Source organism: Plectropomus leopardus, chromosome 3 (assembly GCF_026936395.1).
Source record: "Plectropomus leopardus strain MGB_pleo_1.0 chromosome 3, ASM2693639v1, whole genome shotgun sequence".
NCBI classification, from domain to species: domain Eukaryota; kingdom Metazoa; phylum Chordata; class Actinopteri; order Perciformes; family Serranidae; genus Plectropomus; species Plectropomus leopardus.
The window spans coordinates 19,537,574-19,681,752 of record NC_142178.1 but is presented as its reverse complement, the minus strand read 5'-3'; the positions used below and the strand labels follow the sequence as shown (position 1 = coordinate 19,681,752).

At 38.8% G+C, this 144,179-nt stretch overlaps 7 protein-coding genes across 13 annotated transcripts in view; 5 read left to right on the top strand and 2 right to left on the bottom strand.

Moving 5' to 3' along the window:
* LOC121942083 (protein sidekick-1-like) overlaps window positions 1–9,927 on the top strand; it is a 269,452-nt gene extending 259,525 nt beyond the window's left edge. Inside the window, exons 38-46 of the mRNA XM_042485177.2 lie at window positions 857–1,043; window positions 1,149–1,286; window positions 1,369–1,530; window positions 2,162–2,287; window positions 2,823–2,987; window positions 3,598–3,735; window positions 6,715–6,835; window positions 6,940–7,069; window positions 8,061–9,927. Of these exons, the coding sequence (XP_042341111.2) occupies window positions 857–1,043; window positions 1,149–1,286; window positions 1,369–1,530; window positions 2,162–2,287; window positions 2,823–2,987; window positions 3,598–3,735; window positions 6,715–6,835; window positions 6,940–7,069; window positions 8,061–8,369 (1,476 nt within the window). The 3' untranslated portion in view covers window positions 8,370–9,927. The remainder of the gene's footprint in view (window positions 1–856; window positions 1,044–1,148; window positions 1,287–1,368; window positions 1,531–2,161; window positions 2,288–2,822; window positions 2,988–3,597; window positions 3,736–6,714; window positions 6,836–6,939; window positions 7,070–8,060) is intronic.
* A 2,517-nt stretch (window positions 9,928–12,444) lies between these two features.
* On the top strand, window positions 12,445–21,314 carry LOC121942183 (uncharacterized). Its single transcript, XM_042485320.2, has 2 exons — window positions 12,445–12,716; window positions 13,926–21,314. The coding sequence occupies exon 2, from the start codon at window positions 14,075–14,077 to the stop codon at window positions 17,207–17,209; it is 3,135 nt and encodes a 1,044-aa protein (XP_042341254.2). The 5' UTR covers window positions 12,445–12,716; window positions 13,926–14,074; the 3' UTR covers window positions 17,210–21,314.
* Window positions 21,315–24,139: 2,825 nt separating this feature from the next.
* On the top strand, window positions 24,140–28,284 carry gpank1 (G patch domain and ankyrin repeats 1). The gene is made up of 4 exons (XM_042484575.2): window positions 24,140–25,167; window positions 25,244–25,385; window positions 25,479–25,554; window positions 26,942–28,284. Exons 1-4 carry the CDS (start codon window positions 24,712–24,714, stop codon window positions 27,381–27,383), a joined length of 1,116 nt encoding a protein of 371 aa, XP_042340509.2. The 5' UTR covers window positions 24,140–24,711; the 3' UTR covers window positions 27,384–28,284.
* A 749-nt stretch (window positions 28,285–29,033) lies between these two features.
* Window positions 29,034–38,752, bottom strand: LOC121941722 (cytochrome P450 3A30-like). 4 transcript variants are annotated; one of them, XM_088075833.1, is made up of 14 exons: window positions 38,601–38,752; window positions 38,385–38,478; window positions 37,806–37,858; window positions 37,492–37,591; window positions 36,177–36,290; window positions 36,003–36,091; window positions 35,036–35,178; window positions 34,804–34,931; window positions 32,472–32,547; window positions 32,184–32,344; window positions 32,011–32,078; window positions 30,642–30,800; window positions 30,106–30,268; window positions 29,034–29,868 (listed from the first exon to the last, which is right to left on the bottom strand). In XM_088075833.1, exons 1-14 carry the CDS (start codon window positions 38,669–38,671, stop codon window positions 29,761–29,763), a joined length of 1,527 nt encoding a protein of 508 aa, XP_087931959.1. In that variant the 5' UTR covers window positions 38,672–38,752; the 3' UTR covers window positions 29,034–29,760. The 4 variants fall into 4 exon arrangements, with proteins under 4 accessions (XP_087931959.1, XP_087931960.1, XP_087931961.1 ...); XM_088075834.1 differs by having other exon boundaries at window positions 38,385–38,503; window positions 38,601–38,699; XM_088075835.1 differs by lacking the exon at window positions 37,492–37,591 and having other exon boundaries at window positions 38,601–38,751.
* Window positions 38,753–39,242: 490 nt separating this feature from the next.
* On the top strand, window positions 39,243–47,682 carry LOC121941720 (cytochrome P450 3A40-like). The gene is made up of 13 exons (XM_042484574.2): window positions 39,243–39,397; window positions 39,480–39,573; window positions 42,094–42,146; window positions 42,380–42,479; window positions 42,573–42,686; window positions 43,549–43,637; window positions 43,751–43,899; window positions 44,054–44,181; window positions 44,262–44,337; window positions 44,460–44,620; window positions 46,457–46,683; window positions 46,854–47,016; window positions 47,373–47,682. Exons 1-13 carry the CDS (start codon window positions 39,333–39,335, stop codon window positions 47,460–47,462), a joined length of 1,509 nt encoding a protein of 502 aa, XP_042340508.2. The 5' UTR covers window positions 39,243–39,332; the 3' UTR covers window positions 47,463–47,682.
* A 2,869-nt stretch (window positions 47,683–50,551) lies between these two features.
* foxk1 (forkhead box K1) lies at window positions 50,552–110,757 on the top strand. The gene is made up of 9 exons (XM_042484573.2): window positions 50,552–51,400; window positions 64,402–64,617; window positions 67,824–68,022; window positions 68,823–68,969; window positions 72,810–73,003; window positions 73,376–73,548; window positions 73,643–73,888; window positions 74,696–74,869; window positions 108,395–110,757. Exons 1-9 carry the CDS (start codon window positions 50,955–50,957, stop codon window positions 108,625–108,627), a joined length of 2,028 nt encoding a protein of 675 aa, XP_042340507.1. The 5' UTR covers window positions 50,552–50,954; the 3' UTR covers window positions 108,628–110,757.
* Window positions 110,758–110,864: 107 nt separating this feature from the next.
* Window positions 110,865–143,895, bottom strand: radil (Ras association and DIL domains). 4 transcript variants are annotated; one of them, XM_088075830.1, is made up of 22 exons: window positions 143,553–143,895; window positions 140,768–140,861; window positions 140,634–140,652; window positions 140,368–140,482; window positions 138,680–139,184; window positions 135,476–135,583; window positions 134,820–134,935; window positions 134,532–134,714; window positions 133,606–134,299; window positions 132,337–132,467; window positions 128,458–128,495; window positions 128,138–128,289; window positions 127,847–127,959; window positions 127,452–127,568; window positions 124,785–124,908; window positions 121,198–121,370; window positions 120,664–120,814; window positions 119,188–119,414; window positions 118,373–118,697; window positions 115,852–115,991; window positions 114,694–114,833; window positions 110,865–114,442 (listed from the first exon to the last, which is right to left on the bottom strand). In XM_088075830.1, the coding sequence occupies exons 3-22, from the start codon at window positions 140,642–140,644 to the stop codon at window positions 114,343–114,345; spliced, it is 3,663 nt and encodes a 1,220-aa protein (XP_087931956.1). In that variant the 5' UTR covers window positions 140,645–140,652; window positions 140,768–140,861; window positions 143,553–143,895; the 3' UTR covers window positions 110,865–114,342. The 4 variants fall into 4 exon arrangements, with proteins under 4 accessions (XP_087931956.1, XP_087931957.1, XP_042341301.2 ...); XM_088075831.1 differs by having other exon boundaries at window positions 115,852–115,904; window positions 143,553–143,890; XM_042485367.2 differs by lacking the exon at window positions 140,634–140,652 and having other exon boundaries at window positions 143,553–143,894.
* Window positions 143,896–144,179: the final 284 nt, after the last annotated feature.

The window sequence follows — 144,179 nt, the reverse complement described above, 5'->3', positions numbered from 1 at the left end:
GTCCTCTTCTATAGAATATGTCTTGCTGCTCCAAGTAGCTCAGAATCGACAAATCAAATACTGGCTCTGGATAGGATCATTCATGTTTTTCACGTCAGCCACCATAGTTCTCTACACTTGGCACAAGGAGATGTTTCAGTTGGTTGCAGTTGGCAACCTTACCAGTAGATATCACTAAATCCTACACATGAGCCCAGAAATATTCGATTGGCAGTCTGCGGGCCACATTCGGCCTAGAAGCAACGTCCGAATGGCGAATATGTAACTACATATGGTGTCTGGAAGGACAAACAGGAGACATTGCTATTTTTTACCACACTCATTCGCATGTGTTTAAAATGTGTTACCAAAAGCAAAAAAAGGTTTAAAATAAGCTGCTGATATTGTGTTGCCCATCCACATTTCCTGGTTTTAAAATGCAGCTCAGTGGTATTTGTAATTGAATAGCCCTGCAATACACCTTAAAGGAGAATTAAGACTGGCCTTAGCTATTAGCAGGTATTCTGAATTTAAAAGTAGGAAGAGAAAGAAAGTTTGTCCATTGTCCTCAGCTATGTTAAGATACATCTGCATGAAAAGAGAAAAGGTTTGTTGTGCATGTCTAGACCAGACTGGTGGTATCTGCAGGAAGAAATTACACCTGCGTTACCCTTCTGTTAAACTGCCAACGCCAAAACAAATCTCTCCATATCCTGTGTATATAATGTGGATCGATCAGGAGACCTCAGGAGGAATGGATAGAAAGTAAATAATATATATAGTTGGCAGAAATTAAGTGAGGGTGAGAAGGAAACAGGAGGAGTTGTTTGGAGAAAAACACAGCCAGTGTTATTGACAATGTTTTCCTCTGTTACAGATCCACTATTGGGAGAGGGACAAGCAGAACCAGACTGAGAAGGTCAAGGTGATTTTTGTCCCAGACACTCGTGTGCACCTCACTAACCTGACCAGCTACACGCCTTACCTGGTCACTCTGACTGCCTTCAACACAGCTGGAGATGGCCCACCCAGTGACCCCCGTGGGGCCCGCACCCTGCAGTCTGGTAGGGAGTGGTTACAGTTCAGTTCTTTAAAACCATATTAACAAGCATCATGATACAGTATTTGATTTCCCTTATTTCATTCATTAACATCCATTTGTCCTGCAGCTCCCAGCCAGCCCAGTTACCTGTCCTTCTCAGAGGTGACAGGAGGAAGTGTCAATGTGTCCTGGGGAGCTCCTCTAACTCCTAATGGACAGCTGGAGGGCTACAGGGTCATCTACCAGCCCACTGCTCCTGTACAAGGTACACACATGCTTTAAACACACACACAAATACATGTTTAGGAGGACACTGACATTTCTTTTAATTGTCTGCATGAGAGCAGGAGTGAGTAAAGTGGTGACAGTGGATGTGAGGGGCAGCTGGCAGAGATGGCTGAAGGTTCGAGATCTCGTCAAAGGAGCAACATACACATTTAGTGCTCAGGCTCTCACGGTCAGCTATGGACCACCCATCCAAGCAAACATCAGTGCTCAGCCTGTGCAAGGTAGGCATGGCCGTAAATCTGTGTGTGTGTGTGTGTGTGTGTGTGTGTGTGTGTGTGTGTGTGTGTGTGTGTGTGTGTGTGTGTGTGTGTGTGTGTGTGTGTGTGTGTGTGTGTGTGTGTGTGTGTGTGTGTGTGTGTGTGTGTGCTCTGTTCGTACAGTCATATTATGGCAACTCAACCATGACTGCAACTAATGATTATTCTCATTAGCAATTATTCTGCCACTTCATTGTTTAGTTTATAAAATGTCAACAAAAAAAATAAAGTTTTGGCTACAATAAAACACGTGCAATTCTGTACCCAGGTGCTTGTGATCCATGTAAATTTGAGCATACCTGAAATGATCTTAATTCATTAGACACAGACAAGAAATTCCTGGTTACATACTCAGTTTAAAATGTTAGAAAATCACCTGGTTGTAATTTTATTTATGTGCTGAACTGTATTGTGCGTATGTACATGTACACACTACAGTACGCTGTTCTGAGTTTTTTCATTGATCATGTTATTTTATATATTTTATATGTTTCTGTTGTTCCACTCATGTCAGTAGAATCCTGAACAACCAGCAATTATTGAAAAGGTTAGGATACGTTTTCAGGAAATGAATTGTTTGTCTCTGACATGACAGGCTCCCCTGGGTCACCTCTGGAAATGTCCATCACCAAGACGTCATCTGCGCTCACTCTTCACTGGTCAGAGGGAGATATGGGTGCAGCACCTGTCACCGGATATGTTATCGAGGCTCGTCCATCAGGTAAGATGAAAACACATAAACATCACTAATTTACTTGACATGTACCTTTTCATTATGTGCACCAGTTCTCTCTATTGATTAATAGCGAGATTGAGCACTACCCTGCACTAAACCTCACTGAGCGAAGCTTTCTTCAGATTCATAAAGACCTGCTGTGCAAATCAAGTCAGTAGCAATTTTGTAATAAAGATTACCAGAGGGTATTAAATATAGACAAAGAATGACTGCAGGAGAGATTGTACGCTCCGTTATTATTCTACCACTGATAATAATGGTAATACCCCTTTTATTAATGATAATAACTGTGATCATCACCACATTATCATCATCATTATCATTTTAAATGTAATTTGACAATTTGTAATCAGATTCTGACATTTGAAAGGGAGTAATTCTCAAATTAAGCACTCCCTCTCATCTGTTGGTTTGACCATCAAACCTCCCCCCCTCCCTCCCCCCCTCCCTCTCTCTCTCTCTCTCTCTCTCTCTCTCTCTCTCTCTCTCTCTCTCTCTCTCTCTCTCTCTCTCTGTGCAGATGAGGGAGTGTGGGACTCCTTCATCAAGCTCCTCCCTTCCAGCAGCAGGTCCGTTTCACTGCCGCTGGAGCGCCTGAGGTCGGGGATCAGCTACGAGTTCAGAGTCATCGCTGTTAATCGCTATGGTTACGGACAGCCGAGTGCACCCTCTGCTGCTCTTGCTGGTATAATCACAAACCAGCACACACAGATACACAGATACACACATACATACGCACTGGTGGATATAGGGCTAATTAATATATCCAGGGTGATCCAACTTGTTTAATTGGGGTTTGACTGAATGTCCAGCCAGGTAGAAAAACTGTAGGAAGTTACTGTGATTGTAAATGTGTGTTGGGCTGCCATCTAGAGGCAGAGTCTCACAGCTACAACTGTGCAAAGTGAAAACAGCCTGACAGCCTGACAGCATGACTGTTTTTGTTGTTGTTGTTGTTGTTGTTGTTGTTTTCCATCTGTGTCGTGATAGTTAATGAAAAGTCTTAAATCAAGACATTCACACAGCTTCCTGTCTTCTACCTAATAAACTGATCAGAGCAAAGAGAAACTTCTAATCATCTATAGTGTTTGTATTGAATTGTATGAAGACTCAACAGGATGAGTATTTTGACAGCAGGAAGAGTCAGTTATCTAAAAATATATTTTACAGACTTTGAAGAATGTTTTCTGGTCCTGCGGGACAAACCATAGCATCAATTTGATCTTAAGCAAAAGAAAAGTTGATATCCTCCTCATGTGTTCCCACTTCTCTCTGTTTCCTCTCCCTGTCTGCAGCGCTGTCAGAGCGTCCGTTCTACGAGGAGTGGTGGTTCCTGCTGGTCATGGCTCTGGTGGGACTCATCCTTATTTTGGTCCTGGTCTTCACACTGCTGCTGCATGGACACAGCAGCAAGTACAAGGCCTGCGGCACAGGTCTGTGGCTCTGATGTTCATGCTCTAGTGTGATGCTTTATAAGGTGACAAAGTGGTGATATTCAGGATGTTTTTTTGGCAAAGGATGTATTTTTCCTCTCCTCAGTCTCACATCATTCAACTCACCGTCAGCTGCCTCACTACACCCCCACCTCCTCTGATTTATTACAATGTACTCCACTTTTTGTGATTCTGAAAAGCTGAGACGTGCATAAGTTCTCTTGTACTGAATGCAGCACAGACTTGCCTCCAGCAGTCTTGTTCCTAAAGGACCAGCGCCACCTGTAAGGGCCGTATGAGAGAGGAAAACAAGGTCAGCATTGTTCCTCCAGCATCCTGAAGCATCTCAGGAAGCGTTTTCTCCCCGAAGCCCCGCTGTAATTTCTGAAGGTTTTTGAATGAGGCTTTGGATTAATAGTGAAACAACAACAGTAACTTTAAACTAGACCCAGGAAATTTTACTTAACTGGAAAGAGGGTGACTACTTAAATGTTATAACATGTTGTAAGAAAAGGCCATGACACACCACATCTGTATTTTTTTTTTTTCAAAGATATTTTTTGGGCGTTTTTGCCTTTAATTGATAGGACAGCACAAGTGTGAAATGGGGAGAGAGAGAGGGAATGACATGCAGCAAAGGGCCGAGGCCGGAGTCGAACCCGCGGCCGCTGAGGCGAGGACACAGCCTCTATACATGGGATGCCTGCTCTATCCACTGAGCCACCAGGCCCCCACACATCTGTATTTTTGCATGCATTTTTTTAAAATCCTTGCACACTGTGTCTGCTGTGTTTTATTACTCTGTTTAATGCAAAAAATTGCAATAGAAGCTAAAATGTGAAGACACATTGGCTCCCTGTCACCACCCTCTGCCAACATCTTGCATTTGGCACCGCAGCTACCTGCATGAGCTGAGCTGTTCTCCCTCTTTTTTTTTCTAGATAAAAGAAATCAAACCAGTTTTCTCCGGTTTTAAAGGTTTGAATGCATGTGAAAGGCGTCCGAATGCAGCAAAGGGAATCTGATGTCGTTCTAGGTTTCAAAGGGTTAAACCCTCTCATGAAAAATATTGCAGCTGACCTTCAAACATTCATATCAACAACACGGTGTTGTCATAGAAAGAATTTGTAACAAATGCATGAAATGGAACCAAATTCCTCTCAAATCTGAGTGCAAATTCTTACGTGTCTCAGTTTTCATTTCTTAAACACATTGTGTTTTACAGAGAGTAACTACACCAGGTTGTAAATATGGTATGTGTATATATGTTTGGTTATACTAACTACTCTACTCTTATTCCAAAAAGGAAAAAAAGAGCTGTTCTCCCTCTTTGTCTCCACACTGTCATTCTCTCTCTGTCTGTGTGTGGTCTTCATCATCTATTACATCCTCATCATCACTGTCATCCCCTCACCTGAATATTATACTATTTGACCTGTTGAAAGTAAGCTTAGTGATAAAACGGTACTTTGCAGCCTGTTCCTCTTTCTTGTTGTGGATTTATGTCTGCCGCAAGTCGTGTCACATTTTCTTCACTGCTGCTTGAATGACGCAGGTCATTTTTATTTTTAAATTCAGACAAACAATACTTGGACTTGGTGTGCAATGGCCTTTAGTTTGAGACATATTTGAGTTGTTTTCAAAACTTAAATTATCCATTTATCAGCAGTTAACTGCAGAAAGAAATGCAAAACTAGAGGAGCGCTGGGTGAGCGCAGACCACCACCAAGGCCAAATGCCTTATCTCGCAATGTTAACAAAAGTGAAAAATAATTGGTTTATCTGCCCTGGGATTCTGATCGGCTTCAAAATTTAATGGCCCATGCTGCGCACTTCCACCAACTTTCATGAAAAACAGGCCAATAGTTTTTCCACCATTCCTGCTGACAAACAGACAAACCAGCAGACCAACAAACCAAAAACATAACCTCTTTGGTGGAAGTAATTAGAATTAAACAGTTTTCATTGCAGGTATTTAAACGAAAGCCCTGTTCAGATCAGATTCACTCCTCTACTGAGAAATCCCACAGGATAAAAGTTAACTCACTTCCCAGTTTCTCACACTCAGATCTGCGGCTCTGTTGTATTTTATCTCGCACCACCTCCGCAGGGTCAGTTAGGGAGCGCAGCAGCCTGGAGCTGCAGGAAGTCTCACTCAAGGATGCTTACTGACATACTGAAGGACAAACCCCCCCTTCATTATGACAAAAAATGTTAGTTTGTTTGATATGTTGCCCAGTAACTCCTCTAAAGCTCTGGTTCTTCATGTAGAGGCTTTTCTTCCTGTTTTCATGTGAGTTTCTTCTTCTCTCGGGCTTCCTGTGATGTTCTCCATTGTGGGCGCAGCAGGGCTTTTACAGTCACTTTGTGTGTGTGAGTGGGGGTGGGGTGTGGGGGGGTGGGGGGTGAATGCCAACATCTGTAATGCAAAGTTAGCCCTGACAAGTGCAGGTTACTTCAGGACAGCTGTTAATCTGTGTTGCTACGGAAACCTTGGCACAACCTCTGGGCAGCGGAGCGTTGAAACAGAGTGAGGGAGGTGCTGTAGGAGGACGAGCACACAAACACAAACAAGAGTGAAGAATCAATGAGAGTCGGTGGGCAACAGCAAATTAAATTTTTGTTCAGATGACCTTAAATCATCCAGAGCACCTTGTTGTGTTCCAAACGGCAATCATATTTCTCCCAATTTAAAACATTGTTTCCTTTATTGTTTCATTTGTTAGGGTTATTGGTGGATAAATTACGAAAGTATTCTGCCTGGTTATTGCCTGAGTGACAAAATATGCATCCTAGTTTAATTTGCTTCTCATTCTCAGGCCTAAGAGGTAACTGAATACACAATGAATAAAATGGAGATTGCACATGAACTCGGAGTACAGAGGAACAATTGCACAAAAGATTCTGCCTCATACAAGTGACTGAACTGCTTTTATTAATCTCAACCTTTTACATCTGATTCCTTTTATTTTACTCCAGGGAAGCACATGTCCACAGCGGAGGAGTCGGTAACGCTGGACAACGGAGGTTTCACTGCTCTGGAGCTTAACAGCAGAACGCTCAACACCAAGAACTCCTTCCTGAAAAAGAACGGCACCAGGTATGTGCTCACTTATTCACACACACACACACACACACACACGCACGCACCTCCAAGTTATTCTTGGGATATTACATGTATTGTTAATGTGTGTGCACGCCCAGGTCTCCTCCCAGGCCGAGTCCAGGTGGTCTCCACTACTCAGACGAGGACATCTGTAACAACTATAATGGAGCCGTGCTCACAGAGAGCACCACACTCACTGAGAAACCTACCGAGGTCTCTGAGTCAGAGGTATCTCTTTCTCTCTGTCTCTCTCTGTCTCTCAGATTCAAATGCTTTTTTGTACTGATTGGAAAGGAGCCCATGTTCATAGGGTGTCCTGGTTCCTGAGAAGATAAGACATATTCTGTGTAATTATGAGGAGGGTACGCCCACACTGCTGTGCTATCAGAAAAACGCACAGCACCACAATATAACTGTAACTGGCCCCAGTGTAAATATTTTTTCTTGCGCCCTTGCCTCACTCATAACATATGAGTACATGTCTCTTTGAGTGACATTTTGCAGGTGAAGGCCAGTTGGGTCACTGGGTCTGTGCCTGTTCAGTTATTAATCTGTACATCGTCATAAAGGCAAAAACTGCAACATTGTACAACATTTTGAACCAAGGATGTTGCAGTCTCTGGTCAGCCCAACCATTAGGCCATCCCACGGCCCCTGATTTGTTAAATCTGGAATAAAAAATGTATCACAGATGAAAGAAAGTCAAACCAGCCTTCCACTGTCACGCCACTGTGAAAGCTGATTAAACAATCTTGTCATTTTCTTTTAGTGCAAACTGGGAATATGTCTGACAGAAAGTTCTTTGAAAGTAGAAATTGACTTCTCTGTACTGTAAGCGTGTTGTCAGCCTGCAGTCTTGCTTGTGGAAGAAGCAAAGAAAAGGCGGAGGTGAAAACTCAAGAGAAGCCGCATTAAATGGTTAAAATCACTGAGCTGTCTCTGACTTTCCGTCTCCACCGATTCAACGTGCTGAATTAGAAGTGCCAACTAAGAAGAATACCGTGTGATCTCAGTGTCTTCGGTTCAAGTGAAATCTTTCCCCATGTTTCCTGTCTTTCTCTACTGTCAGATAAATGCAAAACCGACTACAAATAATTTTAAAAACTACAGGTGATATACAGCCTTGGATGTCCTGATGCGTTAAACCTGCATGTCTGCTATGTGTCTGTCTCTCTGATAAACTGTCAAACTCCAACCCCCGCTGTTTGTTTGTGTTTAGTTAACAGACAGCGACTACGAGGACGAGCAGCCCAAGCACTCCTTCGTCAACCACTACATGAGCGACCCCACCTACTACAACTCCTGGAAGCGACAGCCCAAAAGCCTTAAACCAATGGGCGCTCCTTTTGGCTACGAGGAGTGTGCCACTGCAGACACAGAGCCCTACTACCAGACCGTGGTCACTCAGCACAACACGGGTGGTGCATACACACCCACAGGGCAGCCTGCGCACACACACGTCAACCCCAACACCAACCCGCCTCCAGGGTCACGCACCCCTGTGACGGGATTCTCCTCATTTGTTTGACTCTAGAGACAAAACCTGCACAAAATGATACACACCTGTACACAAAATGAAGGAGGGGGGGGCACGGTGTGTGTTTGAACTAAAGGAGACAGAGCCGGCGGCTTCGGAGGAGAGGGAAGGACGAGATGAGGAGACATGGGACGAACTGGTGACGAAGCAGCCCTTCATGCCCCAAAGAACTAAACCTACACTTCTCACTCGCCTTCTCCCCTCGTTCACAAAGATCCTCACTGTGTCGAAGAGTGTGTGTGTTGCCCTCCTACTCTCTTACGCCTCTATGTCACTGTGCTTACACACACGGTTACTGTTCTTGTTCCCACACACACGCACACACATTCACACCGGAGTACACCACCAGATATTCATGCCTATTCCAGAGACTCTCCAACGAGAGCTAAAAGCGGCGGCTACACATCCGTGTAAATGTCGAGGGGAGAATTTAACCTCGAGCTGGTGGATCATGGAATTTCTGCACAACGCTTTTTTCTCTGTTTTCTGTATTTACACACAAGTGCACAAATACAAACGCATGCACTCCCTGATGCGCCATTTCACTGTCTCCCACTGGGAGAGGAGAACTTCAAGGTTGAGGAGAATCATTATAAGACGGCACAGAAGGGAACGGCTTTTTTTGACAGACTGGTCCATGTACACAAACACAAAGCTGTCTGCTTTAAAACACCACAACAGAGAAAAAAGAAAAAAATAACAATCAATAATCACAGTTTTTGACCTTGATAAAGGACGAGCGTGGGCGAGGGGTCCCTCAGAAGTTGAGGCATAGTCAGTGAGAGCGTTGTGTGGTTCATGAGAGTGATGCATTCAGGGTTTGGGTCAGAATATATGAAATACATGTTTTTTACCATCTGCTGTCAGCTCTCCCTCTACCACAGCCTCCCAAGCCATAATGCTTGCACTGAGCCGAACCCCAAACATTTCATCTTTATTATGTTGAGGTTTTTTAAAAGTTTGAGTGTGTGTTGGAGTGTGAAACGTGTGCGTACAAGCATGCGTGTCTGCTCAGACGCCTGTTTATCCATCTCTGTTCACTGCTAAGCAAAGTGTGCCATCGTATGTATGTTTGTGTTTTTGAGATGGATTTTGTACAGGAAAACCCTTTTTACTTGTGTGCTGTTGTATGTGGTTCGGACACGTTTGTGTAATTCAGGGCAGATAGTGAAACAGCGCAGGAGCGAGTCCACAGCTACACGCACCCACGAGAGGGAAAAGGAGATTGTTTAACGGGAATCATAAAAATAAAAAAAATAAGCTGCAGAGAAAAAAGTGTGGAACAAGGATATTTTAGAGATTCATTCTTGTTCAAATTGAATGTGATTGAACTCTGAATCATAAAGCCCCGCTGTCTGCCCCCTGGCCTCGACCCCAGCAGCCAGGCGGACACACTTTGTACCAAGTGCAAACAAAAATCATGTGTAAGTTTTTGCTCATGTATAATTTAAAGATTCCTCCTCCCTCCCAGCCAGCCAGCAGCCTCCTTCACTTTGTCACGCTTGTTTTCAGTCCCATTACAGTGTGTGAATAAATGGTCATTGTTTAACAGTGTGTCTGTGTGGTCTGTTTTAGCACTGAGACAGTGAACACGTCTCTGCAGATCATCCTCTACATTACACTAACTGAATTAAAGATGTGTCTTAACACTTTGTTACCGCCTCAGTGACCCTGAACTGAACTGTCTGAATTCTCTAACCAAGTCTGTGAGCTTTGTTAGACTATTTTAGTCAAGTAGCCCAAAGAGGGAAGAACCAGACCTTTATCAGTTGTTGTCTATTAATTATTATCGATCAGTGTTCTGCTCAGTGTGTGACACTTTTCCCTGAACAGTGGTGTTCAGGGATACTGACCGCAGCAGTTAGTTACATTATTAAAAAATGATGTAAGAGATCGTTCAGTACAGGCAAAGAGTGTTCACCACACATTACAAACAAGCAAAGGGTTGGTTCACCCAAATTTTATTCAGATATTTTTGTTTGTTTATTTGTTTCACATAATACAAAGAACAATGGGGATAAAACATAAAAAAAGTACATGTGAGGGTAGTAGAAACCTACACTGGCTTAAATAAAAACCACACCCAGAAAACATGTGAATAGTAACATGCAAGCAATCAAAACATCAGTAAATTTAGCTTCTAAAATTTCAAAATTTCACAGCACAAGTATTACTAGTATTTGTCTCCTGGATTTCTGTCTCCCGTCCACAGTGGAGGTAAACTGAATTTTGCATTGGGTGATCAAAATCTTAAACAATTATGCTTAAAAATTCAACAGTATAAGTGTGTTTTCCAAAATCAATCCTTCACTTTAGTTGCTCTCCAAAAGCCGTTGGTTGCATGGGCAGAATATGGGACAATAGGCCCCTGGGAACAGATACGCAAAAGGCCCCACCACCTCTCCTACACAGGCACAAGAAACACAAGTCCCCTTTTTCCTGCCTGTCCAAGGCAGGTATATATTACGCCATATACCGCCTCGCTGTTCGCTATAAGGTACGATCGTGTAGTGAGGGGACAGAATGGTCTCGCCACCACATAACAGAGACAGTGAATGATTGTGATTGCCATGTTATGCCATTGTTAGTGTTTATAAAGCGCCACTGACATGTATGTTTTATGTCACACCAGAGGCTGAGGCTGTCGTGTTAAACTTTACGCCCATCATGCCTCTTTTGTTTACGAGATGTTGGCATGTTGTCTATAATTGCACACTGGAGCAGAACGCAGCTGTTGTTTGGTTCTGTATAAAAAAAAAACCCCACAGAGATCAGACCTCGTAGTGGCCCTATAGTGTGATCTATGTTTAAAAATGTCTTTTTTTCAAATTAAAAGTGTGTTTGATTATGAAGGAACATGTTAAAAAATCTTTTTAAAAAAAAATATATATAGCGGGTTTTTTTGTAATTTGTGTGACGTGATACTTTAAAATATTGAATATGTAATAGACATTAAAACACTGTTCACACTGATGAAGACCGATAGAGCTTTGAGAGGTTCACAGTTGATGCAGCTTAAATGTTGAATGAAAATTACACAATTTAACACAGACTTAAATGAATATGTCTTCTTATTTTTTCAGATACAGGCCTTTTCTGTTTCACCACCAACTCCAGGTAAATACTTAATACGTGGCTTGGTTCTCTAATAGCATACACTACACTAATACACTAATCAGCCGAGCAATTATCAGGGTAATGGAATTCATCCGTGCAGTTGTAATCAAAGGTAATATAATGTGATTGTATTAATCATATCCCATTATTTTCATTATAACTGTTTAAACCTTGTGATGCCAGCAGCACTCACAAGTGTGTTCATGTTAGATACCCTCCAGGAGCCTCGATGATGTGACATGAAATTCATTGTGGTAATCATTTTTTATTAGTGCAGAAATGTTATGCCAGATGAAGGCTTGCTGATAATTAATCACCAGGAATATAGATAATCAGTTAGTCTTTTAAGTTATTAATTTAATAGAAATAGAAATTGCTGGCTTGTTCCACTGAGTACTCACTCAAAAACCTCCCCCATAAAATGTAATGTTTATAATGAAAAAAAAATTGTTTATAAGTCAAACAGTTCATAAAATGCTACATCATACAACCATGTCTGATCTTATGTAGGCTTCCTGATGTTTTAGCTGCTACTCAAAAAGAGAAAAGCAACATACCACATGGTGGCAGGTGATTTTTTGACTCTTTGCTTTGCCCATACTAGTTATCTCAGACAAATAAAAATAGATTGTTTTGTGTAAAGGACATTTGTAGCAACAATGCAATATCATGTTTTGTGACTGGCTGCTAAAATTTTAAGAGCCCACAATGTAAAACCCTATTTGTCCCATTTTACCCGATGTCCCAAATCACCTGACCTCACCCTAAGTACGAATACTTCTACATCTGACTTGAGTAAAACTTTGAATGCCAGATTTTTGCTTCCAACTGAGTATATGTAAATCAGGCTATACTGTGATATTGCTAATTTTATTTAATAAATGATAGTTTCTGCATATGACATGTGTGATGTGTCTCCCAGCCAGCAGAGGGCGCTGTGGGGCGGCGAAACAGACCCCGGGGTGCTGTTGTGATGTCCGGAAGAAGGGCTGTCGGCATGGCGGATATATTTTTCACTTCATGTTTTGCTTTTTAGTGTTTCGATTTAATATCATGACATTGGTAATTATCATTTGTCCCCGCGGAGCTGCAGTGAGCCGTCCCCTCTGACACTGAAGGCTGTTTTCAGGCGGCGCAGCTGCGGGCCGGAGCGGCGGTTCCCCCGCTGTCTGTCTGTCCGTCTGTCTGCACACGTCGAGACTTGTGACCCAGTTTGATTTGGTGAGTTTTCGTCTCCTCCTCCTCGGTTATTGCTTAATACTCACTTCAGTGCCGCTTCTTTCGTCTGTAGCTGTGTGCTGTACCGACACATATGCAGACATATGCTGTCCGTGTGTCTCTGTAGAGGACGGTGCTGCTGCGTTTTTATAATGAAACACGACCGTTAGAAACCGTGGGCACGTAAACGCAGGGGTGTGTTTAGCTTTCAGTCACATAGAGAGTTTACAGCGACATTACTGCAGTTTATGGTAGTTTTCTGTCTGTTGGCAGGGCCGGGGCTAGAAACACAAGACGCCCACTATGAAACAATAAACAGCTGTAATCCTTGACTAGCCGAGGCCCCTCTGAAAGCTCTCCACCCCCCTGACAGGGCCCCAGTGGGCCCCAGTCACAATACACATGGGCGGATTGTGAGACAATGCGCCCCCAGTCACAGACATGCAGAAGGCACCACCACCACCTCCTACACAGGAGCAAAATTGTTGTTGTTTTGCATCTTTTTGCAGTCCTTGCACAACTCTCTGTGGCTGCGTCTCTCTGGTCTTTTTTTTGCATGTGGTTGCTTTGGTCCTTTTTGTAATAGTTTTGCTTCTCTTTACGCCAGAGACACACTGCCTGCGTGAGTACTGTGTGAGCGCAACGCTGCTGAGGGGTGTCTCAGCTGCGTGTAAGCCGTGGCACATCCAGAGAAACAGTTGCTCGCCGATTTTTACGTGTGCTGCGTGTGGTTGTCAGCAGAAATAGACGCTGACTTGACTTTGTACCACCTTTTGCTACAGTTTAAACGCTGCTCTCTTTCACAGAGATGAGGAAATACATAGATGTCTGCTTTACTCAATCTTAACTGCTTCCGTTTCAAAATAAAAGGACTTATCTTAAAGTAACTTAACTTAAAGTTACACATTATCTGTCCTGGGCAGGACGGATAAGACTGTTTAAACATACTGTAACCCACTTTGGGGAAAGCATGAAAATAAAAGGGAATTCCCTCTGTTTGCTGTAAACCAAATTAAAAAGTAGGCCAACATAATTTGTTTTTCTTGAACCAGCATCATGAAGGCAAAAGTTATTGCAGAAATGTTGTGTCAGACTGCATCAGTTTTAGCTAGACTGACTCAAGAACTAAGTGTATATTTCAGTGCAAGAAAGAAAAAATAAACACAAACAAAAACTGAATCTGACACTAACCTGTGTTTTTTTCTTTCGCAGTTTTCATAGACTGACCTGAGTGAGATAAAACATCAGGAGCCTGAGCACAGACCAAAGTGGGTGACGTCTTTATCCAGTGACTCTTCTTAAGTCAGAGAAGAAGTAAAATTATCATAAGTGGGGGGAAAAAAACTCCCCAGACCCTCACAATGGGTGAAGTAACTGTAGAAGTAGGTGAGGAGGTGATGAAACAGGAACCACTCCCAGAGCCACTCCTAATAATCCTGTCCCCACCTCCACCGTTCTTACCTGTGTCTGGTGAACCGACCATGGCCTGGCATAAGTGGCTGAGAGCTTTTGAACACTATGTTGAAGCGCTTGGTGAAACCGAGCTTGTCGACTCCACTAAGTGTATGCTCCTACAGAACTGCCTCGGCCCAGAGGGTCAGCGCATCTTCACAACTCTGATCCAGAGTGAAACCACGTACGCTGCAGCCATATCAGCTCTGACGGTTTACTTCAACTCCAATCTCAGCTCTCAGATGTACCGCCTTAGATTTCATCAGAGGGCTCAGATGCCCGGAGAGACTGTAGATCTGTTTGTGTCTGCGTTAGATGAACTGCTTAGGCTCTGCAGCTATGGAAACTTTCAAGAAAAACTTATCCTGGATCAGCTGATTGCGAAAACCAACTGCCCACAACTCAGAGAGAGGCTGCTGATGGAGAGGGAGACTCTGACCCTGGATAAGGCGTTGGCTATTGGTAAAGAGGTTGAATCTGCTTTAAATGACTCTGAAGTGTTTGGTTTTCATGAAGTCAGTGTGGACATTGGAGACGATTTGGACCCTCCTGTTCCGGTCAAACGCAAAAGAGGACGACCCCGGCGTGGGGAGGAAAGGCCGAAAAAAACAACAAAACCACGTCCAACTAAAACCCCTAAATCATCATCTAGATACAAAGATAAATACTATTACAGCAACGACAAGCTTTACTATAGTGAAAACGAAGGTAAGACTCAGAGCACTAAGGAGACTCATCAGGCTTCTGATGAAGCAAACAATAAACCTGGAAATGATGATAACGGAGCCTTGTCATCATCATCATCATCGTCATCATCATCATCATCATCATCATCATCACAGAGGGTGGAAGAGGAAAACTGTGACAAAGCTAGTGATGATGTTGACGAAGATGAAGACTTTGCCCTTTCCCCGTCTAATGTAAAAGGCCCCTACTGTCCCATCTGTGTCGGCAGGCGCTTTAGAGATGCAAACAAGCTTGGCAGACACATGAGAACGCACACAAAGGAGAAACCCTTCAGCTGCCCGGTCTGTGCCATGACCTTCAGCCAGTCCTATCACATGACCCGACACATGAGGAACCAGCACGGTGCGGGCCAGTTCGTCTGCTCCACATGTGGGAAAAGTTTAGGGAGCTTAGCAGAGCTGCAAAGTCACAAGAGGACACACGTGTTGAAAGTTCTGGCATGTCCCGACTGTCCAGAAAAATTCACCAACAAAGATGTGTTTATTTGTCATGTCATGTCACATGGCACAGACCTGTCCATCCTGCCCACCCTGACAGAGGCACAGAGCTCCCAGACGAGCGATGACCTGAAAAATCAAGAAATAATCGAATTGCCCGAGAAGGATAATGACGATGTTGCTGAAAATAATGCAGACGCTGAAAATGGTGATTCTCAGGAAAAACAATCTGAAGTAGTTGTTGTCAAAATGGAAGATACCTCTGCTGATGAAGAGGCCAAACCTCAAGATGAAGGCAGTCAGAAAGAAAAGGTCGGCAAAAAAAGAACTAAAGGCCATTTCTGTCCCATCTGTGTCGGCAGGCGCTTCAGAGGGCCAAACAAACTCGCCAGACACATGAGAACACACACAAAGGAGAAACCGTTCAGTTGCCCGGTCTGCGCAATGACCTTCAGCCAGAACTACCACATGACCCGACACATGAGGAACCAGCACGACATGGGCCAGTACATCTGCTCTAAATGTGGGAAAAGTTTAGGGACCTGGTTGGAACTGAAAGCACACAAGAAGACTCACGCGATCGAAGGCTTGACGTGTCTTGCATGCGATAAACAGTTCAAGGAGAAATCCGCACTTGTGAGTCATCTTAAGTTACACAAGAAGGTCCAGTCCAGCCCTCGAAGCCTCACCTGTGGCGACTGCGGCAAAATATTTGGTCGAATGTATCATCTGAAACGGCACATAGTGACCCATCGCAAAGCATCAAACGGAGAGTGTTACACGTGCCCTGATTGTCAGAGGACTTTTGCCTTCCCAGAGGACCTTAACAAACACATGGAGATTCATGTCAAAGAAAATAACGGGACTTGTTCGAAATGTGATGAAACCTTCTGTAGTCAAGAAGAGTTGGAGGTGCACATGGAGATTCATAACAAGACATATGCCTGCAACACCTGTGGGAAGAAGTTTAAGGTCGAGTACGCGCTGAAGAAGCACGAGCAAAGCCACCAGGACGAACAGTATTATTGTTCGTTGTGCCGCAAACACTTCATGAAGCTGTCTCACTACAAGAGGCACATAATGGTCCACAACAGACGGGAGACGAGATGTCCGCACTGCGACACCGTCTTTCTGAAGTTAACAGCTTTGAAGTATCACCTGCGGACTCATACAGAAGAAAGACCATACCAGTGCACTTGTTGTATCGAGACCTTTGAGGAGAAGGAAGATCTAGAGCAGCACTGCCTCAGACACAGGAAGTTCAAGAGGGAGCGGCCGTACTCGTGCACTCGGTGTGATGCAGCTTTCTCCGCACTAATTGAGCTGACGGACCACATGAGCTTGCACGAGGGAGAGCAGCCAATGAACTGCCCCGTCTGTGGCAGGACTTTCCTGAACAAGAGCAAGCTGGAGAAGCACTTGAGCATCCACACGGGGGAGAGGCCTCACCTCTGCTCCATCTGCGGCAACGGCTTCCCTTCGGCCGCCAGCCTCAAGTTACACATCCACATCCACACTGGAGAGAAACCCTTCCAGTGTTCACAGTGCAGCAAAAGCTTCAGGTCGTCCAGCGGACTGCGGCTGCACAGCAGGCAGCACATGGAGGTGCGGCCCAGCTTTGAGTGTCCTGAGTGCGGCAGGTGTTACGGTCGGATGACGGAGCTGAAGATGCACCAGCGCTATCACACAGGGGATAAACCATACGCATGCACCTGCTGCAGCAAACGCTTTATTAGCAAAGACAAACTGAACGTCCATATGAGGATACACACAGGGGAGAGGCCGTATTGCTGCCCCCACTGTGGACAGACATTTACTCAGACTGGGGACAGAAACAGACACATCAGTAAATACCACTAGTTAGATACTATAGAGACAGAGCTCCCGAGAAGCTTAAGTTGTTGCTTTTGAATGATCGTGCCAGTGGTTTTGCATGTTTACAAGCTGGTAGCAGTAAGGGTCAACTCAGAATCAGATATGTTGCCTTATTATTTGGATAATAATAAGAAACCAATATGTATTGAAAGTTAAACCAGGCAGATTTAGGCTGCCATGAATACTAAAATGTCAAATTACAAGCCCATGCAATTGTTTTTAAGTAAAATAGAGAATAATAAAGGTATTCTCTGTAGAAAAGAATATAATCCAAACAATTACAACAAGATAAGGCCTAATTGTCACAGTATCAACAAAGATAAAGCATTACAGGTTCTGTAGATTATGTTTTGCTTAGGATGGGATCATTTATTAACTAGTACATATATCATAATTTTCATTACCGTATTTTTAAACCCAGTTCAGACCCAAGATTTGCAATGAGACAATTTAAAGAACTACTTGCAGTGAGCCAGTCTGCAAAACTTGCCAGTTCACACCAATGCGACTCGGTCTGCCCCTCGGAAGTAAGAGATTCAGATCATCGATTGGAGACCCATCAGTCAACTGAGACTGCTGCTGCTTCAGGTCAAGCATCCCTGGATTTACCAGTCAGTGTACTGCTGGGGGTGTTTCTTATAATAATAATAATAATAATAATAATAATAATAATATTTATTATTATATATATAAATTTATGTTTGATTTTTATTTATTTTTTATTTTTTGCCTTTTTGCCTTTATTAGATAAGACAGCTCAAGCGTGAAGGGGGGGCGTGACATGCAGCAAAGGGTCGCTAGTCGGAGACGAACCCCCGGCCTCTGTGGCGAGGACAGCAGCCTCTGTACATGTTCACTCAACCAGGTGAGCTACAGGGCGCCCCCTTCTGGGGATATTTTGGTCCCGAAGTGGCAGCACAGAGGAGGAGAGAAAACATCATCTTCTCTCCTCCGCTGCAAAGTTGCGAATTTAAAGATCACAGCAAATTAATATGATACAGTCTCTGACTTTTTTCTTTTTTTAATATCTAGTGTCGGACATGTCCGGCCCAAGGTTCGATTGTCAGCTATCTTAGGTGAATCTCGCTGTTGCATTCCTGCTAAGCCCGTCCAATCTCGAAATCTTTTTATGGGGAAAAATTGATTGTCAAACATTCGTATTGATTAGCCAAATTTGATTTGACTGGCATAATTCTGAGTTGGGTACAGCCCCAAATGCGTCTAGATGAGACAATATATCATCTCCATAGCAACAAACATGTACATCTGTTCTGATTTCCAGATTTTCAGGGTTATCTAGTAGGTGAATATCATTTTTAGCTTCCTAAAGTATGAATTGAGATGTTGATAGTGAGATAGTTGCCACATTTGCAAGTTAGTGATGAAACGGTGAAAACATGAGCTAAACAAGACGGACCGTATTCATACATTTCTACACGCAGCGAGCAGCAGCGACCCATTGGAGATAGACATACATGTCAGCAGCCATGGGGATGTAAATGAGATAGTTTCTAGCTCAGGGAGGACAGAGGACAAGCGTACACGCCGTCTGCTGAACATTTTTAACTGATCCGCAACAAGCCAGTCGGCTGTTAAAACAGGTGACGTGTCTTACGTTTTAAAACCAGCCGCTGGCTGCTCGACAAGCTGAGTCACAGGTGACATCCGTCAGCCGGCCTGAGTCCAGTTAAGACCGGCCAGTTCACACGGCTGCAGCTTTTCTCTGCGGTGGTCTAAAACAGTTTAATCTCCTCGTGAATTTTTGGTCTAAACTGGGTTTAAAGAATATTGACATGTATTTCTACAAAAGCCTTTGTTTAACAAGCCAAACTTCACAAATGTTAAATGTCTAATATTGTCAAAAAGTAAGCAAAGATGAGTAAGAATCTGCACAAGCTTTCGATACTCAACAATTTTCAGTACTTGGTATGACAAACACATCTTGGCTGGTAACAAAAATGCATTAGGAGCGCAATGTTATTGGATTGTACAGGAGTTTCTATTTTTCTAGTTACTGTGTAAATAATGTAAGTGTTACCAATTGGTAATGATCAGTCTGTCTATTTCTCAGCTGGGTACTATTCAACGTCTTGCTTGTTTTTCTTTTTGCAGAAATGACTGATCTAAATTAAACATTAGCGTATCATTTCGTTTACATTTAAATTATGAAACGTGTTTTTGACAGCTACATTCTCATTGCAGAAAACTGCCACATTCCCATTCGGACTATCGTGACTTCATTTTGCTGGGTTTGATTTTCTGGAAACATATCTCATGAATGCCGTGCTTTTTGTTGACAAACTTTAATTTCATGTAAAGTGGGCAAAAACATGCAAAACCACTGATTTCTCTGTGCACTACAAACTTTGACTGTTGCCACCCAAACAGTTTGTCACTGCTGTGCTGGACTCTGTGAGCTTCGTACCTGGATTTTCTTCGATATCATCACATTACCGGTCAATGCAAAAGCTCTGCATGAGGGTTAAGTCCTTGTAGCTCCCCCCTGTGCCTGACGCGCCCTCCTCATACAGCATTTTCTCAATCAAGCGCCCCGTCTTAACAACAAACACACACTAATTACCAGCATGCGAAGGGTTCTTTGACATCCAGAGCGTTTTATGTTTGCCTTGCCCAAATTGTGGCTACAATCTAGATATAATGGTCTCTAAAAATGCCACTTAAAGATTTCAGAGATCTCGTATCAATACTTTTAGTTATTCTCCGCAATCACAGTATGTGTTGTCATGATATTATGTTTGTTTTGTTTCACTTTTTGAAATATTTTTGTTTAGACTTCTCTGTAACCGAACCTTTTGTAACAGTGTTTAGAAAAGTGTCATAAAAATAAAACTATTATACACTCTGCCAGCACATGTAAGGAGGTTTATGAACGTATTTGTGAAAGATGAATATGTTCACTGCAACATTTTGTGTATGTTCAATCAGTGAGAAGGCCAAGTTAGAACCAGTCAGGAGAAAAATCGAAATAAAATAATTAATCTGTCTCCACCTAAACCCCCAGATTGCATCTATTAAAGATATGTTATCAACAAATTTTCATATTGGCAGCTGAACTAAAAGCAAACCCCAGATTAACTGGTTTCACCCCACAATATTTGTGCTTTTTGTTCCGGCACTGTTTCTGCAATTTTCAAAGCTTCCTCCGGATGCTCGCTGCGTGCAGTCTGGCACCTGATCTCTATCTTGTCATAAAGTCCCGACCTCACCTGCGCTATGTCGAGGAACATTCAAACACAGAAAAATAACACGAAAATAAGAAAATGGAGACAGAGAGCAGAGTGTCTGCAGTTAAATACAGCCTCACACACTTTTAGTGGATCATAAGCAGTAATTGAGAGGGATTACTTCTATACGAGTCTATACATAGTTTTTTTTATTCTTGTAATTTCAGGAAAATCCTGCATAGTACATCTTTTAAGTGTTTAATCACTCTAAGTTAAGCTACATGTCTGTCTCAAGTGGTCTTTATTGATGTGTGTTGTAGCTCGGGGCTGTGCCATGATGAAGCACGATTAAATCTAATCAAATAAGCTTTATTAGTATCAGTTAGGGATGCTCAATACTGCACTGATACGTGCACATACCTTTTCTACCTTATTTCAGAGACCATCAAGTAGTAGATCTCACATTTTATGCCTAGTGCCCTAGTGGCAGATGCAGATATAAATTGTAATGCTTTACAAAATATACATTCACTGGTTAACATAAAAATGGCATATAAACCTAGGTACAGTAAAAAAAAAAAAAAATTTTAAAAAACATTTGTTTTATAGTAACATTTTGAGTTAATCCTAACAAGAGCATTAATGATGGCAAATTTTACCTGTTTTGACTGATTGCATTGATGGCATATTGACAACTTATTTCAAACTGATCCCGAAATTTCATTTTAAGTCTTTGTCTGCCAATATTATCATGTCTTTTCAGTATCAGTCTTAAGTTTACATCATCGTTAAGGCTAAAGCACATGCTATTGACGACAACAAACACACATTTCATTATATTTCGAGTGTTGATTTAAGCCCTGTATAGACAAACAGAGAAAACAATAGAATAAAGTTAAACACAGGAGTGGTCTCACAGGTTTTCCCTTCAGTCCTGGCTTGTAGATAAATATTTTCCAGCCATAAGAGCTATTGTAGTTTTTTCTCCTTAAATATAAGACATTTTTTTCAACGAACTTTTGGGCATGTAATATAATTAATTTAAAACAAGATTTATTTTATTTATTTACAAACCAAAAGGTTTAATTTTTTTATGTTTGTTACAAACACGATGATAGATAACTTGATGATGAATCTATTGAGGAGCAGCAATTCAGACAGTAGAAGTCATTTAAGAAGGCCGTCCACATGAGGGTGCTGTGGGGACATAAAACTTTGAGAGGGACAAAAAAGATTGGATTTCATGCACCAGTAATGTCCAAAGCACAATACTTCTGTCCCTAGTATTTCATTAAATAATATAAGTCTTTTTTGTCTCACTAAATGTATGCGTAGTAATAAAACTGTGCAAAATATACAACATTTGATATGTTCAATAGTAAATAAAGAATATACAAGCAACAAAACAACATCAAATTGGTACAAACTGAAGTCAAGACATAGAGACACAATTACTCGAGTCTTAATAGAGACAATATATGTGATTGTTAACTCAGAGTTATGTGTATAGCTATGTTTGTGTGTGACTTGTATCAGTGAAATACCTACATTACGTAACAACAATGTGCGTCAGACATTGTTTATGGCGTCAGATGTTGATGAGCTACAGCACAGCACACAGATTGTGGGACAACCTACACAGAGATTTTAACATATAACAGACAGAAAAGCACTGGTGTAAAATCATAACAATATGATGGCTGAATTCCATTAAGCTGCTTCGTTTCAGGGACCTGATGTGCGTGTTGGCTCTCTGCCACACTGGCACGGCTTACAGGGACACTTGAACAGAACAAAACCGTTGTTAATATTATAAATTAGCAACACCTCTGCTTTTCCCATTTTATGCTGCATTTACAGGTGGTGGAAGTAACCTTGTTAATGTATTTTATTTAATACTTGATTACATTTGAGAGGGAAATATTACGGTCCACTGCATTTGTTCAACAGCTATTACAAGTTACTTTTCAGTAGGTCTGGCATGAAACCAGATTTTCACTACATGATTATCCTGTCCAAAAGAATTCACGATAATGATATTATTATTTCTATAGAACATTTTGTAAAATAATAATAATGGTGTGAGTCGAATTCATCTTTAATTTTGTACATTGTGTGATTGTTTTTTTCTTTTGGTAAATGGATTACTCTCAAAATAACATGAGTGTGTGGAGGTGGAGAGGGAGACAGTGATAATGGAAAAAAAGGGAATCATTTAAGGCGCTGGATTATTTACATGATATTATTATATGTGTATTATTAAAATGATGCAGTATTTAATTTCTAAAAATCAATAATATATCATCAATGTATATCCTGATACCCATACTTATCAGATTATGATTTTACATACAAAACATATGATGATCATTTAAAATATGATTCGCTGATGTAGATTAAAATACCCCAAAGTACACTGAAAAGTTAAAGTTCCACTTTGACCAGAAGGAATATTAAAATGTAATGTGTATTTGTATGCATTAGTAATGACAAGCAAATAATTATTTAACAATAGCAGTTTTCATGCTTTAAATACATTTAGCACAGAATACTTATTGTCTATTACTGAAGTAAGACTTCAAATGAAAACTTTGTCTTCTGCTAATGTAGTATTTCTACTCTGTCATTGCTATTTTTACTTCTTATATCATTGAAGATTTTGAATACTTCCTCCACCACTGCCAATAATACATGCATAATGTTTTGACAGTATGATATGGGTATTAGTATTCTGTATAACGAGCACTTCCACTTTTGTTACTTAAAGCATATTCAGCTGATAATACTTGTGTATTTTCACAGTAACAGTACTAATACCACACAGTGAAAATACCCTATTGAAAGTAAAAATCATTGCATTGAAAATGCCACTTACGTAAGTAAAACCAAGTAAGTAATCAGGAAAATGTACTTAAATAATGAAAAGTAATAGTACACAATGCAGAAAAAATCTAAAACAAAAAAACTAATAATAAAAATAGACTTAAAAGTTTATCAAAATATTTGTATAATAGTTGTTTATAACTGTTGGGTAGTTTATTTTTTAACAAAACATTTTTTATAAACTGTTCTTCTGGTTTTAGACAACAAAATCTCAATCTGTAAAAAACTGGTTACTTAAGCTATCAGATAAATGTAGGATTATAGACTAAGGGTCGATCGATATTGTTTTTTCAGGGCCGATACAGATTATTAGAAGTTAATGAGACTGATAACCGATATTCGTTACTGATATGCGTTTACAATAAAAATGAAAATCTTTCTGTCAGTATTTAAAATTTGGAATATAACAAACTCCAACACAAAACTTTGTTTAAATGCCTTTAATAAATGCTTAATCAAAACTGGCACGTTCAACATCATGTACAGCAAGTCAAGTGAATTTAAATAAAAATACCTCCCAGAGGTTTTACAAAGTAAAACTTCCTCCCATGCTGGCACTTACTGTTTTGCGGAGACAATCTGCAAAATGTCAAACCCTGATAAACAGCCAGGCCGATAATCTGTCGACCCCTAAAACAGACTGTATGATATGTCCCTCTGAAATGTAGTGGAGCAAAGTTATAGAGAGAAATGAAAAGAAAATGCTAAGGTAAAGTATGAGTGGGGCCTACCTCAAATTTGTACTTACAGTACTTGAGTAAATGTCAGTATCAATTTATCCATCAGGAGCAGGAAACCTCCGGCCCGGTGGGGGGCAGCACTCTCTGTTAGCCATGAAGCTGCGCGGAAGAAGTTCTGTTTACTAACAGAGGAAGAAGGACGGTAACGTTAGCCTGAAGCCTGAAGTAGCGTCGCATTATTAAAGAAACAAGTCGGTGTTTTTCCGCCTTTACATTGTCGTCTGGAGAATGTTTTTAAGCGACGTTATGTTGGGTAATGTTACTGAGTTTGGTGCCTTGGGTCATTTTAAATTAAGACGGTTTCGCATGTCTAAATGCTAATGGTAACCAAGGCTAAAGCTTGATAGCTGTTAGCTCTGAGCTAACTAACTTATTTTCTAAGACTGACTTGCACGCATTGTAAATATATTTGACTGATTATAATTTATAAAATGACGCTGCAGAAGTAAACAACCACTCGTCCGTTTCGCTAAGTTAATGTACTACATAGTTCAGTTGAGATACTGATAAATAAATGTTAAAAGAGGAACACTAATGATTTTCAGTTTGACAACATGCTGCCATAGCAAGAGCACACAGCTTTCCTTTTTCAACGCAGGAGTGCTTTACCCAGACGGACTCTCTTAGAAATCATAATCAAATTTTCAGCCTGCCACATCTGAAGCTACGTTGACTCCTTATGGCTGCTTTAGGTTTTACTCCTGCCAGCGGGCAGGACGTTTTCAGCATTGAAACAACCGACCAGTCCAGCTCTAAAACAAACAATACACTTAATGGAGAAGAGGTCAGGCAGTTCTACGAACATTTAATGAAAGATGATAAGGCCCAAGATGAATCAAGAAGTGCAGTTTGCAATAAAAAGCCTGGCAGAGAGCATCAGAATAAACGGAGGAGCATGGAGTCCAGTAGAGGAGTCAGGAGGAGAGCCAGGGCTGCAGAGATGCAGCTGGGTCAGACAGACTCTGTGGTGCAAAGAGAGAGTAGAGGTGGAAGTGAAGGCAGCTCAGGTAGAGAGACCAGCAACTCAGAAAGGTCCACGGAGCTCCTGGGGCTCAGGTTTCTGCGATGTGCACATGAGGGAGACGTCTCGGGTCTCAAAGACCTGCTCTCAAAGGGGGTGGACATCAACTTCCAGGTACATTACTGTACAGTGTATTTGTAATTTATATAAATATTATTGATGTATTAAATCCTGACTGCCTCCCCTGCAGGACACTTATTTTTGGACAGCGATGATGTGTGCAAGTTGGTCAGGACAAAGAGCTGCAGTGAGGCTTCTGCTGCAGCACGGAGCAGCCTGGGTCGGAGTGGTTGATACACAGGGCAGGGATGCCAAAGACCTCGCACTGGAAGGTATAATCCCACATTTTTATTAGCAATTCTAAATTACTGTGTATGTGTACAGTGAAGTCAGTGAACTCATCCACATCTGTTTTTTTTCCTCAGCGGGCAACAATGAGGTTTTGGAGGAGTTGGAGAGCTACGGGCGAACTACTCAGAGAGAGACACAATCTGATAGAAGGTTAGCACACTCGGAAACATTTCTTCATCTGATAAATGGCTGAGCTGCAATTTTCCAAAATTTCCCACACTATCCACTGAAATGTTGCATTAAAATTTGAAAGGTGAGCCTGCAGCAGGAGTTTGAGAGAGGTGGTCAACATTATAATGTATTTGTTATCTCTGACGGGGATGCAATAAATACCCAGAATTAAATAATGTATTGCAAACTACTATTACGCATGCAGTGCTGTCTGCCTGTGTGTTGCTCTCAGTTTCCACTTTGTGTGTTTACTCTTGCCAACCCCCGTCTCATCTATTCACTGGGAACCACCAGTAAAACAGGGGACACTCTGTCCACCAATGCAATACAGAGAAATAATCAAATGTTGGAGCCAGAAAAGTACTGGATTTTTGAAGCAGATATTGATATTTGACAGTAAAAACAAAACAGATTACTCATTGGTATATTGATATATTTTTAACTGAACAGTTTTGATAGTTTTCAGTTAAATTAGGTTATTTGAGAATTATTCCAAAGATATGTGTGCTGAGTGCAACATTTTTACAGTTGAAAAGTATAATTACTTGTCAGCTGACATGTATGCTGACAAAACACAGGACCTCGCCTTGAAAGATTTTATTGGAAGCACAAGTAACAAAGAAACTGGTTTTTACAAAACTGCTCATTAGAAACACTGAATCACTGGTGAATGAACAACACTTAAGACCTTGCGCAAATTTATCAAATGCTCCTCGGCTCAGGTTGACAGTTGGTGGAGCTACAGTGCGAATAACATGAGGTCACATGACTTCATGCACCAAGAATGTCCCATCCTAAATTTTTTAGAGTGGCCGAGATGTCACATATAAGCTGTGTCCCAAAATCATACTACACACTAATTTGACACAGTATATACGACATCTAATCGTCATTGTATTCTGTTTGAGAAGCTTCAAACATCAGTATACTAAACCATAATGTACAAATAGAAAATGATACAATATGTGAGATCACTCAAAAGTCGGATTAATTTTGTGCACATATCATCTGCTGTATATAAAACTTAACTGAAGCTGTCCAAACAAAAAAAAAAAACAAGTGGATATCTTCCAAGATTGCAACTTTTTTATAAACATCTTCTTTTTGTTCATTTTGGTTTGTTGTTCAACTGCAACAAGAAACACAAAGCGGGAATTTCAAGCTAAAAACATTAATTTTAAGAAATCAGTGCTTGCTTTGACTTAAACAGCTGAAGCCTCACGCTGTGGAGGAGGGATCCTTTATCGGCCAGGACAAATTAGTGCACATGCAAAAGCTGCGTTAATGCACATATTGGCCCCTGACTTTGGTTTTAAGACAAATATGAATCTATTCATTTAATATTTCTCCTTCTGTTTGTCCTCAGTGTCCCACGGCCTCAGTGGTGCGATGTGTGTCGTAGCGAGTACAGCAGCAGCCTGTCATCACATCTCTCCTCCACTCTACATCAGTTCAGTCTGCGGCGAGCTCCACCCACCCCCTACTACTGCCTCCCCCCGTCCAGCAACAGCTACAAGATGATGGTTCGCTGCGGCTGGAAGCCAGGGACAGGACTGGGGCCGGAGGGAGAGGGGCCTAAACAGCCGGTGCCAACTGTGCTGAAGAGAGACCAGAAAGGCCTGGGGTACGGACAGATGAAAAGAGCCAAAGTCACTCACTTCCGACCCAGGGATTGTGACGCAGTGAAACCACCATCCAGGGACAGAGAGGAGAGAGGAGGAAGAGGACAGAGGAAGGAAGAAAGTAGGAGAAAGGAGCAAAAAGATAAGAACTGGGAAAGAGACTTTCGTGCCTCTTTTTATCTTTGACACCTGCTCACAGTGACTTTCCTGCAAGCCCTCTCTCCCAAACACGCCAAGAAATATCTCTGAAACATTTAACAGATCTATTGTGAAGATAAGTTGTATCTGTTTTCTAGTCAGAACTGTGGAGGTGTTTGTAAAACTCCTGGGAGGTTTTTTTTTTTCCATGAAGTACTCTACCTCTAAGCTGAAACTGTGTCCATTTATGGATTTGCCCAAAGGTTATGCAATGATCAAATGTGGCATTGATTGATCTCTTTTTTTTGTGATTGTGTTCGCTCTGCGTGGCCATATGTGTTTACTGTTGAGCCGCCAAGACTGTTTGAAAAGGTGACATAAGTGGATGGATAATTGGAAACGCCTTACTGATCTTACACAAACATCAGCATGAACTCTGGTTATAGTTCACGATCCAGGAAAAAAAAATCAGTGTCACAGAGCTAAGTTGATATGTTTTATATATTTATAGTTTATAGTTTTATGTAGCTATAAATTTAAACTTTACACAACACCCAGGGTTCCCACAGTCATGGAAAACCTGGTGAAATCATGGAGTCACATTTTCCAGGCCTGGAAAAGTCATTGAATTAGTAAAAAACAATATTGAATGTTTTGGAAAAAAATGTGTGTGATAAAATGGTTATAGTAATGTTCCGCGGGCAACCTTCAAAGCAGTGTAACTTTTCTTTCATAATGCCAAATTTAATTTCTGTTGCTGTTGAAGTAACAGCTCTAATATGCGTCTATGTGAGGTTTTTTTTTCACCATCACATGGGTTCATTTTCTGCCCACATTGCATTTCTCTCTTCATTCATACCAGCTCACTGAAATTATTCTTGGATAGAGTAAGGGATTTGGTATGTTTAAAAAACTCTTGAGCAAGTGGGAAATAAAAATATATATATAATGGGTCCTTGAAAAGTTATGGAAAAGTTTTGGAATTTTATCCATGAAAATGTGTGGGAACTCCGAACACCCCTTTATGTGTGAGTCCTATTGGAGGAACAATTTCATTATAGTATATCTATTAATTGCTCTTGAGCAACTGCAGTAATGCGGGTAAAGTTTGCCCTTGATTGTAGAATATTACGCAACCACACAAACAACAGTGAACACTAGTTTGACACACCTGCAGCAGACTTGTGACTGCGTGAGTCAGATGTTTGTGCATAAAGTAGGTGCCATATCAGCATGTCACTCTGCTATCACTGCACTTTGAGATTATAGCACTTTGAGATTTTGCTAAATGTAAAGTGTGTTATAAATACAATCTATTATTATTATTATTATTATTATTATTATTATTATTATTATTACTGCCTCACATTTAGCAAAACTGGCTGGATTGTTGTATCTCAAAATCTGGATTCCTCTCCTGTAATGTGTTGGAGTTTGACATGTTTTAAGACTGTATTTATGTAACTGTAACCCCCCATGAGTCCTCATATGGCCCAAGACAGGTTCTTGATTTCTAGTCCAAAGTCCAGGCTGAGGATGACGGATGGCCGAGCTGTGGTCGTCAGCGCTTCAAGACTTGGGACTGAGGACTTCTGAGGGACGTTGTCTACCAGAGTCAGTATCATCTTTTGAATCACACCTTTTTACACCGAGTGATCAGACAAAAAAAGAACACGTACATTAAACTCCAGTGCATCGTTTGTTTCATAAACATGCTAATTTGCTCCTTTATAGATCAGCTGAATGAAAATAGTAGAAAAGCCACATAACATGGTGCAATACAACACTGCAGCGTCATACAACTGAACCACTGACCTAGATGACTCAAAGCAGCAGTAAACTGAATATTTAATGAGAGTATTTATGGATGGGATATTGCATTGCGTCACACAGGTGTTACTGTATTTTTGTGGTCATTAAGCAATAGGTAATCTTCGTCATCCTGTTACTATTTAACATATTTTACGTGCTTTTCTACTCTTTACTTTAAGAGCTTGGACTATTGCATGACTCAGCAATTAGCACCATCACTTCACAGATAAAATAATCCCCAGGTTCATTACTCCTCCTTTCTGTGATCTACTTGTTTCCATGTGCTTGTGGTGTGTCCTGCTGAACTTTAGTTTCCTAAATTTCTCAGACATGATCACAATTGCAAATAGATATGAGTTTGTGTTAAACTGTCTGCTCTAAACACTTGTACATGTGTTAGGATTGGACCATCATTTACATTTTTCATGAACACAATGCGCAGATAAATTAGAGTTATGATTTCCAAAAGTCAACATGACACATCACTGTGTCTGCTCAGATTTAGGACAGAACACAAACTTCTGATACAGATTAGAAACTTAGATAGTGTACTTTAAGTAGCGTTTTTGTCACTTAAACTACAAATTTAATGCAGCCTTGATGGATGTGTTTCCTAGTTGGACTTGTCCTCATTTCCTGAGGTTGATAAACGTGTCTCCAGCCTTAGTTTGATTGGTTTTAGGGGTCCAACGAGCCCTGCAGGGTCCAGTTCCAAAGGGATCTGTGGAACAGACAAATACACTAAATCAGACACTTGTGCTCTTTCTTAATGTAAATCCAGCTCTTCGAGTGTCTTATTAAAAAAACAACTTAATTTTCTTTATTTCTTAAACCACATAATGAGGCAGTTTAGCAGTTGAAATGTACGTCTTTCTGTATCCCTCTTTTTATTACAAATCAAATTGTGTTTGTATTATGTAAAAGCAATCACGTTGACCTATTTATTAAATATAATCACCTCTGTCTCTGCACAGACGGAGAAGCTGTAGTACTGCAGAACTTCCACCAAGGCCAGTTTAACCATCGCCTGAGCAAATCGCATCCCCAAACAGTTCCTCGGCCCAACCCCAAATGGCAGGTAAGTGTATGGGTTGATGTTCTGCTTGTTCTGTTTACTGAATCTTGAAAAACAATCATACAACAGCAAAGAAAATAGAATTTCAGCACTGTATTACATAAAATACTATTTTTTTTCACAGGACTGAACAAATGATTAAAGCTTTGAAGGATCTCATGGACAAAACTAGGACAAAGTACTAACATTATTAAAGCATGCCCCACTCTCTGTGCGACATCACTCCCAAATTTCTTGGAGCTCACTGACCAGAGTAATTAAGTCATTATGAATCATTCAAAGCTGTCTGGGTGACCAAAACAATTAATTTGCACTGTTAAGTTCTCAAAACTTGCTGTGGAGAATTACTGCAGCTTATACCTTGAGTAAAGTTTTGCAGCACACACAAATACTGCACACACATACACTCTGGTGGCTACCTTTCAGGTTTGAACTCCTCTGGCTCTGGCCACAGCTCGGGGTCGTGGTGCAGAGCGTACACTGGAATTATAACCGGCATGCCTTTTGGGATTTTGATTCCATTGATCTTGACAGTTTCTTTGGCGACGCGTTCAAAACGTCCAGCTGGAGGGTAAAGCCTGTTGACCAAAACAAGAATAAAAAATAAACATACTTTTGTCAGAGTAAAAAGTCAACCTTATAAATACAGTATGTATTGTTGAAACACACACAGAATTTGTGATATTTGCTATTGTTCAAATAACAGGGTAGGTTTTTAAGTCTGTGTAGTAGTGTTTAAAAAGTATAAGCGTAACTCCTGTTGAAAGATGCACTGTTTTCTTTTTTTTTTAGCAGCTGTTTCCATCCAGAGATGGCAGTGGTTTGGTCTAGACTCTGGTTTCTGATCAAATACCTGCAATATAAATGGCATCCCCATAGATCTCTGCTGTTATTCGTTTGTAGTTCTAATTAGCAAATATTAGTATGCCAACACGCATTGGTAACTCTTCCTGTAAGCAACATACAGAGGGAGGGCATCCCCACTCCAATTCAAAATAATCATTAAAAAATATAAGTAAAATGGCAAAGTGGAAAACAAACAGAAAACAACAAAACAAGAAAACGTTTTCTCATACCATATATTTTTTTTTATACATTTTTTCAAATATTCATATTGTTTATTAGCTACAAGGTTTCTTTATGTTGACTTGTCATGGGTTCTTGTCCTTTTTAATAACATAAGCAATGAATATAAAAAAAAAACCATTGTGATTAGGCTAAAATGAGCTCTGACTTGATTTTATTGATCTGTTAAGCAGTTTGGTTTGATTTTGGGTATGATATGTTCTGTATAAATATGTTTGCCTTGCCTACAACAAATACTACTGCTACTACTAATAATATAATACAGTTTTTCGAGGGGGGCAGTGGAAGCATGGGATGCATATTTTATTTTTCACTTTTATCATAATCAAATCACTCACGTCATATCTAACATAGCCTATATACCATTTATAATACATTTTTAGTGTCTTTTCCTGCTAGATTCTCTCGCAGCATGTCGAAAAATAGACCAAATGCCAAAACTAATAAACTGCTGTGGAATTTGGGGCTGTGGCATATCCAGCTCAACATGGGCGCTGAAAGGAAGTTGGCAGCACTCTACAGTAAATCTGGCGCGCTTCTGCGTCAAATATGAAGCTGGTGTTCAGATGCCAAATGTGCTATGCCCAGCACTGCTAACACGCTGAAGTAAGATGGCAACCGTGGTAAGCTTAACCTGCTGAACCTGAGCATGTTTACATTTTTGACTGTTATCACCAACCGGTGCAGGAAAATGCTCATTACCTTAGACATTCATTAAAGACACAGTCCAGGTACTCCATCTGCATCAGAGCTTCATACTGGACATCACCCTAAAGAGTTACAAATCATAGTTTGATTAAACACAAATTCAGATTTTGTTTCATCAATGAAATAGATAGCACAGAATGACTTATGTACCAGAACTTATGTGCTACCTTATTCTGGAAAGTGGCGTCTATCTCCTCTTGCAGCCGTTTCATGACTTCAGGATTTCTCGCCAAATTGTAAGCCAAGAAAGTGAGAGTAATGGAACTCGTCTCATAACCAGCAAACATAAATATTGTGGCTTGAGATGAGATCTCATGGTCAGTTAGACCTGTCAGGACATGCAGGACGCATGTGCAGGGAGTGAGAAGAGAAGAGGCGTCAAGACCATTTGTGTGAATTCCTGTTAGAGGACGTTTGTGCGTCTCTGTATGTGTGGGATGTCTCTGTGCAGTTACCATTATTCTCCTTGTCTTTCTTGGGTTCACCGACAGTCTGAGAGTTGATCATATTTTGAAGGATATCTCTGGAATTCTGAAGACGGATCAAATAATTAGCATGCGTGTTTTCGCTCTGTGTGTTTGTGTGTATGACAGTTTACTGCACAACTCTGATGACGGAGATTTGTTGTTTAGTTTTATGTTGCAAATGCATGAGCATTGGATTTTTGTGTTCTGTAAATGTGGTGTAGCAATTTTATTTGTCGGGCATTTCATTCCCGGGATCAAACCACAAAAGTTAATTCATCAATATACATGGTGTGTTTTTAAAAAAAATGTTTTACCTTTGAAGCGGTTGACAAAATAATCTCTCCTCAATTCAGTATCCGATTGGGAGCTTTCCATTATATCACATGGTCTTTAGCTGCAAATGGAGTCTTCCAAATAACCTTTTATTGATCATCAAACAATATAAATGTTGAAGATCATGTGATATGATGGAAAGCTCCAGATAAGCTACAAAATGGACTTTGAGGTGAGATTGTTTTGTCAGCCGATGGTTCTGAGGTCAAGAATTAACTTTTTGAGCCAACACAGACAAGACGTTTACAGATACCCTGAGAGGCAAGTCAAAAAAACATTCCAGTGCTACTTTTTTAAGTCTGATTGGGATGGTTTTTCCCCTGTTTTTTATGATCCAAAAACAGGTGAAAAAAGGGTCTTGGAAAGATAATCGATCTAAGTTCCTTAAATATGTTTTTGCATCTATGAAACAGGTGAAAAAATAAGTTTTGTGAGGGGAAGATTTTTCTAGATTATTTTTTTGTCATCTGAGGAAATGGGTGAAAAAACCTTTTGGGAAGTGATTTTTATTTTTTTTTGTTTGTTTATTTTTTGACACGATCATAATCAATTTTATGCCTCTGTACTGGCGATAGCCAAGGCCTGACTCATTATGTTTTCAGTCTGTCCGTCCGTCCATCCGTACGTACGTCTGTCTATATGTATGCACGCACATTTTAACGTTTGAGTTGACTCAAGGATGAACTAATCAGAATTTGGTGGTCAAAGGTCAAGTTTACAGTGACTTTGTATTCATCTTATTCTTGTGTACGCAATATCTCAAGAGCACATTGAGAGAATTTCTTCAAATTTGATCCAAACTTTCACTTAGACTCAGTGATGAGCTGATGAGAATTTGATGTTGAGAAAACCGGTTAAAAGGCCGTAAGAGGCAGATTTGCTCTACTACGCTAATTCTAAGTACGACTTAAAGCATTCCTGTTTTCTTCCAGATGAATTTTACTTTGTCCATTCTCTTAACACAAGCTACATATATTATGTGCAAATAAGTTATGTAACATTACTGTCATAAAATGTTAGAATATATTTCTGTCCAAAAGAAAGACACAACAGTAATGTTACATAACTTGCTAACATACAACATATGCACCTAAGTAAGTAATTAAGTAAGCTATAATCAGAAAGTGCTTTTCGAAACCAGAGTTAAAAGATGCTGTACAGTGTAAATTGTACAAATGTTGAATTTAAACACACAAAACAGTGAAAACTACGAAGATGGCAATGACCTGTTACAGAACAAAGTGCTCACACAAAAAGTGAGTTTAAAACAATTGACTGACTCTGCATTTTTAAAACTAAGGCAAGGTGGTTCCAGTGGGTGGAAGCCAGTATTGCAAAAGCGCAGTCCCCTTTAGTTTTAAGCCTTCATTTCCGGATTTTTATTTCCTCAGTCAGCAAACCTCAATGATCTCACCATGGCTAGGGGACATAGTAATTCAGAAATATAAAGTAAGGCAGCCCATGTAGTGCTTTAGAGCTGATAAGAAGAATTTTTTTTAATTGATTCTGTGTGCAATGAGCAACTAACATAGGTTGGCCAACATTGGTAAAACAAAAAAAAAAAAAAAAATTATCTGCCAACCTTTTTTTACCCGTCATCTTAGGAAAAAAAGTTAGTTTTCACATCTTCTTTACAGTTAACAAAATTTAAGGAACTTGGATACATTTTTTTTATTTTTCTCGTACACCTGTTCATTAGGCATAAACACATCAGAAAAAATAGGTCAGACTAAGAAAATGGATCAACAAATTTCTATTTTCACTTGCCTCTCAAGGCTCCCATAGAAGTCTGTGGACTATTTAAAGCTCCACAACAGCCATAATATGGATCTCGAGGTGAAATTGTCAAGTCAGTTTTCTGTTAATTATTTTTCTATTGAAACTCTGTAAATGTTTTTAATGTTGATACACAGTATACAGTATATGTCTATGATGATGTAAGACTTCATTCATATTGCCCACCCTTAGTTGTGTGTTTTGTTCAGACCTTGTGTGAGCTCTCATTGCGTTCCGCTCTGACTTTGTCCAAAAACTTTTTAAAGTAATTCGTAGAATCCTTAGGGAACAAGGAGAAACCAAGCAGTTCCAAGAGAGGAAGAAATATGGGGAAAAACCCTGAGAAGGAAAAGGGGATTAACAGTTCTTATTTTGGTTGCAAAACATATCTGGTTTACATCAATTTAAAGAATGAAGGGTGTCATAGAAAAGCAGCGATCTACCTTGGAAAAAGAAAAGAGGGAGGGAGAGTCTGAACAGCTTTGAGGCGTGGGTGATCATGGGACTTGAGGGGTTGTTGATGGAGTCCATATCCACACTGAATGCACTGCTCGCAATAACATCTATACTGTAGGCTCCAAAAAAGCTGGAATACAAACATACGAATCATCAGTGGTTCAAAGCGGAGCCACAGGTCAAACATCATGTTTGCTCTACTGTCTGTAGGAAATTTCGGCTGGGCGCATCCATTAATGTTGACAAACATAATTTCTTACAAGGAGAGTAAATGCCAATATTGCACCCACTAAGGAAACATTGTAATTTGCATCACAAATATACAATATATAGTATAAACCTTGACATTTGAAATAGAATATAATAGAAAAGATAAACCGATCTCACAAAATCGGTCATTACAGTAATTTCGTTTTTGTTAACACGGTTGTTCCACCATTCGCCATTTCAACAATTGGTGATAGTTACTGCAAAGAACTTGTACTGAATCTTTTTAATAACTGGGGATAGCAACCAAGAGCTATTTGGGAAAACGCAATTTGTAATTTGTTGAAGGAATTGTTTAAAGTGGAAATAGACAAGTTTTTGTTTTGTCTCATTACTTAACCAAACTTATTATGAAGAAAATATTGATATCACTATCCTCACTAGTTGAAACGGCGAATGGTGGAACAACCAAATGAACTATGAAAACTGTGGTTGTTTCTCGGCTCTAAGTAAGATGGAAAGTGAGAGTGGCACCAACAATTATGCCATTTTGAAATGCTGAGGGGGATAAGTTGAAAGTCTGTCAAAACCTGCCTACCAACAGCTCTGACGCTCACTAAGCAGTACAATTGGGTTTTTTTCATGACTGATGTCATGAAAAAGCAGAAGCCCTCTGTGAGGGTGCAGAAAAAGCAATACTAGGTTTGATTCATGTCACAGTCAGTAACCATTGTTGGCATTACTCACTCTTTTACAGTAATAACTTCCCTATTGTGCGCCTTGGACTGCATTCTGGCTGTCAGCTTGCGAGAATGATGTTTCATGAGGTCGAACATCTTAGACAAAGAAAAAAAAAGAAATGAACACAAGCATAACTACTGTCTGTCCAAATGTGAGTTAAAGAAAGTGGACAACTCTTACCTCTTTTATACGGCCAGATGTGAAGCAGGGGGTGAGGATGTTACGAATCCGTCTCCAGTTACCGTCCTCAGCAACAGACACTGCGTCATACAGGTCTCCATTCAGGCGCAAGTTCTGAAGCGGCACAGCGGTCATTATGTGTGTGTTTGTGTGATAGTCAAACCCTGAATAAAGAATTTGCAAGTGCAGCTGGAGCACTTTAAATGGCAATAAGCACTAAAGCCGTTTTGTTTTTTCTTATTGTCAACCAATTTCATAATGAGATCAACCCGCAATTAATTAATCTTAATAACAAGTGTTGTCTGTACAGCCACAGCCTCATATAATTTTTTCCTCTTTGCCATTGAGCTTCATTGTTGTCAAATAATTTTTAAACACACAATATGAGCCACACCTTTGCACAGGGTGGCATGTTCTTCACTACAGTGATTATTTTTTTATTCACACGTACACCATCCTGCTGCTGTTAAGACTAACGAGTGGTTCCCAATTTTTGTGTGCTTCCACGCAAGCGAAAGCCATGGCCAGAGGAATTATGTTCTGGGGTTGTCCATATTTCCCGTTCTCATGAACCGAGTGAATTTCTTAAAATTTGGCACAAATGCCCAACTGATAAGATTTTGATGGTTGAAGGTCAAGGTCACTGTGACCTCTTGAGTCTTTTTCTGGTGAACACAATACCTTAAGAACAGCTTGAAAAAATGTCTTCAAATTTGGCACAAACATCCACTGAGACCCAATGGTGAACTGATTAGACTTTGGTGGTCAAAGGTCAAGGTCACTGTGAATTTATTCATTCAGTTTATTCAAATTTGGCACAAACTTGGACTCTGCGATTAACTCATTAGAATTTGGTGGTCAAAGGTGACTGTGACCTCACAAAACATGTTTCTAGCCCTAACTCAAGAATTCATACGCTAATGATGACAAGTTTTCAGACAAATGTAATGTTGAAGTTATAACATTTTATATCCAAAAGGTCAAAGGTCAGCTTCACTGTGATGTCATAATGTCTTGCAAAAACACTTCTCTGGCCATTATTCAACGCCACACCTAATGAACAAAAGGGGAGACATTTATCATTCATCTATCTATCTGTCTATCTATCTATCTATCTATCTATCTATATATATATATATATTTACTGCAGTAAACATTAACAATATGCGAGATTGAGAGATGCAACTGGTGTGTTCATACCTTAAAAAATTAGCATTGAAACTGTTTCAGATGTTAAGAATTAATATTGATAAATCAATATTTTTGACAGTAGTACCACAGCGTTCTGTTTAGCGTAAGTCTAGTATGTTCTCACCCTCCGGTTGGTAAAGTAGCTGAAGCACTCCTTCACCAGGATGGTTTTTAACATGTCAGGGTCCATCACAACCAGCATGGGCCTCCTGAGCTCAAATGTGCTGAACATGTACACAAACACGCATTTATTTTTTTGGGCATTTAATGTATATCTTAAATTAGTGTATATCTGGAGAATATTTGCTGCCATTATGACATGAGTGCTGACCCAAGCAACTAAATGAGAAGTTCAAGGCCCAAAAGCAGTGAAACAACCTTTTCCACAAAACATTAAATTATAATCTTATCTCTTACCCTTTAAAGTGCTTTACTCACCCCCATACTTTGCCGTACTTCTGAGCACACTCTTTGTCGTCCAAGTAGTAAATCTGAGAACACAGAACACATACATTTATTCATCACCAGTGTCGAAGGATAACAAATTACATGTAATTAAATTAAAGAATAAATATAACTATAATCTGTTACATAAAAAAAAAATACTATCAAAATGTTAGGTTACATCTGAATATATTATTTTCAGTAAAATGTAGAATAAAATGTTCATTTTGTTGCATTGCATCTTTTCACCATACAGGAATGCCGTCTTTTAGCATATTTCTGGACATTTTTCAACTTTACTGCCAAGTTTAAAGCATTTGCTGGAAAAATATTTAAAAAGTAATCAAATGTAATAACTAACAGAAATTTGATGAAGTAATTAAAATAGGTACACCCCTTTACATATTTAAGAGGGTAACTTAGTCCTTTTGAAAAGTAAGCTTTTCCAACACTATACAAAACACATGATTATCCTCACTATACTTACCAACTCAGTCTGTAGCTTTAGATTTAAACAATATCAGTTATTGTGATGATTTATATTTAAAAAAGAATTCATAAGGATTTATATACCTTGTTGTGTCTGCATATTGAGCCCAAATACATAAAGGGTTTTGGACCTGGGATCCCCAACTTTTTAAATATTCCATAATTCCAGTTGCCATGTCTGTGTGCAGAACAGAAAAGCATAGCTACATAATGTCAAACACTTTAACTCAAAAGGAAAAAGCTAAACTTATTGACTTCTTTCGGTGAGTAGTACAAAAACCATCAACCTCTGATCCTTACATTACAAATAAGCAAACAAATGTGATCATAAGAATCCATGTTTCTAAAGAGAAGAAAGGAAGATACTCCATCGCTCTCTCTTGTGTAGCCGAGTTGAAGTGACCTAAGTTCTGCTTTGAACTCTTGACTGCAAGTCCAGGAGGTGTGGTGTGTTTTCACTGCGTTACATAAGCATTTAAGCCACTTCCCCTCTTGTGCAGCCACAACAACAGTGCTGTTGGAGTTTATGCCACCCACACATTTAAGTATTTGCCTGGGCATGTCTTTATGTGAGCACATTGCAGATAGATATGTCTAAATAAAATAATATGACATCCACGCACCTGAGAGCAGGTTTCTGCATACATTTAGGGAAAAATGTGTTCAGTACCTTGGTTGTGTTTCAGTAATAATACCAGGAAATGTAGTGTGAGCTAAGAAGAAACTGAAATTGTATCAGACTTGACTGTATTACTTAAAGATATTTTAATGAGCTTTGCGTGCATTCTATCTTTTTTAACACACGCAATATCATAATTGAGGTTAATAAAACATGATAATTATTAATGCTGCTTGGTCTTTTCCTGTCAATGATTCACTTGGCACTCCCTGGCCTGTCATTGGTTCAACCCTCACACACTTCTTATTCACGCAACAGGTTTGTAGAGCAGCAGATAAAAAGCCTTTGGTCTGTGATTTGGTGCCTTAGTGGATCTTGTGCTGCCACTGAGAAAAGAAAGGAAAGGTGCAAAGATGGGCTTCTTCCTCTCAGCTGAGACCTGGACCCTCCTGGTGGCTCTCATCACACTGATTTTTGTGTGAGTGTTTCAGAATATTTGTCCCAGGTATTTGTACTGTGTGTTGTAGGTATGATATGAAATGTCATCTCATACATTACAGGTATTCCTGCTGGAATTTTGGAACATTTAAGAAATTGGGCATTCCCGGTCCCACACCAGTCCCCTTTTTCGGCACTATGCTGGCATACAGAAAGGTTAGTGAACATACACTGTGGATTTATATGAGGGTGTACAAGCTAAGCATGTTAGTTCTGGGTGTAATATCTTGGTTGCACGTCCTCATGTGACTTGTGTTGTGAATTAAAAGAGGACTTGAGAAGTATCTACTCTGTGAAAATAGGAAGAAAGCCTAACCTGTTTGTAATCTTGGAGTTTCTAATAGCAGAATGTAACAGGAGGATACAAAGGTTTAGAAAAAGCTTAGATGGATTTGTAATTTATGTAATGACAGCTGCCTCGGGGATGAGTATCACATTTAGTTTTAATGTAAAACACAAACATTGTCAAGAATAGGACGATCCACCTGCCAGGATACTTTTTAAACCACAAGCCCTGTTTAAATTTGTATTATTATTGTAGATAGATAAAACAAAGACAAAATGTGAACCAGGTGACTTTTGAATAGTTTTCTCTGCTTTAAATTACTTATTTTGTGCTAACGATCTCTTCTTGTTAACCATGCCACAATTTGCGGTTCTGAGTAAATAAATCTCAATCTCAATCTGAAAAACAGGGCAAAGTGAGAACAGTAACATTTGTAATGAATATCCATAGAAGTGATAAAAGTGTTTGAAACTAGTCTTTTCTGCCTTGTCGATATCTAATCTTTGCTTACTGATTAAATGTTATGCCTCTGTAGTTATTCATGGCAAAGTTTAAAAACCTACATGATGTTTTTACAGTGCACATACTGTATTCATCAAAGGTGTAGTTGTAGAGTTTAGATCTCTAAACGGATGATGCCTCACACAGTTTTACAGCTTTTAAGCTTTGAGCAGTATTTTTCGTAGGTAAAAGGTGAATGAAGGTGATGGTTATGAAATATGATATTTGAAAAACCCAAGCATGGCTTTTCAGAAAGAATGTCCTGTTTACTCAGGATAATCCACTGACCTTTCTAATGACTGTGTTTAAGAAGAAAATACAACTGAATAATATCTGGTAGAAAATAGTTCCTTGCTAAATAATTTCACTGCTTTAAATTTTCTAGGAAAGGGAAAGAAAAGGGTATCTGTTATAGCCTGTTTAGAGTTGAATTCCTTTATAAAAGAGGAAGTGTCTCAGTTGTGTTATTACATTTTGGCAATGAAAGTTCCCATTTTCCTAATGTCTATGATGTCAGTGTTTAAAATAATGTTATTTTATAGCTATGTAACTTTTTGGTATCAGCTTTGAAATGAAGAGCTTGGGATGACTGAGTAACCTGTTGATATGATGTTAATATGCACCAAGTAATGACTCCAGATCTATATCATTCAGAATTTTTTTTTTTAAAAGGTGTGGACTGGAGTCATATTACTTGGGCTTGAGTCAGACTTATAATAAAAAAATGGAGGACTTGACTTTGACACCAGTGATTTGTGACTTCACTTGTACTTGAGCTTTTTGACTTGAAAATACTTGATACCTTCGCCCCCAAGCCAATTTGAGAAGAGAAAGTTATAGACATTTTTTCCAATATGAGATGAGATAAATATGACAGACAGGACAGAAAAAGACTAATTTCTCTTTTTTTTTTTTTTTGTGGTTAATAGTGCGAAATGCTATGGAAAAGCAATGTCATCTCTACTCCTTTTATGATTTTATGAAGTTCATTCACACTCATTTTAACCATAGACTGCATAAATAATAAACATAGCTACTGTGACGTCATCCATTTGTTTGTAGAGTGCCACTGTAAAGCCTCAAATTTGGTATTTCCGCTGTCGCCATCTTGGTTTTTTGGAGCCAAAAGTGACCATATTTGGGAGAGAGGCTGGTGTTTTGGATGATAAAGGGATTGATCTGACTGACAGACTGTGTTGCCGCCTCACAGGCAGCCTGTCACACAGCGGCCCCTCTTAACTATACATAGCTTTGGGTCTTAATAAAATGTAAATGCGTGACATATAAATAAAAACAAAATCACCACCACACAGTTGAATGAATGTTAAAATTAGCCATAGAGACCAAAGCTGTCTTTGTACCAGGCTGTAAACATGTTTATTTCTGTTTTTAAGTTGGGCATTTTAACACGGGGGTCTATGGGGACTTTCCTGTTCTGGAGCCAGCCTCAAGTGGCCATTCGAGGAACTGCAGTTTTTGCCACTTTTGCATTTTTCAGCCTTGGAGGTTGCTGCTTGGTTAAGATAAATAATCATAGTTTTTAAAATGAATCCAAGATTTTTGTAAAATTAATGTATCACTACACCGTTGTTAAAATGACATTACATTTAGTGCAAAGCACATTATTACTTGATTAGGACTTGAAACTCAAAGTTTAAGACTCTAAACATGCCTCTCTTGACTTGGGACTTGAGTGCAGACACTCGAGACTTACTTGTGACTTAGGAAATAATAACTTGGTCCCACCTTTGGAATTCAACACAATTATTGTTAATAATTTGCATATTCAAATACAACAGTAGAGTGTTGTATACTATATGTTAAAGTGGACTAAAGATTTAAGAAATTTGGTCATTTTGTAATCTGTTTAATATTATTCTTAAACCTAGGGATTCTTTACCTTTGACTATGACTGCTTCAAGAAATATGGGAAAACATGGGGGTAAGTCTGCATGTTGTACAGTGTGTGTGTTTGTGTGTGTGTGTGTGTGTGTGTGTTCCTGCATGCATACAATGTATATCTGATCGTTGTCCTTCGAGAACATGAAGTATCTCTATTTGTAGTACTGTATGCCTGTATTACATGATAATTTTGTATGACTGCATTAAAATCTTGCCCTGATGTTATTATTTTTCTGTTCATATTCTTGTCTATTTTTTTTTAATCATATTTAGCATTTTTGATGGCCGTCAGCCTGTGCTGTGCATCACAGATCCTGCCATGATAAAAGCCGTCCTGATAAAGGAGTGTTACTCTCTCTTCACCAATCGCAGAGTATGCACGCTTACTTTATAATACATTCAATCACTCACAGTGGCCGCTTAAAGTCTCCTCATTATCGGCATGTATTTTTTAACTCTTTTACAGAACTTCCGTCTGAATGGGCCACTGTACGATGCCGTGTCCATCGCTGAGGATGACCACTGGAAGAGGATCCGCAGTGTCCTCTCTCCCTCCTTCACCTCAGGGAGACTGAAAGAGGTACATCCCCTCTCACGCCCAATACCTCCTCTGGTTTTTATTGCATGCTGAACAAAACAAGTTCAACCAAGGTCTTTGTTGTAACTTGACTAGATTCTTTGTAGAACAATGGTTCCCAACCTGTTTTACTTGTGGTCCCTGAAAATTATGTAATGTTTACTTTCAGCCCTCAGCACAAGATATGGTCTCAGTTTGGACGTGTTTGCTTTTTTAGAGGCCTGATGGAGGGAAAGTATCCAGTATTTCATACAAAAAAGCAAACATTAGAAAAGAGTCAGAAAAACAAACCTAATTAAGTTTAACAGAAACTTTTTTTCTCTCTTTATTACTATTTATCATCTTATGGCACCTTAAATTGATCCCAGAACCCCTTTTTTGGGGTACTGACCCTCAGGTTGGGAACCACTGATCTAAAGCATTGGTTTCTAACTGGTGGGTTGTGGCCCAAAAATGACTCGCAAATGTGTCAACTTTGTTAAAATAAACACTTTATTTTAACAAAAAAAAAAACACTTTAAAAAAACACTTTATTTTGAAGTACAGTGAAATTTAGGCACAGAGCTCTTATTTTATCGCGCCTGTCTGTTTATTCTTGCAATATTCTATATTTCTTTGGGTTCTAAGTCAATGTGCTGTTTACATTTTGTAAAATCAAATTGAATATATGGTTATTTATAGAAAATGGGGATCTTAAAGTAATGACTAAGGAGAAATCTGGACCTCGTGGCAGAACCAGTTGGGAACCACTGATCTAGAAGAAACACAAACAGAAACAGCAGGAACTCTGTGCTGGTGTATCGTACTGTGTGTCCAATATTTCAGTTTGTTTTTTTCTGTCTGTCTGTCCCTGTCTGTGCCTCAGATGTTTGACATAATGAAACACCACTCTGCTAATCTGGTCAGCAGCATGAAGAAGAAAGCAGACAAGGATGAACCCTTAGAGCTGAAGGAGTGAGGACATTTTGTACTCCAGCATATTCATTTAAGTGTACCCCAGAAAATATATTAAGTCAACCCTTTTACAAACATGAAGGTCATCTCTGCTGTGTTTGTTTGCTCTTTAGGTTCTTTGGGCCTTACAGTATGGATGTAGTAACCAGCACGGCCTTCAGCGTCGACATTGACTCACTCAACAACCCCGCAGACCCTTTTGTCACCAACATCAAGAAGATGCTGAAGTTTGATCTTTTCAGTCCTCTCTTCCTCCTCATTGGTACATAATTCATTTTATGGCTGTGGAAAACAGCTGTTTGTAATTTGTCCTTCACCTGGCTGGAAAAACCATAAACATCTGCACTGCCAATGTTTACAGCCCCTGTCTGTCTGATGTCCAAAAGATGAATGTGTTGCTTTCTGCTTAATTACAGCTTTCTTCCCCTTTTTGGGTCCTGTTTTTGAGAGGTTGGAGTTTTCCTTTTTCCCTGCATCTGTCACAGACTTTTTCTATGCTGCACTGCAGAAGATCAAGTCTAATCGAGAGCAAAGCAAGCAACAGGTATGGCTGTCTGATACAAATACATGTATCAGCAGATCCAGAAAAAAATCAGAACTACTCACAGTTATGTCTTCTTTCAGAGTCGAGTGGATTTCCTTCAGCTGATGATGGACTCCCAGAAAAACAATGACTGCAGTAATATGGAACAAGAAAAAGGTGACTGACACACACACACACACACACACACACACACACACACACATACAGTAGGCTCTCTACATACACAAAAAGCACAACTTCAAGCTTTGCTAAATCATATCTACTTGTTAACTCCCCAGGTTTAAATGATCATGAGATACTTTCTCAGGCAATGATTTTCCTCTTTGCTGGCTACGAAACAAGTAGCAGCTCTCTCACTTTCTTGGCTTACAATCTGGCAACAAACCCGCACATCATGAAACGGCTGCAGGAGGAGGTTGACTCCACCTTCCCTAACAAGGTATGTTGGGAAAGGGGAAAGAAGAACGTTTGAGGTGAAAGGAAGGTCTTAAAAATAATAACTTTGAAGCTCCTTTTATTGGTTTTTGTCCACTTGAGGGCAGAGGAACTACACAACAAATTGACACATCCGTACTTCTCATACATACCCTTGACAAGAATTTTGGACATTGTTGAAAATTCGATCTGTGGCAAGGAAAAGTTTAGGATACTAACGCAATTTTTTTCAGCAAGAAAATCTTCACAAATTAACACAACCTTTATGATTTTTTAAAGCACAAATACAGTGCCAGAAGTAAAAAGCTAACGTTGGGCCATAAAAGAACTACACCACAGTTACATGATTTAACATCACCACCACAATGAGGCTGTAAAGCCATGTTCATAGGGATGCATTATGTAGTCTCATTTAGCAACGTGTTGACAGCCGCTGTTTTTCAGATTTGTAAGGTCTTCGAAATTTACAATTCGGGTACTCACTAATGTATTTTATATTGTAAAATGGAACACAAAAGTCTCTTAAGCTTGTGTTAACCACAGACATTATTTTAGGCATCCGACCCAAAACCCATTTACAATAACCCACTGACTCTGAGATGAGGGAAAATTAAGTGCAAAAGTGCTAACTCATTTCTGGGTTTTATGAATCTGTCCTGCACCACAGGCTTATGTACACATGATTGAAACAATTTTTAATGTTGCACAGAGCCCACCTGATGACTTAAAGTGAGATATTCAGTTTTCTTTTAGCTCAGTAGTATGGGTCATCAGTTGCCAGCTGTTTGAAGATGAAATGCTTCCTTGTGCTGCACTCGGATATGTTGTCATGACTCTGCGTAGGCTCACGTAGACGTTAACATGTATGTTCAAAGAAGCGTAATTCCATCTTGAGTTCATCAGCTATTCGCCAACATTGTGTCTATTAGCTAACAGCCAAAAAGCTACCTACTGTATTATAGTTCAGAACAAGGTTAACAAAAATGGAGTTTGCCTATATCCAGCCTTTATGCTACACAAAGCTAACCAACCAGCTGCTTTGTATTCACCAGGCAGACTGTATTATGTCTTCTGAGCTAAACCTATGAAGTAGAGTAACTGTGTGTTTTATAACCTCAGTACCTCTGTCAACCATCACTGTATCCCTTTAGCACTTGTTGTCAGTGGTGGATTGTAACCAAGTACATTTATTAAAATACTGTACTTAAGCATGAATTTGAGGTACTTGTACTGAACTTGAGTATTTTCTTTTCATGCTTCTTTATACTTTTACTCCACCACATTTCAGAGGTAAATATTGTACTTCTTACTTCAATGCATTTATCTGACAGCCTCAGTTACATTTTTTTGTATTAAAAACATAAGAAAGGGTTCATAAAATATGATGTTTTGTTATAAATTAAATAATCAGAGTTTATACAGCTATCATCAGTTCATTAAAAAATATTCCATTCACAGAAATTAATTCCCTGCTATTTTGGTACATATTTAAAGTTTTTTGTGTTTTTTTATGTGATTTTGAGTTTTGGGGAGTAACACTTGTTTATAATTGTTTATAGTTTAATTTTAGTTTAATTTTTTTCATTGTTTCATTTTGAGGGTTTTATTTTTCTCATAGTTTTGAGTTTTGGGGTGTTTTGTTATATTTTCTTTAAATTTGAGTTTTTGGGTGTGTCTTTTTTAATTTGAAGTTTGGGATGTTTTTTCTTAAATTTTAATTTTTAATTTTTATTTTTATTCCTTTAAAAAAATAAAAAGTAAAAGTACATTTTCGTGATTTTTCATGTAATAGTACAGAGTGGTTGTTTTGTCATGTATATGTGTGTCTGTTTTTGTGTAGGCTCCTGTTGAGTACCAGGCTCTGATGCAGATGGAGTATCTAGAAAGCGTTATCAATGAGTCTCTCCGATTGTACCCCATCGCCCCGCGTTTGGAACGTGTGGCCAAGGCGACTGTTGAGATAAATGGCATTGTGATTCCAAAAGATATGGTTGTCATGGTACCCACATGGCCTATTCACCGGGACTCTGAGGTGTGGCCCGAGCCTGAGAAGTTCAAACCTGAGAGGTATAGAAAGGATTCATATGTTTAGGTTTACCAAACTAGCCACAGAGACGACCTGAGTTCTGCAGGTCATTGCCTTGTTTATGTGAATGGTACATTATTTTGTGTGTGTGTGTGTGTGTGTGTGTGTGTGTGTGTGTGTGTGTGTGTGTGTGTGTGTGCACGACCCCCAGGTTCAGCAAGGAAAACAAAGAGAGTATTGATCCATACACATACATGCCTTTTGGAGCAGGGCCAAGAAACTGCATTGGGATGCGATTTGCTCTGGTGATGATGAAACTGGCGATGGTGGAGATTCTGCAGAGGTACAGCTTCTCTGTGTGCAAGGAGACTGAGGTGAGATCACAGAAGTTCATCTTTACACTGCTTTTTATTGGGTTTTTCTTTTCTACTGTGTGTGCATAATCTTTTTTATGGTGACTGATTAAAACGGTACAAATTTTATTGATTGCCAGTGTGACTGGGATGTTGAGGGTTATATAATGGCAAAGATTATGAGTGTTGTAAAGGTCTGTCTGTTCAAAGATTAAAAGTCACAATCTGACAGTTTGAACAAGATTACATGTGATACTGTGTGTGCTAAAATAGCATGCTCAACACACTATTCTTTGCATATGGTTTCTGCCCTCTGTGATACTGCCAGTTTTTGTTTGTTGACACTTCTTGTCTCTTCACATGTAATTTCCTGCCAGATCCCCATAGAGATGGACATCCAGGGCTTGCTGATGCCAAAACGACCAATCAAACTGAAGCTGGTGCCACGTTCTGAACCCTCAAACTAAAAAAAAACTAAGCAAGATAAAGAAGAATCTTTTTAACTTTGTCGTATACACACCTATTGTGAGCGAACACCATGTCTGTTTTTATCATGGGAATAGTACAGTTGTGTGTACAGTTACTTCTCTTTTTGTCTGTCAAAGCTTTTGTTGAAGTTCATCCCAAACTGAATGACAAATTTGTAACGCCTGTGTAGTCAATAAAGGATAGTTTGGATTTTTCTCATGCACACTGTCATTCTTATATGTGATCTGATCAGTGTTAAAGCAAAATGCAACCGATGAAAATGCGGCTGAACTACAGAAGCATGACAAACATTTTAATACTGACAAAGACAATTTAAAGAAAATATGTCTGACATTTCTCTTCCAGTAGGTCACTTGTGATTTTAGGTATGAGCTAAGGCCAAGTGGACAAAATAACATCTTACAGTAATACCAAATGACAGCACCACCCACTACTGTCTCATGGCTTACACTTAAATCAACACTTCACTGATAACAAAAGCTTTACCAAAGAAGGAACCGATATCTGTCCCAAACTGATTGCTCAGGCTTTCATTATATTTTGCAGGAGTTTGTGTATTTTGTGTTAAATTTGCGAGTGGAATAAAAAAATACAGAGGGCTCATTCAAATAGGCCATGCAGTGAGTTAATATTTGACCAGATATCTCAGTTATAAATTGCATTAAGTGGCATGCTGTGATTACATCTTAAGTACTGTGTGTGTGTGTGTGTGTGTGTGTGTGTGTGTGTGTGTGTGTGTGTGTGTGTGTGTGTGTGTGTGTGTGTGAGAACAGCGCTCTCGTGTGGATGGTCCGTTCTCAGTTTTTGTTCATATCTTGTCCACGGGCTCCTGCTTCCTCACAGATCCATTATCCATGTTTTTCAACCATCTTGTTCTTTCCATGTTTATAAACAGAGGGTAGAGATAAAAAAAAAAGAAAGAAAAGAAAATTCTGAGGTGAGCAAACCAACTACACTGCAGACACCACATGTTCTCGGTGCAGGAATTGAGGGAGATTGAACAGATTAAGTTATAAAAACAGATGAAATCTGTGATGCTACACCAGACCCGTGAATTAAATGCACCATTTTCATTTGTTTGATTTGCACCTAAACTGTTGCACAAATAATCAACTCGAATCCTTATTGATTTGTTTTAATAGCTGTAACCTGTGTGATTTATCTATTTAACCTTTACACATATTCTTTTGTTTATTTCACAGAACCATAGGCACAGATTCAAACTTATTACGACCTGCAAACAAAAAGGCACTAAAGAACTAATACATTTGCAGTTCTGAGTAACGCCACACAGGTAACAGTGGATAATAAATTTCGAGATACTACTAAAGTCAACCCCCAGTTTCCTGGTGTGACGACATGAACTGCAGCCTATCAGCCGAGATGCCCAGATGTGGCATTTAGGGAAGAAAAGCAGCCATGATGGCAGCTGTTGTGTCTGGTATAGCTGTGTGTTTCTATTTCTGATGTCAGCATTTTTAGTGTCACAGATTTTTTGAGGTACTACTGCCTGACATGGATTTTCTGCAACTTTCTCTTGTGCATTTTTATTAAATTTGAGGCAACTTATTTCTGCACTGTATCAGCATTGTGAATGGTTAATCCTGACTCATATTTTTGTCTAATTAATTCATTCAAATGTAACTTTATTCCTTTTAGTTCACTTCTGTCTTCCTCATTGTGTTTTTAAATGTGGTACCTATGCTTTTCTTGCCTCATGCAAAGAGATAAGAGATGAGATACTTTATTGTCATTCATTTGTATACAGTGCAGTAGAGTACATAGAGGAACTATCAGTTGTGTTTCACTTGGCCTGGTGCAAAACAAATTACGCAACATAAGGTGCAAGATACAAAAACAGGTACAAAACAAGATATAAGACAAGATACACACAAACAGTGTAACAGCAAACAAATACAGAGCACTTTAAGCTGTTTCAGTGTTTAAAAGATGCCATACGCTACAAATAAAATTGGCTTGCCTTGTTGCTTATGTTATCTTACACTAGACTGAGGATCTTTTAGGTCCTAAAAGATTAATTTTCAGCCCTAAAAATGTGTACACAGGATCAAGTAGACCTCAGTTGACATGTTTTGAAAAAAGGGTTTGAAAAAGGGGAGCTATGTCAAATAATTTTTAAATTTTTTGTTCGTTTGTTTTTTTACTTAGGGGAGGGACATACTCTAGATCGTTCTATTTTTATTTGTTTTAAAAAACTATCTAAACCCCATAACCTGCTGCCGTGTTTGACAGGCAAAAAATGACCAAAATCAAGCCATTTATCAGTACCGGTTTGTTTTGGCAATATGTTTTATTCTCGTGCTCTTTGTTTGTTGCATTGAATACCTACTTTTGCTGTGAATATAAAAAACATATAGTTAGGGCCTACTAATTGTGGAGGGAGGGCAATGCATTCCCCCTGTTACTCAGGGAAGCTCAAGGAAAAATATTTGTAGCTTTAAAGAGAAAGAAAATTTAAAAAAAATCTCACACCCCAGCCACCACCCTCCTTTGATAAATAATGAACACTCCCCAATCAATGTGGTATGCTGGATCCCATTCTTGAAACTGACAGCTGAGGTGCTGAACACATATTTAGTTTGACTGTCCAGAAATGGCTTTTAGTTATTAAAATGCATTTATAAATATTTACTAAACAGAAACATTTTAGCAAGGAGAAGAAATTTAAATGTGACTTTATTAAATGAGGAGGATATACATGGGTTTTGCATATGTTCTGTATTTTTTTTTAACTAAACAGTTAACAGTTTTGAAAACAGTAAATTCAGTGGTCAATTTTAAAAATTTACAAATGATAATAATGACACAAGTAGGCACAAACCAGACCAAAAAAAATCTGATTTTTTAAGTGGTATATGAGGGAAATTTCTTTAAAATATTTATTTTATGAATGTAACACTTAGCTAAAATAATTAGCTAATTAAATATATACTATTCATCCTTGGAGAAATTTGAATTTTTTTGAATAATAGTTAGATCACAAATCAGAGTGAAATGTTCTTACCAAAATCTCTTTGGAGGTACATAGTAGTACAATGTACACATTGAAAAAAAAAGTGTTTTCAGGTGTCTATGATATTGTTACAGAGGGTGTATTCGTCATTCATATCAGTAATGTGTCTATAAATAACAGAATTTACTGGATAGTATCTGTCTATGATTTTAAAAGGCAGCTCTTTAATTTAGTTTAGCAGCACATATTTGTAATATGCAAGTGTTGAGTCCTTTTGATTATCTTTGGAGCAGTTTCCGAGGAGGCCCTGAACGCAGCAGCAGTCCCGTTCCTGCAGAGACTCCGCTCCAGTTCTTGCACCGACTAGGACTCCATGTTGTTCCGACAGCCACAGAGCGAACAAGTGCTCTGGCCGAAAACTCTCACGTTGCAACTCTGTGTGTGCGAGAAGTAAAGTGTGTGTGTGCGTGTAAGTGTGTTGACCCTCTGATAGAAGATGGCAGACTACCGGGACGACACCGGAGCTAGAGCCCTGCTTGCTCTACAGTCAGCACCATGCAGTCCCGTGCGCGTCGCGGTGACCTCGCATGCCTATCACCAGCCCTCGCTCGCCCTGCTGGGTCCCCCGATGATGGAAGCCCGCTCCGACGCCGGGATTTTCCCCGTGCGCCTCGCTTGTCCTCCTCCGCAGGCCCTGGCCAGACTCGAGGGCCGGGACTTTGAGTTTGTGATGCGCCAGAGGACGGTCACTATCGGCCGGAACTCATCTCACGGCTCCGTGGACATCAACATGGGTCACTCGAGCTTCATTTCACGGCGACACCTGCAGATCACCTACGACGAGGCCAGCGGGTTCTCCCTCCGGTGCTTGGGCAAGAATGGCGTGTTCGTTGACGGGGTGTTTCAGCGGAGAGGGGCGCCGCCGCTGCCGTTACCCAGAGAGTGAGTGAAGTCAGTTAGCATAGCCGCTACCGACCGATTAATTATGGCAACACAGTGGTAGCTGTTGCAGGGCTAACCAAACTTTTCAATGTATGTAATGATGTACTGACGGAGCCCGTGCTATGTTATATTTCGTATCCCCTTTAAAGTATGTCTCCCCTCATCCTGGACACCAAGCTGGTTGAATCAAAGTTTAAAACAACATGCATAAAAATGTTACGCGAACGCATAACTAATAAACTTGAATAATTTTGCTGGATATACTAGCTTTTTAAATTATAACTCAAGCTACTGTCAAACGGGAGAGACATAACCTGACGAGGATACGAAGTTTGGCATAACACCCTTCACCGGAGCGGTTTGATTTGGTCTGATCGGGAATAGCTTCAGATAAACACACTGTAACCTTGATTTGGACAGTGAAGCTGTAACATATTAAGACAGTTCGTCTTTACTTGAGCTGTGAAAATGTTTTAATTTGTCTGGAGGCTTAAGCGACCCCCTTCAGTGTAGTTTTACCTCACTTTATTAAGTGAATTAAACTCGCTAGTTTTAGCCGTTAGCAAATTTAGCTTCATTTGGCCTAGCGACAAGCCATAGCGCAAACTAGTCAGCACATGTATAAAAGGTTCCTATGACATTTTGTACATGACATGTTTTAGTAGAACTTTATTTGTTAAACATCAGAACTTTAAACAATTTTACCACATCACTGTATTTTGGGTGCTGTTGAAAGTCGTGTATCGACAGTTTTAGAGCACTTATGTCAGCGATAATGTTAGCTAGTTGTGACACTGCTAGCCAACGTGTCGCCCTCACGTTAACATTAATGTAAACAAACGTACCCGACAGCTCAGTTCATGCGACTGTGAGCAGAGGTGTGTTTGTTTTGTATTGCAACTTGAAGTGTTGTTTGTTTTTTATTAAGAGGAACCGTCTTGTGTTTGAATGCGTTTTTTTAATCTCTGCTGTTATTGCATCATCGTCAAGGCCAAATATGTGCTAACACTGGTTCGTTTGATACGGTGCCAATTCAAAAAACTGAAAGCTTTGACTTTGTGTGTGTGTGTGTGTGTGTGTGTGTCAATCACAGGGTGGATCGGGAGGAGGGGGTGGGGTGGGGTGGTGGTGGGGGGGGGGTTGTGTCCGTGTCCTCCGTGATTGGCTGTCAAGACTGTTTGGGGGTGTGTCGGGCATTGAACAGGAAGTGCAGGCTAAAATGACATCCTCATTGCAGGAGCACATGGAGTAAACACAAGACTCACAAACCAAGGCCATGTCCAACACAGCCATGTTCAGCCATGTGTTATTCTGGCTCTGTGGCCTGTCTCAGGATTACAAAGCTAGCTGGAAAACTATACTGAGCTAGATATGGTGTCTCTACTAGTGTAGAAGAGGACTCTTAATTAGACATTTTAGTTATCCTGGTGCATTTGCAGTGCTTGTAGATTGTATTATTTCAGAGCTTTGCATCAAATATAATTAATTGGGTGATTTGATACTATGTAGCGGAAAGATGGCTTAATATCTCAACAGATTGTTGACATTTTAAGTACAGCACAACATAAAACAGCTGATTGTATTCACCCCCCTCAAGTCACACTTGAATAGAGGTACAGATACTGTTTTTTCAGGGCTGGTACTGATACCAATTATTAGTACTAATAGAGATTGATTACCGATCTTTGGGATCAGTATGCATTTACAATAAAAAATGAAAATATTTCTGTCGAAATGTAGAATTTGGAATATAATAAACTTCAACACAAAACTTTGTTTAAATGCCCTTTACAAATGTTTTATCAAAACTGAAATGTTCACAAGTTCCCTGCAACTTTTTATTTATAAAATTCAGTGAAATTTCATATTTAAAATATGAATAAATAAAAATATCTCCCTGAGTATTTAAGAAGTAAAATTTCCTCCAACACTTTCTATGCATGTATTGCCGACTGCCCTTCCTGGTGTTGGTTGAGTGTAATATGCACTTTTTTTAAATTAATTAATTTTATTGGAAATTTTAAAAATAAAACACACATGCAGATGATCAGCAAAATGCCCAAAATTGCCCCCAAATGTTGGCCAGGCCGATAATCGGTCAACACTTAGTACCTTTGGCTAAAATTGCAGCTTTGAATCTGTGTGGTTTAGTCAGGTTGTTCCCAAGGGATGGGTCACGGTCCAAAAGTGGGTCGTAGTTCCATTTGGAATGGACCACAAGTGAACATGTCAAGTTTGTAAAAAACACACTTTATTTTGAAGTACTGTGAATTGTTGACACAGAACTTTTATTTAGAAGTGCCATTGCTGTTAACTTTTGCCATACATTTTCTTTTTTTGTTTTCTATGCCAACATATTTGTTTACATTTTATGGAATAAAATTGAATATGTGGTAATTTATCAAATGTGTGCGACTTTAACTAATGGTTTTAATTAATGAGAAATTTGGACCCTGTAGTTGCACCACCACTGGTTTAGTCCGTGTCAAAATCTTATCTGCAGATTGCCAATTATTAACCAGTTTTCTTTACTGAACATCTCAAGCTGTGTGAGGTTTACTGGCACCCAGAGAGAGCAGCAGTTTTCTTGTCCTGCCTCATATTTCAGGTTAGGCTGAAGTGTATTGTTTTTAAAGGAGCCCTACATGATATTCACAGTAATGATATTGTACGGCTATGTAATAATGACTATATAAAAGATATAGTTGAATAATAACGTCCTGAGCAGAGCATGACGTCATGCTATCCATGGATGTGTTTTAAACTGAGCTTCTCTGTTCTTTGCTGTGGTAAATGGTCTCGCTGGCATGCATGTTAGTGCATGTGAATGTGATATTGCACCCCATTCTCGGAGCGCAGAGCGTACTGTGCACAGACAAAGCAACAAAATGCCAGCCGCTGTGAAAATGAAAATAGTTTATTGCACTGGGTCTAAAAGTTTGCTTGCACGCACCTCTGCAGCAGCTTCCCCCCCTCATCAATTGATCTGATCTGATCAGCTCTGATTCCACTTATAAGTAATCTACCCTGTAACTCAAATTCCACTGCTGCTGAGGAAAAAAACTCAGAGTTCTGCGTGCGCTTCTTATTCCATCCGAGATAACACAGTTAGCCCTGTCTGCACTGTTGCCTTTGTTAGCACTGATTATGCTGTGAGCACCGTTATGGCGCTTTTCCACTACATGTTACCAGCTCTACTCTACTCGCCTTTGGTATCGGGTACTTTTCTGGGGGTCATTTTCCATTAGAAGATAGTACCGGCTCAGTGTAGCTGATCGTCATAGCGATGCTGTGGGCCACTCCCACTTCGGGGAAGCCCCATTTTACGGTGCATACCACTACTACATGTAACATTCATAAAGTGTGCGGCAGCGCGTGGTCAATAACATGGTTACTGCAAAAAAGATTCTACTAATACCTGCCGGTTACATTTCCTCTCTCTCTCTGTACCTTCTGTCAGATGACAAGGAGTTCAGGTGACTAAGTAAATGTAGGAAGTTGAGCGCAACACCGCTTCACGCAAAGATGGCCACAGCAAGAATAAACACGGAAGTTAAATAGTGGAGACAGATGCTCGGAAATGGGATGTAATGAGCGAATAAACACCCAACATTGACATATTACGTTTGTTTTTTATTATTTCAGGAACCTGTATGTGCAGAAAATATATATTCTGTAACACAAAAGTGAACCATTTTGTAGAGCTCCCCCTGAACGTCTCAGGGGTTTCGACGAGCTCCCCTTGGCTCCCCCCGTACTTTGAACTATGCACACACAAAGACTAGCACTCGCTGGATACGCTTGTCGGCCAGCGAAGTGAGGAATGTTTGCACCTTCTCGAGCGACCATGGTGTGATCTTTCTGGTTGATAAAAATGATATCAAGCTGCGGCTGCTACAGTAGCTGTTTGTGCTGTTCAGGGTACTCCGTGCATGCCGCACATTGATGATGCAGTGACGTTTCTCTCTGACCATTCTGTGGTCTGCAGTGTGTCCGCGACACTTTCTAGTACCTCTTAGTACCCGGTTGGCTATTTTTGGAACCGCAGGAGAGCAGGTACTAAAAAGGTGGTACCAGGTACTTTTTCCTAATGGAAAACCAAAAAAAGTAGAACAGAGTAGAGCTGGCGCCATGTAGTGAAAAACACGTCATTAGCTGCTATCAGCCGCCTCAGACCCTTATATGTTGAGAGCCATGTGCAGACCACCTCTGAATCATAGATGCGCCCTGAATATTACATAAAGCTTTTTAAGTTATACAGGTATAGGGTTGTTTTAATGTTTAGGGTCATTGTCTTGCCATAAAATACTTATCTCAAGTTGTAATTCTACTGCAGTCTGCAGCAGATTTTCTTCATAACTCTGTTATTGAATTTTGTTGCATTTTGTCAACCTTCTCAAGCCTTCAGTTGCCTGCAGGGGTGAAGGACACATACAATATAGAGTCTGGTGTGATGTGTTTCAGGGGCAGTATTTAGTATGATTGCAAAGAAGCTTATCTGTGTTCCCTTTAAGCTATTGAACCTTCTTCCACTTTGTCTCAGAGTCTCTCACATGCTCTTTAGCACTAACACTATTCAGATTGTCATGTGAGTTTTTTGAACAGTGACTTTCTCTTTGCGCACAGCTGGGAGTGGTGAAGGAAATAAGCAAAAGTTGTTGTATGTGCAGTCTCTTCCATCTCAGCTGTGGAGCCCTAAAGCCCCTCAGAGTTGCCACATGTCTATATCCTCTGTTACCAGTGCTCCTCTTGTATGGACAGTCAGTTGTTGAGGATGACCTGCTTTAGGCAGAGACAGCTGTGAGCAGACTGCATATGGGTCCAATATTGGACTGACAGCTGCAATTTTTCAAAAGACAAATTATAGAGAAACGACAGAACACGTAGACTGGTTCAACTGTCTGAAACGGCTTACAACACATTTGTGGTCCTGTGTGGATATATCTTTCTTCCATTTGTTCATCTCCACAGGAGCTAGAGCTCAGCACCCCTAGAATTAGCAAGGATTCAGTTTCTTGCTCAAAGATACAATCATCATTTTCTGGCAGATAGGGTGGTTGCAGTCACAAAGACTAAACTATAGTGAATATACAACCTTGCTGCCTGAACCTGCAAGGAAGCATTAGTCAATAAAGTTCCACTGTAATACCTTTACTGAATCCTTTACACACATAATTATTTTCAGGAGCTTTGTTTTAGGCTTGAACTAACTTAAGTTTTGAGTGATCCTTGCTTTTATTGAGACAGTTGTCCAGACCTGCAAAAAGAAGAGGAAATAAATGCTATTGGGTGTTGTGTTAAGCCAGCCTAGTTTCTTGTCCTAGAAGGGTGTTGGCTTAAGATATTGTTTATGTCAGAAACAAACCCCTATATTTAAGGAAAGAGTGTCATTACTTTGTGATATGATTTATTATTTCTAAATAACGGATGAGCCTTTAGTCACTTGTGGCAAATTTGTTACCTGCTATGTGTAACTTGAAAGTAGAGCTGGGCGACATGGAAAAAAACAGATACCACAATATTTTTAACCAAATACCTTGGTATCGATATTGCAGCTAGAGCCCGACTGGTACATATTGGTCAGCTGATTTTATCAGCCAATATTGGCCCATCACAGATGTATTGGTATCCGCTTATATATGTTGTTCAATATGCACAATATGAACCGTTGATTTTTAACACAACATACTGCAGCAAAAAGTTTACTGTTTCAGTACACTGATCTAATTTTTCTTTTGCAAAGTTTATATTCAAACTATAAAATATCCTGCCTCATTTACATTATCTTTGTCAAAGGTATTTCATAACCACAATTGAGGGATAATTGCATTGCATAATTCATAATAAATAGTATCAGCTGATATTTCTATTTTTCTTTTTTTAACCCCCCAATGTCAGGATCAGCGTCAGCCCAAAAAATCCAGTTTTGGTTGGGCTTTAATTGCTACAATTTTTCAATTGCTGCTTTACACAATGAAATTTCTCAAATCACTTGTAATGTAGATATAATGACTAACTACACTACGACTTAATGTAAAACACTTATGATACTATGATATCCAAAATCTGAGACTATATCCAGTCTCATATCACAGTGTTATAGTATTGATATACTGCCCAGCTGTTACGACTGGCTCAAATGCTGCAACATAGGAGACACACATAGCACTTTCTTTCTTTTTATTGCCCAATTATTTAATTTTATAAATATATATATATATATATATATATAGCTTTTCTCTTTGTTTCTCTATTCTCCTTTTGTCCTTTTACTATTTGCACTATGGGCATAGAGAGTAGCACAACCTTAGTTTCTGTAAATCTAACAAACATGCCAGAATTGACAATAAAGATGACTTTCACTTTGACTTTGAAACTGGGTTGGATGCAAAAAGAATACATTTATTTACAAAAGGTCAAATAAAAATGATACCTAACACAACAAAAAAGGTGTCTTGGTTGCAGGGAGTCGGAGAGAGAAATGAGCAGGGCATGCAGCCAGTGATATAGGCTCGCCCATAGCCCACAGCTGCTCTCAATCAGTACAATCAGGCACTGATCACTAGTGATCTCAATGGTGCTGTACTTACTCCGTGTTGCAGAGAACTTCTTAGAGAATAGCAGACTGGGTGGTCAATGCCAAAAGAATCCTCTTACAGCAGTACAGCACCAGCTCTGGTAGCACTCGCATCAACCTCAAACTTGAATGGCACATTGAAGTTGGGAACCAGCAGCACTGGAGAGCTACAAAGAAGACCTTTCTCAGTCTCAAAAGCATGTTCACATTTCCCATCGCAGACCAAGCTCTTACTGGAACTGAGGAGGTCCGTCAAAGGGGACGCAACAAAGGCAAAGTTACGGCAAAACGCTTGATAGTAGCCAGCTAGGCCGAGAAATCAACAAAGCACTCTCTTAGTTGTGGGAACAGGGAACAAAGAAATGGCTGCTACCTTGGTGTCTACAGGCCGCACTTGACCCTGACTTTGCAGAGGTAGATGATGGTAGCCTTGGCAAAGTCACACTTTGCAAGGTTCAAGGTGAACTCTTGCAAACATTGGAATACAGAGGACAGGGTTTCAATGAGAGATTTCCAATCAGTGGAATAGACCATTGCATTATGAAGATATGCTTCGCAGTTCTTCATTCCAGACAGCACCTTCCGCATCAGGGGTTGAAAGGTGGCTGGAGCATAACACATCCCAAATGCCATGACTGTGTACTGCATGAAACTGTCTGGAGTTACAAAGACGGAGATCTCAGATGCTCAGGCGCTCAAGGGCCCTTGCCAGTAACCCTTAAGCAAGTCTAGCTTTGTGACATAGCAGGCAGCTCCAACCCTGTCTATGCAGTCTTCAACACGAGGAAGAGGGAAGGAGTCTGATTTGGTAAAGCCGTTCACTTGCCTAGAGTCAGTACAGAGGCGTGGTGTTCCATCAGACTTTGGCACTAACAAGCATGGAGAGCTCCAGGAGATGGAACTAGGGACAGCAAGACCATGCTTTTGCAAATACTCAACCTCTTTCTGCATTTGTGCTCTTTTTGTTGGATTCATACAGTAAGCATGCTGCTAACCAGGATGACAGTCACCAACATCAGTGTTATGCTGCAACACTCTGGTTATAGTAGGGACATCTGAGAAAAGTGCACAATGATTTTCAATCAACCCCATAACATCACTTTTATGGGACCCCGACAGATGAGACAGATAAGCCTCCAGATCACTTAGCACTTCGGAATTTTGCAGTCATGCACACAGAACTGGGGCATCTTGAATCACCAAGTCATCCTCCTGAGGAGAGTAGGGAGTCAACACTGAGGCCAGTGCAACAGGCAGCTTTAGCAGAGGTGGAGTTTACCGAGTCACCAGACCTGGCAACATATGGCTTCAGCATATTCACATAACACACGGGTTTTACGTCTTTTATCAGGAGTGCGAATGACATAATCTGTCTCACTCTCTCTCAACCACATAGAGACCTGCAAACCTAGCTTGCAGTACAGAACCAGGGACAGGAAGAAAAAACAGCACAGCGTCCTCAGGTTGAAAACCTCTTTGGACCGCATGCTTATCATAGTGAGCTTTCATTTTACATTGGGAGATTGCGAGTGCCTCATTTGCCATCTCACAAGGACAGTGAAGACGTGCTCTAAAGGAGCTGGCATAGTCCAGCACATTTTGGGCAGTAGAATAAGCTCCAATCATCTGCTCACACAACAATTTCAATGGGCCTTGAACCGTGTGACCAAACACCAGCTCTGCAGGACTGAAATCAATGACTCTTGAACAGTTTCTCTGATGGCAAAAAGCAGGAGGGGTATGCCCTCATCCCATTCCTTGCCTGTGTTAAGACAAAAAGTACACAACATAGTCTTAAGTATCTCAATGCCCCCTGGCTTTCTGGATAGTGGGCACTGGAGGTGTAATGCTTCACAGACACACACATACACATTCAACACCTGGGCAAACATTTTGGACATAAAATTGTTACCTTGGTCTGTTTGAATGACTTTTGGCAAACCAAATCTTCACCAATTCCTTCACTACCACTTTGTCTTTGAGAGAGCGTAATGGCATGCCCTCAGGATAACGAGTTGCAGCACACATCAAAGTAATGAGATACCGATGACCAGATTTTGACTTGGGCAACGGGCCAACACAGTCAAGAGTCTCTCAAACAGCTGACTTATCTCAGGTATAGGATGGAGCGGAGCTAGAGGGAGCACTTGGTTTGGTTTTCCAACCAGCTGACAAACATGACAAGAGCGGCGATTCTTAGACACAACACCTTTCAGGCCAGTCCAGAAGAACTGCTTCAATATGCGATGATTGGTTTTAATTATCCCTAGGTGACCAGACAAAACGCTGTCATGTGCTAAACTCAGTATCTGTGCACAATAACCAGAAGGGACAAAAAATTGTTTTTTTTTACAATGTTTTAAGATAGGCAACTCAGGCGACACTGAAGCTATCAACCCAACAGGTTTATTAGCATTCTGCGTTTAACTGAGAGCATGGCAATCAGAAATTAGGTGACCAGGCTTTTTGCAAAAGAAACAAACTCTTTCGGAGTATCCGTGACCAGAGTTGGCAGACTTGTTAGCGACAACATAGATAGAACCATTGTTGCTGGTGTTAGAACAAGGAGTGCGATTGGAAGCAGAGCTCTTGGTCTCATGAGATTTTTCACTAAAAACCACTTTATAAGCCAAGACATATTCATCAGCAAGCACAGCTGCCTCCACCACTGTAGACACTCTCTGCTCACTTAAGTAAGTGGAAATCACCTGAGGGACACAATTTCTGAACCCCCCCAAAAGAATCAACTGTTGGAGGTGCTCTTTGGTCTCAACTTTTTTAGACACACACCATTGGTTAAACATGATTTCTTTCTCCCTGGAAAATTCCACAAAAGTCTGTTTTTCACTCTTGCGGCAAACTCTGAAACGCTGCCTGTAGGCCTCTGGGACCAACTCATAGGCATGCGTAGGCCACTTTAACAACCTTATAATCAGAGCTTTGGTGTAGCATCAGTGAGGAATAAACCTTCCGAGCTTTACCCATCAGTACGCACTGTAAAAACAATGTCCAAAATCTTTAGGCCATGCCAAAGTGGTGGCTACACGCTCAGAATGTGAAAAGTATATCTCCTCATCCTTCTCGGAGAAAGGAGCAACCAAATTTATGTTCTTATTAACATAAAAACGAGGAGGGAAGACGGGGTGTATGAGAAGTAGCAGCATAGGGAATAACGGAGTCAGATTCAGATGCTGACCTTAACTCCAAGTCCTTAATTTTCTCCTCATGCATCAACCACAACCTCTCCATCTCCAGTTTCCTCACCTCCTCTCTGTCCTTTGCCTCAATCTCAAGTTGTTTTATTTTGAACTACAGTTCCAGTTCTCTCGAGTTCTCTGAGAGTGCAACTTCACCTCTTCAGACTGGCTGGACTCTTTGGGCAGCAGTCCCTACTCAAGGAGCACAGAGGCTATCTTGTTTCTCAGTGCCACCTTCTTCAGAGAGGCTGGAGCAATTTCAATGTGGAAATGCTCCTCTATGAACATGAGCTGCACTTTAGTGCAACAAAAAAGCTGCTCTGTGACAGGAGCTTAACTAAACCCCTGCAAATCAAACTTTATAGTCAATGTCCCAGGATGACTTGATGTAGATCAAAGACTTTACAGCAAACAGCTGCAACAAAGTCCTACCAGGCATGACACAAAATAAGCTCTCTCTGGGGAACTTATGAACGAAGTTGCAGCAAACAGCGCAACACAAATTACCACCACCACACAGCAGGTGCTACAAGCATAGCGCTGTCCATAAGCTACAAATTCAGCACACCACAAGATATCACTGCCACAAAGAACCAAAGTGTTAGCAAACAACTGCACAATTAACACCACCATAGGCCCACACAGAGCCAAAAGTAAGCAATCAAAGCTCACAAAAAACACAAGGCTGATAACAATAGCAGTAACTTCATGACTATTTCAGGCCACACAGTACAGAAATAGCCTCAGAAATACTGTCACACCCACTGGAAACAGTGCAACCAAAGCACTAACCACTACCAGTTCTACCCCACTGGGAAGAAAGTAGCACACACAAATGCAGTCCCAGCAAAAAGCATGTGACCACACAAGCAAAAGGCTCACACAGACAAAACGACTGCATGAGCACCAACACAACTACAGTCTAGCAAAAATCTCTGTGCATAACAAAAGAAAATCGCCCTAACTCCCACAACCCAAATAGAATGCGTTGTGTGAAAGCAGGTCAGCTAGTGCCACCACATGCTACCACTAGGTTAAACACTGACAGGTTTAACTAACTTAACCTAGAAGTCACCTGGTACCCTCCTACCTTAAAACTGCAGAGCCACCAAAGAAAACCTCACCTAGTCTTTGTCAGCTTCCCTGGGCACGCCATTGGGCCACCCCAGGGTTCATTGCACAAAAACAGAAAAGTGGCGAAGGTCACTCCAACACCCGCAGGCTTACTTGACCAGGCGAGCTCTAAAAAGGACCTGCCTTATGTGGCAACACCAGCATGAACCCACTAACAAACCAACAAAACATAAACAACGGTCTAGGTGCAAAAACATGTACACTCACCACTAGGGGTGTAAATCACTGATTTCAGCACGATTTGATATTACATTGATACTTTGAACAACGATACGATATTTCCCGATATTACAAAGTCTACCACAGTATGATTTCGATTCAGTTCGATTTAGGGGCCTGCAATTGATAAGGGCTGATATATGCTTATTTTACATAGTTGGTTACAGGAGAAGCTGCCACCCCATTCTTTGCTTTTGCCAAAAAAATTAAAAATATAAACAACATATACAAATTTGGAAATAATTAAAACTGGCTTATTCTGTCTGGCAGGTACGTCGTGTTTCCTCAGAATGGCAATTGTTTACATATGACATGTGCTGTCTGTTGACCCCAAGTAAACAGCGTTATCCTCATCATCTTTCTCTTGGATGCTCGTCATGACATCATCATCTGCCGGAAGCTGTGTGACGGTGACGCAGAATTTCAAAATAAGGGTGCGCCTGTGAAAGGTTGATATTGACAGACGTTTACACTTTGCATCAATGTTACGTGATTGTTGCTCATTTAATAGATATATCAAAGCAGATGGATGGATGGTTACACCCCTACTCACCACAGCAACAAAGGTTTGGACAAGACCCCATTATGTTAGGACTAGCTCAAATCCTGCAACATAGAAGGAGACACACACAGGGTTGGATGCAAAAAGAAAACATTTACAAAAGGTCAAATAAAAATGATTCCAAACACAACAACAACAAAAAGGGTCTTGGTTGCAGGGAGTCAGAGAGAGAAATGAGCAGGGCATGTAGCCACTGATATGGCCTCTGGCCTCAGCCCACAACTCCTCTTAATCAGTACAATCAGGCACTGATCAGTAGTGATCTGCACCTGAACCAAAGACGCGCACGCGCACGCGCACGCGCACGCACACACACACACACACACACACACACACACACACACACACACACACACACACACACACACACAGGTGAAGCATGTCAGGACAAATAAAAATACAAAACAAAGTGGCATGTAACACCAGCCTTACTTCAAACATATAACACTGACATTTTTCAAGTTCATTTGTGATGTTTGAAACAGCAGCTGTAGCATGACATTGTAAATTAAAATGTTTATAAACACTGTAAGACAAGCAAAAGTAAACGAAACAAAAATTTAAATTTTAACACATATATTTCTGTGTCAAATTCAAATTCAAATTCAAATTTGTCCCCAGGGGGCAATTCAAGGCACACAGAGCAGCATGACAAGTAATAAGGTCAAGATGAAAGTAAGAAGGAGAGAAAAAATAGAAATCAAAATAAAGATAATTTAAATATTTGTGTATATACAGTATATAGGTGAATAAAGTATAATAATAATATAATAATAATAAGGTGCATGTAAAGGAGGTAATTGTGCTTAAAAACAATTTCACAGCTTGAAAGTCCGTGTGGCGTGTGTGTGTGTGCATGTGGTGTGTATGTTTGTCTGTGCGTGTGTGTGTATTGTAAGATGTGTGTGTGTGTATGTTTGTATGTGTGTGTATGTTTGTGTGTATGTTGTGTGTATGTATGTTGTGTGGCGTGTGTGACTGTTATAGACAAAAATACAATAAGAATAAAATATGTCTGTATGTACAATTTTACAGTAATAAAGGAACATAGAGTTCACAGGTAAGGTGCGACTGAGAGGAGGTAGACAGGAACAGTTTTTTTTTTTTTTCAGATGAGCAAACTCGCATCTACTGTGGAAGATCATGTGATATGATTAAAAGCTCCAGAACAGCCACTACAGAGTAATGTTATCATGCTTAGCTGTTGAGTTTTGTTTAGCAAAGAATGAACTAATCAGACTTTGTCTCTGTTTCTCTTTTCTTCTGTCCTGTGGCCTCAACCAACTCTCCCTCCTGCCGTCCTGCTTTTCAGGTGTGTGTTTCGTTTTCCCAGTACGGTTATCAAGATCCAGTTCATGTCACTCATGGAGCCTGAGGAGCACAGAGAGAGGGAGCAGCCCTCGCTTCCCGCTCGCCCGCTTCTGCCCCACATTTCTCCCCTCAAAATCAGCATTCCCACAATGCAGCAGCATGAAGAGCACATCAGAACATTTGGCTCTCCGCTGCCCTCGCCCACAGGCACAATCAGGTAAGGAGACGTAATTACACACAAACAGACAGGGTCCTTAATATACCACATCTATGTGCAAAAATAAGCACTATTGTCAAAACATTTAAATTTTTATGGAAACTATTTAGCCTCAGCCAACAAATAAATCAAAAAAATATTCACGGTTGCAAAGTTTCATAACTGATGGTTGTTGGTATGGATTCTGTAAATTTTGACTGTGAGTTAAAATGAATAGGTTTCTCTGCCACGTACTAAAGGTACCTTTCTGTGAATTTTCCACCGAAGTGGTGGAAGGCCTGATGATTTTACCTGCCACTGCCAACAGTTGACCTGCTTTTGGCAAGTGGCGGGTGCGTAGTTGAGACCCTGCCAATAGGTATAGCCTACAATAATTAATTCAAATGCAGCATGTATACTTTGTAAATGCAAAGCAGATTTTTCAGATTTGGCAGGAAGGGTCACGTTTTTTGAAAATATTGTTATTGTAAAATATTTAGAAGATATTTCTTGCTTGAAAAAATCCCCCAAACTTTTAATTTCATTGTTTGTGGCTGCTAAGCTCACTGAGCTTCAGCGTATGTTTTGATTGAATCTCCAGTTGTGTGTTTAAATAAAAAAGTTAATAATTTGATTAGTCTACGGACAAAAACAATTATTTGCAAAAGTTTGAACATTCGTAACTTCATAGGCATAATCTCCAAACACTCCCTTCTTCAATTTGAGGTTTTGCTGATTTTCTTTTCTCATGTTATAAGGAACTTACAGTCTGATGACATCACCTTCTTTGCCTTTTTATACATAGAGTATAAGTGATTAACTTACAAAATAATTGGCAGATTAAGCAGTTATGAAAATAGTTATTTGTTGATGTCCCAGTACTAATTCAGTCATGCGGTTCATAAAGATTTGCACTATAAATAATACATCAGTATTTTTCATTTAACACTTACTGTAACTGTTTGTCTGTTTGCCTTTTGCAGGTAGAAGGTTGTGAGTTTAAAATGGGGAGCTGTTAGAGCCTTTTTTGTGACTGGAAATTATATTCTCACTATCTAAATTTTTGCAGCAATGTAATACGTTGTATTGATGAATGAATTAATGTCAAATTAATATTCCAAGCAATTCTTTTTTAAAATTGGGATTAATCAGATGATGATCAGCTATGACAGAAGAAGGGATTGCACTGAGTCTTGTTTTTTTCTGCTGCAATCATGTGAGAAACATGTCATCAGTACAGTCTTTTATGTCACACTTAGACTTGAGAATGTTTTGTTGAAATTTATTTGAAGTGAGTATAAATGAGTCAAATGGAGGCAACAAAATCAGCAGCATTGTGTTTTTGACTGTATCATGCTTGAGTTGAGCAGTGGATCCCTGTTTAGGTGGCCCAGTTTAAAAAGGAGGTTGAAAGAACAGACCACAACAGTAGCAGTGATGGTAGGGACATTCACCTCCTGGACCAAAAACCTTTTTTAAAAAAAAACAAAACACTATAACTCAGCTGTGTCTTTGCTTGTCATATGATAGATTATATAGTAAATGTTTTAGGTCTGTCAGACCATACCAGCAATTTACCTTCTCTCCTTGTTTTTGGTCTTAACATGTTTATTCACATCAGCTCATTTACTCGTTGGCTGCTGTAGTGCTTCTGTTGCGATGCAAAAGCTGCACTCAAATGAGCTGTGATAGCACAAGTTTGAAAATCACTGCCCTATAAATGTATCCAGCATGTGCGGCTTGCAGCGTTGCAGAGTGCTCCCTCTGGTGGCCTGTGTCACCTCCTACATCACACTTCCCCACCAATGTCAGCTTGTGTGTGCCTGCCTTATATGGAATGGCTGCAGCTTTGAGCCGCGTGATTGGCTATTGGGCAGATTGTTTTGCCTGTGGGCCGTTTTTCCATCCATTCGTGGTTTCCTTTTCAGAGCCCCCCACCCCCCCCACCCCACACACACACACACGCACACACACACTCTTGCACACACACACACTCAGCCCGCAGCTCCTGTTCTCTCGCACGTGGACACACACAACACACACACAGAGTAAAGACGCTTGCTCATACATCTCTGCACCACTTTCACTGTGGCCTTTTTCGGGCAGATTGTTGTGCCACCCTCTTTAACAGTATCCACATGCAGGTCATACAATGGAAGAGTATTGGTAAAAGCATGTGCTCCCTCTTAAACGGCAACATTGTCTTTTCAAAGGGTGGTAATAGTCACTTTTCCTGTTTGGCAACTTAAATGAACTGTATACAATAACATTCTTCTGCCCCTGCCAGCGTTCACAATTGCACTGCTGGCCCTAGTGCACACGTGAAATGGTTGTTGAAACAGCGTCAGAGAAAATTGAAGACAAACCCATTCTCCCTCATGGAGGCACACATAACTTTTAATGAAGTTAAAGGATGTAGATTTACAGATACAATTATGTTTTAATACTTAAGATGTCCCTGAGCAACATTAGAAGTTTCTGGCTGCAGCCTAGTTTCACCAGCCAAAAAATACAAACGTATTCTCTCTCTCCCTCTGTGTGTGTGTGTGTGTGTACGTGTGTGTGTATATGTGTATGTGTGTTTGTTACTATCTCTGTATCTGTGGCTCTCTGTTGCCAAAAGCAAATCAAAGCACACTGACTCTCCCAGAAACCAGTGTTTACTGTACTAACAGAAGCAGGTGTATGTTGTGTAAGTTGCTGGGTTTTCCTTGTGTTTTGTCTCTCAACAGCACCAGATAAAACCTAGTTAATAATTAACAGACTTTTGAGTATTTTTGCTCATTGTTGTGTGTTTTACGATCACTTTATGTGCTTAGAACACTCTGCCTCTGAGCTCTAATCATTTTTCCGAATGCAGTTCTTGTGTGTATAAGAGAAATTTTGCTGTTGTATTAAAATTTGTTACTTATATGCTAAAATGATAAAATTTTGATGATCTATAATTGTTTTAAACTTTTTTTTACATCTGCCAGAATGGAACAGAGTTTATCTTGACTCTTATGAGGTTATCCTCTCCTAGTGAATGTTTATGTTCATAGATTTTTCCGAAGGTCTACCCCAGTGAGACTCTGTGGACCTGTTGTCCGAGGAGAAGCTGCTAAATAATACCATAAAGCTGTTTAGTCATCAGATCATTAATTAAGAAGGGGATTAAATTCATTTTATACTCTGCCCTAAACCTTCACTTTAAGCCATTTACACAGACTGTTCCCTCTCTTCTCCAGTGTTCCTAACTCCTGTCCGGCTAGTCCACGAGGGGCAGGATCATCAGGGTATCGCTATGGACGCAATGTGACCTCTGACCTCCAGTTAGCAGCTGAATATGCAGCTAAAGCTGTTTCTGAGCAGAGACGAAGCATTGCCGAGCAGAGAGGTGGAGGAAGTGAGCAGCGGGGGGAGTCGGCTGGAGGAGACAGCCCCAAGGTGAAGACCCAGTAACATCAAAATTAGTTCATTGCCTTAACCCTGGTATGCAATTTTGGTCTGTCCCAGACAAAAGAGGACCAATGTGAAAGAAAAGTGGCAATATCTTTGGTCGTGGTACAAAAATGGTGGTTCTATGTCGCACAGTGAGAGAGGTAAAATGATGGCCATTGTCACAGAGTTGTGATCAAAGACAGCCTCGTGTCAGAAATTTGGGATGACCATCTCACTGTGTGACTGCTGTTACAAACTACATTTGCTCACCAAAACAAATACATATGGTGTATGAAATGACACAATGATCAGCGCGACACTGCTAAATGCTAGTAGATGCAAATGAAAACTTCATGTTCTCGATGCAAATTGGCATGCCTAAAATTGGCCTCTTTTCCCCAGCCATGACCACATTCTCCTACTTCCTCTCTTCTTCAGACTTTTGACACACAGAAATGTCACCATAGCAAGGGCTCGATTCATGTTTGTTTTCATTTTTCTCTTACCACTACAGCGCTGTTGATGGATGACGTATGCTGATGATATTTTGTTGTTGTGTATTGAAGTCGATGGACATATGTTGTAGCCTGCGATTCAGTAGACTTTGTCATTATACAGTCTGCATAGGTCCTGATGTCATACCCAAGTTTATTTATGTCGCACAGTGTAGCTTGCACTAAACTTATAAGATTGCTACGATCACACAGGCTGCAGGAGGCTTTAAAGAATTGTTTTTAACTTTCAAAGCATGCACAATATGTGCTTGAGAATATGTTGATGTTAATACTTTTGTCTCATTTTTCCAGGACGAGTCCAAGCCACCTTATTCCTATGCACAGCTGATCGTCCAGGCCATCTCTTCTGCCCCGGACAAACAGCTGACTCTCAGTGGAATCTACGCCCACATCACCAAACACTACCCCTACTATCGCACTGCAGACAAGGGCTGGCAGGTAGGATTTTTCTGTCTTGAACTGAATGTTAATGGCTTTTGATGGTTTTCTGTGACAGCCTTCACAGTTTGGAAAGGTTAGCTCATTAATAAACAGAGGATTATGTTTGTATGATGCAGAGGTTTAAATCTATGATCCTCCCTGCCACGTTCAGGCCAGACCGTAATTTCTCAACTTCCACCTGATCTCAGATCTGGTTGGGTTATTGCCTATTTTCTCTTTTTTTAGGTGGTCAAATGAATGAATGAATGAAAGAAAAAATGAACCAACTGTTGAGTTTCATTTTTACTACACTTGGTGCTCTGCTGCTCCAAGATTGTTGTGCTCTGAACCAAACGGTATATTCCAGTGGCAATTTATGAACACCCAGTGTGTCACAAATGTGTGTCACCATACTAAAAGGCTATAGTACAGCAGATAAGCTCCCAAAATTGTGAAAATTGTGCACTTTTTGAGAAAAGCATGGCATTTCTTACATAGTTAGGACATATCATAGTGTTATTTTCTGATGTGGAGGGATTTCAGATTCAGATTTGACCTCTGGGAACTGTGAGAGGTCAAATCCAAGAAGACCGCCAGTCCTCGCCATCTGATGTTCAAACATGCTTAATTTTAGAACCAAACAGTGTAGAAAAACAATTGAGATGCCATTTCCAACTGATTTGGGGATGCCTGTTCATTTGGTGACACTCAGATCACCAGAATTCAAGAAAAAGCATTTATGTCAAGGCCAAAATATGTTAAAAAAAACCCATCACATTTTGTACAGTCTTTTGCTAATACATTGGTTTTAGTTTGGGAACTAGATTGGACAAATGAAGTATTGTGAAACTTTGCTTCCATTTTTACACTATAGGGATAGTAATACCAAAGAATTAACAGAACAGACCCCTTATGCTAGTCTATTTTTAATACTATATTGATAATGATGATAATTTTTATGGACTTTCTAGCCATCTGTACACTCCCACTTTACACTATATGCCATATTCACCCATTCACATTTATACAAAAGTGGCAGAGGCAACTACCAGGCTCGCCGTTAGGGGGGTCAGATGGCCCTACCTCAAGGCCAAGGAGGGCCCCATAAAAGGCTGGGGGGGGCATTAAAGGTCTATGGTTACTGACTTATGTCACTGATAATATAATTTATGAATTCACATGATATATGTATGTATATATATTTTGAAATAAAACACATTTTAACTTTTCATCTGATGCACCAAACCTGCACTGTGAAATGGTGCGGTCCATCTGACAGTGTAGGTCAAGAGATGTACAGAAGTCACATGTGCTGCTGATGTAAAGATGTGAGGCAAATTACTGCCTGATTAATCAATTAATGGATCAGTGTTTTAGGGTTTTAGGGTTGGTTTAGGACAGCGTGTCATTGCATCTCGCTGGTGTCATGTCAAAAAGTGATTGTCTGCCAGAAACTGATTGCCGTCCACGGGAGCGCGCGCAGCCTGTCAAAGCTGTATTGCCCAGTATTCACGTCTTCAGCTGCTCTCACATGGATCAAACGTAGCATGTAAAAACATATAACTTCATGTCTGTGGTAAGATCATAGGTATGTCTTTGTGAAACTTTGATGTTTCTTGAAACCCAATTTCGCATGATTGCGATATATGGTTTGATCAGGCATGACATTTACACGTTTATAGATGTGGGAACCTGGGAACTCCACATATGATTTGTTCATTTGGACACTTGACGCTGGACATGTGTCACATTTCCTGTGAGTTCCTTCTTCAAAATGGCAACTGTTGACTTCTTTGTGTCCTTAAACAAAGAACAGCCATTTTAATTCAACGTCCCGGAGTTCCTCATGTTCTGAAACCTAAGTGTTAGATTCTCCCACGGATCCATCCTCAGGCATGATTGGTTCACCAATGTGACCCCCCAGGATGTCACAGAGCCAAGAAGAGAAGCATCTGCAATTCTTCTGGCTCTCGCCCCCAAACCTCCTCTGCGGAAGGTTGCAGGTCTGGAGGACCTGTGCTACCCTTCCCCCTTCCACGCCTTAGCTCTCAGCAGGAGCTGCAGCCTTGTCTCAGCAAACTTCTCAAGCCAAAAGGAGAACGGAACCAAGATAGCACGAAACTGCAATCTCTGTAAGGACACCAGAACCGGCCAGCAGGTAAAAAAGGACTGGCCGTGCTTTAATCCGTCAAATATATGACTGTGAATGAAATCAAGTCATTTTTAGGCAACCTTGTAGTGACAAGATAGGAGCTGCAATCATTTTTTGCAGGTTTTTATGTGTTGTATTGGCTCTTCAAAGGTAGTTCAACAGGTAAATGGAGGTAAAAAGGACTGGAATGGTTATAACCTCGGGCACAGAGCAGGTAATATAATGCAGGCTCATAAGGATAATAGCAGATAATACCTTTATTTTCACATTACCCATATGTGAAGTATGATAGACTACTTTCCAAATGTAAACAAGATTTTAGAAATATTAAACAAATACAAACAACGGGAACAACAATATTGTCTATAATCACATAAATGTAATGCCTGATCAAACTATATATTGCAAACATGTGAAAATTGGGTTTCAAGAAACATTAAAGTTTAACAAAGACATACCTATGCATTTACCACGGACATAAAGTTATGTGTATTTACAACTGTTTGATCCATGTGAGAGCAGCTGAAGACGCTGTATACTGAGCGATACAGCTGTAACAGGCTGTGCACGCTCCTGTGGACGGCAATCAGTTTCTGGCAAATGATCACTTTTTGGCATCCAGTCGGTTAAATATTACACTTATCAAAATATTGGTGGTTTTGGATCCCAGCTCCTCCAGTCCTCAAGTCAAAGTATCCTTGGGCGAGATGCTGAACCCTAAATGTGTGAGTGCATGTGAATGTTCAACTGAGCAGCAGGTGGCACATTGTATGGTAGCAGTCCAGCCACTGGGAATTTCAGGCAGGAAGACAAAGTTTTCCAAAGTGAATCCCTCATCCACACCCATGGTGAGGGTGTTTAAAAATCTGATTATCTGAAGCACCTCATGTCTTGCTCTAACCTCTCCCCTGGCCAAAATTTAGCGCAAATTTGCAGCATCATTAAGCTCCCTTCTGGACAAGATGGCATGACATGGTTGGTACCAATGCATGCTGTCATCTAGTTAGGGCCCGAGCACCAACTGCAGGTTGGTCAGTGAAGGCCCTCTTGAAACTGAAGGAATTTTTAGGGCCCGAGCAACAACTGCAGGTGGTCACGAAGGCCCTAACGGAATTCAAGGAATTCTTTTTCTTTTTCTTCCTAAAAGTAAATTTCGTTTTTTGAGGCCCTAAGAATGCTCAAAAACTCCAGAAATTTTGCACACTTATAAGGTCTGGTGAAAAAAATGTATATTTTAGGTGTCTCAGTGCCAAATCTTTAAAAATGGCTCAGTAGCACCCCCTACAAAATTTGTATGAAACAGCCCCCGCCACAAGTTTCACCTACATCTAAAAATAAACACTATGGCATGCCCTAACATTGTTAGAAATGTTATGCTTTTCTCAAAAAGTGCACAATTATTGTGGTTAACCAATGCACAAATAGTTTACTTAAGCTTCTAATGAATTTTTAATATTAGACAAATATATATATTTTCTGTGAAATTCCAAGTTTTTAATGATTCTCCGGCTAAAAACTACTCCTGTGGGTTGGGCCTGAAAAAAAAAACTAACAGTCATATAGCTACAGCTACTTTCAACAATTTCAGAGTAAAAGAAAGAAATTGTGTCCTGACAACATTTGTTCTTTTGACAGTCGTTGACCATGTGATAAATTCCTTGATGTGTGAAACTGACAAAATATGGATTTACTTTGCATCCCTCCAGAACTCAATCAGGCACAACCTGTCTCTCAACCGCTACTTTCTGAAAGTGGCACGCTCTCAGGACGAGCCTGGCAAAGGGAGTTTCTGGCGTGTGGATTCTGCTTCTGAGAGCAAGTTGGTGGAGCAGGCCTTCAGGAAAAGACGACAAAGAGGGGTGGCTTGCTTCAGAACACCATTCGGACCCCTCTCTTCTAGGTAAGTGGGTCACCTGTGGCCTTCAGCTGCATGGGCGTACATGCACGCACACACACACACACACACACACACACACACACACACACACACACACACACACACACACACACACACAGACTGTCGGTCACACTCAAACTCATGCTGCTTCTGTTTTGACTTTGTTAACCCTTTCTCCCCTCTCTCTGCTTCTGCTCCGTGCTATCATTTGATTGGATAGAACAAAGTAAGTCTCCTTTCTAGGTTAATATATTCAGCAGAAGGCACTGGCAGTGAAGGAGCTCTGTGTGTTAGTAAAGGCCTCTTGATGTATTTACTGATTTTTTTTTGGTCTCTGTCCTTTTGTTCTTTTCCCCTTTGTTGCTTCTTTCCCAGGAGTGCTCCTGCATCCCCGACACACCAGGGACTCCTTTCTCCTCCATCCAGCGGGCTGCAGACTCCTGAATGTCTGAGCAGAGAGGGCTCCCCTATCTCCCATGACCACCATGAACAGCTGGCTAACAAACTGGCATCTGTACCTGAGTATAGGTACTCTCAGAGTGCCCCAGGTGAGCCCACACAGAATACATTCAAGACACGCACAAAGGCTTTCAGGTACACTACCAAACAGCTAAACTCTTGTTTGCGTCTGTCTCTGTGTAGGCTCTCCAGTCAGTGGTCAGCATGTCATCATGGCTGCACCCCCTCATCCCTCAGGCCCAGGGAAAGCCCTTGCTTTAGTGCCAGGAGGTGGCGGCCAAGTCCAGCCCATCCACATGCTCCAGAACCCGACTCAGTCCTCTGTCACCATGGTGCGGGTGGTCACCAGCACCCCTCTAACTTCCAGCCATCCGAATGGGTACAGTGCTCCCTCTGTTGGAGGAGCAGAGGGCAACAGTGAGCTCAGAGGTACAGCCATGAGAAGTGCTCTGTTTGTATGTATTATGGTGATGCATTAATACCTGATAATTACGTAAGTTGGTGAGATCATCTTCTGTTTTAACTATTTAAAGCTATTGTGGGGTTGTCATATGTCTTTTCTATTTTCTGCAATATTGTGGAGATATTCAAAACAGCATATTTGCTTTCAGCTCCCACACATTTTATTTGCGGTGTGTTAGACGTTTGGCTACATTCAAGCATTCACATGTTCATTTTGAATTATTCAAAGGTTTTAGGATGTTGGTTTGTTTTTTGTTTCTTTGAAATGCATGATTGAACTCTGAAGGGGCCACAGCAAACTGACAGTTTGGATGCCTGTTAGTTTAGTATATATTACACTTTGCATTATAACTATCAAAAATAGATCTAAGCCGGGCTTTCTCAAAGTCTGGACTGTTGCAGATAGTTTAAACAAACACAAACAAACAAAACAAATGGTACTCAAGTAAAAGGTATTGTTACTTTGTATTGTTTCTACAAATAGAAGTAAAAGTAGTCATATAAATAACTACATGAGTTAAAGTAAAGTGTATCTTGTAAAAAAACCTTTATATAACGTTATGTTCATCTGTGTCAAATGTGTCCCCACTTTATGTCTATGTAGGCCGACAATTTGGATGACACAATAAATGACAAAACAAAAAAATTTAAGCAGATTTTCTGATAAATGTTCTTTATCTTCAAGTTTATTTTTTGGCAGAGTATTATATGCTTCCACAAGCATTTAGTTGGTTTTGCTTTTACATGTTTGAATTGGGTTTGTGTTTCTATCAGAAGCCCAGCTGAGCAGAGAGCGAGTGATCCAGACTGTGGACAGTGCGGTGCAGGGCGGCGATGGTCGAAACCTGGCCCTTGGTTTGCATCAACTTCCTGTTCGTCCTGTTACCCAGAATGGCAAACACACCACTGCTGCTGTTGCCACAGCAACCAGCCTTGCTAATGCATCTGGTAAGATTTTTCAGCAATCACTGTCTTACACAATGACCAGTCACGATGATAAATATAGGCTGATGTTTTTGCTTAAGAAGACAAGGATTGAAAATATACTAGTGGTGTGCAGTCTGCATACATGCAGTAGATTAAAGGGACAGTTCACCCCAAAATCAAAAATACTTATTTTTCGTCTTGCTTTTAGTGCAATTTATTAGTCTACATAGATTGTATTGGTTGTATTGTTGACATTGTTGTGAACAGTTTCGTGTGTGTGTGCGTGTGTGTGTGGTGGGGGAAAGCAGTGACATTTGCTGGGTACCACAGAGGAGGATTTTGCACTTATTGCAAAAACAGTAAGCAGTACAATAAGCAGCACAGTAAGTGAGGAGACATTGACAGCAAGGCCAGTACAGCCAGTAGCCTTCTAAATGTAGAAGTCATTGTGCAGTTTATTTTATTTTATTTTTTTGCTATTTGATGTTTTGGATGAATATTCCTGCTGCATTAATGTGTATGTCTCGTATTATTTAAGATCATGTGTTTGTGGCATAGCTGTCCTGTGAGAACCATGCATCTTTACAAGAGATTTTAAAGACTTTATTTAGCTTCAGTACATGTAGGAATACTTCATTCTTCAGTTTATCACATATATTCTCCAGCCAATATTCAACATCAACACATCTGTATATACCAAATTTTCACCTTTTTATACTTTGATTGTACAAAACCTGTCAGACAAATGTAGTGCATTAAAAGTTACAATAATTATGCATGCAGTAAACAAGAAGGAGAAAGTGCCATACAATGACATACACAAATAAAATACCTCAAATTTGTACTGAAGTACAGTACTAGAGCAAATTTACTTAGTTACATTCTGCTACAGCAGACATAACCTGCTCATTTCTCTGTTGTTTTTATTACCCCCCGGCATTCTTTATATTTTGAATACATAAATATGTTTTTATGACTTGGATGGACATACTATGCCATGATTTACAGTATTTCGGCACATTATACTATGGCATTTTTTGACATAGTATACCATGACTTTGTATCATTTTATAACATAATATATTATGACATTTTAATGCCAACATACTATAAATAATAATAATAATAATAATAAACTTTATTACAGACTCAATGGTCCAGATAAGAGCAAGACAATACATACAAAAGATATAAAAGACACATAGAAGTACCATACACAACATATTCACAATGCAATAAGATCGCTTAAAAAAGAAGAAAAAAAAAAAAACAAGTAAAAAGCTAATGACCTCAGAAGAGACTACTATACCAAAACAACATATCCCCAATGCAATATGTACAGATCACTTAAAAACAATTAAAAAAGTCAATGACCACAGAGGAGACTACTATACCAATGCTTCCATATCCTGGACATATAGCGTGTAGTGCTCAATTTGATGCTTGTCAATGCCATGATTATACAATTCTCTGTTGTTCAGCCGACCTATAAATTTATACATCAAATTTCTCAACGAGGCTTGCAGTGTATTAAGACCTGCAGACACGAACATCTCGCTGGCGCTACACCAACATGGTGTCCTCAACAGAATTCTCAAAGCATCATTGAAAGCTACCTGAATTTTACGCAGGCTTGCTTTGCTGTAATTAGACCACAAGTGGGCAGTATAGAGAGGAGTGCAGTGTGCTCTGAACAAAGCCACCTTCACTCTATCTGTACATGCACCAAACTTGCGAAGCAAACTGTTTGCTTGAGCATATAGAGAACGGCATTGCCTGTAAATGTCTTGGTCATCCTTCAACTGATCTGTAATGAGATGCCCAAGATACTTAACTTGGCTCATACATCTCAAGTTATTACCTGCCAATTTGAAAGTAGGAAACATTAGACATTTGTCCTCTGAAACTATGACTTTTTTACTTTATTTTAATTAACATTCTGAGAACTGTTGACATGCTATTTTATGGTGTTTCTGGCATTTTTTGTCCTTAATTCCCACTTAATGTGCTATAACTTGTCTCTCCAAGCTATTTTAGGTGGTTTTCATCCATGTTTAGGGGCAGTAAAAATTTGACTTTTTTCGACATACTATACTATTGCCTTGCTGTCCATTTTTTTGACATGCTACATTTTGGGGTTTTTGGTCTTTTTTTGCCTTAATTCCCACTTTATGTACTATAACGCATCTCTGCAAGCTATTCTACATCGTTTTCAGCCATTTTTAGGAGCAGTCAAAATTTGACTTTTTTCGACATACTATACTATTGCCTTGCTGTCCATTTTTTTGACATGCTAAATTTTCAGGTTTTTGGTGTGTCATTTGCCTTAAATCCCACTTTGTGTAATATAACGCATCTCTACAAGCTATTCTACATCATTTTCAGCCATTTTTAGGAGCAGTCAAAAGTTGACTTTTTTCAACATACTATACTATTGCCTTGCTATCCATTTTTTGACATGCTAAATTTTCATATTTTTGGTGTTTTTTTGCCTTAATTCCCACTTTGTGTACGACAACGCATCTCTAAGAGGTGTTCCACATCGTTTTCAGCCATTTTTAGGAGCAGTCAAAATTTGACTTTTTTCGACATACTATACTATTGCCTTGCTGTCCATTTTTTTGACATGCCAAATTTTCATGTTTTTGGTGTTTTTTTGCCTTAATTCCCACTTTGTGTACTATAACGCATCTCTCCAAGGTGTTCTACATCGTTTTCAGCCATTTTTAGGAGCAGTCAAAATTTGACTTTTTTCGACATACTATACTATTGCCTTGCTGTCCATTTTTTTGACATGCTAAATTTTCATGTTTTTGGTGGGTTTTTTTGCCTTAATTCCCACTTTGTGTACTATAACGCATCTCTCCAAGGTGTTCTACATCGTTTTCAGCCATTTTTAGGAGCAGTCAAAATTTGACTTTTTTCGACATACTATACTATTGCCTTGCTGTCCATTTTTTTGACATGCTAAATTTTTGGGTTTTTGGTGGGGTTTTTTTGCCTTAATTCCCACTTTGTGTACTATATTACGTCTGTAGAAGCTATTCTACATCATTTTCAGCCATTTTTAGGAGCAGTCAAAATTTGACTTTTTTCGACATACTATACTATTGCCTTGCAGTCCATTTTTTGTGACATGCTAAATTTTCATGTTTTCGGTATTTTTTTGCCTTAATTCCCACTTTGTGTACTATAACGCATCTCTCCAAGGTGTTCTACATAGTTTTCAGCCATTTTTAGGAGCAGTCAAAAGTTGACTTTTTTCGACATACTATGCTATTGCCTTGCTGTCCATTTTTTTGACATGCTAAATTTTCATGTTTTTGGTGGGTTTTTTTGCCTTAATTCCCACTTTGTGTACGACAACGCATCTCTAAAAGGTGTTCCACATCGTTTTCAGCCATTTTTAGGAGCAGTCAAAATTTGACTTTTTTCGACATACTATACTATTGCCTTGCTGTCCATTTTTTTGACATGCTAAATTTTCATGTTTTTGGTGTTTTTTTGCCTTAATTCCCACTTTGTGTACTATAACGCATCTCTCCAAGGTGTTCTACATTGTTTTCAGCCATTTTTAGGAGCAGTCAAAATTTGACTTTTTTCGACATACTATACTATTGCCTTGCTGTCCATTTTTTTGACATGCTAAATTTTTGGGTTTTTGGTGGGGTTTTTTTGCCTTAATTCCCACTTTGTGTACTATATTACGTCTGTAGAAGCTATTCTACATCATTTTCAGCCATTTTTAGGAGCAGTCAAAATTTGACTTTTTTCGACATACTATACTATTGCCTTGCAGTCCATTTTTTTTGACATGCTAAATTTTCATGTTTTCGGTATTTTTTTGCCTTATTCCCACTTTGTGTACTATAACGCATCTCTCCAAGGTGTTCTACATCGTTTTCAGCCATTTTTAGGAGCAGTCAAAAGTTGACTTTTTTCGACATACTATACTATTGCCTTGCTGTCCATTTTTTTGACATGCTAAATTTTCAGGTTTTTGGTGTTTTTTTGCCTTTATTCCCACTTTGTGTACTATATTATGTCTGTAGAAGCTATTCTACATCATTTTCAGCCATTTTTAGGAGCAGTCAAAATTTGACTTTTTTCGACATACTATACTATTGCCTTGCTGTCCATTTTTTTGACATGCTAAATTTTTGTGTTTTTGGTGGGTTTTTTTGCCTTGATTTCCACTTTGTGTACTATAACACATCTCTACAAGGTGTTCTACATCGTATTCAGCCATTTTTAGGAGCAGTCAAAATTTGACTTTTTTCGACATACTATACTATTGCCTTGCTGTCCATTTTTTTTGACATGCTAAATTTTCATGTTTTTGGTGTTTTTCTGCCTTAATTCCCACTTTGTGTACTATAACGCATCTCTCCAAGGTGTTCTACATCGTTTTCAGCCATTTTTAGGAGCAGTCAAAATTTGACTTTTTTCGACATACTATACTATTGCCTTGCTGTCCATTTTTTTGACATGCTAAATTTTTGGGTTTTTGGTGTTTTTTTTGCCTTTATTCCCACTTTGTGTACTATAACGCATCTCTACAAGCTATTCTACACCGTTTTTAGCCATTTTTAGGAGCAGTCAAAATTTGACTTTTTTCGACATACTATACTATTGCCTTGCTGTCCATTTTTTTGATATGCTAAATTTTTGGGTTTACCTGTGTGTCTGTCTACTATGATTAACTACTCTATGTATGCAGATTTTTTCATGATACTATCTATATGCCTGCAGTCACATTTGACTTTTTTGACGCATACTATGTACTATAACATATTCTACATGCCATTTTAGTTTTGACTTTTTAGACATACTATACTATTGCCTTGCTGTCCATTTTTTGACATGCTAAATTTTGGGTTTTTGGTGTTATTAAATCCCACTTTTGTGTACTATAACGCATCTCTACAAGCTATTCTACACCGTTTTGAGTCATTTTTAGGAGCAGTGAAAATTTGACTTTTTTCGACATACTATACTATTGCCTTGCTGTCCATTTTTTTGACATGCTAAATTTTTGGGTTTTTGGTGGGTTTTTTTGCCTTAATTCCCACTTTGTGTACTATAACGCATCTCTACAAGCTATTCTACATCGTTTTTAGCCATTTTTAGGAGCAGTCAAAATTTGACTTTTTTCGACATACTATACTATTGCCTTGCTGTCCATTTTTTTGACATGCTAAATTTTTGGGTTTTTGGTGGTTTTTTTTGCCTTAATTCCCACTTTGTGTACTTTAACGTGTGTAGAAGGTATTCTACATCATTTTCAGCCATTTTTAGGAGCAGTCAAAATTTGACTTTTTTCGACATACTATACTATTGCCTTGCTGTCCATTTTTTTGACATGCTAAATTTTTGGGTTTTTGGTGGTTTTTTTTGCCTTAATTCCCACTTTGTGTACTATAACACATCTCTACAAGGTGTTCTACATCGTTTTCAGCCATTTTAGGAGCAGTGAAAATTTGACTTTTTTCGACATACTATACTATTGCCTTGCTGTCCATTTTTTTGACATGCTAAATTTTCATGTTTTTGGTGGTTTTTTTTGCCTTAATTCCCACTTTGTGTACTATAACGCATCTCTACAAGCTATTCTATACCGTTTTTAGCCATTTTTAGGAGCAGTGAAAATTTGACTTTTTTCGACATACTATACTATTACCTTGCTACCCATTTATTTGACATGCTAAATTTTTGGGTTTTTGGCGTTTTTTTTTACCAAATTCCTACTTTATGTACTATAACGCGTGTGTAGAAGGTATTCTACATCATTTTCAGCCATTTTTAGGAGCAGTCAAAATTTGACTTTTTTCGACATACTATACTATTGCCTTGCTGTCCATTTTTTTGACATGCTAAATGTTTGGGTTTTTGGTGTGTTATTTGCCTTAAATCCCACTTTGTGTAATATAACGCATCTCTACAAGCTATTCTACATCGTTTTCAGCCATTTTTAGGAGCAGTGAAAATTTGACTTTTTTCGACATACTATACTATTGCCTTGCTGTCCATTTTTTTGACATGCTAAATTTTTGTGTTTTTGGTGGGTTTTTTTGCCTTGATTTCCACTTTGTGTACTATAACACATCTCTACAAGGTGTTCTACATCGTTTTCAGCCATTTTTAGGAGCAGTCAAAATTTGACTTTTTTCGACATACTATACTATTGCCTTGCTGTCCATTTTTTTGACATGCTAAATTTTTGGGTTTTTGGTGGTTTTTTTTACCTGATTCCTACTTTATTTACTATAACGCGTGTGTACAAGCTATTCTACATCATTTTCATCCATTTTTAGGAGCAGTGAAAATTTGACTTTTTTCGACATACTATACTATTGCCTTGCTGTCCATTTTTTTGACATGCTAAATTTTTGGGTTTTTGGTGGGTTTTTTTGCCTTGATTTCCACTTTGTGTACTATAACACATCTCTACAAGGTGTTCTACATCGTTTTCAGCCATTTTTAGGAGCAGTCAAAATGTGACTTTTTTCGACATACTATACTATTGCCTTGCTGTCCATTTTTTTGACATGCTAAATTTTTGGTGGTGTTTTTTGCCTTAATTCCCACTTTGTGTACTATAACGCATCTCTACAAGCTATTCTACACCGTTTTTAGCCATTTTTAGGAGCAGTGAAAATTTGACTTTTTTCGACATACTATACTATTGCCTTGCTGTCCATTTTTTTGACATGCTAAATTTTTGTGTTTTTGGTGGGTTTTTTTGCCTAATTCCTACTTTATGTACTATAACGTGTGTGTAGAAGGTATTCTACATCATTTTCAGCCATTTTTAGGAGCAGTGAAAATTTGACTTTTTTCGACATACTATACTATTGCCTTGCTGTCCATTTTTTTGACATGCTAAATGTTTGGGTTTTTGGTGTGTTATTTGCCTTTATTCCCACTTTGTGTACTATGACACATCTCTACAAGGTGTTCTACATCGTTTTCAGCCATTTTTAGGAGCAGTGAAAATTTGACTTTTTTCGACATACTATACTATTGCCTTGCTGTCCATTTTTTGACATGCTAAATTTTTGTGTTTTTGGTGGGTTTTTTTGCCTTGATTTCCACTTTGTGTACTATAACACATCTCTACAAGGTGTTCTACATCGTTTTCAGCCATTTTTAGGAGCAGTCAAAATTTGACTTTTTTCGACATACTATACTATTGCCTTGCTGTCCATTTTTTTGACATGCTAAATTTTTGGGTTTTTGGTGTTTTTTTTTACCTGATTCCTACTTTATTTACTATAACGCGTGTGTACAAGCTATTCTACATCGTTTTCAGCCATTTTTAGGAGCAGTGAAAATTTGACTTTTTTCGACATACTATACTATTGCCTTGCTGTCCATTTTTTTGACATGCTAAATTTTTGGGTTTTTGGTGGGTTTTTTTGCCTTGATTTCCACTTTGTGTACTATAACACATCTCTACAAGGTGTTCTACATCGTTTTCAGCCATTTTTAGGAGCAGTCAAAATGTGACTTTTTTCGACATACTATACTATTGCCTTGCTGTCCATTTTTTTGACATGCTAAATTTTTGGGTTTTTGGTGTTTTTCTGCCTTAATTCCCACTTTGTGTACTATAACGCATCTCTACAAGCTATTCTACATCGTTTTTAGCCATTTTTAGGAGCAGTCAAAATTTGACTTTTTTCGACATACTATACTATTGCCTTGCTGTCCATTTTTTTGACATGCTAAATTTTTGGGTTTTTGGTGGGTTTTTTTGCCTTAATTCCCACTTTGTGTACTATAACACATCTCTACAAGGTGTTCTACATCGTATTCAGCCATTTTTAGGAGCAGTGAAAATTTGACTTTTTTCGACATACTATACTATTGCCTTGCTGTCCATTTTTTTGACATGCTAAATTTTTGGTTTTTGGTGTTTTTGCCTTAATTCCCACTTTGTGTACTATAATGCATCTCTACAAGCTATTCTACACCGTTTTTAGCCATTTTTAGGAGCAGTGAAAATTTGACTTTTTTCGACATACTATACTATTGCCTTGCTGTCCATTTTTTGACATGCTAAATTTTTGGGTTTTGGTGTTTTTTGCCTTAATTCCCACTTTGTGTACTATAACGCATCTCTACAAGCTATTCTACACCGTTTTCAGCCATTTTTAGGAGCAGTCAAAATTTGACTTTTTTCGACATACTATACTATTGCCTTGCTGTCCATTTTTTTGACATGCTAAATTTTTGGGTTTTTGGTGGGTTTTTTTGCCTTAATTCCCACTTTGTGTACTATAACGCATCTCTACAAGCTATTCTACATCGTTTTTAGCCATTTTTAGGAGCAGTCAAAATTTGACTTTTTTCGACATACTATACTATTGCCTTGCTGTCCATTTTTTTGACATGCTAAATTTTTGGGTTTTTGGTGTTTTTTTTGCCTTAATTCCCACTTTGTGTACTATAACGCATCTCTACAAGCTATTCTACATCCGTTTTCAGCCATTTTTAGGAGCAGTCAAAATTTGACTTTTTTCGACATACTATACTATTGCCTTGCTGTCCATTTTTTTGACATGCTAAATTTTGGGTTTTTGGTGTTTTTTTGCCTTAATTCCCACTTTGTGTACTATAACGCATCTCTACAACCTATTCTACACCGTTTTAGCCATTTTAGGAGCAGTCAAAATTTGACTTTTTTCGACATACTATACTATTGCCTTGCTGTCCATTTTTTTGACATGCTAAATTTTTGGGTTTTTGGTGTTTTTTTTTACCTAATTCCTACTTTATGTACTATAATGCGTGTGTAGAAGGTATTCTACATCATTTTCAGCCATTTTTAGGAGCAGTCAAAATTTGACTTTTTTTCGAAATACTATACTATTGCCTTGCTGTCCATTTTTTTGACATGCTAAATTTTTGGGTTTTTGGTGGTTTTTTTTGCCTTAATTCCCACTTTGTGTACTATAACACATCTCTACAAGGTGTTCTACATCGTATTCAGCCATTTTTAGGAGCAGTCAAAATTTGACTTTTTTCGACATACTATACTATTGCCTTGCTGTCCATTTTTTTGACATGCTAAATTTTTGGGTTTTTGGTGTTTTTTTTGCCTTAATTCCCACTTTGTGTACTATAACGCATCTCTACAAGCTATTCTACACCGTTTTTAGCCATTTTTAGGAGCAGTGAAAATTTGACTTTTTTCGACATACTATACTATTGCCTTGCTGTCCATTTTTTTGATATGCTAAATTTTTGGGTTTTTGGTGGGTTTTTTGCCTTAATTCCCACTTTGTGTACTATAACACATCTCTACAAGCTATTCTACATCGTATTCAGCCATTTTTAGGAGCAGTCAAAATTTGACTTTTTTCGACATACTATACTATTGCCTTGCTGTCCATTTTTTTGACATGCTAAATTTTTGGGTTTTTGGTGTGTTATTTGCCTTAAATCCCACTTTGTGTAATATAACGCATCTCTACAAGCTATTCTACATCGTTTTTAGCCATTTTAGGAGCAGTCAAAATTTGACTTTTTCGACATACTATACTATTGCCTTGCTGTCCATTTTTTTGACATGCTAAATTTTCATGTTTTTGGTGTTTTTTTGCCTTAATTCCCACTTTGTGTACTATAACGCATCTCTCCAAGGTGTTCTACATCGTTTTCAGCCATTTTTAGGAGCAGTCAAAATTTGACTTTTTTTCGAAATACTATACTATTGACTTGCTGTCCATATTTTTGACATGCTAAATTTTCCGTTTTTTTGTGTTTTTTTTGCCTTAATTCCCACTTTGTGTACTATATTACGTCTGTAGAAGCTATTCTACATCATTTTCAGCCATTTTTAGGAGCAGTCAAAATTTGACTTTTTTCGACATACTATACTATTGCCTTGCTGTCCATTTTTTGTGACATGCTAAATTTTCATGTTTTCGGTATTTTTTTGCCTTAATTCCCACTTTGTGTACTATAACGCATCTCTCCAAGGTGTTCTACATCGTTTTCAGCCATTTTTAGGAGCAGTCAAAATTTGACTTTTTTCGACATACTATACTATTGCCTTGCTGTCCATTTTTTTTGACATGCTAAATTTTCAGGTTTTTGGTGTGTTATTTGCCTTAAATCCCACTTTGTGTAATATAACGCATCTCTACAAGCTATTCTACATCGTTTTTAGCCATTTTTAGGAGCAGTCAAAATTTGACTTTTTTCGACATACTATACTATTGCCTTGCTGTCCACTTTTTTTGACATGCTAAATTTTTGGGTTTTTGGTGATTTTTTTGCCTTAAATCCCACTTTATGTACTATAACGCGTGTGTAGAAGGTATTCTACATAATTTTCAGCCATTTTTAGGAGCAGTCAAAATTTGACTTTTTTCGACATACTATACTATTGCCTTGCTGTCCATTTTTTTGACATGCTAAATTTTCAGGTTTTTGGTGTTTTTTTGCCTTTATTCCCACTTTGTGTACTATATTACGTCTGTAGAAGCTATTCTACATCATTTTCAGCCATTTTTAGGAGCAGTGAAAATTTGACTTTTTTCGACATACTATACTATTGCCTTGCTGTCCATTTTTTTGACATGCTAAATTTTTGGGTTTTTGGTGGGGGTTTTTTGCCTTAATTCCCACTTTGTGTACTATAACACATCTCTACAAGCTATTCTACATCGTATTCAGCCATTTTTAGAAGCAGTCAAAATGTGACTTTTTTTTGACGTACTATACTATTGCCTTGCTGTCCATTTTTTTGACATGCTAAATTTTTGGGTTTTTGGTGGGTTTTTTTTACCTGATTCCTACTTTATTTACTATAACGCGTGTGTACAAGCTATTCTACATCATTTTCAGCCATTTTTAGGAGCAGTCAAAATTTGACTTTTTTCGACATACTATACTATTGCCTTGCTGTCCATTTTTTTGACATGCTAAATTTTCAGGTTTTTGGTGTGTCATTTGCCTTAAATCCCACTTTGTGTAATATAACGCATCTCTACAAGCTATTCTACATCGTTTTTAGCCATTTTTAGGAGCAGTCAAAATTTGACTTTTTTCGACATACTATACTATTGCCTTGCTGTCCATTTTTTTGACATGCTAAATTTTTGGGTTTTTGGTGTTTTTTTTTTACCTAATTCCCACTTTATGTACTATAACGCGTGTGTAGAAGGTATTCTACATCATTTTCAGCCATTTTTAGGAGCAGTCAAAATTTGACTTTTTTCGACATACTATACTATTGCCTTGCTGTCCATTTTTTTGACATGCTAAATTTTGGGGTTTTTGGTGGTTTTTTTGCCTTAATTCCCACTTTGTGTACTATAACACATCTCTACAAGGTGTTCTACATCGTATTCAGCCATTTTTAGAAGCAGTCAAAATTTGACTTTTTTCGACATACTATACTATTGCCTTGCTGTCCATTTTTTTTGACATGCTAAATTTTCATGTTTTTGGTGTTTTTTTGCCTTAATTCCCACTTTGTGTACTATAACGCATCTCTACAAGGTGTTCTACATCGTTTTCAGCCATTTTTAGAAGCAGTCAAAATTTGACTTTTTTCGACATACTATACTATTGCCTTGCTGTCCATTTTTTTGACATGCTAAATTTTCATGTTTTTGGTGTTTTTTTGCCTTGATTACCACTTTGTCTACTACATTACATCTGTAGAAGCTATTCTACATCGTTTTCAGCCATTTTTAGGAGCAGTCAAAATTTGACTTTTTTTCGACATACTATACTATTGCCTTGCTGTCCATTTTTTTTGACATGCTAAATTTTCATGTTTTTGGTGTTTTTTTGCCTTAATTCCCACTTTGTGTACTATAACGCATCTCTACAAGGTGTTCTACATCGTTTTCAGCCATTTTTAGAAGCAGTCAAAATTTGACTTTTTTCGACATACTATACTATTGCCTTGCTGTCCATTTTTTTGACATGCTAAATTTTCATGTTTTTGGTCTTTTTTGCCTTAATTCCACTTTGTGTACTACATTACGTCTGTAGAAGCTATTCTACATCGTTTTTAGCCATTTTTAGGAGCAGTGAAAATTTGACTTTTTTTCGACATACTATACTATTGCCTTGCTGTCCATTTTTTTGACATGCTAAAATTTTGTGTTTTTGTTGGGTTTTTATGCCTTAATTCCCACTTTGTGTACTATAACACATCTCTACAAGCTATTCTACACCGTTTTGAGTCATTTTTAGGAGCAGCAAAAATTTGACTTTTTTCGACATACTATACTATTGCCTTGCTGTCCATTTTTTTGACATGCTAAATTTTTGGGTTTTTGGTGTGTTATTTGCCTTAAATCCCACTTTGTGTACTATAACGCATCTCTACAAGCTATTCTACACCGTTTTTAGCCATTTTTAGGAGCAGTCAAAATTTGACTTTTTTCGACATACTATACTATTGCCTTGCTGTCCATTTTTTTGACATGCTAAATTTTTGGGTTTTTGGTGTTTTTTTTTATCTGATTCCTACTTTATGTACTATAACGCGTGTGTAGAAGGTCTTCTACATCATTTTCAGCCATTTTTAGGAGCAGTCAAAATTTGACTTTTTTCGACATACTATACTATTGCCTTGCTGTCCATTTTTTTTGATATGCTAAATTTTCAGGTTTTTGGTTTTTTTTTGCCTTTATTCCCACTTTGTGTACTATATTACGTCTGTAGAAGCTATTCTACATCGTTTTCAGCCATTTTTAGGAGCAGTCAAAATTTGACTTTTTTCGACATACTATACTATTGCCTTGCTGTCCATTTTTTTGACATGCTAAATTTTCATGTTTTTGGTCTTTTTTTGCCTTGATTACCACTTTGTCTACTACATTACGTCTGTAGAAGCTATTCTACATCCTTTTCAGCCATTTTTAGGAGCAGTCAAAATTTGACTTTTTTCGACATACTATACTATTGCCTTGCTGTCCATTTTTTTGACATGCTAAAATTTTGTGTTTTTGTTGGGTTTTTATGCCTTAATTCCCACTTTGTGTACTATAACACATCTCTACAAGCTATTCTACACCGTTTTGAGTCATTTTTAGGAGCAGCAAAAATTTGACTTTTTTCGACATACTATACTATTGCCTTGCTGTCCATTTTTTTGACATGCTAAATTTTTGGGTTTTTGGTGTGTTATTTGCCTTAAATCCCACTTTGTGTAATATAACGCATCTCTACAAGCTATTCTACATCGTTTTTAGCCATTTTTAGGAGCAGTGAAAATTTGACTTTTTTCGACATACTATACTATTGCCTTGCTGTCCATTTTTTTGACATGCTAAATTTTTGGGTTTTTGGTGTTTTTTTTTATCTGATTCCTACTTTATGTACTATAACGCGTGTGTACAAGCTATTCTACATCATTTTCAGCCATTTTTAGGAGCAGTGAAAATTTGACTTTTTTCGACATACTATACTATTGCCTTGCTGTCCATTTTTTTGATATGCTAAATTTTCAGGTTTTTGGTGTGTTATTTGCCTTAAATCCCACTTTGTGTAATATAACGCATCTCTACAAGCTATTCTACATCGTTTTTAGCCATTTTTAGGAGCAGTCAAAATTTGACTTTTTTCGACATACTATACTATTGCCTTGCTGTCCATTTTTTTGACATGCTAAATTTTTGGGTTTTTGGTGTTTTTTTTTATCTGATTCCTACTTTATGTACTATAACGCGTGTGTACAAGCTATTCTACATCATTTTCAGCCATTTTTAGGAGCAGTCAAAATTTGACTTTTTTCGACATACTATACTATTGCCTTGCTGTCCATTTTTTTGACATGCTAAATTTTCAGGTTTTTGGTGTGTTATTTGCCTTAAATCCCACTTTGTGTAATATAACGCATCTCTACAAGCTATTCTACATCGTTTTTAGCCATTTTTAGGAGCAGTGAAAATTTGACTTTTTTCGACATACTATACTATTGCCTTGCTATCCATTTTTTTGACATGCTAAATTTTTGGGTTTTGGTGTTTTTTTTAACCTGATTCCTACTTTATGTACTATAACGCGTGTGTACAAGCTATTCTACATCATTTTCAGCCATTTTTAGGAGCAGTCAAAATTTGACTTTTTTCGACATACTATACTATTGCCTTGCTGTCCATTTTTTTGACATGCTAAATTTTTGGGTTTTTGGTGTGTTATTTGCCTTAAATCCCACTTTGTGTAATATAACGCATCTCTACAAGCTATTCTACATCGTTTTTAGCCATTTTTAGGAGCAGTGAAAATTTGACTTTTTTCGACATACTATACTATTGCCTTGCTGTCCATTTTTTTGACATGCTAAATTTTCGGGTTTTTGGCCTATTTCATCTTTATTTCCCACGTAATGTACTTGTTACAACCCACAGATGGTAAGTCTCGGGACAAAGGGAAGCAACACAGCGCTGTGATGTTGAACAGGCGGGAAAGCCGTTTATTCTTCAGCACAAGTATGTATGAATAAACTGGCCCGCCATCAAATCGACAAAATGCACACAAACAAACAAAGGGAGAGGGCGGCGGGTGGCACAAAACAATAAACCAATCAAAGAACCCATTAATACTACCCAAACCCACCCCACAGACTATTGCAACTTCGTCTTCGCCACCAAAAACACAAACAGCACAACCACCCCTAAAGCCTAGTGTTCTAAACAATTGGTTGCCTTCGTGTGGTGTGACAACAGCATGTGGTATACATGAAATACAATAAAGGCTAATCTAGAGCCCGGCTCCCTCATACACAGGTGAACATACAATAAAGACTTAACAGTTACAAGTTTACATCACTCACGCCAGCATAACATCGAGGCGAACTGCCCATGGGTAAGAACAGCCACCACTGATACAGCGGACTTAAATAGACAGCAAAAAGACACATAATTGGAGGAAGCACTCATCGAAGGGGGGGAAAGCTGGGACCACTGGCACCAACCAATTGGTCCGTAGGAAGGCGTGCAGTAAGAAGAGGGGAAACGAGCCACAGGCAGAGGAACCCCTCACGGTACGGAAGGAGGGAAATCCCGGTTGACGTGGTGAACCTCCGTTGACGTCGTCGGTCATGCTACCTGAAAATGAAACTGCCACAACCCCCACACACATAACAACCAAAAAACGCTGATGTCCGTGATGATACTATAGCGCATGTCTACAAGGTATTCAACATTGTTTTCAGCCATTTTTAGGAGCAGTCAAAATTTGACTTTTTTCGACATAATATACTATTGCCTTGCTGTCCATTTTTTTGACATGCTAATTTTTTGGGTTTTTGGTCTTTTTTTGACCTAATTCTTACTTTATGTACTATAATGCGTGTGTAGACGGTATTCTACATCATTTTCAGCCATTTTTAGGAGCAGTCAAAATTTGACTTTTTTCGACATACTATACTATTGCCTTGCTGTCCATTTTTTTGACATGCTAAATTTTCAGGTTTTTGGTGTTTTATTTGCCTTAAATCCCACTTTGTGTAATATAACGCATTTCTACAAGCTATTCTACATCGTTTTTAGCCATTTTTAGGAGCAGTCAAAATTTGACTTTTTTCGACATACTATATTATTGCCTTGCTATCCATTTTTTGACATGCTAAATTTTTGGGGTTTTGGTGTTTTTTTTTTACCTAATTCCTACTTTATGTACTATAACGCGTGTGTAGAAGGTATTCTACATCATTTTCATCCATTTTTAGGAGCAGTCAAAATTTGACTTTTTTCGACATACTATACTATTGCCTTGCTATCCATTTTTTGACATGCTAAATTTTTGGGGTTTTGGTGTTTTTTTTACCTAATTCCTACTTTATGTACTATAACGCGTGTGTAGAAGGTATTCTACATCATTTTCATCCATTTTTAGGAGCAGTCAAAATTTGACTTTTTTCGACATACTATACTATTGCCTTGCTGTCCATTTTTTTGACATGCTAAATTTTCAGGTTTTTGGTCTTTTTTTGCCTTTATTCCCACTTTGTGTACTATATTACGTCTGTAGAAGGTATTCTACATCATTTTCAGCCATTTTTAGGAGCAGTCAAAATTTTACTTTTTTTGACATACTATACTATTGCCTTGCTGTCCATTTTTTTGACATGCTAAATTTTCAGGTTTTTGGTGTTTTATTTGCCTTAAATCCCACTTTGTGTAATATAACGCATCTCTACAAGCTATTCTACATCGTTTTTAGCCATTTTTAGGAGCAGTCAAAATTTGACTTTTTTCGACATACTATACTATTGCCTTGCTGTCCATTTTTTTGACATGCTAAATTTTCAGGTTTTTGGTCTTTTTTTGCCTTTATTCCCACTTTGTGTACTATATTACGTCTGTAGGAGCTATTCTACATCGTTTTCAGCCATTTTTAGGAGCAGTCAAAATTTGACTTTTTTCGACATACTATACTATTGCCTTGCTGTCCATTTTTTTGACATGCTAAATTTTTGGGTTTTTGGTGGTTTTTTTGCCTTAATTCCCACTTTGTGTACTATAACGCATCTCTACAAGCTATTCTACACCGTTTTCAGCCATTTTTAGGAGCAGTCAAAATTTGACTTTTTTCGACATACTATACTATTGCCTTGCTGTCCATTTTTTTGACATGCTAAATTTTTGGGTTTTTGGTCTTTTTTTGCCTTTATTCCCACTTTGTGTACTATATTACATCTGTAGGAGCTATTCTACATCGTTTTCAGCCATTTTTAGGAGCAGTCAAAATTTGACTTTTTTCGACATACTATACTATTGCCTTGCTGTCCATTTTTTTGACATGCTAAATTTTTGGGTTTTTGGTGTTTTTTTTGCCTTAATTCCCACTTTGTGTACTATAACGCATCTCTACAAGCTATTCTACACCGTTTTCAGCCATTTTTAGGAGCAGTGAAAATTTGACTTTTTTCGACATACTATACTATTGCCTTGTTATCCATTTTTTTTGACATGCTAAATTTTTGGGTTTTTGGTGTTTTTTTTTACCTAATTCCTACTTTATGTACTATAATGCGTGTGTAGAAGGTATTCTACATCATTTTCAGCCATTTTTAGGAGCAGTGAAAATTTGACTTTTTTCGACATACTATACTATTGCCTTGCTGTCCATTTTTTTGACATGCTAAATTTTTGGGTTTTTGGTGTTTTTTTTGCCTTAATTCCCACTTTGTGTACTATAACGCATCTCTACAAGCTATTCTACACCGTTTTTAGCCATTTTTAGGAGCAGTGAAAATTTGACTTTTTTCGACATACTATACTATTGCCTTGCTGTCCATTTTTTTGACATGCTAAATTTTTGGGTTTTTGGTGTTTTTTTGCCTTAATTCCCACTTTGTGTACTATAACGCATCTCTACAAGCTATTCTACACCGTTTTTAGCCATTTTTAGGAGCAGTCAAAATTTGACTTTTTTCGACATACTATACTATTGCCTTGCTGTCCATTTTTTTGACATGCTAAATTTTTGGGTTTTTGGTGGGTTTTTTTGCCTTAATTCCCACTTTGTGTACTATAACGCATCTCTACAAGCTATTCTACATCGTTTTTAGCCATTTTTAGGAGCAGTGAAAATTTGACTTTTTTCGACATACTATACTATTGCCTTGCTGTCCATTTTTTTGACATGCTAAATTTTTGGGTTTTTGGTGTTTTTTTTGCCTCAATTCCCACTTTGTGTACTATAACGCATCTCTACAAGCTATTCTACACCGTTTTTAGCCATTTTTAGGAGCAGTGAAAATTTGACTTTTTTCGACATACTATACTATTGCCTTGTTATCCATTTTTTTTGACATGCTAAATTTTTGGGTTTTTGGTGTTTTTTTTGCCTTAATTCCCACTTTGTGTACTATAACGCATCTCTACAAGCTATTCTACACCGTTTTTAGCCATTTTTAGGAGCAGTGAAAATTTGAGTTTTTTCGACATACTATACTATTGCCTTGCTGTCCATTTTTTTGACATGCTAAATTTTTGGGTTTTGTGTTTTTTTACCTAATTCCTACTTTATGTACTATAATGCGTGTGTAGAAGGTATTCTACATCATTTTCAGCCATTTTTAGGAGCAGTGAAAATTTGACTTTTTTCGACATACTATACTATTGCCTTGCTGTCCATTTTTTTGACATGCTAAATTTTCAGGTTTTTGGTCTTTTTTTGCCTTAATTCCCACTTTGTGTACTATATTACGTCTGTAGGAGCTATTCTACATCGTTTTCAGCCATTTTTAGGAGCAGTCAAAATTTGACTTTTTTCGACATACTATACTATTGCCTTGCTATCCATTTTTTTGACATGCTAAATTTTTGGGTTTTTGGTGGGTTTTTTTTTACCTAATTCCTACTTTATGTACTATAATGCGTGTGTAGAAGGTATTCTACATCATTTTCAGCCATTTTTAGGAGCAGTCAAAATTTGACTTTTTTCGACATACTATACTATTGCCTTGCTGTCCATTTTTTTGACATGCTAAATTTTTGGGTTTTTGGTGGGTTTTTTTGCCTTAATTCCCACTTTGTGTACTATAACGCATCTCTACAAGCTATTCTACACCGTTTTCAGCCATTTTTAGGAGCAGTGAAAATTTGACTTTTTTCGACATACTATACTATTGCCTTGCTATCCATTTTTTTGACATGCTAAATTTTTGGGTTTTTGGTATTTTTTTTTCCTTTATTCCCACTTTGTGTACTATGACACATCTCTACAAGCTATTCTACACCGTTTTTAGCCATTTTTAGGAGCAGTGAAAATTTGAGTTTTTTCGACATACTATACTATTGCCTTGCTATCCATTTTTTTGACATGCTAAATTTTTGGGTTTTTGGTGTTTTTCTGCCTTAATTCCCACTTTGTGTACTATAACGCATCTCTACAAGCTATTCTACATCGTTTTAGCCATTTTTAGGAGCAGTGAAAATTTGACTTTTTTCGACATACTATACTATTGCCTTGCTGTCCATTTTTTTGACATGCTAAATTTTTGGGTTTTTGGTATTTTTTTTGCCTTAATTCCCACTTTGTGTACTATAACACATCTCTACAAGCTATTCTACACTGTTTTTAGCCATTTTTAGGAGCAGTGAAAATTTGAGTTTTTTCGACATACTATACTATTGCCTTGCTATCCATTTTTTTGACATGCTAAATTTTTGGGTTTTTGGTGTTTTTTTTGCCTTAATTCCCACTTTGTGTACTATAACGCATCTCTACAAGCTATTCTACACCGTTTTCAGCCATTTTTAGGAGCAGTGAAAATTTGACTTTTTTCGACATACTATACTATTGCCTTGCTGTCCATTTTTTTGACATGCTAAATTTTTGGGTTTTTGGTGGGTTTTTTTTACCTAATTCCTACTTTATGTACTATAAAGCGTGTGTAGAAGGTCTTCTACATCATTTTCAGCCATTTTTAGGAGCAGTCAAAATTTGACTTTTTTCGACATACTATACTATTGCCTTGCTGTCCATTTTTTTGACATGCTAAATTTTCAGGTTTTTGGTGTTTTATTTGCCTTAAATCCCACTTTGTGTAATATAATGCATCTCTACAAGCTATTCTACATCGTTTTTAGCCATTTTTAGAAGCAGTGAAAATTTGACTTTTTTCGACATACTATACTATTGCCTTGCTATCCATTTTTTGACATGCTAAATTTTTGGGTTTTGGTGGGGTTTTTTGCCTTAATTCCCACTTTGTGTACTATGACGCATCTCTACAAGCTATTCTACACCGTTTTTAGCCATTTTTAGGAGCAGTGAAAATTTGACTTTTTTCGACATACTATACTATTGCCTTGCTATCCATTTTTTTGACATGCTAAATTTTTGGGTTTTTGGTGTTTTTTTTGCCTTAATTCCCACTTTGTGTACTATAACGCATCTCTACAAGCTATTCTACACCGTTTTTAGCCATTTTTAGGAGCAGTGAAAATTTGACTTTTTTCGACATACTATACTATTGCCTTGCTGTCCATTTTTTTGACATGCTAAATTTTTGGGTTTTTGGTATTTTTTTTGCCTTAATTCCCACTTTGTGTACTATAACACATCTCTACAAGCTATTCTACACTGTTTTTAGCCATTTTTAGGAGCAGTGAAAATTTGAGTTTTTTCGACATACTATACTATTGCCTTGCTATCCATTTTTTTGACATGCTAAATTTTTGGGTTTTGGGTGGTTTTTTGCCTTACTTCCCACTTTGTGTACTATAACGCATCTCTACAAGCTATTCTACATCGTTTTCAGCCATTTTTAGGAGCAGTGAAAATTTGACTTTTTTCGACATACTATACTATTGCCTTGCTGTCCATTTTTTTGACATGCTAAATTTTTGGGTTTTTGGTGGGTTTTTTTTACCTAATTCCTACTTTATGTACTATAACGCGTGTGTAGAAGGTCTTCTACATCATTTTCAGCCATTTTTAGGAGCAGTCAAAATTTGACTTTTTTCGACATACTATACTATTGCCTTGCTGTCCATTTTTTTGACATGCTAAATTTTCAGGTTTTTGGTGTTTTATTTGCCTTAAATCCCACTTTGTGTAATATAATGCATCTCTACAAGCTATTCTACATCGTTTTTAGCCATTTTTAGAAGCAGTGAAAATTTGACTTTTTTCGACATACTATACTATTGCCTTGCTGTCCATTTTTTTGACATGCTAAATTTTTGGGTTTTTGGTGTTTTTTTTGCCTTAATTCCCACTTTGTGTACTATAACGCATCTCTACAAGCTATTCTACACCGTTTTCAGCCATTTTTAGGAGCAGTGAAAATTTGACTTTTTTCGACATACTATACTATTGCCTTGCTATCCATTTTTTTGACATGCTAAATTTTTGGGTTTTTGGTATTTTTTTTGCCTTAATTCCCACTTTGTGTACTATGACACATCTCTACAAGCTATTCTACACCGTTTTTAGCCATTTTTAGGAGCAGTGAAAATTTGAGTTTTTTCGACATACTATACTATTGCCTTGCTATCCATTTTTTTGACATGCTAAATTTTTGGGTTTTTGGTGTTTTTTTTGCCTTAATTCCCACTTTGTGTACTATAACGCATCTCTACAAGCTATTCTACACCGTTTTTAGCCATTTTTAGGAGCAGTGAAAATTTGAGTTTTTTCGACATACTATACTATTGCCTTGCTGTCCATTTTTTTGACATGCTAAATTTTTGGGTTTTTGGTATTTTTTTTGCCTTAATTCCCACTTTGTGTACTATAACACATCTCTACAAGCTATTCTACACGTTTTAGCCATTTTAGGAGCAGTGAAAATTTGAGTTTTTTCGACATACTATACTATTGCCTTGCTATCCATTTTTTTGACATGCTAAATTTTTGGGTTTTTGGTGTTTTTTTTGCCTTAATTCCCACTTTGTGTACTATAACGCATCTCTACAAGCTATTCTACACCGTTTTTAGCCATTTTTAGGAGCAGTGAAAATTTGACTTTTTTCGACATACTATACTATTGCCTTGCTGTCCACTTTTTTTACATGCTAAATTTTTGGTTTTTGGTGTTTTTTTTGCCTTAATTCCCACTTTGTGTACTATAACGCATCTCTACAAGCTATTCTACATCGTTTTCAGCCATTTTTAGGAGCAGTCAAAATTTGACTTTTTTCGACATACTATACTATTGCCTTGCTGTCCATTTTTTTGACATGCTAAATCTTCAGGTTTTTGGTCTTTTTTTGCCTTTCTTCCCACTTTGTGTACTATATTACGTCTGTAGGAGCTATTCTACATCGTTTTCAGCCATTTTTAGGAGCAGTCAAAATTTGACTTTTTTCGACATGCTATACTATTGCCTTGCTGTCCATTTTTTTGACATGCTAAATTTTTGGGTTTTTGGTGTTTTTTTTTACCTAATTCCTACTTTGTGTAATATAACACATCTCTACAAGCTATTCTACATCGTTTTTAGCCATTTTTAGGAGCAGTCAAAATTTGACTTTTTTCGACATACTATACTATTGCCTTGCTGTCCATTTTTTTGACATGCTAAATTTTTGGGTTTTTGGTCTTTTTTGCCTTAATTCCCACTTTGTGTACTATATTACATCTCTACAAGCTATTCTACATCGTTTTCAGCCATTTTTAGGAGCAGTCAAAATTTGACTTTTTTCGACATACTATACTATTTCCTTGCTATCCATTTTTTTGACATGCTAAATTTTGGGGTTTTTGGTGTTTTATTTGCCTTAATTCCCACTTTGTGTACTATAACGCATCTCTACAAGCTATTCTACACCCTTTTTAGCCATTTTTAGGAGCAGTGAAAATTTGACTTTTTTCGACATACTATACTATTGCCTTGCTATCCATTTTTTTGACATGCTAAATTTTTGGGTTTTTGGTGGTTTTTTACCTTAATTCCTACTTTATGTACTATAACGCATCTGTAGAAGGTATTCTACATCATTTTCAGCCATTTTTAGGAGCAGTGAAAATTTGACTTTTTTCGACATACTATACTATTGCCTTGCTGTCCATTTTTTTGACATGCTAAATTTTCAGGTTTTTGGGTTTTTTTTGCCTTTATTCCCACTTTGTGGACGATAACGGATCTGTACAAGCTATTCTACATCGTTTTTAGCCATTTTTAGGAGCAGTGAAAATTTGACTTTTTTCGACATACTATACTATTGCCTTGCTGTCCAGTTTTTTGACATGCTAAATTTTTGGGTTTTTGGTGTTTTTTTTGCCTTAATTCCCACTTTGTGTACTATAACGCATCTCTACAAGCTATTCTACATCTGTTTTCAGCCATTTTAGGAGCAGTGAAAATTTTACTTTTTTCGACATACTATTCTTTTGCCTTGCTGTCCACTTTTTTTGACATGCTAAATTTTTGGGTTTTTGGTGGGTTTTTTTGCCTTAATTCCTACTTTGTGTACTATAACACGTATGTAGAAGCTATTCTACATTGTTTTCAGCCATTTTTAGGAGCAGTGAAAATTTTATTTTTTTCGACATACTATACTATTGCCTTGCTGTCCATTTTTTTGACATGCTAAATTTTTGGGTTTTTGGTGTTTTTTTTTACCTAATTCCTACTTTGTGTAATATAACGCATCTCTACAAGCTATTCTACACCGTTTTTAGCCATTTTTAGGAGCAGTGAAAATTTGACTTTTTTCGACATACTATACTATTGCCTTGCTGTCCATTTTTTTGACATGCTAAATTTTCATGTTTTTGGTGGGTTTTTTTGCCTTAATTCCCACTTTGTGTACTATAACGCATCTCTATAAGCTATTCTACACCGTTTTCAGCCATTTTTAGGAGCAGTGAAAATTTGACTTTTTTCGACATACTATACTATTGCCTTGCTATCCATTTTTTTGACATGCTAAATTTTTGGGTTTTTGGTATTTGTTTTGCCTTAATTCCCACTTTGTGTACTATAACACATCTCTACAAGCTATTCTACACTGTTTTTAGCCATTTTTAGGAGCAGTGAAAATTTGAGTTTTTTCGACATACTATACTATTGCCTTGCTATCCATTTTTTTGACATGCTAAATTTTTGGGTTTTTGGTGTTTTTTTTTACCTAATTCCTACTTTATGTACTATAATGCGTGTGTAGAAGGTATTCTACATCATTTTCAGCCATTTTTAGGAGCAGTCAAAATTTGACTTTTTTCGACATACTATACTATTGCCTTGCTGTCCATTTTTTTGACATGCTAAATTTTCAGGTTTTTGTCTTTTTTGCCTTTATTCCCACTTTGTGTACTATATTACGTCTGTAGGAGCTATTCTACATCGTTTTCAGCCATTTTTAGGAGCAGTCAAAATTTGACTTTTTTCGACATACTATACTATTGCCTTGCTGTCCATTTTTTTGACATGCTAAATTTTTGGGTTTTTGGTGTTTTTTTGCCTTAATTCCCACTTTGTGTACTATAACGCATCTCTACAAGCTATTCTACACCGTTTTCAGCCATTTTTAGGAGCAGTCAAAATTTGACTTTTTTCGACATACTATACTATTGCCTTGCTGTCCATTTTTTTGACATGCTAAATTTTTGGGTTTTTGGTGTCTTTTTTGCCTTAAATCCCACTTTGTGTAATATAACGCATCTCTACAAGCTATTCTACATCGTTTTTAGCCATTTTTAGGAGCAGTCAAAATTTGACTTTTTTCGACATACTATACTATTGCCTTGCTGTCCATTTTTTTGACATGCTAAATTTTTGGGTTTTTGGTCTTTTTTTGCCTTTATTCCCACTTTGTGTACTATATTACATCTGTAGGAGCTATTCTACATCGTTTTCAGCCATTTTTAGGAGCAGTCAAAATTTGACTTTTTTCGACATACTATACTATTGCCTTGCTGTCCATTTTTTTGACATGCTAAATTTTTGGGTTTTTGGTGTTTTTTTTGCCTTAATTCCCACTTTGTGTACTATAACGCATCTCTACAAGCTATTCTACACCGTTTTTAGCCATTTTTAGGAGCAGTGAAAATTTGACTTTTTTCGACATACTATACTATTGCCTTGCTATCCATTTTTTTGACATGCTAAATTTTTGGGTTTTTGGTGGTTTTTTTTACCTAATTCCTACTTTATGTACTATAATGCGTGTGTAGAAGGTATTCTACATCATTTTCAGCCATTTTTAGGAGCAGTGAAAATTTGACTTTTTTCGACATACTATACTATTGCCTTGCTGTCCATTTTTTGACATGCTAAATTTTTGGGTTTTTGGTGTTTTTTGCCTTAATTCCCACTTTGTGTACTATAACGCATCTCTACAAGCTATTCTACACCGTTTTTAGCCATTTTTAGGAGCAGTGAAAATTTGACTTTTTTCGACATACTATACTATTGCCTTGCTGTCCATTTTTTTGACATGCTAAATTTTTGGGTTTTTGGTGTTTTTTTTGCCTTAATTCCCACTTTGTGTACTATAACGCATCTCTACAAGCTATTCTACACCGTTTTCAGCCATTTTTAGGAGCAGTGAAAATTTGAGTTTTTTCGACATACTATACTATTGCCTTGCTATCCATTTTTTGACATGCTAAATTTTTGGGTTTTTGGTGGGTTTTTGCCCTAATTCCCACTTTGTGTACTATATTACGTCTGTAGAAGCTATTCTACATCGTTTTCAGCCATTTTTAGGAGCAGTGAAAATTTGAGTTTTTTCGACATACTATACTATTGCCTTGCTATCCATTTTTTTGACATGCTAAATTTTTGGGTTTTTGGTGGGTTTTTTTACCTAATTCCTACTTTATGTACTATAACGCGTGTGTAGAAGGTATTCTACATCATTTTCAGCCATTTTTAGGAGCAGTCAAAATTTGACTTTGTTTTGACATACTATACTATTGCCTTGCTATCCATTTTTTTGACATGCTAAATTTTTGGGTTTTTGGTGTTTTTTTTGCCTTAATTCCCACTTTGTGTACTATAACGCATCTCTACAAGCTATTCTACATCGTTTTCAGCCATTTTTAGGAGCAGTCAAAATTTGACTTTTTTCGACATACTATACTATTGCCTTGCTGTCCATTTTTTTGACATGCTAAATTTTTGGGTTTTTGGTGTTTTTTTTGCCTTAATTCCCACTTTGTGTACTATAACGCATCTCTACAAGCTATTCTACATCGTTTTTAGCAATTATTAGGAGCAGTCAAAATTTGACTTTTTTCGACATACTATACTATTGCCTTGCTGTCCATTTTTTGACATGCTAAATTTTTTGGTTTTTGGTGGGTTTTTTTGCCCTAATTCCCACTTTGTGTACTATAACGCATCTCTACAAGCTATTCTACATCGTTTTTAGCCATTTTTAGGAGCAGTCAAAATTTGACTTTTTTCGACATACTATACTATTGCCTTGCTGTCCATTTTTTTGACATGCTAAATTTTTGGGTTTTTGGTGTTTTTTTTTACCTAATTCCTACTTTATGTACTATAACGCGTGTGTAGAAGGTCTTCTACATCATTTTCAGCCATTTTTAGGAGCAGTCAAAATTTGACTTTTTTCGACATACTATACTATTGCCTTGCTGTCCATTTTTTTGACATGCTAAATTTTCAGGTTTTTGGTGTTTTATTTGCCTTAAATCCCACTTTGTGTAATATAACGCATCTCTACAAGCTATTCTACATCGTTTTTAGCCATTTTTAGGAGCAGTGAAAATTTGACTTTTTTCGACATACTATACTATTGCCTTGCTATCCATTTTTTTGACATGCTAAATTTTTGGGTTTTTGGTGTTTTTTTTGCCTTAATTCCCACTTTGTGTGCTATAACGCATCTCTACAAGCTATTCTACACCGTTTTAGCCATTTTAGGAGCAGTGAAAATTTGACTTTTTCGACATACTATACTATTGCCTTGCTGTCCATTTTTTTGACATGCTAAATTTTTGGGTTTTTGGTGTTTTTTTTGCCTTAATTCCCACTTTGTGTACTATAACGCATCTCTACAAGCTATTCTACACCGTTTTCAGCCATTTTTAGGAGCAGTCAAAATTTGACTTTTTTCGACATACTATACTATTGCCTTGCTGTCCATTTTTTTGACATGCTAAATTTTTGGGTTTTTGGTGGGTTTTTTTGCCTTAATTCCCACTTTGTGTACTATAACGCATCTCTACAAGCTATTCTACATCGTTTTTAGCCATTTTTAGGAGCAGTCAAAATTTGACTTTTTTCGACATACTATACTATTGCCTTGCTGTCCATTTTTTTGACATGCTAAATTTTTGGGTTTTTGGTGGGTTTTTTTGCCTTAATTCCCACTTTGTGTACTATAACGCATCTCTACAAGCTATTCTACACCGTTTTCAGCCATTTTTAGGAGCAGTGAAAATTTGAGTTTTTTCGACATACTATACTATTGCCTTGCTATCCATTTTTTTGACATGCTAAATTTTTGGGTTTTTGGTGTTTTTTTTGCCTTAATTCCCACTTTGTGTACTATAACGCATCTCTACAAGCTATTCTACACCGTTTTCAGCCATTTTTAGGAGCAGTGAAAATTTGAGTTTTTTCGACATACTATACTATTGCCTTGCTATTCATTTTTTTGACATGCTAAATTTTTGGGTTTTTGGTGTTTTTTTTTACCTAATTCCTACTTTATGTACTATAACGCGTGTGTAGAAGGTCTTCTACATCATTTTCAGCCATTTTTAGGAGCAGTCAAAATTTGACTTTTTTCGACATACTATACTATTGCCTTGCTGTCCATTTTTTTGACATGCTAAATTTTCAGGTTTTTGGTGTTTTATTTGCCTTAAATCCCACTTTGTGTAATATAACGCATCTCTACAAGCTATTCTACATCGTTTTTAGCCATTTTTAGGAGCAGTGAAAATTTGACTTTTTTCGACATACTATACTATTGCCTTGCTGTCCATTTTTTTGACATGCTAAATTTTTGGGATTTTGGTGGGTTTTTTTGCCTTAATTCCCACTTTGTGTACTATAACGCATCTCTATAAGCTATTCTACACCGTTTTCAGCCATTTTTAGGAGCAGTGAAAATTTGACTTTTTTCGACATACTATACTATTGCCTTGCTATCCATTTTTTTGACATGCTAAATTTTTGGGTTTTTGGTATTTTTTTTGTCTTAATTCCCACTTTGTGTACTATAACACATCTCTACAAGCTATTCTACACTATTTTTAGCCATTTTTAGGAGCAGTGAAAATTTGAGTTTTTTCGACATACTATACTATTGCCTTGCTATCCATTTTTTTGACATGCTAAATTTTTGGGTTTTTGGTGGGTTTTTTTAACTAATTCCTACTTTATATACTATAACGCGTGTGTAGAAGGTATTCTACATCATTTTCAGCCATTTTTAGGAGCAGTGAAAATTTGACTTTTTTCGACATACTATACTATTGCCTTGCTATCCATTTTTTTGACATGCTAAATTTTTGGGTTTTTGGTGGGTTTTTTTAACTAATTCCTACTTTATATACTATAACGTGTGTGTAGAAGGTATTCTACATCATTTTCAGCCATTTTAGGAGCAGTCAAAATTTGACTTTTTCGACATACTATACTATTGCCTTGCTGTCCATTTTTTGACATGCTAATTTTTCAGGTTTTTGGTGTTTTATTTGCCTTAAATCCCACTTTGTGTACTATAACGCATCTCTACAAGCTATTCTACATCGTTTTTAGCCATTTTTAGGAGCAGTCAAAATTTGACTTTTTTCGACATACTATACTATTGCCTTGCTGTCCATTTTTTTGACATGCTAAATTTTGGGTTTTTGGTGTTTTTTTTGCCTTAATTCCCACTTTGTTTACTATAACGCATCTCTACAAGCTATTCTACACCGTTTTCAGCCATTTTTAGGAGCAGTCAAAATTTGACTTTTTTCGACATACCATACTATTGCCTTGCTGTCCATTTTTTTGACATGCTAAATTTTTGGGTTTTTGGTGGGTTTTTTTGCCCTAATTCCCACTTTGTGTACTATAACGCATCTCTACAAGCTATTCTACATCGTTTTTAGCCATTTTTAGGAGCAGTCAAAATTTGACTTTTTTCGACATACTATACTATTGCCTTGCTGTCCATTTTTTGACATGCTAAATTTTGGGTTTTGGTGTTTTTTTGCCTTAATTCCCACTTTGTGTACTATAACGCATCTCTACAAGCTATTCTACATCGTTTTCAGCCATTTTAGGAGCAGTGAAAATTTGAGTTTTTCGACATACTATACTCTTGCCTTGCTATCCATTTTTTTGACATGCTAAATTTTGGGGTTTTTGGTGTTTTTTTTTCCTTAATTCCCACTTTGTGTACTATAACCCATCTCTTCAAGCTATTCTACACCGTTTTTTGCCCTTTTTTGGAGCAGTTAAAATTTGACTTTTTTCGACATACTATACTATTGCCTTGCTGTCCATTTTTTTGACATGCTAAATTTTTGGGTTTTTGGTGTTTTTTTTTACCTAATTCCTACTTTATGTACTATAACGCGTGTGTAGAAGGTCTTCTACATCATTTTCAGCCATTTTTAGGAGCAGTCAAAATTTCACTTTTTTCGACATACTATACTATTGCCTTGCTGTCCATTTTTTTGACATGCTAAATTTTCAGGTTTTTGGTGTTTTATTTGCCTTAAATCCCACTTTGTGTAATATAACGCATCTCTACAAGCTATTCTACATCGTTTTAGCCATTTTAGGAGCAGTGAAAATTTGACTTTTTTCAACATACTATACTATTGCCTTGCTGTCCATTTTTTTGACATGCTAAATTTTTGGGTTTTTGGTGGGTTTTTTTGCCTTAATTCCCACTTTGTGTACTATAACGCATCTCTATAAGCTATTCTACACCGTTTTCAGCCATTTTTAGGAGCAGTGAAAATTTGACTTTTTTCGACATACTATACTATTGCCTTGCTATCCATTTTTTTGACATGCTAAATTTTTGGGTTTTTGGTATTTGTTTTGCCTTAATTCCCACTTTGTGTACTATAACACATCTCTACAAGCTATTCTACACTGTTTTTAGCCATTTTTAGGAGCAGTGAAAATTTGAGTTTTTTCGACATACTATACTATTGCCTTGCTATCCATTTTTTTGACATGCTAAATTTTTGGGTTTTTGGTGGGTTTTTTTTAACTAATTCCTACTTTGTATACTATAACGCGTGTGTAGAAGGTATTCTACATCATTTTCAGCCATTTTTAGGAGCAGTGAAAATTTGACTTTTTTCGACATACTATACTATTGCCTTGCTATCCATTTTTTTGACATGCTAAATTTTTGGGTTTTTGGTGGGTTTTTTTAACTAATTCCTACTTTATATACTATAACGCGTGTGTAGAAGGTATTCTACATCATTTTCAGCCATTTTAGGAGCAGTCAAAATTTGACTTTTTTCGACATACTATACTATTGCCTTGCTGTCCATTTTTTTGACATGCTAAATTTTCAGGTTTTTGGTGTTTTATTTGCCTTAAATCCCACTTTGTGTAATATAACGCATCTCTACAAGCTATTCTACATCGTTTTTTAGCCATTTTTAGGAGCAGTCAAAATTTGACTTTTTTCGACATACTATACTATTGCCTTGCTCTCCATTTTTTGACATGCTAAATTTTGGTTTTGGTGTTTTTTGCCTTAATTCCCACTTTGTGTACTATAACGCATCTCTACAAGCTATTCTACATCGTTTTTAGCCATTTTAGGAGCAGTGAAAATTTGACTTTTTAGACATACTATACTATTGCCTTGCTGTCCATTTTTTGACATGCTAAATTTTTGGTTTTTGGTGTTTTTTGCCTTAATTCCCACTTTGTGTACTATAACGCATCTCTACAAGCTATTCTACATCGTTTTCAGCCATTTTAGGAGCAGTGAAAATTTGACTTTTTTCGACATACTATACTATTGCCTTGCTGTCCATTTTTTTGACATGCTAAATTTTTGGGTTTTTGGTGTTTTTTTTGCCTTAATTCCCACTTTGTGTACTATAACGCATCTCTACAAGCTATTCTACACCGTTTTTAGCCATTTTTAGGAGCAGTCAAAATTTGACTTTTTTCGACATACTATACTATTGCCTTGCTGTCCATTTTTTTGACATGCTAAATTTTTGGGTTTTTGGTCTTTTTTTGCCTTTATTCCCACTTTGTGTACTATATTACGTCTGTAGAAGCTATTCTACATCGTTTTCAGCCATTTTTAGGAGCAGTGAAAATTTGAGTTTTTTCGACATACTATACTATTGCCTTGCTATCCATTTTTTTGACATGCTAAATTTTTGGGTTTTTGGTGGTTTTTTTTTAACTAATTCCTACTTTATATACTATAACGCGTGTGTAGAAGGTATTCTACATCATTTTCAGCCATTTTTAGGAGCAGTTAAAATTTGACTTTTTTCGACATACTATACTATTGCCTTGCTGTCCATTTTTTGACATGCTAAATTTTCAGGTTTTTGGTGTTTTATTTGCCTTAAATCCCACTTTGTGTAATATAACGCATCTCTACAAGCTATTCTACATCGTTTTAGCCATTTTTAGGAGCAGTGAAAATTTGACTTTTTTCGACATACTATACTATTGCCTTGCTATCCATTTTTTTGACATGCTAAATTTTTGGGTTTTTGGTGTGTTATTTGCCTTAAATCCCACTTTGTGTAATATAACACATCTCTACAAGCTATTCTACATCGTTTTTAGCCATTTTTAGGAGCAGTCAAAATTTGACTTTTTTCGACATACTATACTATTGCCTTGCTGTCCATTTTTTTGACATGCTAAATTTTCAGGTTTTTGGTCTTTTTTTGCCTTTATTCCCACTTTGTGGTCTATATTACGTCTGTAGAAGCTATTCTACATCGTTTTCAGCCATTTTTAGGAGCAGTCAAAATTTGACTTTTTTCGACATACTATGCTATTGCCTTGCTGTCCATTTTTTTGACATGCTAAATTTTTGGGTTTTTGGTGGGGTTTTTTTACCTAATTCCTACTTTATGTACTATAACGTGTGTGTAGAAGGTATTCTACATCATTTTCAGCCATTTTTAGGAGCAGTCAAAATTTGACTTTTTTCGACATACTATACTATTGCCTTGCTGTCCATTTTTTGACATGCTAAATTTTCAGGTTTTTGGTGTTTTATTTGCCTAAATCCCACTTTGTGTAATATAACGCATCTCTACAAGCTGTTCTACATCGTTTTTAGGAGCAGTGAAAATTTGACTTTTTTCGACATACTATACTATTGCCTTGCTGTCCATTTTTTTGACATGCTAAATTTTAGTGTTTTTGGTCTTTTTTTGCCTTAATTCCCACTTTGTGTACTATAACGCATCTCTACAAGCTGTTCTACATCGTTTTCAGCCATTTTTAGGAGCAGTGAAAATTTGACTTTTTTCAACATACTATACTATTGCCTTGCTATCCATTTTTTTGACATGCTAAATTTTTGGGTTTTTGGTGGGTTTTTTTTACCTTATTCCTACTTTATGTACTATAATGCGTATGTAGAAGGTATTCCACATCGTTTTTAGCTATTTTTAGGAGCAGTCAAAATTTGACTTTTTTCGACATACTATACTATTGCCTTGCTGTCCATTTTTTTGACATGCTAAATTTTAGTGTTTTTGGTCTTTTTTTGCCTTAATTCCCACTTTGTGTACTATAACGCATCTCTACAAGCTATTCTACATCGTTTTCAGCCATTTTTAGGAGCAGTCAAAATTTGACTTTTTTCGACATACTATACTATTGCCTTGCTGTCCTTTTTTTTAACATGCTAAATTTTCAGGTTTTTCACCTTTTTTACCATTATTTCCCACTTAATGTGCAATAAGGGATGTCTACAAGCTATTCTACATCGTTTTCAGCCATTTTTAGGAGCAGTCAAAATTTGCCTTTTTTCGACATACTATACTATTGCCTTGCTGTCCATTTTTTTGACATGCTAAATTTTCAGGTTTTTGGTGGGTTTTTTTGCCTTAATTCCCACTTTGTGTAATATAACGCGTATGTAAAAGCTATTCTACATAGTTGTCACTCATGTTGAGGAGTAGTCAAATATTGAGTTTTTTCGACATACTATACTATTGCCTTGCTATCCATTTTTTTGACATGCTAAATTTTTGGGTTTTTGGTGGGTTTTTTTTAACTAATTCCTACTTTATATACTATAACGCGTGTGTAGAAGGTATTCTACATCATTTTCAGCCATTTTAGGAGCAGTCAAAATTTGACTTTTTTCGACATACTATACTATTGCCTTGCTGTCCATTTTTTTGACATGCTAAATTTTCAGGTTTTTGGTGTTTTATTTGCCTTAAATCCCACTTTGTGTAATATAACGCATCTCTACAAGCTATTCTACATCGTTTTCAGCCATTTTTAGGAGCAGTCAAAATTTGACTTTTTTCGACATACTATACTATTGCCTTGCTGTCCATTTTTTTGACATGCTAAATTTTTGGGGTTTTGGTGGGGTTTTTTTACCTAATTCCTACTTTATGTACAATAACGCGTGTGTAGAAGGTGTTCTACATCATTTTCAGCCATTCTTAGGAGTAGTCAAAATTTGACTTTTTTCGACATACTATACTATTGCCTTGCTGTCCATTTTTTTGACATGCTAAATTTTTGGGTTTTTGGTGGGTTTTTTTGCCTTAATTCCCACTTTGTGTACTATAACGCATCTCTACAAGCTATTCTACATCGTTTTTAGCCATTTTTAGGAGCAGTCAAAATTTGACTTTTTTTGACATACTATACTATTGCCTTGCTGTCCATTTTTTTGACATGCTAAATTTTTGGGTTTTTGGTGGGTTTTTTTGCCTTAATTCCCACTTTGTGTACTATAACGCATCTCTACAAGCTATTCTACACCGTTTTTAGCCATTTTTAGGAGCAGTAAAAATTTGACTTTTTTCGACATACTATACTATTGCCTTGCCATTCACGTAAGAGTGCAAATATGTATTTGGATGTGAACTGTCCCTTCAAAGCATCTCAAATCTTACCTCAAGCGAATTCTCTTTTTCCCTTCCTTTCCTCTCCAGGCATGAGTAGTCCTCTCCAGATCTTGGCTGCCCAGGCCTCCAGCTCTCCTCCAGTGCTGGTGAGCAGACAGCCCAGTGCAGAAAGTCTAGCTGAGCAGCCAGGTGAGCCCCAGGCCAAGCGGCCAAAGATGGAGGACGAGGGTGGAACTGAATCTTCTCAGCATCAAGTCACAGCTGCTCAGCAGCCCGTCATTGTTGCCATGACATCACAAACCCATGACCCTAGGAAGTGAAACCCAGGGCCTTTTACCAGGTACCCGATGGACAGCCTCTTTATGGTCTCCCAACTGCTTCGCCTTTTATACTCATTTGATATGACTGCAGCCGACATGGCCAAAAGATGTACCGGCAGCCTCTGTTAACAGAAGGGAAGAAATTGTAAGGAATATATATTTTGGTCAAAAAAAAAAACAAAAAAAACATTAAAACTTTCAAATGCATTCTGAATGTAAAAAGCAAGTAAATTTTTCAGGACTTTTTCAGCTTTAAAGTCTCTTTCATGTAATCCATCATTCACTGACACAAGTAAGATTTAAAGCTTCTGAGAGCATTATGCCTATGAAAATAATTTCAGCACTACTTTTGAATGTTAAATAATATCTCAGACACAACATTTACTCTACTGGATTGATCAGATGCATCAGTTACTGTCGCTGTCAGGCCAAAGAACTCACGTCTCCTGTAAGTCTTATTCAGATCAACTGCCTGATGTAAAACCAGAGAACTTGTGTTCAGAGATTTGAAACAGCCAGCATTTACAGGAGAAACTGATGATCAGAGATGGTATTGATGTTGTGTAGTTTCACAAAGTCGTGGACAGAAAGATGGAGAGGACTTAGCCACATATACCCATTGATGGAGCATGGGAGACTCTTAAGAATATGATTGTTTTCTTCATAAGGCCATCTGTACTGAAAGAAAAGAAACATGGTAAAAGGATAGTTAAGATTTTTGAATTTTTGAAGTGGAATTGATATGATCAATTGTCCATGTATTACTTACAGTATGGCGAAAGGCAAGCCCCCAATTTGGAGGAGCGGGCTGGAGTCCAACGTGGAAGCTTAGTAGTCTACTGCTGTGGATGGGGGTTAACAATAAAAATATATTTTGTCCCATCTAAAACAATATCAGTTTAAGTGTATGCTACACTGAGTATTCTCACTGTACCCCATACAACCCCCATGTTAAAAAAACCTGAACTATCCCTTTACTATCGAGGCCTAGATCAGAATGTGAGGTGTCTTTACTTCTTGCCTTCTTTTTAAAGCACACAAAAGAAAGGAGGTGTTTTTTATGAAGAGATGGGAGGAATAACAAACCAGGACTTTGCAGTTTTTGCTTCACTTCAGCTCAGTTTGGTTTATCAGTGTGACAGCAGAGAAGGGCAAAAAAGAGAAGAAAAAAAGAGGCAACTATTTGGAGTTGATTGAAGTGGAGCTAACCTAATGTAGACAAACTGATTGTTTTAATTTTTTTCAGTAGTGGTAACAGGAGGTGGAACAGCCTGTGCGTACAGTTTTGTTTGTCTTAGCACAGAAAAGCATTATTGTAATAATCCTTAAAGCCTTAAATATTTCTACATTTTTTGTCTTTTATTTTAACCTTTAGACAGCTTTACCTTTTTAGATTTTTAACACAGCGCTTCTTTAACAGTACATGATCGGCAACACTACAGTGGTGACAGTTATGTTGCATCAGTAGAGTTATATCAGTTTTATCAGGGGAAGGGCGGGACCAACACATGACCATAAATTTCAACTGCTCTTTTATTTCTTTCTGTATGGTACTTTTGACATATTTTCTATTCTTGCCTCCCTACTCTTTTGCTTTCAATTTCCCCTAAATGCATTAACCTTTCTCCCAGTCTACCTCTCTCCCTGTCCTCAGTGAGCGGTTTCTATCTTTGCTGTCTCTACAGAGGCATCAAGCTGTTGGCAATTCCTGTCTCAGACAGACTTTGCCTTAATTAGATATCCCTCAGCACTTTCTCCACCCCTCTAATCTCATTCTCACTCTGCCTTTAGCTTTTCCGAATGTCCTTGCACGGGCCTCATTTTTTAGCTGGCAATCAGGCACAATTTGCGCAAGATTACAGTGATTGTTGTTGCACATTAGAGAAAACAAACAAAAAAAAAATGTGTAATGATTGTATGCTGCTCTATCTGCTAAATGACAAAGCAATTTAGAAGGTATTTTTTCTGATTTTGGAAAAAAGAGAAAAAATATTTTGCTATATGTAAAAACAGCTGTCGTCAATACGTAAACATTCTGGAAAATAGAGAAGTATATGTATTTTTAAATGTTTCTGTTTTTGTGATTTGTTAAAATGTGTAGCACAAATTAAAATTCCTTATTGACTTAAATTTTACACTGTCTTCTCTTATTTGAGCAGATGCCAGCCCATTTTGGGTAAGTCTCCAGTCTCACTGTTGTTACATTTCGTACATCAGTTTTCTTAGCACAAACTAAATCCAAGTATCCAACAATCTTTATTCTTACGTACCATTGTTTTCAACAGTATAAATAATGAACAGAGAAGAACAGACATGCATGAGATCAATGTCATACAAACCGTAAAACGCACAAAAATTTTACTGCAAAGAATTTGATAGAATCAAGAGGAGAGAAAAACCAAGCTGATGGGGAAAAAAGAAACAATGTCTGGGTTGAAACTGTAACTTCAATAGTGCACATGAGAAGTGCTGAAATGATTATCGCAAGCTTTTCAGATACAGTAAGTGGATTTGATTCTTTTTTAATGCTACTTTAGCAGTTTCACTTTAACCAGACAAAAGCTGGGCTTTTACAGACTGGTTAATTGGAAGAATAGTTAGACATTTTATTCAATAATGTAAATAATAGCGGTTGAAGCTCTCATTAACATAAACAACAGTCCCTCAGTACCTTGTGTGACAGCCTTTTGCCGCAGCCTCGTCTTATTTAGAGAGCCTGTGCACATCTCACTCTATAGCTGAGCAGAGAAGAAATTTCAAATGGCTCTTGAATTAAGAATTATTTTTCTGGACAATGTTAAACTTACAGACTAAACTGTGCTCAATTTTGACTGTTTTCAGTGATTTCTTACTTTTAGACTTGACTAACGAATCTAAATTTAAACTTCCTTTAATTGTTGGGGAAAAACGTTGAATTGAATCCTGTTTTGCACTCACAGCATTGAAAATTCATTTTTTATAAAAACCATCAGCAACATCTTCATCTACAAAACACTAAAACGAATACAGAGAAACATGCAAGCCGAAAAAGAATTCCACTGTGTAGCATATCTGTCAGAAAAAATGCCATAGTATACTGTCCACATAAAAAAGTCAGAATATAGCATGTCAATACTAAGTCACTGTGTAATATGTCAAAAAATGCAATAGCATAGTATGTCGAAAACAAATGATATAGTATGATAAAAACTACTATAGTATAGTATGCAGTATAAAATACCATAGTACGGAGAGCCCAGCAGCTCACCTGGTAGAGCGGGCGCCCCGTGTACAGAGGCTTTGTCTCACCTGCAGGTTCAACTCCAATCTGCAGCCCTTTACTGCACGTCATCCCCTCTCTTCCCCTTTCACCTTTAATCTGTCCTATCAATATGGGCATAAAAAGCCTAAAAAATAATCAGTTTACTATTTAAAAATGTCTACAAAAAGCTATAGTATGTTCTTTTATGGAAGCACCACAGTATACTGTGTCAAAAAAATTCTTTTGTATAGTATGCCAATAAAGGCCATAGCTTAGTATGCAGATAGAAGTCACGAAAACAAAGTACAGTATGCCAAAAAAAAAATCCACAATAGCATGTTAAAACAGCCATAGTATGGTATGTGGAGAAAAATAATCAAATAATACTGTAGCCTTTGGTCTGTACTGTACTTTTTTCACAAGTTTGAGGTATTTTGATAACATTTAGAACACAGCTTTTTATTTCTTCCAGTAAGAAGCTATTATGTGAAGCTGATAAAACAGTAATTCCCAAAAAATTAAGTTAATAACAGCTTAACAACTAAAAGCAATGCTAATGCTTAGCTTCACGTGGTGATCTTTGCCCCTGCTTCATATGTTACTTAACATCAATAATGTGACTTAGTGCTTGCTATTATCTGGGATTTGGGTGCCATGATATTATGACGAAGCTTTAACGTGTGCTCCAAGTTATGTTAAATGACACATTTTTAAGGAGTGTACCTTTAGATGGCTGAAGGGCAAGAATGAACTACTGAAAATGTAATAAATGGTTCATAACACAATATACATTCTTTGAAGCTGATGTAAGGCCTTTATTAGTGTTTACTGATATCGTTTCAACAACTTAATCCACAATTTTAAATATTCATGATCAAAATGTAGCAATAAATTGATATTTTTTGACAACACTACCACAGACCTCAAAGTAAAAGGTCTTAAGTGAAACTTTTTTCCATCAAAGAAATAGTCCTCAGGTCAGGAGATAATCTAGCAATGGAAATATAATAATCGTAAAGACAGCTGCTGTTGATTTTTTTAAAATGTAATTTTTCGATGCTGTGAACAACCAAAATCAAACAACATTCACCTCTATTGTATTAATCTGGAGAGAAAACTCTCAAAGACAAGTATCTCGAAATCTAGCCAAAAACCACGACTATCTGCATGTCTGGATTCTACTAGAAGTAAAATATAAATAAATGTTTTCTGTTATTTGGGTGGGCTAATCCTTTTCGAAAAAGTGCAGCTCACGGCTTTTGTGGACTTTTAGTGCTTAAAATAAATTCACATGTAGAAGAAAAAAAATCCCAAACTCATCACTACAATCCTGTAATTTTAGAAGACAGTTTCTTTTTTTTCCATCAGCAGATTTAAGTGTTTACGGACCGATATATTACAGAAAAAAAATGATCCAGTTGTTTCCCAAATGCAGTTTCAGTTTTTGAATGTTCAAACAATGTTTGACCAATATTTACAAACAGCTATTTACACCTCATAACCAGATACATACAGCATATATTCACAACAAAAGTGTAGTTTATACACGCCAGGATTGTGCCTCAGAGTGAATCATGTTGTCTTGATGATCCAGTAATCAATAAATAATCCCACAACAGCCGCACATCATCTGTGCATTTGGAGCCTCAACAGCTCATCTGTATTCCAGTGGAGGTATAAAGTCCAGTGCTTAGGTTCAATGGGAGAGCTGGGCTCGATGTCTCGAGTCCTTTTGCCCCACTCTCCGGTACAAAAGTCAACATTCATACACAATCGTTTGGTCTGTTGAGCAGGTCTGCTTTGTGAGGCCCTAACAAACAGAATTATGAAATATTCCACTTCAAAAAACATCCAGCGTGCACCGAGGCTGTCCTCGCGTTTGTCTCGGAAAGCTTTTTAGAATCATAAAGTACATTCTCAGCTTGCGTCCAACAGTTTCAGTCCCTTCGTCTGAGAGCAGGGTAGCTATTTTACCATGCTACTTACTGTCTGAATTAATAATACAAATTGTCCTAAAATACAGGTGGAAAAAGTCCAATGTGTGCACATCCTCCGAACGCCGACTGAAGAGAAATTAAAACGCTACAATCTACTGTGCTTTAAACCACATCAGACTGCATATTGACTCGCCCGCCTCGAACTCTGATTAATTAGGCAATTTTTCCTCGCAGCATATTCCTTTGATGTCGCGGTGGGTTACGGATTCTGTCTGTCACACGAACCTAGCAGGAGTTAGCGTGAAAGGAAGCGGGTCTGGCAGCTGTGGCGTGGAGTCATGGAGCGTTATCTCCAGTTTGATTGCTTGGCTTTGTGCTGACGCTCGGTTTCACATTCATATTTCATGCCGCGTGTGTACGCATGGGTGTGTGTGTTTGTATGTACCCTGTTGATCGGCGCGCACGTCTGCGTCTCTCGTCGAATGGCTGTCCTACCTCTCCGTCAGGTGTAGTGTGTTGTGCGCGTCTCAGAGGTGGTCAGCAGGATGAGGCACTGATCTTCTCTGAGACATCGGGGTCGGACTTGGCCACAAGGAAACGCAGGCGACCTCCTCCAAGGCGAATCAGATCCACCGCGCTGCGGGGAGCGTGAAGGGGGAAGTAGAGAGAAACAGACAGAATCCAGTTACATGAGGCTCAGCAGAGACAGACTGAAAATGACCTGTCTGGGCTCGTGCCAATCAATCAAAGTAATCAATGGGCTTAAGAGGCTGACAGCCACAGGTATGGTTAACATTGTGGGAGCTGTCATCAAAGTCAATATCACCCAGCAGTATCATTAATCTCCACTAGTCTATTGTTCTGGTCACAGACAGCACCACTCTGTACCTCTGGTAGTCTGCTCCTATCAGACTGGTCCCGTTCACAGCCAGAATGCGATCTCCGATCCTCAGTCTGCCGTCAGAGGCAGCAGGTCCGTCAGGGATCAGAGTCCGGATGTAAATGCCTGGAGCGTTGAGAGGAGTGTGCTGCAGGAGGGACAAGTGTTAGACTGTATCCACTATGTGCGTTCATTATGTAGGTGGGCATCTGGTAGAGCTGAATGACATATTAATTTATACTATGGCCAATGAAAACACTCAGAGCACTATTTTTGTTCCTTGATTGCCGGCAGGTGTCTGTTAAAACTTCTACAGGGCACTTGAAATGTTACGATACACAGATAAACTTCATAATCAGGTCTGTAAGGTAAAGTACACTGCAGATAACCACTGCACAGGCACATCTGCTTCATGCTGTTACCGCTGAAAGGGTTACGTCACTATTTTTCAACCTGGACCCTATAGTCTCATTTTTTTGTGTATAAAAGAAAATTTTTTGAAATCGGTCCAATATGTGGCAGTGGCGAAACAGGCTGCAATGTAACCACTTAGGGTATGTACGCACTGTCAATTTATGTTCACAGATGTTCAACAGATGTCTTACAGATTACAGATGTCTGTGAATATTATGGAAAGGATCCATACAGAAATAGACCTTTTTAATAAAGTGTACGTTTTTGTTCAACCAGAAACAGCCCCAAAATCTCTGTCGCCAAACCCACCAGACTCAATTTAAATTTACAGTAACTTTAGCGTCCTAAAAAACTTTTCAAACTGCATTCAAAGTTGACAAAGACAAAATAAAAATTAACAAAGCCATTTTGCTTCGTCTTTCTGCCACAGCAACTCGGGTTCGGTTGGAAAAAAGCCTCAAATCACCCAGTGTGAAAACATACTGGCTTTATATGCGCTAAAATTAAAAACTTAATTAAAATTAAACCAGAAAATATTCACATTGAAGAATTTTTGTTTTTCTTAAAAAATACTCACAGGTTTATCAATTGTGGAATTATTTGGCAATTAATTAAATAGTTAACAACTACCTGATTAACTGCCGCAGCTCTACAAAGTAGTAAACCAGCTGTTTTCCAACAACATGCTCCTGAAACCTGGACTGACACTAAGGTAAAATGTAACATCTGTTTATAAACGTCTGTCTACTCACCAGGCCGTCTATAAGTCCCATGCCCAGTCCGTAGGGTCCCTTGTCCAGTTCCACTACAAACACCACACACAAGTCATCAGGAAGGGGAGGGGCGCCAGGGGAGGATACAGGGAAAGGAAACTCACACCCACTAATACACCCTGCAGAGGACACGGACACCCAAATGCACAAAAACACACACACACAGGGTCTCGCTATGGGGTTGGACAAACACAAGAGGTCTTGCTGTGCAAAGGACACGCACACAGATACTGAGACACATGCTACAGAGCTGATCGGACACACAAACATGTGCTTCTGACGAGGGCCTGCAGATGTCACACTCACTACACTGTAAAGACTGCACAGACGCTGCCGTCATGCGAGGCACGGAGCCGACTGACGAGCTCCAGCGTTTCAACTACAGGGCTGCACAGCGAAGAAGTGCAGAGTTAAAGCTGCATTTATTGATTTATGGCCACTGGGGGACAGAAGAACTCCAAAACCATCAGTATGATCAGTTATGAAGTTATCACCGCTCTGAGCACTGCATCAAACAGCACTTAGACTCCTGACCGTGAAGTACCTTCTACAATACTCTCATGTTATGTGCAATACTCTCTTTTTTGTTTATAACTTTCGATGATGATTATGCATTTGTAGGCACTGGGTATGTATGTTTGAACTGGTGTGTGTGTGTGTGTGTGTGTGTGTGAGTTTATTAACTTAATCGCTTTTTTCCACTATTTATTTCAGTCAGTTATTTTTTGAGCTCTGCTGGGGTAGTGCAACTACATTTTGTTGTGTATACCTGACGGATGTAATGACAATAAAGGTATTGTGATTCTGATGTTTAGCATGTTACCAAACACTGCTTGCCTATACATCACAGCAACATTATCGCCAATTCGAATTGGTGCTCCAGGACACGGTGATGAATGTAAATCTAATGTTAGCTCTCATTTTGGCTCTGGTTGGGACTTCCAGCTGTTACACAACCTTCACCAGCGAGAAATTAGCTTTCCTGCCAGCGTACAGCGTGTGTAGCGTAGCATACAGCTGGTTTATCAGAAGTTTTAGCAAAAAACAGCTGCTTGATGCTGCTTAAAACAAAGCTGATAAAAGCGCTTAAACTGGTGGTCATTCTTGTTTTTTTTTTGATGGATATGAGTGATGTTTTTAACATGTCGTTTAGCCATAAATTCACAAACATAAACAACATAGATAAAATGTGTCAGTGTTCCCACACATTTTTATGGACTAAATTTCAAAACTTTTTCATGACTTTACTTTTCAAAGACCCATAATCACATGTTTTGCTTGCCCTATATGCCTAGCGTTTTTCAAGTGTATCGAGACTCAGTCACTTCAAACATAATTAAAGCTAGCTGGCATAAACGGAGGGAGACAGAACGTGGTGAGAAAATGGAGAAATGTACGTGACGGTAAACAAAATGACACATTTGAGCTATGTTACGTCAACAGCTACATTATGTGGTTTGTTATCCATGGAGGATTACTGCAACAGTGTCATTACACAATGAAATGCCATGACATTTCCAACATTTTCTGTGTTTCTATTTTTACTTATTCCATGACTTTTCCAAAACTTTCAGAGTTTCTTTTTTTTACTTATTCAAGGACTTTTCCAGGACTAGAAATTGTGAACTTCCATGACTGTTCCAGGTTTTCCGTCATCGTGGGGACCATATGCATATATTAACAGAAATCTGATCTAAAATAAGTACCTAAATGTGTATGTTGAACCCTCCCCACCAACCTACTCTGAAAGAAGACATCTTATGGTAGGAAAACAGCCCTGAATCTCAAAATTGACCAGTGCATGAAAAAACGTTTTGTTTTTTTCCCCTGGAAAAATATTCCAATTAGTTCCCTGCAGTACAGATTTTACACGTGGAAAAGACAAAGCACTTCCACAGAAACCCTGAGCTCAGGTGTTAAAATCGGAAAAAGCTGGATGTGTGAATCCCTAACATTGTGTATAAAGCAGTGGTTCCCAACTGGTCCAGGCACGGGGGCCAGATTTTCACTTTAGTCATTAGTTCGAGGTCCTCACATTATAAAACCACATATTCAATTTTGTTTCACAACATGTAAAAAAGAAGTTAGCTCACCTAAAAGCTCAGAGCCAGAAATTAACTGTAATTTAAAATAAATTGTGTTTTTTTTCCGAAACACGTTCATGAGTCACCTGCAGCCCATTCACAATGGACCCGCCACCCACTTCTGGACCACACCCACCAGTTAGGAACTACTGGTATAATGAACTGCAAAGGTCACAATTTAAACTGCACATTTGGGGTGGACAAAATAACAAAAACACCATATACCATGGGATTTTTTCAAATAAATAAAAACACTGCTTGTGTAGAGCTTACATTGTTCAGTCTTATTTTTAATTTGGTCCAGACTCTGTTAGAGGTGCTGATCACACAGTAAAAATCTTTAAAGCCACAAATTTCATTACACTGTTTATATGCTCCTGTTATTTTGTCCACCTCCTGCATGTTATTTAGCCTACCCTCCAGTCCGTTGGCGATGAGCCCGTTGGCCTTTTTACACTCTGCCACGGTTCTGCCGGTGCAGCCATTAGTCTGGGTGTTGGGGCCGGTGATCTGTCCTCCTCCTCCCTCCGGGTACAGCGGGGTGTTGGGAGGGGTCAAGAGGCAGGACGGGTCTGGATTTGCCGTCCGAGTGTGGTGGATGATGCCGTTCCTTCTGAGGCTGTGCGTGTGTGATTGGCCTGGGGGTCTGTCCCGTCCTCTCTCCTCTCCCGTCTCTGCCGTCACCTCGTCCCCTGGACCCCCAGAGCGGGGACTGCTGTTGGCTGGAGGCAGCAACTCTCTCTGTGTCGGGATTGGACAGAAAGACTTTAGGGGACAGGATAAGGGTGTAACGATTAAAAAGTGGAAGAATAATAAACATTCCTGCTTTCTTTTTGTAGATACCAAAAATAAATGTTCCTAAATTCCTAAAGAGATGCCTTATTATTTCATAGACAAATTCAATATCTGAAATATTTGTGAATGTATGTGTTTCTGTGTGCGTGTATATGTGTACATATGAGGGTGCAGTAACACTAGGGATTACGGTCTAGTCAGCCGTTCCCACTAATTAGACAGCCTAAAGACTAATCAGATTAACCATGATTTAACCATGTCTAGGTTTCTGTGAGTGAGTATGTGTATGTGTGTGCGGGTTGGCTGGAATAGAGGGTTTTTGTCTTTCATTTATGGGATTATGGGGAACTCCTCAACAACCACAGCTGCCGAGGCACATGGCCGGGATTACTGCTAGGTGTGTGCGTTTGACAGTGTGCAGTACATCTTTTCTGACCTGAACGTCGGGCCAGTCGGCTGTGTTGGTTCCATTGGAGTGTGTGTGCACACTGGGGGTGCTGGTGTGTGTTTGCGTCTTGGTGCGCAGCCCCCACAGGTAGTGGCGGATATACAAAAGCTGTCTATAGATGCTGTCTTCCACACACTCGCTGTCCAGGTCCACTCTGAAGCCGGCGCTGGGCAGCACTATGGGAGGGTGGTTCTCAAAGCTCTCCAGGAGGTCCACTAAACAAAAAATGCACACAGAAATGATGGTAACTCACCTACACACATATACAGCATTAAAGGCTGTACAGCTCTCCCATTTCTCCCATTTCTTATTTGCAGCTTAACACCCAAAACTCCCTCTACATCGGTGGTTCCCAACCTTCTTCCTTCAGGGAACCTGTTTTATCAATGAGTAAACTGACGACGCCGACAAAGTGACATATTTAATGGATACTTCTTATCATATTCAGTGTATAACAATAACAGTACAGAACAACTGATAAACTGTGAAATGATTAGAAGAAGTGAACACAGTAACTGAAGGAAGTTTGTGAAAAAAAGAATTTGGATACATTTTGGACAGCTTAGTACTTACTGTGAAAGCGGCATCAGAGCTCAGTCTGTTCTAAAATATTTTTAGAATTTTTTTTATATGATTCTCTGTCTGTATAATGTATTTTTTAATTTCATTTTTAACAATCATCCAATAATAATAATAATGTTATTATTATTATCATTATTATTATTATTTGTGGATGCCTTTCAGGACACTCGAGGTGGAAAAAAATATCAGAACATAAGTAAAACAATATACAGCAAAAAGCTAAAAATAAGTAAAAGGTCAACAATAATGGCCACACAGAATCAGCAGGTCTAAAAAGGTGTTTTTTGAGGTGGGATTTGAAGGGAGGGAGAGAGTCAATATCACAGATGGTTTGCAGGAGTGCGTTCCAGAGACAAGGGGCTGCACGGCTAAACGCTCTGGACCCCAAAGACAATAAAGTGGCAGGAGCTGCAGTGAGGAGCATGGAGGGGGAAGACTGAAGAGCGTGTGTGGGGATGAAGAAGGGCCAGTGAGTTTTTGAAGGACGGGGATGATGTGTCCTGTGGAGGGGATCTGGTTATGATGCGGGCAGCTGAGTTTTGAACCATTTGAAGTTTATGGAGGAGCTTCAGCAGAAGACCAGAGAGGAGAGTTACAGTAATCACTGCGGTAGGTTGACATACAGACTTAACAGTTTATTAATAGCCAATTCAGTGTGTTCAGGTCTTCAGTGTGCCCTTATCCTTTGGGATTTGTTTAAAGTTTATATCTCGATTGACAATCTAAACTTGTGGACAGGTGGATTGAAGAAAAAAGTTTATAGAACGTGAAAAAGAGACTTCCCGCACACTTTCCAATAACTAGCTACAAAAAAGCCTTTATTAAGTAAACGTTTCATGTCATCATTCATCAGGTTGAATCATTCAATCATTACACATGTACCTGTTCTGTATATATACGCCTCGTCCTCACTGCTGGGTTGCCATGTTGGGACGGGACCGATCTCTGCGGTGAGCTGGTACTGGGTGAGAATCCTGTGCAGCTGGACGGGTTTCAGAGCCGGGTGCTCGCTGGACAAAGCCCGCCAACTCAACTGTACACAGAGAGAGGAAAAAAGACGGGCAAGGAAATGAATCAGAAGTCCTGGGAGGCTCTTTTGTTAATACAGCCAAGCAATCACAGGAGGCGACACAATGTGCGGGCAAGTTGATCCTGGCTAAACCTTTTCAAGACATCATCAGTCAATAGCTGATCAGAGGGACTTGCTTCATAAACAAGTCTGTCAGAGGGTTTAAATCAGTTGAGAAAATTGATTACGGACAATCAAAGCTTTCCCCTTTTTGGAAGATTACAGCATTTTTTGATACTTAGTTGATTTGGATCAATGTTAAATGTACAATTCCATACAGTAACTTCTCCTACTCATTTTATAAGACTGTGTGTGCGTGTGCGTGTGTGTGTGTGAGTGTGTGGTACCTGCGTAAGCTGTTGTGGGGGCGTGGCCAGTATGGACACGGTGCTGTTGAGTTTGGTGAAGAACTTTTCGGCCAGATGTCCCAGACCGGACCTGCTCGCCCACTCCATGACCATCCGCAAACATGCCTGAATCTGCAACACCTTTGAGCGCTGGAACCAACCCCGAGATGGACCTACACACACACACACACACACACACACACACACACACACACACACACACACACACACACACACACAGAAAATGAGTGGGTATTTTTATCAGAGACACTACAGCGGATTTCTATCATTTTGAGCGTGTGTGTGTGTGTGTGTGTGTCTGAGAGAGAGACAGACTACGAGAGACTGTGTGTGTTTCTCTGCATGTGTTGTCCGACAATGCAGACATGAATTTTTTAACTACGCTGATATTGAAGTCAATGAAACAATCCTCGCAGAATACAAATCGACTGCTGCAGCAGGGCTCAGCTGACAACAGACCTGCACAAAGTCTGCATTCTTCCCTCTGTGTAATCCTTTCTCTCTCTCTCTCTCTCTCTCTGTATCACGGAGCTGAAAGGAAGTTTTGTGTCAAGTTAAGCAGGCGGTAAGTTGAAATCTGGCATTTGTCAAGATGGCATCCCATAGTTTGTCAATCTGCTGTTCCATTACCTCACTGCAGCTATAATTCCTATTTAAGCTTTTTGAAATCCCCCCCAATGTGAGCTCAGGCCTCTGCTGGGGTTTGGCACAAACAATGACAAACAACTGGACTAATGCTAAAGATACCTGAGTGTCTGTATAGATGCCAAAATACATATATTTTTTTACAATCAGGAACTGGGTACAGAAAAAAATGACATCCTACAAAAAGAAGAGATGTACCAGAATTTGCTAATTGCTTCTTTCCCTCTGCACTCACCCAGTACACAAAACACTATGAATAAAAACACACTCTTCAAAAACAGTAAATATAAATTGCAATGCACACAGTAAAATTTTAAATAAACAGCCATGCCTGTATGCAATATGAACGCTCTTTCCACTCAGCCTCTCTACCCACACAATAACTGACATCTACTTAATGTAGGGCTGCCACTACAAAGTATTTTCGTTATTGATTAATCTGCAAATAATTTTCAAAAGGGGGATGTTTATAAATATTTACAATAGGGTTGGGAAAAAATTAATACAGCATACTATCACAATATTTTAATGATATATTTTTTATATATTTTATATTATATAAATCATTAATATTGCAATACAAATGCAACTTTTGGTAGCCTGTTTGAATAATCAATTGTTATGTCAGTCAAATCGATACAGTTTGCTGCAATAAAAATAACTAAACTTTATCTGAGTAAAACAGATGTTGACAGTTTTCCTTTGGGGGACATCATTTTCAGTTTAAAAAAACGTAATAAATCCCCAAATATGTTATTGCAGCAAAATTCATACCTTTGAGAAATGAAAACAATGTTTATATCATAATCAACATCCTGCAAAAATATAGGCAGCAGTACAGGAACTTTTCCTTAAAAAAATAGTCTAAAAATAATGAACTTGGGGTGTTGGGATACATTAGTATGTACAGTAACAGTGAAATTTAAAAATGAAATATGGATATAATGTTAAAAATACAAATATGATATTGGGTAAATAATCTAGCACTTTCTAAAAAATGTGTTTTTTTCTGTTTCTTTGCTTTATCTCCATCCCCAAAACCTTCTAGTTACCTTTCCACTGTCCATTAGGTGTAATTACTCTATTTGTCCGACTTTATAAAGTTATGGTTTCACACTGTCTCTCCACCTCCCTGACTTTAATTCCTTTGCCAAAAATGTAATGTAATATTGTTATCGTGAACTCTTTTGGCAACGATAATTGTGAAAATCTAATATTGTGTCAGCCCTTGAATGAAAGAGTTTGCCCTCTTCATGGCAGGATTTTTAAAAAATAGCATCAGTGGTTATGGTTAGGTGCGTGTAGCCAAAATTAGCAGTCTCATTTCATAGAAAAGATGAAGTAAGATCAGGAGCTGTCTAGTCACAAAATAAGTAAAAAAAAAAAAAAGATCATGAATCTGATCAGATAATCAATGTCACTTGACATTTCCGGACACATTTTGGTCGGTGCCTCAGAATTTCTCTCTCTACAAGTGAGTCATGACAGGATGCTTCGGGCAGACAATTAACCTTTTAAAACCTGAGCAAATTATCTTGATTTCTTAGATAAACATGGGAGGAAGGCAATAAGGAACAAAAGAAATAAAAAACACCCTAAAATTTGCAAGAAATTAGTAAAAAGTACAAGAAAATTATCTAAAAATTTATGTGAAAGGTGTCTGAACGCAGCACAAGAAAAATGATGTCACTCCAGGTTTCAAAGGGTTAACTGGCAGCATTATGTGCATGCGCACACGCACGCACGCACGCACACACACACACACACACACACACACACACACACACACGCACACACACACACACACACACACACACACACACACACACACACACAACCCTTCAAATTTTTGGCCATATGTTTTGGGTGCACACACAAACACATATGCACACACTCCCCTCTGTAATAGGCTTATGTCTGAGCATACAGTAATCTATGTGTGAGGCATTGCAAACGGACGAGACATCACTTAACCTCTTCGCAGAGGTGTCATAATGCTTCAGCTGGTTTAAAAACACGCCTTTAAACACAAAAGTTATCTTACACTCAGACAAACAGTATGTAATGTGTCATAATCATACAAATCCATAACAAAGCAGAGCGTCTGCACCACATCACATCTCCTCCACAACATCAGGCTGTTAGAGTGAGTGTTGCAGAGCACCCAGTGCAAACGTCAGCATTACCTGCCACAAACTCACTTCACTGTTACCATGGACACCACCAGTGGAGAAATATCAATGAGCAACAAAAAAGGGGAGCGAGGGAGAGAAAGCCAGACAGACGGAGAGAGGGAGGTGGAGATGAGGAGGAGGATTGGGATGTGGGGGGGGGGCAGCCTCTGCATGAATATAAAGGTATTTCTCCTTCTCCCTTTGCCAGACATGTGATCTCTCCTGTCTCCACCGGCTAATGAAGACATATGGTGTGTGCGTGAGCGTGTACTGTATATGTGGGGCTAATGATACAGCAGGAGGGTGTAGAGAGGTTGCAAGTGATAGGTGGTTGGACACATGGACATAGCCGGCAGTAAATGACTATTTTCTGTATTTAGATACGCTAATGGACTATCAGGAAGGTCATCACAACAACTGAGTGGCCTTCCAGCCTTTTACCCTTCACTCTGACCTTTCCTTCCCTCCTCTGTCTCCTCTCTCTCTTGCCTCCATCCAATCCTGCCTCTACTCTTCTTTGTCTCACCCCCTGATGGCCAGATGGAAGGAAGGGAGGTGAGGAGGAGGAGGAGGAGGGGGGAGAAACAGAATGCAGATAGGAGAAGGGCATTGAGGACAAATCTGGGTTAGTCTCTGTCAAAATGCTGACAAGGACACAAGGACACTCTCTCCCTCTCACACACACTAACAACTGTACAAATCCCGGGGGAGGTTGAAAAGAGTGTGTGTGCATGCTTCTTGCCCTACCTTTGTCCATTAGCTGGTTAAACAGCGACACGTTGGAGAAGAAGAAGAGGTAAGCGAACATCTGAGCCTGAATCTCCGGGTGGACCTGGTAGCCCTGCAGGAGCTCCTGGCCATTCTGAAATACCTGCACACATGTATGCAAACACACAGATGAGAGCAGAAATAATGCAAATGTGTTGCTTTAGTCAGTCAAATACTTTTTTACATGATTTTTTTTTTTAATCAGAAAAGTTCTTTATCAGCAGCTTGTATCTGTTTATTGAAGCTATATGATGTTAACACAGAGTGAATTATTCAAACCGAGACTTTTTATGGCTGTACTTTTCTTTTATCCTAACATGTGTATCATTTTATACACAATTCCCCCAAATTTTGCCAGATATATTCAGTTTCTCTAGAAAATTAGCAGTCTCCACTTCAGTTCAATTAAGACAACTTTATCAGTCCCAAAAAGGGCAGATCATTTACAGCTGTACCCAGTCCATTCCATACAATATTCAAAAACTCAAAAGACTCAAAGGTTTGGCAGTAATATCTTCAAAACGCAGGCTGACATTTGCTACATCGATCAATATCAGGGAACAATGAGTAAATAAAATAAACTATTTGTTATAACTCTTATGGGATACAGAGTGTAACAGATATAGAGGTCATTTTACATGACTGCCGACACTCATACAAATAAATATAAGTATAATATAAATATATAAGTTGGCCACAACAATTCAGCTAATTTACTTAAAATGACTCCTGTCTGCATTTGGTAGCCTGATAACAAACATAATGAGGGGCTCGCAGATGTGGTTTGCTCTCCTAAGACACAATAACTGACTTGGATTTTAAATAAAGTTATGTGTCTGAAAAAGTCTGGGTGCACGTCATGAATCTGAAATGATCAGTGGGCCCCTGGCAGGTCAGTTAGCTTTAAAAGGTTCAACACATTTCAGAAAGGTCCCAACAAATGCTTCCAGAATGAAACACTTGGCTCTTGAATGGGAAAAAAAATGGAAATAAAATGCAGAGCTCAGCTGTCTCGACCTTGACCTTGTCAGCTCATATGAGATGATGTTTCTTGCTGCATGAAGCAAAATAAAGACAGCTGTCAACAGTCCACTCTGACCTGTGTGTCTTATTCTGAGCAGAAAATCTCTCCTCCAGGTGCTTCAGTGTGTTAAGCTATTTTATACATATGCTGCTGATTATTTCAGTCTGTTCTGGAGTACTGCAGGGACGACGTTTTTTCTGTAGTTTTGAATGGAAGTTAGCATCACCCTGTTTCCCTCCTCAAAAATCGAATGGGATTTTGATTGTACGATTGTATGGTACTTACATGTTTTGTTCAGCAAGATAATCTTCACAAATTAACACCACTTGTATGATTTTTGAAGCCTAAATGCAATGTACAGAAGTAAAAAGCTCACATCAGGTTATAAACCAGCTACACCATAGTTGCATGACTTCACCACAACAAGGCTGTAAAGCCGTGTTTGGTGAGATGACGCTCTGTAGTCTCATTTAGCCAGACAGTAGAGACTGCTTATTTTAAAGACACATAAAAGCTTCAAGATTCTTCAGTGAGGTATTTACTGACCTATTTTATGTAAATATGTATCTTAACCAAACATATGAGTTTAATAAATTCATGTTGGAGCATAATTCTCTGACATCACAACTGGTATGAATGCCAATCATGGTTCACATGCAGCTTACACACGTGTTAGGAAACTTCTGTATCTTCTTCTTCTGCCACCTAAACTCTATTTTCAAGTTAGCAATAGTTTAACACCCATATATGTCAGATTTTTCAACAACTGTGAAGGAGAAGTTGTAGTTGTAAGAATTTTTAAGCAATTCATTTTTAACTTTTTTTTGCAGGAAAACCATATAAGGCACAACTGATGATTTAAAGCAGAGTATTTTTCTGTCTTAAAACTTGTGAAATTTATTCAAACTAATCTATTCAAGTAATGTAAGAAAGATAAAATGGACAAAACATAACTCAGACATTTCTGTCACTTAATAACAATTAATAATCAACTGCATTGTCACGATCCTGACCACCCTAACTGTACACGAAATACAATGAAATAATACAATTAGTGATGCATGATAATTATTATTTCAACCAATATCGATAACCGATCATTTCCAGCTTCTCGTGGCCAATAAGATACCGATAACTGCTAATTTCTTTTTTGTTTGTTTTACATTACCTGAGGGTATGAAAGAACATTTAAATCTACCCTCTTATGTTCCTTTTATACCAACATCGGAATCTTTGCATTTTCATCCCGTACATTAGAGAGAAAACACTGACTGACAGAAAATCCCGTCAATGGTGGGGAAAGAGTTTTTTTAAAAAAAAGAAACAATGGAGGAAACCCTGCTGCTGAGTGAGATGACATGTTTTGGACTGATCTAGCAGGCGTAGCACTTTGACGTCACGTGCAGCATAATGCAGTGTGTGTAGCAGCGGTGGAGCGAAACCATGGGCGAAACGGGTGAAATCAAGAAATTTATGCTTATTATTATCGATTTTATTTATCAGCTAAAAATGTCATTATCAGAATTATCGGTATGATGGCATAAGTCCCATTATGGGGCCGATAATTATCGGCCTCGACAATTATCGTGCATCCCTAAATACAACACAGTGCATGTGCTTACCTGCAGGACTCTGCGCACAGGTTCAGGAAACCCGACACCTCCTTTCCAGCAGGGCTCAGAGTTGTCGATTGGGAATGGATTACAGTCCAACAAACCTGGTAACACCACATATAGAGCCTGGACACAGACAGACAGACGCAGACACAGACAGACACACAGACAGACACACACACACACACACACAGAGTCATGTGTTATAATGGCAGTGATCTTAAATCACAAAATAACCTATCCATATTCTGACCTCATCTAGTCATTTACTGTGTATGTGACAACTCAATCAGATCATCTGTGTGACTGACTGTCTCACTTTAGTCATCGAGCCCGTCTAAAAGATTGTTAAAAAAAGTCTGGCTCATTAAGGAGATGGCACCGTTGCTGCTGTGACAGATTACCTTGGTGATATAGTAGACACATTGCTGGAAAGTGTACATGATCACTTCTTCCAAGATAGTCATTGCCTCCTCATTGGCTGATATGGTCGCCGATAGCAACGACTCCTTTGACCCTAGACAGCGATGACAGAGGTAGAGACATAATAAGGAGATGAATATGCTCAGAGGGAGGGGGAGATGCAGCTGTATCAGTGGCTACTGTTTGTCAGTGAGAGTAATGACTCCTCAGCCAAGTTGCTTCCACACTCATCATTCAGACTCTTTTTTTCGTGTGTGTGTGTGTGTGTGTACCCTGGAGTGTCTCTATGCTGTGTGTGTACGCCGGTGCTCTTTGCTGTATGAAGTAGAGGATCTCAATGGAGTTGGACATCCAGAAGAAGATGGTCTGCAGGTCTGGGATCAAGTCTGAGATACTGAGCAGAGACAGGGAGGCTGGGTCCTGGCTACATGGACATGGACAAGGACAAGGACATGGACACACACACACACACACACACACAATGAGTAGAGTGTTATACACTTGTAAAGTAGACACACTGAACACACGGACATACATTTTCAAAAATGGTACATGAGCACACATGCTGTTTCAGTTGGAAAGCGATACTTACTGCTGAGCTTGCTTCTGAGCCAGCTCCTTTGTCTTCTCCTGCAAGGCACACATACACACACATACATAGCAATTAAGTGCTCATTAAACTTTTAAGATGTGGGGCGTCGGTGGATCAGTGGATAGAGCAGGTGCCCCGTGTACAGAGGCTGGGTCCTCGCCACAGCGGCCGTGGGTTCAATTCTGGCCTTGGCCCTTTTCTGCACGTCGTCCCCTCTCTCTCTCCCTTTCACTCCCTTACTCTCTGTCCTATCCATTAAAGGCCAAAAAAGCCCAAAAAATATCTTAAAAAAAAAAAAAAACAAAACTTAATGATGCTATTACTAACCTGTATAAAGAAATACCACTATCATATTTACAAAACCTACACCTACACAAACACACACACACACCTACGCACTAACGTGTGTTGATAATAACTTTGTGCACCACTGGACTAAATTGAGGCGTACACTATTTACAACTTGATCCCCCCTTTCCTCCCCAGTTTTTTATTTGCAGCACCCATTTCTGGCTGATACCTACATACCCTTTGAGTAAAATACAGTGGGCCGTACCATATTCAGGGTTTTTCAAGTGTTTTACAGTGAAGGCAGACCACTTCTTCTGAAACCACCTCTGCAGGTATCAAACATTTACACAAGTACATTCTTATAAAAATACAACCTGAAAGAGAGGAGATGCCACTGCAAACAGCCAATGCCACAGGGTTTCTAAAGGTATCAGACACTAGAATTTAACGCCTTTTAAGACCTTTTCATCCTAATTCTTAACCAAATTTAAGACCGATTTTTGAACAAATAGTAAGCAAGGTACAAAAGGTAAATATATGGCCCTGTGCAGAGGTAGGTTTAATGTATCAATATGGTTATTAAAATGATTTGGATTAACCCTGTGAAACCTGGAGCGATATAACTTCTCTTGTGCGGCCTTCAGATGCCTTTAAAAAGTATTAAAACCTTTGAAATCTTGGCAAAATGATACAGTTTCTTTCAAAAATATGACCAACTTGGTCAGAAATGCTCTATAAATTGAAACTTTTGTAGATTTAAAAGTTACAAAATAAATCTAGGGAAAAATGTCCAGTGAACATTATTCATAATTATCATAATTACATACATGTTAGACTAATGAAAAAACATAAGGCCAGTTGGCCTGGGTTTCAAATGGTTAATCTACATTTTGCAAACAGGTAAGTGCAAGTACAAACTAAAAAGACAGAATCAGGTTTAAAGATGTGTAACTTCAGAAATGTTCACACAGAAGAGCTTGACTTACTTTGATGATTAAAAGATTAATAAAATTACATAAAATGTTTTTGGCAATGAAGACATCAGAAATTTAAATTAATGACTTTTAAGGGACAAAATTTCTGAAATTGAAATGAAGATATTTTATTACTTTTTAAGGACCTGCAGACTGCAGAAAGAATACATGACAAACTTAAGCAGAGTGCCCTCTCTGATTACATGTTACTAGCCCAAAGAGAATCTGCATCAACCAACAGATTCATTATTTTGGTAATTTCCAAAGCTCAGATACATTTGTTGAACTCAAAATCATTAGAGAAGTAGGACTGTACTTTCAAAGGGTACCATCCACTGTGTTCTAATTTTGGAGGGAAAGGGGTAGTAGGCCTCAAGTCACAATAATGACCTAATGTGTCTGCAGAACTGAGTATCAAAAACTGTGCAGAATTGAAATATTGGTGAGACAATTCATTTGTTTCCATATTTCTTAGTGTGATGACTGTGCCCAAAGCCAAACAGTCAAAGGCTGAAAGACTCACACATTCATCCACACAGTCACCAGATGCTCAGTTACATTTGGTTTGCAGTCACTTAAAATACAGAAAACACCCTGGTTGTTTAGTTTAATGTTTACTTGTTAGCATTTTGACAACATATTGTTTTGTTTTAATTATGTTGCTATTTGCTTTTGTAAGGGTTTTGTTCTTCTCTCTTTTGTGTTTGAGTTACCTGAAGCTGTGTTCATGTCCTGGTTCGAGTTTGGCAAAAGATGCACCTCTGGGCGGAGCCTGATTTCAAACTGAAGGCCATCCCACGGACCAAACCAAGAGCTCTGACATCATGGGGGGGATTTGGCTTTCTCTTTGTCAGTCTTAGTTTTTTGTCTATGTAGTTCTCCCCTGTGGTTTTAATTTGGTCTCATATGCCAGTATATATGTTGCCTCAGCTGATAACTGAGTAAATGTCTAGTTTAGTTATCCTTATTTTTCAGTAAAGTTATATTTTGTGACCTCTTTTAAGAGCCCTAAAACTTAAATCCTGCTACCGTCAGTTATTTGCTTTGTAAAATGTTTTTTTGGAAAATAAAGCTGCCATATTTCTAAAACTGTAAACCTGCTTGGTAAATAGCATATACTGTGGAGGATTTAACAAAAGAAAACAAAACAAACAACAATATATAGACTCACACAAAAGTAATTCCTCTCAATCATCACTTATGACCCACTAAAGAATCTAAGGGTGTATTTTTTGCAGAGTCTCTCTCACACAAAAAGTAACCAGCAATTTCTGCATAGTATACCTTTAATCGGAATCAGAAAACTTTATATCATCCTGCATATTTTAAGAAAAACTTTTTGTTTTTATTATTTTCTCCAAACTAAGGTATCCTGAAAAATTTTATTTTGTTTTATGACACCAGTCACGAGTCTCTGAACCCATATCGAAAATACATCCTTAAAGCACTTCCTTTGGTAAATAAAATGCTGATATATTAAATATTTACTGATTAATCACGTATTTATTTTTAATATTTTATTTAGTATTTTTATTATAGCTTTTTTATGATTTTTATGTCAATCATTGCCAGTAAATGTGAGTCAACGAAATGTTAAACAAAAACATGCCAATCACAACTTCTCAGACCTAAGGTGAAGTCTTCACATGCCGTGATATTCCCTTTAAAATTATTTCACAACATGGAAAAGCAGCAAAAAAACTGTGAATCTGCAGCCAGTCAATAGGATGCATTTTTTGCTTAATTAAACAACGTAATTGATTACATCAGGGGTTCTCAAACTTTTGCAAGCTGCACCCCCTCCCGAAGCTGGTTAGGTGTAGTTGGGGCCCCCCACCCCCCGCTGCCACAGCCCTCAGCTACACCACCATAGATAGATAGATAGATAGCATATTGTTATTGATAGGCCTATACAGCCTTTTACTACTATTACTAGGCAACTATTAGGCTTATTAGGCCTATTATTATTATTATTATTATTATTATTATTATTATTATTATTATTATTATTATTATTGTTATTATTACAGTATTATTGTTATCAGTACAAGTAGACAAGTAGAATGATCAAAATGAGAGAGATGGCACAAACTCCGCAGGGTGTCGTCTCTGTGACGGTAAGGACTTCAATGCAGTGATTTACTTTAGCGCGACTGTGAAAAAACATTACATTTACATTTACATCCCGCTATTTAAGCTTTGCACACACGTGATTCATTTTCAGTCTGGATGCCGAGTGGCGTGGGTCTCCTCTCTGCTCTGACTGCAGCTCGGACTGTGGCGTGAGCCTACTGTGTGTGTGTGTGTGTGTGTGTGTGTAATACAGTACAAAACATGTGATATGCAACCCTGTTTAACTATTCACCTGACCTGACATGGCTGACCAGTTTCTTTCCACATGAGGTCATCTTAAGCAGAGACCAAAGTACCACAGAGAGACAGAAAGACACACAGAGAGACAGAAAGACACACAGAGAGACAGGCAGACACACAGAGAGACAGAAAGACACACAGAGAGACAGGCAGACACACAGAGAGACAGAAAGACACACAGAGAGACAGGCAGACACACAGAGAGACAGAAAGACACACAGAGAGACAGGCAGACACTGACCCATGCGATGCTCTGGATTCTTCTGACAATCTTGAGCAACAGTTTTCCAAAACTCCCCGGTGGGAAGGTTGAGGCAGAGTGTTGTATGCACAGACACAGCAGGTAGGCAGGCGTCAGCTTATGGTCATCTCCTGAGAGAGAGTTTAAAGTGTGAGTTCATTATAAAACCGCATATTCTCTCATCTACCTCTAGTGACATCTATATTATTTTCAATGCTTTGAGACCCATCAATTAAATTTACTTCCACTATACTGAGGCGAGAGCTGAGTGCTTCATAGATAGACAAAACATGAACAAATAAACCAAAATTATCTGCATGGCTTGATACCACATAGAGATTTTTTTTTTTTTGTCCTTTTGGTAAAATAAACTTCAAATTGCGTCCCGATATATTAGGGGTGGGGGAAAATAGATACAGCATTATATTGTGAAAGTTTTGCATGTCAATACAGTATCAATGCACACATGCCAAGAATCAACTGTCTTATTGTATAAATGATTAATATTCAGGTTTCCCACACGAATTCATGGTCAAAATTTCAAAACTTTTCCATGACTTTTCAAGGAGCGTTTTTCATACATAATGCAAAAAAATTAAGAAATATATGTGATGGTAAATAAAACATCAAACATTAACATATGTTAGAGCTACGTCACACAGACAGCTTCAGAAAATACATTTGCTATTATGTTACATTATGTGACGGGTAACCACAGAAGATCACTGCAACAATTTCACGACACACAACAAAATTCCATGATTTTCCCAAAAGCTTTTTGCTAATTCTATGACTTCTCCAGGCCTGGAAAATGTGATTGATTTTCCATGTTTTCCATTAGCATGGGAACCCTGAATATTACAAAAACAAATTAGACATTTGGTAGCCCACTAGAATAATAAAATCAACTGCTTTTTCCTTTTTTTTAGTCCACTAGATACATTTTGCTGCAATAAAAAAACACTTAAGTGAGAAGAAAAGATTGAAAACTTAATCTTATATTAAACAGATGTGGACAAAGTTTCGCTTTGGGGACATAATTAGCAGTTGAAAAGCGGAAATCTATCACAATATGTTATCGCAAAATGCAGCTTTTTGCAAAACGTGTAAAATCGCAATATACTGTATCGAGAGTAAGGTATCGTGATAATATCATATCGTGGGGCCATTGGTGATTCACACACCTGCAATAAAAGCTGTGAGATAAAAACGTTGCTCTGTCTGAGTACGTCTTGTATTCTCTATCATATTGTAAATCAGAGCACAGACCTCCAGGTTCGATGAGAGACACAATCCGGTTCAACAGCTGGTCTTCATGAGCCTGGTCAAACTCCAGCTGTAGCCTTCTCTTCTGACCTCCTCCTCCCCCTCCTCTTCCTCCAACTCCTCCTTCCCCTCCTGACACACTAAGGGGCCCTCCTGCCACTGTCCCCGCGCTGCGGGGTTTTACCAGGTGAGGTTTGAAGCTGCGTCTGATTGCAGGAACACTTGACACTTGCGCTGCTTTGTCCTTCAGCACAGAACCACACATCTTACAAGTCTGTGCACCGCCCTCTCCCTCCTCCACCCCAGCATCGTAAAGCTGCCCAAGGGAGCGAAGGCGTGCCAAGGTCTGAGCAGGCAAAGGCTTAGCGCCCGTGGGGTCCTTGTACAGAAAGATGTAATGCGCTCCGAAGGAGAGGAGGTCACCGTGTCGCAGCGTTGTGGAGCGCTCGCAGCGGGAAAAGTTCACCAGGACCGTGGCGTGCAGCACCGGCTCAACAGCTACACAGGACCGCTGACTCTCCGGCAGCTCCTCTCCCTTGTTGTTGTTGTTGGCATGACGGCGGGGTGCAGGGACTCGGCGCAGGCGACAGTGGAGAGGCAGGATGTCAGGAGAGAAGAGGCAGATGTTGGGGCGAGCTGATGGAGTCTCCTGACCGACTGTGTGCTGCTCTCTGTTCAGCAGGTACACCAAACAGTCCTGAAACATAACATGCATCATGTAATCAGATATACTGGACGTCTCTTAGTGAAATTTACCTAAAATCCAAGGCTTACCCAAAGTAAGATGAAAGATATTTTGTTCCAGTTTTAGTGCATGTACATGCATGGTCTCATTTGAAAAGTAAAACTCTTAAGTTTTTCCTCAATCACTGCAAGTGCTTCTGTCACTGAGTTATACAATTTTCAATGCACTTTTTCCCCATCCTCACCTGCCGGTTGTATCCCTGTAGCAGCAGGAGATGTGGGGACTGGTAAAGTGAGTGCTTTACCCCTCCTCCTCCCTGACTCCCCTCCTCTTTCCTCCGGCCGCTGGAGGCCACCTCACGTTCTCGACCCCTTAAGGGCCCTGGCAGGGTGGAGTAATAACGCTTGGGCTCATCTCCCACTCCCAGCTGCAGGCACACACACAGAAACACACATGCATTCAGGATTTCAGGCAGGTTGGCAACTGTTTCATGAATAATAACAATCAATTATCCTTCAGTGTGAGGCCCCACCTGGTTGAGGCTGGTCTCGCTGAGGCTGCGGCAGAAGGATGAGTTGCTGGACCGGGGCAGGGTCAGCGTCCCCTTCGCCCTGTTCCTCTGGAGCTTACGAGCCTGAGCATTAATGTCTATAGGAAGGCAGAGAGGAGGAGTAAGAGAAAGGAACAAGGAGGGAAAGGACGAGAGGGAGAACGGGGGAGAATAATAAAAAGGAGCAAAAGGAGGAGGCAGAGCAGGGAGAGAGGGAGGTTGAGGACACAGAAGGAAAGAAAAGTAAAGAGTGGAAAATAAGAAGGTGTATTTGTGCATTGTTAGCATGTATGTTTGACTCATGAGCGAAGATGTTTGGGTAAAGAACAGTACATAAGAGCGTAACAGTCATGTGTGAGCTGAGTGGAAACTCAGTTAAACAAACCAGTCATATGAAGTAAATGGTGCTGGATGGAGCAGCACGAGTAGCTGACGTCAGTGGACGTGATGAAAGTTGAGCTGAGCAGCTCGTCATGACTTTAATCTGAGGAATCTGAGGCCATGCGATGGCTCTGCACACACACACACACTCACACCGGTTGAATCACTGGCAATGGGGGTGGCGCTAGTGACAACGCAGGTAGAGGTGGTCTCCATGGCAATGACTGACAGCCACCCTACCTGAGGCCAGTCCCCACCTTTAGAGCTGGACTGTACCGCTCGACCACACCGCAGGGGGGAGCTCCTGTGTTTGCCCAGCCCAGACCGACCCATTAGAGCCGCCAGGAATTGGGAGGTTTTGGGCCCTACAGCAGGGTGGGAGGGGTTAGGGAGGTGGGGAGGAGGCGGAGAAAACACCCCCTCACCCAAACACCAAGCACAGAATAACCCCCCTATACACAAACAGCATCCGTGCACCACGAGACATGCATGCACTGTGGAGCAAAAGAGTCTGTGGTGCTTTAGTGAGTCACATCAGCAGTTAGTAGGACAGAGATACCGTTAAAGGTATGAGGTGCAGGATTTTCCCCTCTCACATATCACTGTCAAATTAGTAAGATATTATATTGCATATTGTCATACAAACTGTAGCACCTGTAATCTGCTTGGTGCTTTAATTTGGTCGTTTTTGTCTTTGATTTGATAATAATTGCAGAATTGGAAATGTATATTGTGTCATTGAAGGTTAATAATACTAATAATTTAATTTGGCTGTGATGTATTCATATAATTAATGAAAATCCTACGATACCTTTAAAAAGCTATCTCGTTGTGAAAAAAAGTGTGTGTAAGAATACACACAATTCACACATGTGCATGCACGCTCACACAAACACCAGGGGAGAAAAAAAGACAAGTAAAAGACAGAGAAGAGAAAGCATTTGAGTTTTCTAAACACTATAACACAAAAGAGAAGAGGTTAGTGTGAAATTGAAAATATGTGCATTAATATGTATTAATCTAGAAGGCAATCTTTGATGTGATAATATTTTTCAGACACGTGCAACTGTGACTGAAATGCTTTTAAAAAGGAGAAGGCTGGTGGTAATCTTCACTTTTCTTACTGTAAACAAAAAGGAATGATAACAATTAATCGGTTCATCTGTTATTAAGAATTTAATCAAACATGCAAAATTTAATGGATCAATTAATGTGCTATGCAGTGCTGTCAAAGTATATGCAATATACATAGTATAAGCTGTGAACTTTGATTGAGGAATAAACACACATGGTATTGTTTGAGATAAGCAACAATTTCAATCAATCGTTAATCGATTAATGAAAGTGATTGCGATTTGCCACTCCCAGGCAAATCCAATGAAAATGACCAAAACCAACAAACTGATCCTACAAACAAGTATTGTCTGTGCTGCCAAACGCCTGATATAGCTTATTCCTCTTCGCCATAAGTGGGGCTGGATATTGGTACTCTAGACATTTAAGGTACTGAGCGAAATAACCCAATAACAGCTTCAGCGCAGTCTGCCGATCTCACACTGAGGGGAAGGCTGTTCTAAAAAGGAGGAGCCATCACTGAAAACGTGCGTCACCTTTGGTTTTCTGTCTGATCTGTGGAACTGCCAACAGGTTTTGATCAGCTCATCTTAGGGGTCTGGCTGGGCTGTAAGGGGTCAGGAGTTTTTTAATGTAATCTGGAGCCGGACCTTGGATGGCCTTGTAGGTGATTAATAAAATTTTCAAATGTGTTCCAAAATTAATGGGCTACCAGCACAATGATGCTAAAATCTGAGTGATATGAGAGAACCTTGTGGATTTAGTTAATAGTCTGGCTGCTGAGTCCTGTATAAGTTGTATCGTGAGACTGAATTAAACAGGTAAAAAGAGAATTACAGTAGTCCAGGCATAATGATATAAAAGCATGTAAGACACAAAATTAGTGTCTTATCTTTGGGATGTTACAAAACTGATAAAAACAGGCTTTGACAATATTTCTAGCATGTTGTTCAAAGGATAGCTGGCTATCAAAAGTTACTCCAAGATTCTTTACCACAGATTTAATGTTGTCGGTAAGTGACCCAAGAGAGGACTGTATCTGTAGGTCGAGGAGTTCTGGACCGATGATCAAAACCTCAGTTTTATTGCTATCAAATTGAAGGAAGTCAGCTACCATCCAGTCCTTGACATTAGATAAACAGGAATGTAATGAGGCTATATTGTTCAGTTGGTGTGGTTTAAATGACAGGTATAAGTGTGTATCATCGGCATAACAGTGAAAAGAGATGCTGTATTGGGGAAACATGTACAGTGAGAATAAAACTGGTGACACAGCAGATTCTTGGGTCGTGCTGGCTGTTGGTGATTTAAAATCCCGAGTGGAGACAAAAGAATCCCTGTTTTCTAGGTAAGAAGAAAACCGATCCAGTGCAACTCCGGTGATGTCAGCCCATTTCCTCAGTCTACCAATGACTGTTGATTGTTGACTGACTCTCTGGCTACCACACAAGTTGACATAGCAACCAGGAAACCCTGGCATGCTGCATGAGAAATGTTAGTGCGGCTGCAAAGTGCAGCGTGTGACTGTGAGGCTGAAAATACTCTTTGAACACTCCCTGACCACTGTTGTCGAGGTGTTGATAAATGTCTTCAACATGAGGGGGGAATGCGTGTAAATGGCAAACTTTTCATCCATCAGTTAACCAGTCTAAAGAAAGGTCACTTCACGGTTCCAACAGACACACATTCACATATAACTGCATTGCAGATGTAAAGCCAAAACACTAGTTTTAATGAGTTTGTGCAATTAGTTTGTGCATTATCTGTTCAAATCAATGTGCAGAATAAAGTGAATCTCTCCTGGAAAGTGTCATATCACTCGAGTGTGCACAGTTTAGGTGTGACCTGATGCAGTTTTGTGCAGGTACTTGATATGCGTCTGTAGTAGAAATGTGTCATTCATAAAAACACCCGAGAGCCCACGCCCATCCACACCTCCGGTTGCAAAGGACTCAGCTTTCATTCAATCAATCGACCAGCTGTCCATGCAATTCCACTGCACTGTTTTGTGTGTGTGCATTTCCGTGTGTGTGCGTGTCTTTCTCTTTGTGGGCTAATTTGCACGTTCAAGTGTGCGTGTTTCCAATAAAAACCTAAATGAAATCCTTATCACCCAGGAACAATATCTTCGTGGCAGGATAATAACTGTGACGAAAGCTCTTATTCTGCATCTACACACACACACACACACACACACACACACACACACACACACACACACACACACAGAGACTGCAGAGGAGGTAACGAGCTGTGCTTTTCTGCTGAGTTTGACATGTCAAGAAAGGAAGGGAATTAGACCAGCTGCTGTGTGTGTGTGTGTGTATGTGTGTCTGTGTGTGCACCTGTCTATCTACATGTGTGTGTGTTTGTTTGTGTGTCCTCACCAGCAGTGATGGTGTCCTTCTCCTTGGCGTTGAATTCCTCCACCTCTGCTCTCCTGCGCAGCTCAAATCTGCGAGCGTGTCCTTCTCTGGGTTTCCACAGCTCTTGGAGCAACAGCGGCTTTTCATTGTCCCCTAGCGCACGCAAGCATTCAGTTCGCCACCCCCCTCCACCTATCCCGCCTCCCCCCTCCAAACGGCCGATCACGTCGCACAGGACGTAAGAGTGGGCAGCGTTCTTGTTGAGAGAGTAACGCTCGAGTGCCTCTTTGACCAGCTCCTGCGCACTGGAGCGCGGCGTGGCCAGCACGCTCTTATAGTTGGCACCGGCACAGATTTCATCTCCAAAGATCTTCAGCACCCCGGGGGCCGAGCTTTGCGTGGAGAGTTCAGCCGGGTCGTCCGCCGGTCGCTCTGGGGGTTCAGTCGTCGAGCGCCTGTCCCCACGAGTGTTTGTTCCAGTTTCTACTGGGACACGGTCTCTGTAACTCAGAGTTCGGTACAGGACCTGGTGAAGAGACAGGGGACACAGAATATACTGCCGGGCCTCAGACATTGGGCACAGTGCATGTTTCTTGCTTTGTATATTGACGGGTTCATTCACCAAAACCACGGTCAACATATTTGCCTCTTGTGATATCCAGCCATACAGATTATTCTGATTTTACTTGCAGAGATTAAGAGATATCCATCTTTGAGATTTCTGCCACCAACTCAGTACACTGGAGATAAACTGAATGTAGTTTTTGATGCTCAAAGTTTTGTTAAATTATATATAAACAAGATGAATATTCTAAACACTAGCCTAAACACTGACCTAGTTTGTTTTGAAAGGTTATTTATTAGCATAGGGAAATGTTTCAATGATTTTAGGGAATCTACTGGTGCAGCAAGAACTCGGGCAAAATCACTGACAAAGTGAACGGTTATCAACGAGTTCTTTAAATAAGCATTAAAATGAATATACCAAAGTCTGAGGAACGACTTTGAAACTTTGAAACTGAAATGGGACCTTCAGAAGAGCCCTGCCTTTGCTCAATCACAGAGGAGCTTTGAGCTAAATGCTAACATCAGCATGCTTGCAATGACAATGTTAACCTGCTGATGTTTATCAAGAATAATATTCACCGCTGTCTAAACAAGTAAATCTGAGATCACCAAAGTTATTACAGTTCATCCAGAGGGGACCATAATCATGAGAACCAAATTTCATGATAATCCATCCAAAAGCTGTTTAGATATTTCACTCAAAATGGCAAATGTGAACTTCATGTTGATACAAGAGGAAAAATCAGAGGCTCAAAAAAGTCAGTATGCTTCATCCTCTGGAGACCATGAATGACTGCACAAAGTGTTTCACGGTGGCATCAAGTTTAGATATTGCAAAACCTCAGGAAAAAAAACCCGAAACCCTCAAGATGGCTGGCTACCACAACAACCAGGTGAGAAAAATTTCTTTTGGGATCTTTTTTTTTGTAATTTGGGAGAATTAACCCGTTAAGGTGCTATTAAGTATAGTGCAGAGCCAAGCACTTCACTTAAAGCTGCACTGACATTTGTTATGGTGTCTCTGTCTTCCTCATCTAATCTGACCTTTATTTAACTGGGATGGTCTCTTGAGATTGAAAGACCAAAATGACTGTGTGTGTGTGTGTGTGTGTGTGTGTGTGTGTGTGTGTGTGTGTGTGTACCTGTGTGAAGGTCCTGCTCTGGCGTTTCAGGCGGCTCTTGGACGGCAGGGACATACTGGCCCCAGAGGAAGAACCGTAGAACATGATGCTGTTTTTGGCTTCACAAACTCCACAACTGGTGAGCGAGGAAACACATTATAATATTTTATTTGAATCCATCTGAAAGTATCCAGATACTTACACATACACACACACACACATACTCATATGCAAAAAGTCCATGCATAAAAGGTGATGATGGACTCACGGCTACATCTAACACTTACTTGTGAAACATTTGTAGATCTGGAAGGTAAAAAAAATTCCCTAAATCTGTGGCGTAAAATGTATTCACCATAAACACACAATGATAAACAATGAAAATGTGTGTGTGTGTGTGTGTGTGTGTGTATATCTGTACCTTGATGCTGTTACGTATTGACACTCCAATGTGCACCAGCACCAGCTAAGGGTTTACAGTTGAGGGTCAGACACTTTTCATGTCACCTTTCACACTGGATGAGCAAAAGGAAAAAGAAAGAAAGAAAAATAATATTGTTAATCAATCTATACATTATTTTCTCATATAATCTATCAGTTGTTTTGTCTATAATGTCAGAAAATAGTGGGAAATTTGGTTCAGTGTTTCACATGGGGCCAAGATGATGTCTTTGCCTGCACTGATTTGTCCAAACCACCAAGATATTCAATTTACTTTCATAGAGGAGTAAAAAAAAAAAAGAAAATATTCACATTTAAGAAGCTCAATTCTGAAATTATTTTTCTTCTTGAAGGATTACTCAAATTGATTAATCAATTATCTAATTAGTTGGCGATTCGTTTAAAGTTGACATGTAATCAATGAATCGTTGCAGCTCTTTTGATTTCTGGATCACCGAGGTTAACTTGTTTTCGCATCCTCTGGGACTCAGATAATATCACTGTGGCTTTTAGCTCTTTAATGATTTCTTGAGAGCTGTTGTCTCAGCAAATTCAAAAAATTACAAATCAACATCACATTATTGTCAGCCAAAGGCATGTTTTGACTGAGTTCTGGGCGTATACAGCGTACAGCTGAGACTGAGGCAAAATCCAGACATAAAAAGGGGATTTTGTGTAGAAAACATTACTAATGGCCAACATAGCAGGTTATTAACAGATTATACTCAAACACTTTGGATGCCATGACCTGAAAATATGGACTGCATCAACAGCAGATGTTGTCCAACTACTTATTATTTAATTTTCTAGGTGTGTTGATAATTTACCTTTTAAACTGTATTGCAGCTAAGTGTCGATGTTTTTGTCCTATTTACTTAACCATATAGTGGGCTGGGAGACCAAAGAAAAGTTTAAAATATAAAAATGTCCTAAGCAATGTCTTTTAACCCACATGTTCATTCAAAATGTTGACACAAACATAAAAAATAAGAAGAAACCATTACTGATACATTAAATATTCACATAGCTACCAGCCTTCAGACTGCTAGAGAGTTTACTGGATGCATTCAACCGCAGTGTCTCATCTTATCTTTAAGGACTCACAACAAGTTCTGTAAATGAAAACATTTTTGATCAATAATAATAATACAATAACAATAATAATAATAATAATAATAATACTTATTATCAATAATGGAAAAAATGACATTCAAAACCAGTGTTTGATATACCACATTACAGAATTGGATTATTTTAATTTTCTTTAGAAAATGTACAGCTATATAGCAGTTTTTAAATGCACAAATGTTCTTTTTTCTTTTTTTTTTCTGACACGCTAATGAGTATTTTCTTTACAGATTTCTCACATTTTATTTTTCTGATAAATCAATTTTTATTTTGTTCCTAAAAAGACAGAAACTAGTTGAAATTACTCATCAAAAGTTCCTAGAGGTCAAGGTGACTTCTTCAGATTGTTTTTTTTTTTTGGACTGACACCATGGCCAAATTTTCCTTTTTTATATATATATAAAAACAGAGAAACATCAAATCATCATACTGATGACTGATAATCAGAAACCAACCGATGTTCTCTGCAAATTCAATCGTTTAAAGTCCAATGTTTTTGCATTTTCCTTCTGTTTGTCTTGCATTGTGTCCCTTTATAACAGCTGTCTTGTAAAAGCATGATCTTGAACTTGACACACTGTGTCTGTCTGCATCCAGGTCATGCATATGATCTCAATAAACAGGTGTGAATCGAGTCCATGTCCCTGCAGAAGGTGAGTCACGCCTCACCCTCAAGTGGCTTTGCATGAACTCTGTTGACCGATGTGGACCTTTCATGCAGGTGGCAACTGAGCATTTTGCAGGTTTAGTAGCAGATCTGTCAGCAGCACCTCATGCAGTCTGTTTTGATTGCAACTTCATGCAGTTATCCACTTACACTGTATATCATTTCCTTTCAGCAAATATTTGGCAGGCGGCCTAAAAGGTGTTGTTGTAGCTGACTCTGCAGGCACTGGTGGGATAACGTGACTATTTTAAATGCCTGCTAATCCACAGTAATCTGGCTACTTGGCCGCAGTTAACTCAATCCTGGGACCAACAAACCCCCTCCTGCGTCCACACAAGAAACTGAGAGACAGAGGCCTACATTTTGCATTGGTAGGTTTTGTGACCAAGGAGGTAGTGTTACATTTGGTAATCATGTCACACAGACTACAACTTCCCCACCTTTTCACTTGCAGTCTGTCCTTGTCTAGACTGCCAGAAGGTCAGAAAAAAAGCCTGCGTTGAGGAAAAACTTGACACAAATAAACAGGCTGCAGAATATTTGCATAACTTGTGATTACTATAACGGGTCTACCCTTTATTTGTTGTCCGTCTGTGTGTTTACGACTTTGGGCTCAGTGGTCGTCAGTAGCAACCGCCGAGCAACAAAAGGCAGGAGAAAATCCTCAGAAATTAATCCGCTGATGAGTCGTCAGGCGCGGCACTAAAAGCTCACAGCCCGGGTCTCTCGCGGTCACCAAGTGTATCTAGTGAATGTACTCGAGCTCATCACACACAATGCATAATCAATTAACGTGCTCGACTCGTGAACAACACTCAAAAACAATGACAATTTTAACTGTGAGGGTGGTGAAAAGCTTGGGCGCGTGTGCCCGTCAATAAAATAGATCCTGGAAAAGTTGTGTGATTCCAGCAGTGACAAGCCCAGTCCCCCGAGGGCTCTCTTGGGTGTCTGTTGCGTTAGTACTCACGCTGCCTGCAATGCGTGGCTCCATAGTGCTGCTGGGGAATCCTTCTTGGCTTCTCTCTCATTCCGTCTCCTCCACAAGATAAAAAAATCCCCGCAAACATAGGGGAGAAAAAAACCCCAGCGAGCGACACCCAGCCGTCCGCAGCTGCCACCCACATCCCCAAAACAGCCCGTTAACTTGGACGACAGCCAACCGCTGAGGGCTCCTCTTTCTGTGCGCACATCTCCGCCGAGTGTCCAGCAATGCCCGCTGCCTCCGGCAACCGCATTCCCACAACCACAGTGGTTCACTGCCGAGCCGAGCCGAGCCGAGCCGCGACGGAAACACCCGAACTCTCCGCGCTGCCTCACCTCGCGCGCACCTGCTCTGGCAACACCCGAGTGCACGAACAGCACGCCGCCTGGCGGACACCGGCGGCACGAGCACAACATGGAGGCGGAGATGCGATGCAGATCATAATAGTTTAGTAATAAATAAATGTTGTCATTTTATTCATGTGAATAAACACACAAAAAACGTAGTGAAAACAGGAAAGTTGTCATTAATCCAATGAGGTTAAAAAGTAAATGCTAATGTGATATGATTCGTAATGTGTGTATTTTATTATGTATTTTAAAGTATTCCATT

Bases quoted from the DNA above. Each gene is read 5' to 3' on its own strand.
- LOC121942183 (XM_042485320.2), top strand. From the start codon at position 14,075: ATGGGTGAAGTAACTGTAGAAGTAGGTGAGGAGGTGATGAAACAGGAA.
- gpank1 (XM_042484575.2), top strand. From the start codon at position 24,712: ATGGCTGCTTTAGGTTTTACTCCTGCCAGCGGGCAGGACGTTTTCAGC. The intron at 25,168-25,243 runs GTACATTACTGT...CCTCCCCTGCAG, and splicing joins GGGTGGACATCAACTTCCAG to GACACTTATTTTTGGACAGC. The intron at 25,555-26,941 runs GTTAGCACACTC...GTTTGTCCTCAG, and splicing joins GAGACACAATCTGATAGAAG to TGTCCCACGGCCTCAGTGGT.
- LOC121941722 (XM_088075833.1), bottom strand. From the start codon at position 38,671: ATGGAGTATCTTCCTTTCTTCTCTTTAGAAACATGGATTCTTATGATC. The intron at 36,291-37,491 runs GTGAGAACATAC...GTGCCGCTTCAG, and splicing joins GCTACTTTACCAACCGGAGG to AACTTGCGCCTGAATGGAGA. The intron at 30,801-32,010 runs GTAATGAGCATT...TTTGGTCAACAG, and splicing joins GTCTTTAATGAATGTCTAAG to GCTTTACCCTCCAGCTGGAC.
- LOC121941720 (XM_042484574.2), top strand. From the start codon at position 39,333: ATGGGCTTCTTCCTCTCAGCTGAGACCTGGACCCTCCTGGTGGCTCTC. The intron at 42,687-43,548 runs GTACATCCCCTC...TCTGTGCCTCAG, and splicing joins CCTCAGGGAGACTGAAAGAG to ATGTTTGACATAATGAAACA. The intron at 44,621-46,456 runs GTATGTTGGGAA...GTTTTTGTGTAG, and splicing joins ACTCCACCTTCCCTAACAAG to GCTCCTGTTGAGTACCAGGC.
- foxk1 (XM_042484573.2), top strand. From the start codon at position 50,955: ATGGCAGACTACCGGGACGACACCGGAGCTAGAGCCCTGCTTGCTCTA. The intron at 68,970-72,809 runs GTAGGATTTTTC...GCATCCCTCCAG, and splicing joins CTGCAGACAAGGGCTGGCAG to AACTCAATCAGGCACAACCT. The intron at 73,549-73,642 runs GTGAGCCCACAC...GTCTCTGTGTAG, and splicing joins GTACTCTCAGAGTGCCCCAG to GCTCTCCAGTCAGTGGTCAG.
- radil (XM_088075830.1), bottom strand. The intron at 118,698-119,187 runs GTCAGAAAAGAT...ATCCCGACACAG, and splicing joins CCGACTGGCCCGACGTTCAG to AGAGAGTTGCTGCCTCCAGC. The intron at 114,834-115,851 runs GTGAGTAGACAG...TCCCTCCTGCAG, and splicing joins TGGGACTTATAGACGGCCTG to CACACTCCTCTCAACGCTCC.